This window comes from Onthophagus taurus, chromosome 10, assembly GCF_036711975.1.
Source record: "Onthophagus taurus isolate NC chromosome 10, IU_Otau_3.0, whole genome shotgun sequence".
NCBI classification, from domain to species: domain Eukaryota; kingdom Metazoa; phylum Arthropoda; class Insecta; order Coleoptera; family Scarabaeidae; genus Onthophagus; species Onthophagus taurus.
The window spans coordinates 5,461,410-5,602,097 of record NC_091975.1 but is presented as its reverse complement, the minus strand read 5'-3'; the positions used below and the strand labels follow the sequence as shown (position 1 = coordinate 5,602,097).

The 140,688-nt window shown below is 34.0% G+C and overlaps 20 protein-coding genes and 3 long non-coding RNA genes across 26 annotated transcripts; 12 read left to right on the top strand and 11 right to left on the bottom strand.

The window, feature by feature from the left end:
* Nucleotides 1–8,147: 8,147 nt before the first annotated feature.
* LOC111413660 (aminopeptidase N-like) lies at nt 8,148–11,595 on the top strand. Its single transcript, XM_071199373.1, has 7 exons — nt 8,148–9,049; nt 9,107–9,403; nt 9,460–9,800; nt 9,857–9,938; nt 9,999–10,203; nt 10,278–11,257; nt 11,316–11,595. Exons 1-7 carry the CDS (start codon nt 8,409–8,411, stop codon nt 11,593–11,595), a joined length of 2,826 nt encoding a protein of 941 aa, XP_071055474.1. The 5' UTR covers nt 8,148–8,408.
* An 11,359-nt stretch (nt 11,596–22,954) lies between these two features.
* LOC111413696 (neprilysin-2-like) lies at nt 22,955–28,755 on the bottom strand. Its single transcript, XM_023044754.2, has 10 exons — nt 28,653–28,755; nt 28,299–28,465; nt 26,918–27,414; nt 26,638–26,796; nt 26,354–26,589; nt 25,772–25,927; nt 25,474–25,714; nt 25,268–25,418; nt 24,969–25,216; nt 22,955–23,345 (listed from the first exon to the last, which is right to left on the bottom strand). The coding sequence occupies exons 1-10, from the start codon at nt 28,661–28,663 to the stop codon at nt 23,007–23,009; spliced, it is 2,205 nt and encodes a 734-aa protein (XP_022900522.1). The 5' UTR covers nt 28,664–28,755; the 3' UTR covers nt 22,955–23,006.
* Nucleotides 28,756–47,481: 18,726 nt separating this feature from the next.
* Nucleotides 47,482–48,852, bottom strand: LOC111413661 (sodium-dependent phosphate transport protein 3-like). Its single transcript, XM_023044695.2, has one exon. It carries the CDS (start codon nt 48,850–48,852, stop codon nt 47,482–47,484), a length of 1,371 nt encoding a protein of 456 aa, XP_022900463.2.
* Nucleotides 48,853–52,069: 3,217 nt separating this feature from the next.
* LOC111413678 (F-box and leucine-rich repeat protein 6) lies at nt 52,070–59,200 on the top strand. Its single transcript, XM_023044718.2, has 9 exons — nt 52,070–52,270; nt 52,508–52,943; nt 52,994–53,286; nt 53,347–53,743; nt 57,445–57,614; nt 57,670–57,795; nt 57,848–58,238; nt 58,298–58,457; nt 58,513–59,200. Exons 2-9 carry the CDS (start codon nt 52,622–52,624, stop codon nt 58,742–58,744), a joined length of 2,091 nt encoding a protein of 696 aa, XP_022900486.1. The 5' UTR covers nt 52,070–52,270; nt 52,508–52,621; the 3' UTR covers nt 58,745–59,200.
* LOC139431437 (uncharacterized) lies at nt 54,603–54,803 on the bottom strand. The gene is made up of 2 exons (XR_011641553.1): nt 54,767–54,803; nt 54,603–54,682 (listed from the first exon to the last, which is right to left on the bottom strand). It is a non-coding gene; the product is annotated as an uncharacterized lncRNA (long non-coding RNA).
* Nucleotides 54,676–55,919, top strand: LOC111413679 (uncharacterized). 2 transcript variants are annotated; one of them, XR_002706202.2, is made up of 3 exons: nt 55,415–55,429; nt 55,486–55,756; nt 55,840–55,919. It is a non-coding gene; the product is annotated as an uncharacterized lncRNA (long non-coding RNA). The 2 variants fall into 2 exon arrangements; XR_002706201.2 differs by having other exon boundaries at nt 54,676–55,756.
* Nucleotides 59,201–61,727: 2,527 nt separating the features above from the next.
* Nucleotides 61,728–63,040, bottom strand: LOC111413686 (helix-loop-helix-leucine zipper transcription factor bigmax). The gene is made up of 3 exons (XM_023044730.2): nt 62,718–63,040; nt 62,152–62,666; nt 61,728–62,098 (listed from the first exon to the last, which is right to left on the bottom strand). The coding sequence occupies exons 1-3, from the start codon at nt 62,758–62,760 to the stop codon at nt 61,910–61,912; spliced, it is 747 nt and encodes a 248-aa protein (XP_022900498.2). The 5' UTR covers nt 62,761–63,040; the 3' UTR covers nt 61,728–61,909.
* A 214-nt stretch (nt 63,041–63,254) lies between these two features.
* Nucleotides 63,255–63,740, top strand: LOC111413687 (uncharacterized). Its single transcript, XM_023044731.2, has one exon. The coding sequence runs from the start codon at nt 63,255–63,257 to the stop codon at nt 63,738–63,740; it is 486 nt and encodes a 161-aa protein (XP_022900499.2).
* Nucleotides 63,741–64,830: 1,090 nt separating this feature from the next.
* Nucleotides 64,831–70,914, top strand: LOC111413680 (F-box protein dmpd). The gene is made up of 4 exons (XM_023044720.2): nt 64,831–65,037; nt 65,234–65,524; nt 65,584–66,028; nt 69,639–70,914. Exons 2-4 carry the CDS (start codon nt 65,252–65,254, stop codon nt 70,400–70,402), a joined length of 1,482 nt encoding a protein of 493 aa, XP_022900488.2. The 5' UTR covers nt 64,831–65,037; nt 65,234–65,251; the 3' UTR covers nt 70,403–70,914.
* A 14,628-nt stretch (nt 70,915–85,542) lies between these two features.
* On the top strand, nt 85,543–101,284 carry LOC111413674 (hedgehog signaling protein). The gene is made up of 3 exons (XM_023044715.2): nt 85,543–85,991; nt 99,313–99,574; nt 100,503–101,284. The coding sequence occupies exons 1-3, from the start codon at nt 85,698–85,700 to the stop codon at nt 101,195–101,197; spliced, it is 1,251 nt and encodes a 416-aa protein (XP_022900483.2). The 5' UTR covers nt 85,543–85,697; the 3' UTR covers nt 101,198–101,284.
* LOC111413677 (uncharacterized) lies at nt 87,476–105,701 on the bottom strand. Its single transcript, XR_002706200.2, has 4 exons — nt 105,612–105,701; nt 105,484–105,547; nt 88,094–88,141; nt 87,476–87,551 (listed from the first exon to the last, which is right to left on the bottom strand). It is a non-coding gene; the product is annotated as an uncharacterized lncRNA (long non-coding RNA).
* Nucleotides 105,702–106,383: 682 nt separating this feature from the next.
* On the top strand, nt 106,384–107,454 carry LOC111413675 (J domain-containing protein CG6693). Its single transcript, XM_023044716.2, has 3 exons — nt 106,384–106,552; nt 106,619–107,140; nt 107,193–107,454. Exons 1-3 carry the CDS (start codon nt 106,459–106,461, stop codon nt 107,354–107,356), a joined length of 780 nt encoding a protein of 259 aa, XP_022900484.1. The 5' UTR covers nt 106,384–106,458; the 3' UTR covers nt 107,357–107,454.
* Nucleotides 107,455–107,579: 125 nt separating this feature from the next.
* On the bottom strand, nt 107,580–108,456 carry LOC111413676 (signal peptidase complex catalytic subunit SEC11 homolog C twr). The gene is made up of 4 exons (XM_023044717.2): nt 108,323–108,456; nt 108,006–108,265; nt 107,775–107,952; nt 107,580–107,724 (listed from the first exon to the last, which is right to left on the bottom strand). Exons 1-4 carry the CDS (start codon nt 108,371–108,373, stop codon nt 107,674–107,676), a joined length of 540 nt encoding a protein of 179 aa, XP_022900485.1. The 5' UTR covers nt 108,374–108,456; the 3' UTR covers nt 107,580–107,673.
* A 1,083-nt stretch (nt 108,457–109,539) lies between these two features.
* Nucleotides 109,540–110,505, top strand: LOC111413707 (ribosomal protein L24). Its single transcript, XM_023044767.2, has 5 exons — nt 109,540–109,624; nt 109,746–109,821; nt 109,969–110,054; nt 110,108–110,269; nt 110,326–110,505. The coding sequence occupies exons 1-5, from the start codon at nt 109,620–109,622 to the stop codon at nt 110,459–110,461; spliced, it is 465 nt and encodes a 154-aa protein (XP_022900535.1). The 5' UTR covers nt 109,540–109,619; the 3' UTR covers nt 110,462–110,505.
* Nucleotides 110,506–110,621: 116 nt separating this feature from the next.
* LOC111413700 (SAC3 domain-containing protein 1) lies at nt 110,622–112,228 on the top strand. 2 transcript variants are annotated; one of them, XM_023044759.2, is made up of 6 exons: nt 110,622–110,856; nt 110,915–111,103; nt 111,156–111,317; nt 111,372–111,638; nt 111,688–111,825; nt 111,874–112,228. In XM_023044759.2, exons 1-6 carry the CDS (start codon nt 110,804–110,806, stop codon nt 112,145–112,147), a joined length of 1,083 nt encoding a protein of 360 aa, XP_022900527.1. In that variant the 5' UTR covers nt 110,622–110,803; the 3' UTR covers nt 112,148–112,228. The 2 variants fall into 2 exon arrangements, with proteins under 2 accessions (XP_022900527.1, XP_071055382.1); XM_071199281.1 differs by lacking the exon at nt 110,622–110,856 and having other exon boundaries at nt 111,031–111,103; nt 111,161–111,317.
* LOC111413706 (uncharacterized) lies at nt 112,171–114,025 on the bottom strand. Of its 2 annotated transcripts, none has more exons than XM_023044764.2 (3): nt 113,475–114,025; nt 112,628–112,903; nt 112,171–112,575 (listed from the first exon to the last, which is right to left on the bottom strand). In XM_023044764.2, the coding sequence occupies exons 1-3, from the start codon at nt 113,534–113,536 to the stop codon at nt 112,248–112,250; spliced, it is 666 nt and encodes a 221-aa protein (XP_022900532.2). In that variant the 5' UTR covers nt 113,537–114,025; the 3' UTR covers nt 112,171–112,247. The 2 variants fall into 2 exon arrangements, with proteins under 2 accessions (XP_022900532.2, XP_022900533.2); XM_023044765.2 differs by lacking the exon at nt 113,475–114,025 and adding an exon at nt 112,928–113,082 and having other exon boundaries at nt 112,628–112,862.
* On the top strand, nt 113,981–114,871 carry LOC111413705 (3-oxoacyl-[acyl-carrier-protein] reductase FabG-like). Its single transcript, XM_023044763.2, has one exon. The coding sequence runs from the start codon at nt 114,042–114,044 to the stop codon at nt 114,813–114,815; it is 774 nt and encodes a 257-aa protein (XP_022900531.1). The 5' UTR covers nt 113,981–114,041; the 3' UTR covers nt 114,816–114,871.
* Nucleotides 114,872–114,965: 94 nt separating this feature from the next.
* Nucleotides 114,966–115,917, bottom strand: LOC111413703 (3-oxoacyl-[acyl-carrier-protein] reductase FabG-like). Its single transcript, XM_023044762.2, has one exon. The coding sequence runs from the start codon at nt 115,777–115,779 to the stop codon at nt 115,006–115,008; it is 774 nt and encodes a 257-aa protein (XP_022900530.1). The 5' UTR covers nt 115,780–115,917; the 3' UTR covers nt 114,966–115,005.
* Nucleotides 115,918–116,005: 88 nt separating this feature from the next.
* LOC111413702 (3-oxoacyl-[acyl-carrier-protein] reductase FabG-like) lies at nt 116,006–116,943 on the bottom strand. The gene is made up of 2 exons (XM_023044761.2): nt 116,494–116,943; nt 116,006–116,441 (listed from the first exon to the last, which is right to left on the bottom strand). The coding sequence occupies exons 1-2, from the start codon at nt 116,888–116,890 to the stop codon at nt 116,056–116,058; spliced, it is 783 nt and encodes a 260-aa protein (XP_022900529.2). The 5' UTR covers nt 116,891–116,943; the 3' UTR covers nt 116,006–116,055.
* Nucleotides 116,944–117,899: 956 nt separating this feature from the next.
* On the bottom strand, nt 117,900–123,784 carry LOC111413698 (nose resistant to fluoxetine protein 6-like). The gene is made up of 8 exons (XM_023044757.2): nt 123,248–123,784; nt 120,307–120,488; nt 120,083–120,252; nt 119,532–119,680; nt 118,840–119,479; nt 118,445–118,778; nt 118,175–118,390; nt 117,900–118,115 (listed from the first exon to the last, which is right to left on the bottom strand). Exons 1-8 carry the CDS (start codon nt 123,600–123,602, stop codon nt 117,960–117,962), a joined length of 2,202 nt encoding a protein of 733 aa, XP_022900525.2. The 5' UTR covers nt 123,603–123,784; the 3' UTR covers nt 117,900–117,959.
* Nucleotides 123,785–125,462: 1,678 nt separating this feature from the next.
* Nucleotides 125,463–126,726, bottom strand: LOC111413701 (Surfeit locus protein 6). Its single transcript, XM_023044760.2, has 2 exons — nt 126,457–126,726; nt 125,463–126,246 (listed from the first exon to the last, which is right to left on the bottom strand). Exons 1-2 carry the CDS (start codon nt 126,575–126,577, stop codon nt 125,537–125,539), a joined length of 831 nt encoding a protein of 276 aa, XP_022900528.1. The 5' UTR covers nt 126,578–126,726; the 3' UTR covers nt 125,463–125,536.
* A 176-nt stretch (nt 126,727–126,902) lies between these two features.
* LOC111413699 (asparagine--tRNA ligase) lies at nt 126,903–129,302 on the top strand. Its single transcript, XM_023044758.2, has 4 exons — nt 126,903–127,066; nt 127,188–127,753; nt 127,808–128,229; nt 128,547–129,302. The coding sequence occupies exons 1-4, from the start codon at nt 127,045–127,047 to the stop codon at nt 129,190–129,192; spliced, it is 1,656 nt and encodes a 551-aa protein (XP_022900526.1). The 5' UTR covers nt 126,903–127,044; the 3' UTR covers nt 129,193–129,302.
* Nucleotides 129,303–130,626: 1,324 nt separating this feature from the next.
* Nucleotides 130,627–132,676, top strand: LOC139431498 (uncharacterized). Its single transcript, XM_071199371.1, has one exon. It carries the CDS (start codon nt 130,807–130,809, stop codon nt 132,472–132,474), a length of 1,668 nt encoding a protein of 555 aa, XP_071055472.1. The 5' UTR covers nt 130,627–130,806; the 3' UTR covers nt 132,475–132,676.
* Nucleotides 132,677–140,688: the final 8,012 nt, after the last annotated feature.

Sequence of the window (140,688 nt, the reverse complement as noted above, 5' to 3'; positions counted from 1 at the left end):
TTGTTCATTTTCGATATCGACGAAATGTCCGTTATATTATCACAATGGCAATAGATAAAAAATGGGGTGTATATTTTATATATATAATTTTGAAAGGGAAACATAATATGAAATATTTTTGATTGATAAGATATTAAATAACTTTAATAATAATTTTCAAATACTATGAGCTACTCCAAAATACTCTCAACAATTTTGAAAAAACTTTATGCTGTCTTAATGTGGATTTAATTTTGAAACTTAATAGAGACTTGTCACGAGCTGATCGCGATTTAAAGTTGGAACCATAATGCATCTCTCAAATTAGAGCGTGCAATACAGATTTGATGCAGGCTTTAAAATCTTGTTACAAATTCATCAGGGATTGTATAAAGATTTTATGAAATCTTGAAAGAGTCTTTATGTAAACCTGATAGAAACTTGATTCTATACGGGTGTCCCGTTAGGCGTACGGAGCGGCTGTATCTCTAGAACGGTAAGGCCTAGAGGTTTGGGAAAAAAATCCTTATAAGCAAAGTGACCAAGAGAAATAGCTGGAAATTATTTTGAAGTTCGTAATTCGACCGCTAGGGGGCGTAACTGCCATTGAGAAACATAAAGTTTCCGCTATCTCAGAAACTTAAACGATGAGCTATAACTTTGACAACATCATTTAATAGCTTGGATAATACCGCATCGCTTTTGTTTTGCGATATTTCTCATATCTGTCATAATAAGGGAGGGGGAGGCCAATGCGTTTTCATATGTTTACATTTTAATATCTCCTAGACCATTCAACCGATTTGAATATTTTCGGTGTTGTTTGAAAGAGCATTTTATGCTCTTTTAAAAGATATTTTCAGTAAGACCGTCTGCTTTAAAACAAATGAGCTAGAGGACGTCATCTGCAGCGATTACATATTTTTGTGATTTTTGAAGAAAAGTTAAATGGAACGATACTATTTACTTCACAGACCCTTAGTCACCTTAAAATTTGCTAAATTTTAGTGAAAACCGTATCTCGATATCGCCACCCGTTCTCGAGTTATAGAAGAAAATGTTAAAAACTCGATCCATCAATCGGATCCAGTTACCTCATCGAGAAAAACAAATCACATAACCATGGTAACTGTAAACATGTCATTTACTAACGCAGAAGCGTATGATAGAGCGTATGATGATTTATTTTCAATGTTTCGAATACGATGCAACTGTATGGCAAAAATGTGCAATGCAATTACGACAAAGAAAGACATTTTTCTCTAGAAGTGTTTTTAAGATTGACTTAGCAATTACGGAAAACTGGCAACGTGTAGCCCATTCAGACATCTCTATGAATTCGTAAATCACATTGGTGCGCAATGTGATCCCACATAATCTGGGAACTCCGAAAACAATTGTCCACAAGAGTTCTCAAGAGAATAATATCTCCACCACGTTGTTTTACATCAGGCCTTAACTGATACCGATTATGATAACAGACTGAACTATTACCATTGACTTTTAAATATGATTTGGGCGAATTTGGGGAATGCTATGGATGCATGAAGCATCTGTCCACAAGCTGATGTAAACTTGCATAATATGCATTCTTGGTTCGAGCAAAACCCACATTGCTTTCACCCCTTTATCTATTGTCTAGACTAAACGACCTGACTTTTCAAGAAAAACTAATAACCAGGAAAAATATGACAAAACACTAAATACCAGTAGATACGTGTCCAGGGCCGAGACTTAAGCAGCGCTTTTTTTTCGTCGAAACTAGATTAAATAAATGCATCGAGGTTTATGGAAGGCATTTCGCATATTAATGAGTTATTTCTGCCAAAATTTTAAGTTATTCTAAGTGTTTTGCTTTATTTTGTTTTATTATCATTGTTGATGTTTCATTGATCCGTTGGCTTTTCAACACGCCTCAAAAGTAGTTTTGAAGCAGTTCTAAGCTTGGATAAAGTGTGAAGGAAGGTTCTAGATAATAAAATTTTTGTTCTCTCTTATTTGTTTCCTAAGGTAACTTGATCTGATTAAGATATACGAATTTTTAACATTTTCTTTTATAATTCGAGAATGGATGGAGATATCGATATGCGGTTTTCACTAATATTTAGCAAATTTTATGGTGATTAACGGTTTGTGAAGTAAATAGTACCGTTCCATTTAACTTTTTTTCAAAAATCACAAAAATATGTAACCGCTACAGATAACGCCCTCTAGCTTATTTGTTTTAATCCAAGCGGGCTTACTGAAAATATTGTTTAAAAGAGCATGAAATGCTCTTTCAAACAAGACCAAAAATATTCAAATCGGTTGAATGGTCCAGGAGATATTAAAATGTAAACATTTGAAAATGCATTGGCCTCCCCCTCCCTTATTATGAGAGATATGAGAAATATCGCAAAACAAAACGGATGCGGTATTATCCAAGCTACTAAATGATGTTGTCAACGTTATAGCTCATCGTCTAACTTTTTGAGATAGCGGGAATTTTATGTTTCTCTATGGCAGTTACGCCCCTAGCGGTCGAATTACGAACTTCAAAATAATTTCCAGCTATTTCTCTTGCCCACTTTGCTTATAAGGATTTTTTTCCCAAACCTCTAGGCCTTACCGTTATTGAGATACAGCCGCTCCGTACGCTTAACGGGACATCCTGTATAGACTTGACTTGATAGATACGTAGTAAGATTTGATGCAAAGATGATATAGACTTTATGGAGTTGTTTCGATGCGTTTTGTAATAATTAAGAATTATTTCCATTAATTTTAAAAAACTGTATAAAATTGGCTTATTGTAGAAATATAATGAAATTTCCACGAATCGCAAAAAAATGTGAATCTGTGAAACCATAATGGGTAGTTTCGATTGATAAAAAGAATTCCTACAAAAATAAATCAGTGTGCATAAAACCACTTCATTGATTGACGTGGTTTTAAACTCGAAAAATATTCTGCATTTATAGAACGATTTGTACAAAAAAATACTACAAAAACAATTCGACAATAGTCTGAATAAATGAACTGTATATTTTCCCTGTAAATATTTCTAAATCCAATGAAATATTTAAAATAGAACAGCGCATAACAAATTTTTGCAAATCCCAACTTGTATTATTTTGTTTTAATCACAATAATTAAATTTGTTTAACAAGTGTATCAAAAAATTCAATTCGATATGACACAAAGTTTTAAAAAAACCGATTTATGATAGAAAACGATCCTTTTTTCTCGTAACCTCTAGAAAGGATAAAGACAACCGCAAAAAGAAAAAAAAACAATGAAACCTCATCGGTTCGCAGTGAAGACAAAAGGATCTCGCGTTTGCACATGTAGACCATGAGAGCTGACAGACAGACGAGCTGCTTTAGCAATTACATTAGGTAGAGGGATGTGTGGGGAAGTGACACAATCAAAGGGCACGGGGCATAAGGACGTTAAAAAAGCACACACAGAGCTTTATTGCGATTGTACGGGGATCGCTTATGGTTTCCGGAAAAGGGGGCCTTTTGAAAGAAAAAGAAAAGAAAAGGGAAACAGAAAAGATGTAGGACTTTTAGCTTGGATGGAATCGCTTGAAAAATAGAAGAGGAAAAAAATTATGAGGTTCTAATATACATTATTAGACGATTCTGGGATAATACACTGCCCGTTTAATTGTAGTGGGCCACTTGCGCTCGTTCGCTCGTTCGCTTGCACGAAACTTTAATTGAAATTTATTAATTTCGTTCCAGCAGTTCCATTACCGCGGGCTATTTCTTGTTGCCGGGGCGTTTTAGGAGCGTGCCAAGCCGCAAATTACAATATCTTTTCACAGGTCAACGAGGCCGGCATTAGTGTAATCCGAAAAAGCGACGAACGCCGGGAGATAGCACAAATTTTGCGGTTCATATTTCTCCCTCAGCTCGGAACGTGCAGAATGAAAGCCTCGCGCTACGTTGGATGACCACCGAAACCACATCTAGAATTAATAAGCGAATTGCAAAGCAAACTGGAGCTCTCAATATGCAGTTTATCGCGTGACGAACTCTAGTTCCCAAAAAATAATTCATCTTACATACTCTTTTAAATATTACATTATTTTAAGCTTTATAAATAGCAAGATTATTTTATAAAAGCTTTCAGTACACCCCCATTTTTCCATTTATTATTCATTCGCAACGAAAAAGCCCATAGTTTTTACGATACAACAAAGGGATTTAATGGTTAATTATGTATGTAATATTTTTTTATATTTATTACAACACATATGCTTAATAAACGAATTTCTTCTCAATTTATAAGTGTGCGGAAAACGTTAAATAACTTAGTTTAGAAAAGCGATTTAATACTCTTGTATTAAACAGGCTCGTGTTTACCCTATCGAAATTGGGTGTTTTATCAGCCTGGTAGTATGTTATGTTTGCGGTTTAGGGATACAGCTTACGGATATCCAATTAATTACAGGTAAACTGGGCAAACAGTGAAGGTTACTTTATCGACTCCCTTGTACACCCTCGGTCAATATGCGGTCTTAGTTGACTTCATCGACCTCTATTTAACTGGTATCGTCAACGCAATTTCTAAATCATAATTTGTTATAAAGTGATTTAATTTTAAGCTATAATCGCTTTAAATATAATTATTCCATAATTACTAAGTTGTTCTTTTTGATTAAAATATGGTGAGGAATTTGATACGAATGTAATCATGACTGTGCTGGTTTGACTGAGGGGTGTCGGATTCTCGGAAACTGGTGAAACTCCTCATAGGAGATGTAATAAGCAAAAATACCGTGATACATGTATTCTGACAGGCAGAACAAAACAGAGAGAGGTTAGTAATATAAGTTCAGGAAAAACCTAAATTTATATAACAGTCTTATCGCAGTGACAGCGGTGTGCGCTAATATGAGGAAAAGAGTAGGTTCACTTTCTGTGGGCAGTTAGTTCTAAGTAGTCCCACAATCCTATGATGTTCAGAATTGGTGGACCTTCGCACAGGAAGAGAAGAGTGCTAGCAACAATGGCAAGCTCCGTATCTCTTTATGCTATTTGAGTACGATTAATTTGATTAAAGTCGGTTCAGTTCGGTTAGGTTGGGTTGGGTTGGGTTGGGTTGGGTTTAGTTTTAGGTTGCATCTGGTTTGGACGTGTAAGGTTGGATTTGATTTAGGTGTAAATCAAAATTATGTTTTGATACGATTGACTTACTTTTTTTTACTTGGATATGGCTTAAATAGACTTGACTTAAGCTTGATTTATTTGGGTTGGGTTCGGTTAGTTCTGGGTAGTTTGGATTGTGATTGATTTGAGTGTAGATCAGCAAAGTTTGAATCAAATTGATTTTATTTATGTTCTGGCGAGCTTGGTTCTGGGTGAGCTACGTTAAAATTAGATGATTTGAGTTTAGTTTTAGTGAAGATGTGTTGATTTGAGTTAGTTGGGTTAAATTATCATAACTTGGTTGAGGGGTTCGATTTTGCGAGTTTAAGAGTAAAAGGTTCGATTTGGATTAATTATAAACATATAATAAGATTCTCTTTCATACGCCCAATGGAGAACAGTTTCTAAACTTAATTATTTTGATTTTAATGGACATCTATTATATTAAGATACTAATCGTGAATCTTTGCTAACTCACCACTTCTTAGATTATCCTCTCCTTGCTGCAACTTGGAATTTAGGAGGATTATTTTTAGTAAATCTAAGGAAACAGAGACTTTATATTCTATTAAATTATACGCAGATCTAGAAGCTTCGTTTTTAATCCTTTTGCAATCATTTTTTATCCACAAGTTAATTCAAAAGCTAATATATCATTTTGAGATTGAAATTGTAATAACTATAAAACACAAAGTTCATATTCAGTCAAAATATTCGGTCCGGCATCTGTTTTGTTTGAGACTTAGGCATGAAATTGAATTTGATATTTTAATTAAAATTTTCCTAAGATCTCGGTCCTGGACGTAATTTATAGTCTGTGGTCACGGTTGCGTCGAGGCAATTTATAATTAGGCGATTTATTGCGCACTGCAGCGAGCTGCTGCCCCCTTATAATTCTAACCGAATCTGTATTCATTTGCTCTGCCTCCGTTTCCGGCGTTGAGCGCCCTTTTGTCCCTTTCATCCTCCGAATTAGGCCGGGACGTGGCTCTGCATTATTTTAACCCAGGTAATAACTTTGAAAGCAATTTATAAAGCAAATTTTTTTAATATTTCACTCAATTTTTTTGTAATGTAAAGAATTTATTATTTTATTATTATGTGTCTTCCTTGAAAAAAAAGGTAAATTTAATCTAAAAGGAGATTGAATCGATATCTACATCTCGAAGAAAGTAAGAAAACGGACGGACGTCAAACTTCGCGTAGAATGAGATTGAAAACCGAAAAGACGATGGAGGCCATCTGTTCTTTTCTCCGTCGGCCCGGCCATTATCGAAACAAAGTTATAACTTTTAATAGATCCCGACGTTGCGCCGGAAGCGGAAGGAACCTCTTAATTCGCCCCCGCGTCCCAATCAAAAGCAATTCCGTCGCTGTAAATTTTTTTTACGGGAAAATAAGATCCTTGTTGAAATTGAAAATCAATCCTCACCTAATCAGATTTAAATATACACAATACAACTAAAACTTAACGATGTTAGTTGAGATATTTATTGATTTTGCAACGAAAATAACTCGCTCTTTGATGTGCTTTGGAAATTAATTGCGCGATTAAACCGTGTGTGATAAATGATCGAGCCAATTTTATGAAAAAACAAACAGTAAAAACAGTCCAAATCCGACGTTTTCGAATGAAAATAAATGAGAATATAACATGTGATCGATTGATTTGATGGTGCTATTGTATTTTATTACTCAAAGTTTAAACAAAAATTTAATTAATTTCAAATAAAGTTAAAAATTGTTTAAATGTTACAATGTCCTGTTGGAAGTATGCAAAAATCTATTTAAAAAAAGCTTGGTTGTTTAGAGTTTTGTTTCCTCCCCAAGGTGACGCTTAGCTGCGAGGAGAACGTTGGGATTGAATACCAATGGCGGTCTCAGAGGTCATTTATTTCATTTTTTTTACCTCTCGGTATTGACATTCCATTATAGCGAGCGTTCCTTCGAAAACACCACGGTTTCGAAAAGAATTTTATGGAGAATCTCTTTCAAGTTAATATTAATAAATCCATTTGGGATTTTTTTAAATCGAAAAAATTCATATCTAACGCAAGTTGTGCGAAATAAGCTTGGATAAATGGACGCGCGATTTGTAAACAAGTCAAAAAAGGGAAAGATAGAGTAAGAAATCGATCGAGTGGCAAAATCAACAGGACCCCAATCTCCAATTTCTGGCTCCGGGTTCTGGTATTAAACTTGACAGCGCCCTTCGCGCTCCCTTTGACACGGAAAGCGGATTATGTAATTATTTACATTCGAATAGAAAGCAATCTTTACGAAGCTGATGTGAACGAATCGGTCTCCCCTTTGATCCACAACTGAACGTAATCGGCTAAAAATTACGGGCACCATTTGCTGTCTTTCTTCACTGTAATCAATTAATTTATTTATATCGTTTAAATACACTTCTGTTAGGAGCAGTACTTGATCTATAACGTATCGAAGGAGGCGGCAATAAATATCCGAGATAGGAAGACCCCCTTTATGTTTCAAACATGACCGATGGGTTCAATATCTCTTAAAAACGACTTTGTCGATCGATCACCGGTCGCGATCTGGGACTTCCGGAGTTATGTGGAAGCGATATATACTACCGGAAGTGTCCACCCCATTTTAACAATTCAACACGATGTCGCATTCGGATTTCGATGTAAACACACCAGTTTTTTTTTTGGTTTCGTTTCGCGCCAATGTCTCCGGTGGAAATTAGATTTATATTTGCCCTGCCTTAAAGTTCGGGAAAGTTTAATAGACTCGAACCGAACTTTCGGATTTAACGTCACCGGGTTCTCCTGCAACATCATAAGCTCCATAGATTACAACGATACAATTTTCGAAAACTTGAACGAATCAGTTTCAAAAGGAACCGTTAATTGCAAAAATCTAAATGGATAAGTGACAATATCTTGTGGGTTTGATAAAAATGACCTTACCGTCTCCGGCAACACCCATATTCATACGTCACGGTCAATGGGAGTTTGTTGGAAACGAAAGAGGGTGTGCACGCTGAGCAAACCCCCATTTGTCAGACCAACGAGCGAAGAGCCGCGGAAAAGGTTTTATTGTTGTTCCGCTTGACCTTACATTCTAATGTGACGCGCACTCATTCGTCTCGGATTAAGATGAAGTGCACCAACGAAAAAGATTTATCGCGGTTGAGTTAATATCCCAGCATCCCAGTTTGTTCCATTTTATCATAACTGATATTAATACAAGCACATTTATTTGATTTAAACCTAACCCCATTCATAAATAATTTAATGACGCATTAAATTTGTCACTCAAAACATGCTACATCAAATCATTCTTCTCCTCTTACATTTCACCATCACAAAAGTATCTTTAATAATTTTAGACGATGGTGATGATGAATTAAGAAATTTCATAAATTACGAACTAAAAATAACAAAAGATATAGAACCAATTAAGTACGATTTAACGTTTAAACCCGACTTTGAAACAAATAGATTTTCAGGAAAAATCACAATCCAAATGAAAATTCGCGCGAGGACTCGAATTATTTCTCTACATCAAAGCAATCTCAACTTTACCAAAGAAAATATCACCGTGGTATTAACCAAACCGGAAATAAAATCGTTAACGATAAAAAGGGTTGATTACACTCCATCGAGTGATTTATACAAGATCACTTTGACAAAAAAATTACAAGAAAATGATTTAATTGATATCACCATCGATTATTTAGGGGGATTTGGGGAAAATCAAGGATTTTACAAATCTAAATATATCGATGAGTATGGAACTGAAAGAATACTTGGATTGACGCAATTTCAACCGATTTATGCAAGAAGTGTGTTCCCCTGTATCGATCAACCGGATATGAAGGCACTTTTTACTATCAATATCATAAGATCGTCGACTTATTCATCGATTTCAAATACACCGTTAGAATCGTCCAAAAAAATTGGGTAAAACGTTTATTTATTTATTTTTCTTCATTTTTATTATTTTTAATTATGTTTTAGGGATGATTTATATCAAGATACTTTTAAACCAACACCATCACGTTTACCACCTCACTTGATCGGTTTTGTTATCTCCCAATTAAAAATTTGTTGTAAGAAAAAAGATTTTAAAATTTACGCGAATCCAAAATTTTTTAATCAATCATGCGATTACGCCCTTGTTAATAGCCTTGGTATATCGAAAAACATTTTTAAACTTTTTCCTAAAATTAATATGGAAAAAATTGATTATGTAGCGCTTCCAGATAAATTTTTTCAACTTGGAATTGTGGATAATTTTGGTTTGGTTTTTCTTAAGTACACAAAAATTTAAATTTATTTAAATTTAGATTAAATTTTATTTTCTAATTTAGCGAAGAATTAATGTTTTATAATGATCAATTAAACAGTCCCCTTCAAAAACAATCAACATTATTAGCGATTACACACGAACTCGTTAATCAATGGTTCGGACATAGCGTTATTGCAAATTGGTGGGATAATATATGGTTAAATAAAGCCATTGATACATTTTTGGAATATTATTTCGCAAATGAAGTTGATCCAGATATGTATTTAATGAACCAATTTGTAAATAGAGTACATCAAAAAGGATTGGAATTGGATTCTGATATAAACACAAAATCTTTAAGCTCTCCCATTGGAAGTTTCAACGAAATCGAAAAGCTATCTCACTCTTTAACACACTATAAAGGTAATTCATGGTAATTAATTTATAATAAATTGGTACGAAACAAATTATCAATATAGGAGCTGCGTTAATGAGAATGATCAGTAATTTTATTACCAACGATGTGTTTAATTGCGCCCTTCACATGCACATGAAAAATAAGTAAGAATAATCAAATAAATCAAATAAAAAGTTATAATTTTTTCAAATTCCTTTAAATAGTTATTATTGGGGAGCAACTTATCACAATTTTTTGAACTCTATCGAGAGTTGTGTGAATAAGATGTCGAATTATAAAAAAAAATCTCTTGGTTTTGATGAAAATAAGGTTTTACTTCAAACTGTTATGAATCGATGGTTTTTTAACGTTGGTTATCCAGTGGTAACTGTAGAGAGAGACGAAGATAATAATGTTATTCTATCGCAAGTAATAATTATTAAGTTTTATTTTAATTATTTTAATGTTTAAATAATTAACTTACATTACATAAATTTTTTTAGGATCGATTTTTATCAAATATTCCAATATCAAAAGATGAAACATTGTGGCCAATTCCAATAAATTTCGCCACTTTTGATAAATTAAGTTTTACTGAAACGAAACCCCAGTTTTGGTTAACATCTCGTATTGAAAAATTGGTTTTCAACAACGTTAACGTAAATTTATCGCAATCGATAATTTTGAATAAACAATCAACGGGTTTTTATAGAGTGAATTATGACGAGAAAAACTGGAACGATATAATCGGATTATTTAAATCGTTAAAAGAAGATGTTGAGAGAATTGACGTTTTGAATAGAGCCCAGTTTATCGATGATTCTTTCAATTTAGCCAGATCTGGAAGGCTCAATTATACAATTCCGTTTAGACTCGCGTTGTATTTACAAAATGAAACAAAATCGATTCCTTTTACATCGTTTTTTAATGTTATTGGGCCTATTGATAAATTAATGGGTAATTGCGAGAATTATAACAACTTTGGGAGTTATATTAAAGCAGTTTTAAAGAAGCCTTATCGTAGATTGAAAGAATTAAATCTTAAAGCTCACACCGTACAATTTACTTTCGATAATGTAATTTATTGGTTAGGTCGAGTTATGGGCAGAGAATGCATCACCGATGCTCATAACCTATTTATGAATACCAATATAACTAATATTCCACCTTATCAACAAAGACAAATTTATTGTGGTGCTATGAGAAAACCGATTAGATTAAGTTTTAAAATAGAAAAATTATATAGCATATTAGATAACGAAAATATTGATAAACAACAAAAAGAGAGAGCTCTCGAAGGATTAGCTTGCTCATTGAGAGGAAATTTCTTATGGGAATTATTAACACAAACAATAAACGAAGAAAATGAATACATTTCACATCATAAAGAGGACGTTTTTTATACTGTTTTATCATCTAGTAATATTGGTTTAAACGTAGTGGTAAAATTCATCGTTGAGAATTTCAATATTATTAAAGCAACGTAAGATTTTCGATTAACGTTGAATTAACGTTTATAATTTATTTTTATTTTTAAATAGGTTTGGAAAAAGCGTTGGTAAATTACTGGAAAATATAGCTTTAAATAACGCTAATAGAAATCACGCATTGTTGTTAAGTAGAATTGATGACGACGAATATTACGAGGACGTTGTAAAAGCCATTAATACAATTACAGAAAACGAAAAGTTTTACAACGAAAAACTTCGAGTGCATTGTCAACGATTTCTTGAATTATATCCTAGAAGTTCTAGTTTTGTCTGTTATATCTCTTTCGAAGGGATGATTATTATAGTTATGTTTGTATTTATGATTTCATAAAATTAGAAATAAAGATAAAATATGTATTATTTTTATGTTAAAAAAGAAATGTTTGGGTAATCAAGGATTCAGGTGGGAAATTTAGAAAAGGGTGAGACAAATCAAACAGACTACTAACGATAGGGTGTAATTAAAGCTTAATTGCGGAGAGTCGTGGGGGAAATGTGGTGGTAGCAAATGCGAGCAAACGCGCGGTTAGCGAAAACTGTTGCATATTCGCGAATGGGCGTCAGATCCTGAGGATTTGGACGGAAGTTTAATGCACGTTTTGCATTAAAATAATCCTCTGCAAGACTGTGCGAGTCTCGACAAACCTATCCTTAAATTTTGCAAACTTTTCCAAATCTCCCTTAAGTTGCTGCGGGAAAATTTACGGGTTTGATCTTACGTCATCACCCTTGAGAGAAGATTACCACCATAACGTTCCTGTTCTCGTTAAAAATTCTTTGCCGTTTTGGCGTAAAGAGAAAAAGGTCGAGTAATGATCCTCCGGTGAGTTACACGTGTAAATCCCTTAATGCGAAGATATTTACGCTGAGTTTGGGCTCACGTCGAGGTGTATCGGTCAAGATATAACTTGTTCCCCGGCCAGAGGGGTTTGCTCGAGTCCTAACTCACCTTCAGGTCCCATAGGACATACCTCAATCTGTTCCAATATAGTTTTCTAATAAAATAAACATCACGTCGAAATAAAAGTTACCTCTTCGGCGGGGGAACCCATGGGAATTTTCAACCATCCAGCTGTATTCCGACGATTTTACGAATTGCACCTTTAAAATGTAATTTACTGAATTATCGATTTATTTCTGAATTCCTTTAAATTCTTTCAAAATCCTTGATATACACGGAATTTCATTTAATTTCCATAGAAACCAGGGCATACCTACTTACCTTGTCCCACATAAAATGCAATAATATGTGAATATAATTTGACATTACAGTAAAACCTCGATATATTATAGCTTAATAAAATTATATAACAATCTAGCACTGAATAACAAATAAAACTAGACTAGAACTAACATTAGACCTAAAACTAGAAACATTCCGTTTCTAGAACTAGAAAGTATCGGGTTTAGCCGTGCGTCTTCAGACGAATGTTTCTAGTTCTAGATCTAGTGTTAGTTCTAAATTTAATTGTTATTCAGCCTTAGATTGTGGTATATTTTTATTAAACGAAAAGTGGAACTAACACGAGACGTAGAACCAGAAATGGTATTTCTGGGTATATAAAACAATTTGATTTTGCCAGAATAATTTATTAAATACCCCGTTATGACAGTTTTAACAATGCTATTTTAACGTTTATTGTTCCCACAAACTGTCAATTGTAATTAAATATAACATGTAAAATTCTCCTATTAAAATATTGAATGGTTCAAAATCACGAAACAATAAAAAAAAGCATTTCAAAACGTCACTGAAATTTAATAATTCAGTATTGCATGTAACATTTAATAATTCCCATATCTATGCATTAAAAGAGAAGTTTCCTGTTTCGTACGAGGTGTCTCAAAACATTACACAAATATCGTAAAACTTGAATTTAAGTTTAAATTAGTTGCGGTGCGCAGTGTAAACACCGAGAAACGGCTGTCGACCGAGATAAGCTAAATCAGAATAATTTCGCGAAAACTTCCCAGAGGACGACTACGACGAGGTGCTGATAAAAAAGAGGGCGCGACCGCAAAGAGCACAAAGTGGCTGTGGGTACGAGACCCTGGCCATAATCTTAATATCGGGAATTTCTTTATGTTGGCTCCCAAATAAATATCCTACCACCGTCGTCGTAAAAGTTGACGACAATGGCGCACTGAGGGGAAGTTTATAAGCTCGAAGTCCTGGAAAACAAAGGCTGCGACTTTAGGAAGAAAACGTTGCAAGTTAAAATTCAAAGAATGCTGGATTTTATTGGAGAGACTTAAAACTTTTGCTATGATCTTTTGATGGTATCATATTTCAAGCAATGCTAGAAATTAATCTGAATTTAAGCGAAATTTTATTTTTTTCAATTCTTTTTCAAACCTAATTTAAATAAAGAGGTTATTTTAGGATAATATATTCTTTCCTTTTCCCGGTTACCTACATTTCATCACCTTAAACGTTGAATTTCGAGGTAAAATCGTTCGCCTAGGTGAGACGTTCAATCCCCAAAGCGAGAGAAAAGATAATTTTTCGTATCGTATCCTCTTTGAAAAGCGTCAATTAGGATATGTTCCGGCCGCACAAAGGGCCAATTACCCTTTGACCTACTTGAGTGCAGCGGAGTCTAGTTCGACCGTAACTTTTATAATTAAACATTTGTGTCGGACTGAAAACTTTCGAGCGGTCGTCGATTGTCCCCCCAGTTAAGATCCCCTTTGTCCGGAAGGACAACGCACGTAGCAGTAACTGATAAAATCGAATACGCAGTCGGGGTTGTAATTAAATCAGGGGCGGATATTCCCCTTTCTGACCGGGGGAGCGGCTAACTGCGAAAGTAATTAAAAAAATTATCAGCTCCGCGGGTTATAATTCTGGAGAGGAAAGCCGGCCAAACGAGGCGGTTCCACCGAATGGTACTTCGGATAATGACATCAGCGTGCTTGACGAGGGTTTGGGTTCCGGTCCGAACAGGAACTACGCCGAGATTGCTCGCTCTCACCAGAAGCTCTTCCGGTCGCACTGGACCACATGATTAGCTAATTTGGAAATATAAATTTCGTAGAATTCGATCCCGTGCATGCTTAACGATTTAATTCCGTTCAATTTACATTAAAAAAAAATTAATTCTTTACTTCAGAACGTATTACGTAAGACGAAGGTTTGAGTGTTATAACAGGACTAGAGTAGAAACTAAGAAGCAAGAAACTACGTAATTCACATTTACGCCCCGGTCTAATGGCACCATTTGTAAAGAGACTTTAGCAATCGTAACTCGGTAGAGAATGCCATTTTGCCTGGTCGGCGTTGAAATGAGTTGCTCTGATAGCGGTGCGCGCCCTTCGAAGACAAAGGTCGACCCACTATTTATATTCCCCAGACGCGACACGCTAAGTAGAGTAAAAGAAAATTCACAATTTATCATTTACTTTGTGTTTTTTTGACCCCAACAATACACAGTGATTTTGGGATTATCACAAAAAGTTAAACACATTTTTAGTAATCATCTATAATCAAGATTATAAAGGTTTCAAATATTGAATTAAAATATTGAGAATTGAAAACCAATGTATATTTAAGCATTACACTTTTTAACCTCTTTAAATACTAGTTAGTTAAATTTCTGGAATTGCGTTTGTTTGAATATTGTATATTTGTCCAATCTATATTATAAAATGTCTGTTGACTTGAATTCGGCATCCACTTCTTCTTCTTACTTTAGGACATCTATTTTGTTTCTTAATTATCCATAGCCTATGCTGGGAAGTGAAGCTCCAGCTTTCATACCCTCGTATATTCTTTGAAACTTGATTTGTCCGCTCCAATCTTCTATTGCAGAATATGAGAAAGAAGAAAAGCATTCCTTGGAGGTTTCTAGACGATATTCGCACATTTCCTGAAATCATGCCTTGCTAAAAGTTTAGTTATTTGCCAACTGTAACAACAATTCCTAGATTGCTGCCATTCTTATGAATTGTTTGCCCACATGTTCATAAGTAAAGTTAATTTGACTAAACACTGCTGACAGAAGTTTAAATACTGATAATAGAAAAGTAGTTGCTACCAGAACTAGAACTAACAATTGTGAAGCATTATGTACCATTCTAACATTGTCTACGTTTTATCTACCTTTGGGATCATTATTATTTCTGCAATATTCTAGTTTATGGGTTGGGTTGGGTTGCTTTTTGTTTCTTTTCTGTGTTCTATGTACTAATAAATAGAAGTAAAATGTAGATTTGGATGTTGATGGTGATACTATACATCTTTTTTTATTAAAATTACACCACCTATTTATTTATACATTACAAATAATAGCACCTCTCTCTTGTTATGTTCGACCAGTTCAATAATTGACGTTTAATTTATGGGCAGCAGTCGAACGCGTCGCAGCGTAAAATTACTGGGCCGCATTTTAATTAATAATTAGGCAGCGATTATATGCGCTCGAATATACAAATTCGGCACCAAATTTCCCGGTTTTGACCTTATTATTCAGGTATTTATTGCGGCCGCCGCGTCCCGTTTCGTGTAACGTCACGCATATGACCCTATATAGCCATACATACCTCGCAGATTTACGAGATTAATTAGTAAAATTTGTTTACGTTCACTGTTTTATTTATTCAATAATTTTTGATGGATTGAAACTATTCTATTGTTTCTCATAACGTGCTAAACAAACGTTACCATATTTTTTTGCTAGAGTTTGTGTAATGTTCGAGTATATTTTGAGTGGTGAGGTATATAATTGTTATGACCCAGTAAACATGGTTAAATTTTTATAACCTTTTGTCACGAAATGTTAGAAAATACAATACCTGTATGTATAATTTCATTGCAATTTCTTCGTTTGGGGTTATACCTCCTTAATAAAAAAGGGTATTAATTTATATTTGATGTGAATCGTAAGTTTTTGATATAAAAATTCATCGGCGTAATGCGAAATTGCGCTTTTAGTGAATAATGCAAAAGTTCGTTGTATCGGAAGAGATAGAAGAGAGGTGGTAGAAGTTTTGGAAAAGGCCGCGGAAGCCGTTAAAAATTTACGATGGTATATGAGCCGTAAACGAGGATCGCGATGATGACGCCCTCGTCTCTTAAAATATTAAATCGGTGCCGATATTGCCGGAGCCACTGATTGATCCCAGCGACGAGCTGCCGCCACCCACACTCCCCCAGAAAAGGTATGAAATATTAATTGGGGCGTGAAATCGACATTTGCATTGTAAACGAGCCTGCGAATTATCAAGATTAGGAAAGAATTGCAATTTTGTGTTATCTGAGTAAAGTTATTTCTTTACATAAAAATCAATACTAAAATATTTTATGTATACAAACGAATTTTTGGGTTGTTTTTTGATGGAACCACTCCTTTTCGAGCTGGGGTGAATTCACTTACTGCAGACACCTCATAAATAATTAGCAGGTAATTACCGTGTCATCTCGAGATTATGGCCGACTCGCAAACTTGGTTCGGCGAGCTTAAACATAATTGACGCAGTTCGTGCTCGGGGGCCGCGCTCTAGACAAATTATTAATCGATTAATTGCGTTGCGTGCTCTCCAAAAGCTAAAACGGAAATCTTTCCCACATTTTAAATTTTTTTTAATCCTTTATTAACTTTATTTTAGTTCGTTGGAAATGTTCACGTTTCTATATGGTCTTGAAACATCAGTGGTAAGTAATAATATTTTGACCAGAACTGTGGAATGGTATTGGGTTTTATTCCGGTGCAAATGAATTATAACCCAGTTCGACCGCGTAACAACTAAACGGAACATCTGCTACATTACCACCTACAGCAGTAAAACAACCGTTTCCCTTCGAATTGATGTATTTCTGTAGCGTAGTTTCCGCCACATTTGCTTGCGCCTCCGTTTAATTGCAATACGTTCCTCATTGCAATAATCTCGATTCTAAATTAACTTTCCCCACATCCAAAAATATATATTTTACAAAAATTATTGATCTCTACATTAAACACTGCTTATAGAAGACTAGATGCTACTGGCAGAAGGCTAAATGCTACTGATTGAAGACCAAATACTGCTGCCAGAAGATTAGATATTGCTAATAGAAGACTAGATACGGCCAAAACCAATAATTACAACTCAAAGAAAGATGGCATTTTGATTGCCCACATGACGACAACCAAAACCAGATTGTTATTGTATATGACTAGATACTACTGGAAGAAAACTAGATACTTGTGACAGAAGCCTAGATACTGTTGACAGCACACTAAATACTTCCCATGGGTTATAATCTTTCTTATAGAAGACTAAACACTGGTGGCAAAAGGCTCTACACTATTGGCAGAACTTTAAATACTGCTAATGGAAATGTAGTTACAACTAAAACTAGAACTGTAAAAAAAAACAGTTTTAACAAATTTTAACAAACCCATACCAGCTAAGCCATTAAGTACATTGATTTATGTGTATCATAGATCTAATACAACAAAAAAATCGTTGATTCTAGGATGTCGTCTAAATTAGGATAGATACAAACTGTTACAAATTCGCTTGGTCCAATTAATGGAATCTCGCCTAGCCAATTGTTCGTGCGTAAACAGTTAATTGCTTTTGTGTGTCGATCTCGGAGATCCCGTCCTGCGGTGACAGGTGTGGTGGGGAGCTGAAAGGGGATGCTATATCCACGTTAGAATAACATATAAAATTAATTATCCAATTAATCATCTCTTATTATTATTATTTCTAATTTTAAGCATATTTTGAAACATTTTAATTTGAAAATTCGGTCCATCTTATTAGATTTTAAGACGCCTCTCACGTTCTTTGGCGGTTGGAATTTCAATCAAGCAACTATTTCACCGTCGTAGCGCCCGTTTTAATAGCTTCGCCGATAATTCTGCAATATAAAATCAAATCGGCGCTAACGGGAAGTCGTTGAGATACGGTTATCCGGGCGTTTTAATAGTTTAACATCTAAGAACGCGCGTACGTCCGAATCGTATTTCAATTAAAACGGTTTGCGGGGCGGCCGTTATGAGAGAACTTTTCGCCTTTTAACGCGATAAATTATTTAAAGCGCCGAAATTTCCGGACGTCTCGATTCCCCAATCGGCGCCCCGATATCGCAATTACGACCGAAACTTTTTGTTACATTGAACGAACCGATTTTCCGTTAAATAAAAAAGTTAAAAAAAAAAAAATGTTAAAGTGAATTGCATTATTTGTATGCAAATATGCACAATAAGCCTGGTGTTATGTTAATAAATATAGTTGGCGGTTTAAGTAAGGTTTGCGTGTGATATTTTTTTTATCTTACTATTCAATTCAAACATTGTATACCGAGCGTGCTTCGCCTATATTTACCACTCGAGTAATTACAAGTCGTTTGCTGTACATCCCCTTTGTATACCGTTTGCATGGACCCCTATGATTTATTACCTGTTTATCTTAATTTATACAATTCCGGGGGTAGATAGCGTTGTAATAAAATAGAGAAGGAGAAAAAAAGTAGTATTTCTTAAGTACGGAATCGCCTTTTTCCTCGTTGGTGGAACGGTTGTCTAGGGGTCAATTAAGAGGTCATAGCTGGTCTGCTATGTCCTGCAGGAAGGGACCGATAACGACCGTAACCCCGACAATAATAGTGATCACGGCCTCGACGTTCCAACGCCCTTCTTAAGCCAGATATGTTATTTGGGTTTACGGTTACGGCACCATCATTAATTCCCTTTTTCGTTTTAACAAAAACCACTGCGGCGCCGACGACTTAATTTGATTATAGCGCGATAATGAAAGAAAATCGTCTGCTGGAAGCGGAGTTAGTTGTTTTAGCATCTCTGAACGTGTAGTTATACCAGCGAAAATTAGTGGCAAATTGCTGCTACTATACCTCGACGAGGTCCGGCTTGGCTGCTATGTGTAACAGCTACGAATACGGGCTCGAAACCCACTTACTTATGCTGATATCCGCTACCCAGAATGTACATAGAGTTGATAGTTAATAGTGGTTATACGCGGAAGTGTGCTAACATTTCATTTCATTACAGAAACTCAGCTTCGGGTGCCACCGTTTAATGAGAACAATGAACGTTCCCTCTTTATTTTGTTTTACGCTTTTGACTATATGCACAATTATTTTATTTATATCTACGTGTTATTTGTTGAAGTTAATTAAATGAAATGTATTAGTTTAGTTGAAATTTGACCAGACTGTACGTATGATTATAATCCGACTAGCTTGGTTAACTTTCCATTACAGAACACGTTAATAATACTACAACGACTGCATTAACAAATCCGTATGTAAAGCGATAAACGAGGGGTATTACGAAGTTTAGGGACGAATTCGAATATAATCCAAATTTTGGCGGAGGCGCCGGTTTGGTTAAGTATTACTTAGAATCGGGACAATCATAATAAACTAGTTAGGATAAAGGCGAAAATTATGCATCTTAAACTATTTCATTTTCTTAGTTAATTTCTTATTAAACCAAAAAAAAAATAGATTTTTAAACAAAATCAGAAAAAAAAGACAGAAGAACTTGTAATAATCCCATATAACGAATACATTGAGACTGGTGTTGTTGAAAACACGCAGCTCACTTCTTTCCAAAACAGATACAGACTGAAAATAATTTTCTTTTTCATAGATGATTCCAGTTTTCAGCAAATGATTCCAGGATTCAGTTGCTGGGTGTAGGAATTGGTTCCAACATCCAGAAGTTCCAGATACAATTTCCATCTTAATTAGAACCAGAATGTAGTAGTTGATTCCGATATATAGTAGATGATTTCAGTATTCAGTTGTTGCATGCAACATCCATAGCAATTGGTTGCAGTATCCAAAAGTTGGATATCGTTTCTAAAATCTAGTGGACGATTCCAGTACAGTGAGGTTTGGCACAAAGATGATGTTTATCCACCACAACAACCAATAAAAATATGTATCATAACAAAGTTTCTTTAGTACTGATACCAGGTCAGAAAAATCCCGACAATATTTTATTTTTATTCCCAGCAATTTATTTTCAAAATTAACCTTATGTTCCTATCACTTATATGCGGATGATACACAGCTTTATTTCGACCTCATACCTGGTGAGTTGCCTCATGCATGTGACAGAATTACTGAGGAATTGGGACACTTATGTGTGAAGATACAAAGGCATGCTCTTGTGATCAATCCTGACAAGACCCAATGCATCTTATTTACTAAAAAGGGTAACTTTTCTGTTAATAAAAATGACATTAACATTAGTATCCTAGGGGAGCAATTAAGAGTGGTGGACTCGGTCAAGAGTTTAGGTGTTGTCATTGATGATAGGCTTACTTTTGGTGATCACATTAGGTTGATATGTAGGCGCGCGTATGGGTCCCTTAGAAGCCTCTATTTTAGTAAAATGTTTTTGTCGATAAAGCTCAAACGCCTTCTCTGTGATGCTCTAGTTTTGTCTCACTTTAATTGTTGTAACGTTGTATTTGGTCCATGTCTATCTTTTGAGAGTTTGCGAAGAATTCAGGTCGTGCAGAATTCGTGTCTTCGCTTTATTTATAAATTGAGGAGAGGTGATCACGTCTCACAAGCTCTTCAGAATTGTGGTTGGCTGAATATGCGACAGAGATTTGTTTTTCATTACTTGTCTTTTATTCATGGGATTATTATTTCTGGTAAACCTCCTTATCTTTCTCGCAAGATTACCTTCAGAACGGTTGTACACAATTTGAATCTTAGGCATGGATTTTCTATTACAGTTCCGCTGCATAGATCGTCAAAATTTCAGTGCTCGTTTTCCTATCAAGTAGCTCGTTTTTGGAATGCGATTCCCAGTTCTGCGAGGTGTGCCCGCTCGGTTCAGTTGTTTAGATCTATTGTTTTGCGCGAGAGGGTGTTTGATCGGTTTTTGTGATAATTGATATAGTGTTGCTTTTGATTCTTTTGGTAATTTAATAATCCTAACTACTTGTTTTTATTTTTGTTTTTATTTTTATTATCTCATTTTCATTGATACTGCTCAGTTTTGATTTGATTTAACTTTTATTTTATTTTCTGCTGCTGTTCTCATTAGGTGCAAGTAAAATCAGTGGCATTGTTTTGCCTTTTCTGCCCTTGCACCCTTTGAGCTATAATTTAAGTTTAATATTATTGTACTTTTCCTTATTATTGTATTTTGTTTTTTCTAATTTGGCTCAATAAATTATTATTTATTTATTTCATTTATTTGACCAGAATTTGAAGCTCGTAATAATGGGGAGACAAAAATTGAAGAAGTGTTTCAGTGTTGTTTTAATAAAAAAATTAAAAGTATTAAAGTTCTTATTGTAAACGGATAAACCTTTTGATATTAAATGAATCATAAAATAAATCCAATTTTCATTGAGACAAAATTTGATTAGTGGTCAGAAACTTTTCTTTAACCTCTTTTTAATTTCCTCTTTGCCAACTTTCCCCGTTATCAAGGTTTATTTTTGTTTGTTCGAAAGACACTGTGATGTAGTCACGTACAAGACGTTAAGTTTGAATGATGGTTCAATTTGCGTTAGCTTTGCGATCGATGTCGAACAAACTTATTTAGATAGAAGTGTAACTACGAGAGAGAGAGAGATTAGATTAAGCGTTTAATTAAAATGCAATTTGAAGCTTTATCGTCCGCTTGAATTGCAAATCTATCGATATCGGTGTTATTAATTTAATGAAATGTTGAAGTAGGAATGTTGTGAGGGTTATTGCCTTGATATGTAACGGTTCGGTTTTATTATTGCATTGCGGTTGCTATTAGTATCTGTACGTACACAAGCGTGCTGTAGAATAATTCCAATTACTCCTCGGCGTTTAGTTGAAAAGTTCCGCCCTGGTTGTGTTAATAATTAACGCCGTTTGCCAGTGTGATTCTGTAACCGACTGTAACAATTACGGTGTGTCCGAGAAATCGCCAAGCCCCAACCAATTAATATGTAAATTAATCAAGCGTTATTGAGTTTCGTGCTCGACGGGTTGCCAGTATGTGAGCACCTCACACATATTTCGTGCAACAACGTTTTACGAGGTGTATCTTTCATTCATTTGTAATCGTTATTAATTTAGGGTATTAAATTTGAATGTACGGTACAGGATGCGATGAGACAGTTAGTGCTAAAAGCAAATTGGGCTGAAATATCAGCGGGTGGTTGGTCAGTCGTAGGCAGTAGCTTGAAATACGTCGCAGTCGAAGTTAGGGCCAAACATAAACAGCGGCGATGCGACAACCATTGCGCAAACAACGGCAGATGGTGCTGCTGGTACCCAATTGCGGGATTTATGACGGATGCAAAACGCGTCCTAATTCACTCGCTGGAAAGCGGACTTTTCAATTAACCGGGATGGGTTTTTGGCAAAAACTCGCCAGGCCATTTCCAGGAGTAACTTGGCGAGGCGAACCGTCAAACTTCGTGAAGGTAATAACGACCCGGGTGGCTTTCTTTTTCTCGCCCCTTTTTCGTATTTCCAGAATCGCCCCGGAGTATTTTTTCGGGTATCGCGCAAAAAGGAAACGTCGCAAGCCGGGCAATTAAAATAATTCAGCGGGACGGAACTTTTTGGCTTTTGTCCTGGGGAAGTGACCGGAAAGGCGGCGCAATTAAGTTTCGTCGTTTTTAAAAGGCCAAAAGCAACGGCATTCAACCTCATTGTCCTCACCTTTTATATCCGGAAAAGTAATAACCGCTTAATATTTTTTTTTCAGATCAAATGAAAGAGATTAAAATTGTGTTAAAATAATTTTATTTTGTTATTAAGATAAAAAAGACTGTTTAATTCTACCACATTTCGCACTTCTCTACGGGATTCATCTTTGTGCCGTCAGGGCACTCAAAAGCTTCCGCGAACTCTGGTAAGTTCCTAAGCGCGTAGTTCACCTTAATTTTATCGATGGTCTCTTTGTTCTCCTGCAACGTTCGCTCCACTTCCTCTTCGGTCCCTTTGGAGCAGTACGGCATCACTGCAGCTATCCAAAACAGTTGCTTGGGGTCGTACTCGATCCCTGGCAGCCCCGGTTCGAAACTATGTCCGTCCACCCACGCGGTGTACGCTCTGTGAGCATACCTGAATCCAGCAGCCATTGAAACATCTTCCATTTTCGAACAAGACACGTTTACCTATACAATAAAAACATAACTAAGTTAACATTTACACAAACTTTGATGTGTGTTAGGGACGCGAGTCGTACTTAATAACTGAACGATAAAGTTAATTTCATCCTGCGCATTGTCTGCGAATGGCCCTCTAAAAATGTCGGGATACAATGAAGGTCCGCCCTCGTCCGACACTGTTGTTTAATTCCGTGGCGAAATGGTCGTATAAATCTGGGTCGCTTAAGCGGCTGCATTTAATCCGGGGACGTTTATGTCTTGGTGTGTGTTGCGACCGCCTAAGCCGGTCCTGTTCGCGCTTTTTGCGAAGCCCTCTCGTAAATGCGATATATTTGACAACCCGGCATCGTGCGGACAATAGAAGAGGTAGTGTTAATGAGCGAACTGCCACCAGCGACGAAAGACGACCTCACGTATCCCACGTTTCGTATCCAACCCCTATCTATGAAGTAGTTTCATTACGATAAAATCATAAAATTCCTGATTAATCAACTTTTATAATCACTTTGTACACGGTATATAAAAAAGATAAAAACTTTTTCTCTATTGTCATGAATGACTTAAACAGGAAGTTCATTTAAGATAGGTTTAAATAAGGGATCTTATCGAAGAAAATCTTAAGTCTAACACATAAAAAAGTCGTTGAGCTTTTTGAAGGAGGGTTTCTTAAAAGTTCCCCGCGCCACTTCCCGAGGCCGTATCGTAAACCATTTAGGAAGGTAATAGTATACAGTTACTGTCGAGGAGATAAGTTTACGTTTATGCCGGTTGCCGGCTAGCGGTGTGGAAGGATAAAATATATATTTCGACCATCTAATATTCAATGTAGGGGTGTCCGCGCCTGGTTGGATAAAGACCGGGTTTTATTGCGGGAACGCCGGAAAGTGGCCCCTTCGCACACAGAAGGAAGCCCGCGGTGTTCGCAAGTAATATATGTCAATATATTTGAAAGTTAGATCCCAGAAGTAATGTATCATTCATGCGAACCGCGAATTTTCCAACCCACTTCACGCTTAATACGTCCGGGAGCAAGTTCGAATTTGTCTTCCTCGAAATTCCCCTTTTTCCATGCTCTCGTTTGTATTTAATCGGGATAATAATTATAATATAGTAAGATTATCCCGCTTTATTTATCATAAGAGGATTAAAAAAATTCTCAGAAATAAAACCTTAGATATAGATTTTTTCCTTTTAGTTCTATCTTTATTGAAGATTGAACCAAAGAGGAGTGTTTTTTTTTGATAATTTTTCAGCCGCGATGTCTCGTAATGACCACCGAGGCAACCCTGGGAAGTATTAACCCTTGAGGGTAAAGTAGTTCAATTAAGCTACGGTGCGGGCGCTAATATTAAAAGCCACAGCCTCTGGGAACTGGAGTGGTTGGTCTAATTCTCCTTGCATTTTTAAGTTTTCCAACCGACCCAAGCAATTAAGAGTAGGAATGAATGAGTTATGTTATCATCCCTATCAATTGAAGTGTTTTACTTTCTCAAATAAAAGAAGGATATTAAATTATTTAAGATGACTTTCTACAAATATTCAAAAAGTTAAATTTTGAGCTTAAGAGGATGCACTTTATCCTTAATTATACATTAATTTCTACTCGAATTGTTTTACTATGTCACATACATATCGTTTAATTTCCGGTACGTAGAACTTGACTCGATGTTTGCCAAAGCATTTGGTTCTGTTGATGTACACATAGAGGTTCTCGGTTATGAACCATTCGCGCCTGTTCCCACGCGCGTCCAGAAACTGCCCCTCTAGGAACATATTCGCTAGGTCCCCAGCTATCAGACTCCCCAAACCCCCAAAATTCATGTATTCAGGTTTTCCATCTCCATAATATATTCCGTGCAAGTAATCAACGGGAATTGCTGAAATTATCACAAATTAAAATTTTACAAAAAAATAATTTCACCATTTACCTAATTGGTTATTTTTAATATCGTACATTCCAAAATTTTGGTGGGGTATTTGTTGAGTTGGTTTGAAACGTAATTTTTTGTATTGCAAAGTTTTCTTGGCTCTCCTTAATTCCAGTAAGGATAAAAGAAATTTATTTTGGTGGATTTCTACCTGAAATGTAATTCAAATATTAATTGGGTTTTATGAAATTGAGTTTTAGACTAACATCATCGTAGATTTCATCAGCGAAATCGTCAATTTTAACTTCGCTGTAGTCAGCAATCGATCGCAAAAGACTAGCAATCTTAATTTTAGCGGCGTTTAAAGCTTCTGGGTCCAGCCAGTCGAAGCGGTCGATCTGTTTGTCGAAGTTCCGCCTAATCAAGTCGAGCATGTCGTCTATAAATCGCCTTGATTCGGGAGTAATGAACTTATGGGAGTAGAGATCCTTCAGAGAAAATGGCATTCTAAGCAGATAAGGATTGATGAGGAAAGAAGGGCAAACAACGGATAAGTTTGCTTACACGTTAACGGTTGCTCGGAGGCAGAGTTCCCATTTGGGTGGTAGTGGAGCTCTTTTGGTTAAATAATAGTACCTAATTTTCTCGTTCCTGAACTTCTTCGGCAAATACTCTATTAAATCGTCGACGAATCGCCACCCCATGAAATTAGCTATTACCCTGCAACGGAACGAAAAGTGGTAGACGCTTTGTCCCCCTTTTACGCGGCGTGCGATAATTATATCAAATTAGTGGAGACGTTTCGATGGGAATACTAAAGAGTACGGTCGACGTTAACTTGTAAACAAACCCGGTAGTTTATTTTGTTACCGGATGCGTTAACTCGGAAATTAACCTCACCCCACCTTAATAACACGCTTTATGTAATTGTTTTAAAATTCGAAAGAGCGTCCCCTTCTCCACGAGATTGTAATTTCGCGTAGCAGATGGTGCGTCATCTTTCGTCGATTACGGAAACCTAAGTTTCCTCGTTTCTAATGGGTTTACTTTGCGTAGGATTTGGGGTTTTTATTTTTAAATGTAAATTTTTTTTTTAAGCACATAAAAGCAACATGTAGTACGAAATCTCGCGAAGTTTGTACTCACCGTTTCGGTGCCTTATGGAGTAAAGTCAACAGCTCCTTTATGTAAACAGCATCCGGTGCGAGAATGACCTCCTCAGCGGATATATTCGAACCGGGCCAAAGCATACTGTTGATGTAGTCGAACCAGGGCACACTCGGGTCCTCGTAATGCAACTTGGAAACCGTCTTAGGATTGTAAGTGTTATTTTGGTCGTTATTTGAATGTTGAGATATCCGATCTTCACTTCTTTCAACAGCCTAAATAAAAATTGTAGAAACAAATCGTTTCAATCAACGTAAAATTACCCTTCTTAAGCCTTCCTGAAATTCAACGATATCCTTCGCATCTCGTTCTGCACGATTTCTAGGGGATCCTAGTAGAGTGGCGATATCGACCACGTAGGCCAAATGGAGATCCTGAAATCTATCGTTCATTTCCAGACGATGGGAGTCGGGCGGTTTCAACTGCGGAGACAAAAACGAATCGACGCAATCAGGGTTTAAATGGGAGAAAATTAGGACTTGTCAAACGCAAGGCTCCAATCAGCTTCTACGGAATTACCTTTCGCTTAATTCAACTTCTTACCTGAACGATGTGCTTCTCCTCATCCGCTTGATCCACCACTACGTTGACGCCGAGGAACAAATCGAACGTGTAACCGATCCTTCTTAATTTCTGGGTTGCTCGTTTCCACTCGAAATCTCCACTCTTCCAATTAACATCTAAGATAGGCCAACCTCCCATCTCCTTTAAACTATCTTTCAATATCGTTACACCGTCGGAATCCGTTCCGGTTACGTTCATACAGCTTCTATAGAACAATTTCGTTTTCGCCAAAGAAATCGAATCCGTGTTCGTAATATTTTCCTCTATCATTTCTCTAATTTGATTCACCAATATATCTTCCATCACTTTTTTAGTACTCGTCGATTTATTTTCACCTTCTAAACTCGATTCTTTTATAAATCCACCACACGCAAATTGATAAAAATCATTACAAGGATCTTGATATTTATCAACATAATATGTTATATCGGCAGAAGTTTTTACGCAATCCAATGATAAGCATGCTTCAAGATTATCTAAACATTAAAAGAAATTAATGATTAAATTAAGAAATCGATAAGGACTTTATTTAAATGTGTGATGAGTTGCGAGTTGATGGGAAACCAACACATTAGAGGCAACCCGTTTGAATTTAATCAGGCTATTAAAGTTTTACCAAACATCCTGTCCGGCCCAATAATCGCATCACCGCAAACATCACGTCCCGGACCAATCACGGTTAATTATTCAATGTTTTTCTTCGGTCTACATGTGACCTCGCGCGTTTACAACCCACCTCGCTTATCGCAATTGTTGTTTGAAATTGAATTCGCTAAGCTTTGTCTGTGTAATTAACAATTGCACATAGAGAGATACGAAACTAAACAAAAAGACGAACTTTGTGATTACTAAGTTTTATGTTTTATATCAAAACTATTCATCGTAAGAAATAAGATTATAATTCATATGCTTTTAAATTTTCTAGAGACGTAGTGAGTGTAGTGACCCGCTTTTCCATACATTGTAAAGGTCGTTCGAATACAAAGTGCATAAACTGAAAGCACCCCTCAACGTTACATGGCGTGTTCAGGGATAGTTTGGCGGCTGAAACGGTCGAAAACTGCAAACGAAGCTAAGGAAAGTGTAACGAAACGACCCGGATTTGCAGTTTCAAAACTTTTTTTTATTAATTTCAGCCTCGGACATTTACGAAATTAAAGAGCAAAAGAACCTGTTAGCTTCAAACATTATAGACTGATTTCAGGACCGTAATACTAATTTCTAAGTAGACGTTGTGAAAGCCCTGTTTGCACGTAACGGATACAAAAGGAGCCCTCTTTTTCCCCTGGCCATTATGAAGCTCATCAACGCCGGCCATTCTGAGCTCTTTACCTTTTGACAAGACGACTGATGTACTGACCTGAATGTAATGCAACCAGAACCACCAGCAACGAGAACATCGCGACTCCCGTAAATGCGGTCACCGCCAACAGACGTCGTTCCATGGTTGTACGCTTTTTCCACCAAGAATTCGCTGGGGGACTACGTAATCGTCTTCTAACGTCCACACATTCATCCAAAACGTGACTAAAGATTTAAAGAAAAAAATCTAACAATTTCTCGAATCATCTCGTAGCAATCTCGATTATTCTAGGATTATTATAAGATGGAACATTTTAAAAATGATTCATTTATGTTCAATCTTACGGAATGTACACTATCTATTTGTTAGAAGGGCAAACTAAGGGTTTTAGGAAGTGTATTTGAAACCAACTTGAAATTCATTGCACATCTGCCTCGTCACCGAACGCGTTGCACTTCGCAACACACGTACGGACACGTTGGGGACAGTGGACGCGGGTCGACTGTTGTTATTTTGAAACAATAAGTGCCGTGGGCCGATGGTCCGTCCGGCTCTCTTATTACTAAACCTAATTTTCAGAATTACCGCGGCGCTAAAACGGATAGAGCTAATTATGAGGTCGCCGTTTAACTCAATTGACGGCGAACTCTTTTAGAATTTATTTTTTAAACTACTATTTTTGATTTAAAACTTTTTAACAACAATTGTTGTTGCGTATTTACGATTACCTATATTAACATCAAGATCTAATAACAAAAATAACCGTTAATTAGGAATAACTTTAGTATTCCAACCTAGATATAAACGTGGTAGTTAACAAAATAGTATAGTTCGTGATGTAATTAAATAGGATTCGGGAAATTGTTGGAAATCGTGTCGGATAGTCAACGGGAACGAAGCGAGTCGAATGGAATCCGTAATGGCGGCGAAGCACGTCGACCCAGAGTCCATAAAAGTCGTTTGATGTCCCGTTCGGTGGCGTGAACGAATGCAATATAGCCGGGGAAGGGTGGAAACCTGTCCGATTCGGAAGGGATCACAACACGTGCCACCAATCGCTGAAACAATTATTGAGACGCCGATATTCGCGTGTCAAAACAAATTTGAAAAGTTTTTTTGTGGAATTTTTAAACTCACGCGAAACACCAAATAATTCATCACAACATGATTACACCACGAAAATCATTTTCGATCCAACTAGTCCACTAAAGCAGATATTTAAAACGGTTTTCACCAACAAATACTAAAAATCATTCTATTATTTTTTTGCGGATTTTGTATAATTTTTGTAGTTTGCAGTCTTCAGCAGAATCTAGACTTATGCCAATAGAAGGGGCCGGGAGAAAAAAGTGCCAAGCATCATTTTGGCCTAACCGAATTTAGCAGTGCTGTCTATGAGTAAATTGAACAAATTACAAGGAGCACTGTTTAGATTTCAATTATTGCCGTTAGATTGCTCTGTATTTGCATTGCATTTTATTACCTCAACTGGTGAGACAGTGTCAAGCTCCTCATGAGAAATGGAGGGAAAGAGGAAATGTGTTAGAAATCTTAAAGATTATTATGAAAACCTAGAAGACTTGTATGAAGAATTATTTAGCAACAAACCCTCCCTACACCAAAACTGTCATGTGGACCTGCATTGTATCCATAACTGCACTTCTGGACAAGGTTTTATGTTCATGTGGGATGAATCAGTTGGAAAAAGGGGTAGTGATGAAATAGGACGCTGTATTGTAAAGTACTTATTAGTAGCAAATGTCTACGCAAAGAAGTTGGTAATATTTACCGACAACTGCGGAGGACAAAATAAAAATTGGAACATAATGTCGCTTTGGTCACACCTTGTAGCTAGTAAACGTTTTGAAACAATAGAACATTACTTCCTGATAACTGGGCATACTTATCTTCCATCAGACCGTGACTTTTCAAAAATAGAAAAGTATCATACCAAGCACTGCCAAAATGTGTACAGTCCTAAGCAATGGAGAGAGATAGTAGCAAATTGTGGAACAAAACACTGAACTTCATCGTAACATGCATGATGAGTGAGGATTTCCTCGATTTGTCTAGGGTGCAAGAGACCTACTTTAACACAAAAAGCAAGTTTTGTACAGATGGTGTTACTCCTCCACGATTTTCCAAAGCTATTTGCTTTAAATTTGACAGCGAAGAACCTTTTCAAATGAAACTCAAACACTTGATGAACGAAGAGTTTTTAGTGTTGAACCTAAAGAAACGTGGAAGGAGTTCTATTCCAGCACTACATTTAAAAAGAAATGCGCCCAACAAAATCAATAAGAAAAAATTAGATGATGTCAAATCCTTGATGCAATACATTCCTCCCATCTACCATGGATATTACAATGGCCTACAGTCTTCCGCTGAAGTAGACGACCAAAAGGAAGATGTTGTGGTAATATAGGCCTATTTGAAAAGTACCTTTTTGGTTAAGAGTATTTTTTGTCGATGACAGTGTGTGTTTTAATAAAAGTACAAACAAACCTAATGTCTTTTATTTTTGGGGAAAAAATGCCAAGCAACATTATTCAGTGCATATTTTTCTATACAACCATTTTTATCTTATAATAGCGTTTTTTTTACCTACATCTTCACAACTTTGGTTTGTTGTCTGCACTAAAATGTTATTTATGGATTTAGCCAAACTTTCAACTTGCTATATCTCAAAACAACAAACATGATGCTTGGCACTTTTTTTTCCCGACCCCTTCATATAGTATCTAATGATTTGTAATAATCAGTTTTTTGCAATTTAGTCTTATACAGGGTGTTTCTGTAAGTCGTGGCATAATATTTTCAATGTGATTTGTCGTAGAAAGAAAAAATTTGGGAAACAGTGCAATGTTATCATGAGAAGTCGTTTAAGATCACTATTCAAAATATGCAACCACGGGATCAATGCTATACAAAGTATCCATAAGGGTTATTTCTTTAAAAAAATTTTATTATGTCGTAAGCTTTTTAATATTCCAACTGATTCTATAAGCCTATTTCATTTTAGGCACCGTTTTCGAGCTATTCGCAAAAAGATACAACCTCGATTTTGATATGTTTTCATTAATCGTAAGTGTCTATAAAAACAAATTTTTAGTAAAGCAGCAAGGCAAACATTCATTAGTCGCTAATAGTTGTTTAAAATTTTATTAGCCTAAATTTTAGTAAATGTGTTACCATCACATTTACAAAGAAAGCTAATCCCATAAGTTTTGATTATTTTATTGGTGGGGAATTGTTGTAGAGAGTCACGTCTATAAAAGATCTGGGGGTGACTTTTGATAGCAAACTTTTATTTAATGAGCACGTCGACTCGGTGGTCAACAAGGCTTCTCGCATGCTTGGATTTGTCATGAGATCAGCGACTGATTTCACTGATATCAGTTCCATAAAAACTCTCTATTTTGCGTATGTATTCAGCGTTTTAAATTATTGTTCTGTCATCTGGAATCCTAAATATGACATGTACGTGAAAAGATTAGAACTAGTCCAAAAGAGATTCCTTCAATTTTTATGCCGGAAGTCTCATATCACCTATGTTGACTACGACTCGGCGTGCCAATCCTTTCGGTTTCTGCGATTGACTCAGCGACGTTTTGCTAGTGACGTATTGCTATTCTATAAATTAATTCATAATATCTATAATTCGCCTTCGCTTACGTCTCTAGTGAATTTACATGTTCCGCCCAGAACGTTGAGATATGATTTTCTCTTTTTCACTCCTACAACCCGCACTAATGCTTATCAACATTCCCCATTGTTGCGTGCCGCTCGTTCAGCCGATCGTCTGTCCATCGATATATTTGCTTATGAATCCATTAGCTCGTTTAAAAAATCGACCTTAACTGCTGTTGGGAGCATGCCGTATGATTGTTAACAGTACAATCAGCAACTCCTTACTGTTGTTATTTTTTACTTGTTTATAGAATGTTTCCTTAATTTCAATCAGTATTTTTGATCGTTTATTTTACTTATCTTATTTTATTTTATTGTTTTTACTACTGTTCACTACTGATGTTATTTTGTGTCTTTATTATTTTGTTTTGTTCTTATTCTTTTCAGTGACACAGCTTTTATTGGGTTCGTCCTGTGCTGTGTCCTATGTACATAAATAAATAAATAAATAAATAAAAAATGGTAAATAATTGTTTTTAACGTTGGAAGAGTGTTTAGGCAGTGCTAACGCAGGGGCGAGATGATATTGCAAAAAAATTTACCAACCCTAGACAACCTGGTAAAAAAACATTTCTAAAAGTATGTAAATAACGGGAATCAGAGGTCAGTTAATAATTAATTGTATATATATTAAAGAAATAAGGTATTTTTTGTGATGAAAGTAATTTTCAATAAAGTAATGAACGGAGAGAGTGAATTAAATTTTTGGATATGAAACGAAATGTAAATTTCTGTGAAAATGAAAAAAAAAAGAGTCGAAAAGGAAAATTTAATTATCATCATTAGGCGTCGGGAAGCAGGCTCATTGATACTCTTAACTTTTCGTAATTTAATTACTAGCTTCGTCGGGGTGAAAAATTCCCGCTCGACTTTCCTTTCTTCCGGTTGCCTTTGTGCGTTTTAATTGTGCGGAAAAGGGACGAAAGAAGTGCCGTCGGGGAAACGATGGTAACTGGGAGTTCTGTGTGAATTCCGCGGGTGAAAATTTATTATTTCGATGGAACGCGTTTCTCGAACGGCGGGGTTTGCGGTTTCCGCGCGAACGGGAACACTTCTACGACAAGCAGCCGTAATGTATTTAATGGCATTAAATACACGTCTCTAGTCGGATTAATTTAATGGAATTCGAGCGGGGCGCGACCCTTTGAACCGAACTTAACGTCACATATGGCACCGTCGGTGTAATGGAATCCCGGATCTGTGCTCAGACAACACCGTCGATTTGCGACCGGGTTCTAAAATAAATAGCTGAAAGAAAACCCATTTACGATCCGTTTTTCTTCTGGCAGTTTTATTATAATGGAAGACCCCCTCCTAGTACCGACGGGCGCATGGAAATTGCCTCTAATTCGCCAATTAGCCGTAGTCTGTAGAAAACCGAATCGACCATTAGCTGCGCTATTAATATTCGTCTTGGAGCATTACTCACAGACCGCTCTCCCTAACTCTCTTGACCCAAGAATTATCGCGCCCACGCCAATTACGTTTAACGACCGGTTTTTAGTTCCGTCAATATGCATCACTAGACTGATATAAACGATTTATTTTTTAATTTTTTTTTAATTCAAATTGTTCTCTAATTTCTCCCAAAAAATTTTGCAATATTTTTGAAAACGCTGTATTAAAAAGGGGACGTAAAAGTGCTCAGTGCGCAATACGTGGAACAATCGAAACAATTATCGGACTTCCGGTTTGGGCAGCTGTATTTTCGGACAACATCGTGCCAGAATTTCAATTTTAAACTTGATTGGCGACGCTGCGAAATAAAATCTCTGTTAGTACCAAATTGGCGGAGGCGCCGGTAACTGTAAAAACCGTTGATAAACGTTTAAAAAAATTTTAAATAACACATATTGTCGGTTAAAACGGGATTTTCATAACCCTGGAGATTACGTCTCGATAACCTCTTCGGTTTCCCGTGCAATTTTACGCCATCCGTTCAAGTCAGCGGGGAATTTAACGTAATTATCTCTTTGATATGATTGGGATCGATCCAGATAAGTCTATTCGTACAGCTTCTCCCCTTTTCGAAAACGGAAAAATCAACTGCTCGATCGCTTCTAGAAGATCCCGCGAGGCCGTAGCGATCGTCAAACTTTAATGAAGTTATAATTTCCCCCTTTTATTGATATCGATGCTTTAAAAACTTCCGTGATCATTTCTCATTTTACTTTTAAAACATTTTCAAAAAAATTAAATATAAGAGTGTGTAAACAGATTCAGAGGTTGAAAAAGATGTTAAATTTAACGTGAAACCCCCGTATATGCAGTTATCCAAGTTAAGATTCCATCGGATAAGGGTGTGCTCAGGAAACCGCGACGGCCGTTACCCGAAAGAAAATGGCATCCGTAATAGAAAGCGAAGATCCTAACGTGTTACATAACGGCTACGAAGAGGCGGTAAACTGTAAATTAAACGTTAGACGGACAAATGACGCCGTTGGAGACGTCGGAATATTCCAGGAGGGTATTCTCGGGGTCGGGAACCGCCTCACAATCAGTCACGGAAAAGCCCTCGGGCCCTTTTCCTCCTTCCTTTGAGAGGCGCGACCGCGCTTTTTGTTTTCACGATCCACGTCGACATCTTGACGTCTTTTGGACCTTTAGGCGGCGCCCTCTGTGTTCACGTGAAAAGACGTTGCGTCCGCTGGATTAACCGCTTAGCGCACCTGCCCTGGACTTCATCGGTTTAAGAACTTTTCGACGGCACGGTCCCACCACCTCCTGTTTGCCTTTCGTTGGCTAATAGAAAAGTTACACACGCTATCGATCGAACTTGCCCTAATACTAAGTGAAAAGGTCTCCAACGATGCAAAAGTGGAGCAATTTAGCTTATTTCGTCTACTCTCACTTTTCTTTTACTAAATATCTTGTAATTCATTCCACTGTATATTTCACACGAATTAAAGTTATAAATCATTTGGTTCCCAGTATCAGAGGTTATATAAACTGTACGTACGTGTGCAATGATAATCCAAACTGGATATAAAACAGGTCTTGAACCGTAAAATGTTTCCCATGGCGAGAAACTCGGTTACCTATCGCCATAAAATTCCTCTTTATAACGAAATTTGCCGTTTACGACAACGCTCCTGGTCGTATATCCATCGAGATACTTCTCTTAGATACCAGCAAAGTCATCGAATTGACAGAGATACCCCAGTGTAATAGTGCAACATCGTTGCCACTAATCTTATGCTTTATCTTTATGTATTGTACCACGAAACGCTTCACTCGATTGATGAAATTTTGTATTTAAAAGTGTAGTCAAAACGTGAACGAAAATTAATCTTGAAAACTCGAAAGCATCCGGTTTCGTAACGTGAAAATGTGTCGACCGATGGCGAAATGAATCAAATGTGCGTAACAGGTTCCAACGAAACAGTTCCAATAACAGGAGAACGTACAATCTATGGACGGCGAGTTAATTTGAAGCTGCAGGCGGAAAAATCCGCGTTGCCTCTCTGATATTTTTCGACGTTACACCGCAAAATAAAACGATGCAGTTCGTCAAAGTAATGAAAAGTGGAGGATGCACGTGATGCTTTTCAGTCCGTCCATATTTGAAAACAACAAACTCAATTATAAAAGCTTGGATGTTATTATGTAAAATAATAATAAAAAGGATGCCTTTGTTGGAAACTTAATAAGTCTTTACGTTTATGTTTGAAAAGAAATTCTTTGGAGACACTCATCGATATCAAAGTATATTTACCTTTCATCTCTAGGGAACATAAATGATCTCAGTTCACATTATATTTGCATGCGAGGAATCTCCCAACAAAGTCGAGTAGCGAAAGTTGAAAAGGTTACCCTGGTAGCGATGATCATGCTTTTAGAAAGGAAGACGAAACGTAATAAAGCTTAATGTTTTCAACAAAATCTCATCTACCATATCCGACAGTCGTCGTAAAGACTATCCATCATCCTTCTAATATCCAACGAAAACGTCAAAGAGTTGTGTTTTATACCGACATTTCTTTGAGTTTTTTCAGCCCTCTTCGATTCCGATCGCATCACTGTTTTTGCTCCTTTTTGTTCCTCTTTCATCTCCGGGCCGCAAATCACGCCGAGAAGATGAACAAAGCCCACGCGCGAACTATGAATATTTATTGCCGAAGGACGTCGTCGTCGTCGCCGTCGCCCGGTTTAATGAAATTATACAAAGGAAAAGAAGCGACGAGACGATGTTGCAAAGCGCCTTTCCGGGGCGGAGAATTCGCGCATTGACACCGACGGTGTATTCGATTTTCAAGACCCCATTCTCCTTGAACCCCGTAATCCGCCTTCTTGCACCCTACGACCCCCCTCATATGTAGCACTACCGAATGGTGAGCAATCCGCGTTCTTGGGACACGTCCCAAGCTATTGCTCCAACGTACGACGTCGCCGTGCAGCTCCACCACCGACACGAACTGAAATTCGAGATTCAAGACAATCTAATGTTGGACTTTATGCACTGTCGGGGACCCCAACCATCCGGATTTCCACAATCGCCAGACGATTTTATTGAACCCGTTTTGTAGAATTAATTAAAAGCAATTTTGGTTTTGTTAGTGACTAAATTGAAACCATTTAAGATTGGGATTTAGAATTATTTGTTATGCTATGGTTGGCATTATGGGAGTCATTCAAATGTTTATTGTCTTAATAAAAGGTGGACCTCTTTGGGAAAATCGGACATTCGCCCCCCTAGACACGTTGCTTAATCCTGTAGCACGCCTCGGGGTATAAAAATTCCCGAGAGCCGATCGGGATAAAACCGCAAAATTACGCTTTAGTGCCTGGCTTAATCGAATGTGGCCCGCTCACGAACTGGCGTCGAACGGTTTCGTCTGCCGTTTGACGCCAAGAGAAAACCCCTTTAATTCAAAGCTTATCGTTAAGCCTCCGTCAATAAAACGTAAAGACCTACGAAGATTGCTTCTTGCAACCGCTTAATTATTTATCCACTTCTTCGTGTCATAATAATTTCGAACGAGTGCTGAGTTGAAAAATGACATCACGTTCGGTTACTTCTTCACGACCAAGAGCCGTTGGGCCGTCTCATCGTCAATTCGGGGTGCGTTCGCAGAAATGCCCAAAGTTTCGTATATTTCGGACATTCATGGTAGGTAACAGCCGGCCCTAGAACGACCGCAATACTAACTAAGGTCCTTTACCGTCCCCCCAAAGTAGTTAATTCGCGTGATCGGCTTCCGATGAACGTCTCACCCCACCCAAAAACCTCATTCCCCTTTAATTTTTAACACCATCACCTTCTAAACTTGGTGCATATTAAAACTTTCGGAGGGTTAATAGTTCTTTCGAAAGTACCGAGAGGTAGCTGAAAACGATTTAATTAACCGCCGTGTTTGCAAAACTTGACGCTACGAAAATTTTTCATTTTTTATCAAAGTGTAATGGTGCAGTAAATCCTTTTTTACATCTACTTAAAACTAAAATGAAAACAGATTAAAAAAAGATGTTGTTAGACTTGATTCTAAAAAAGATTCTAAAAAAATGAAGAAAATTTTATAAAAAACGAAATTGGAAAGATTAAAAATTGGTAAAAGGAATTTATTTCTTAAGTTAAGTTGAAATGTAAAAGTAAAAGTAAAAGTAGTGTAATAAAAATAAAAATCTTTATTTTTTGGGGTGAGTTCAATTTGGTGAATTGATCGCGAGTACGAAAAAGAAGTGATAATCATTTGGTATATTTACGATACGGCCCCATGAACGCGTCGTTTTCGCATTTACGGTTTGCAAGATGTTGTTTTTACGTATAACAAGGAAATTGTGTGTAGGCAATAAACGGAAAACCGCGAACGAGTAAAAACGCGGTCTCGGTTTACGACAGGAAAATTATTTTTGTTTCCACCCCCTTCTCGTAAATGAAAAAGTTCGCGAGCGAGGTTTATGAATACTCCCCGAAACTTAATATCTTTTCACTCGAACAATAAAAAAGGAATTCGGCCGCACTTACCATAAAGTATCACGATTTTATGCAAATTATATACACAAAGAAAAATAGATCCAAAAATTTTATATTTTCATCTAAACTATACCTTTACGAAACGTGACGTAAACTGAAGGAGATTTTACAGGTCAAGTGTACCCGCGAAAATTCGAAGAGTCGTTCGTAACTTTACTCGAGTATCCGACTTTTGTCTCCGTTAGCGCATTACTTTTTACGATTGCCGCAAAATTTAGTATCCCCGCAAGAACATCTGATCAAAGACGCGAGCTTCCTCGTAACATTACGAGCTTACATTTGCAATTACAATCTCGGGAATAGAATTTTAAGATCTCAACCGAAACTAAAAATGCAACTCTCATTTTATTCACAAAAATGGTATATTGTATCTCGTTTCGAAACTTAAACATCCCGACACGACTGTTAACTGGCGAAGATATTAAAGAACTACTTGAGAAAAGTCATAATACTAACAATGACGTTCCCGAAACAACGGTGTCGTCGTGCGAGAATACACTTGATATCCTGTGAGACACATTTTCTTCTGTCCTCAAGAAAATTGCTAGTTTTTAAACAGTTTTTACGTTTTAAACTGTTATTACTTTTTCTCTTAGTTGAGTGTACCATTTCTAGTTATAATCGGAATTCAAATGAGGTGGAAAAAGGAAATTACGCTAGAGAATTCATTGAATATTCCTTTTATTACTACATGTTAATGAGACTTTTAACATTTTCTATTACGTTTTTACTTTAACATGTAAAGTACATTTTAAGATTTACTAATTTAATGAAATGAAATGGTCTACACTCAACTATATATCAATATTACTATTTGGATGAAAGCATATTTTCATAGCTAAGTAACAGGTAAAAAATTTATCAAATATTACCAAAAACTAGAGGTGTTAACTTGTTACTTTGGAATAAGTGTTTATATGTTGTTCCATGAAACAATTACTAAATTTCAAAAGTAATAGGTACTAAATACTAGTTTTATAAAGTTTAACGTTTCCTTCCCAACGTTACTTATTATCAATGTTGTTAAATACCCTGGTATTTATTTTTAAGGGTAAATATCCTGGATATATACCCGTGGGTATTTACCCAAGATGGGTATTTTGAGGTATTTATAAATTTAATTTAAATTGAGTTGATGGCAGTTTTGCAAGCACTTCAAAAATGCAGAGTCACTTATCGACATACCAAACTTATTTATAACATCTACAAGAATGCTACAATGACGGTAAAATTGCATGAAAGTACTGAAGAGAGTAAAAGTAGTAAAGTACTGATTGTGAGCAAAACAAGGCGGGACACTGTTGAACTCAAATTGTTCATCACAGTCCTCAGAGTGCATTTAAACAACTGGATTGGACCCAAAAAGGCACAAACATTGATTGCAAATGCTTAAATAATTTGCGCTACGCGGACAATATAGTTCTTATATCGGATAGCCTTGGAGAGATTAAACTAATGATGAACGACTTAAAGGAGGTGTGTGCAAGAGTCGTGCTAAATATCAACAAGGAGAAATCAATCAAATAATGAGATTGAGAGGGTTCACAGCTATGTATATCTTGGCTATGAGGTTCGTGTATCGACAGATAATCAAACAAGCGAACTAAACAGAAGAATCTTAGAGACATCTTCAAGAGAAAAGGCCAAGAAAGGCTTTCAATCAATGCTTGTTTCCGGTTATGACATAAGGCTCCGAAACTTTAACATTAACGGTAACCACTGCCAGGAGGGTCCAAGTAGCGCAAAGATAGATGGAGATGTCGATCCTGGGTCTAACTCTGAGGGACTACATACGAAATGAAGACCTATGAAGAAGAACGGTCATGTGATGCGAATCAAGAATGAGCAGTGGACAAAACGGTTGCTCGAGTGAAGACCGCGAGCGAACAGACGAAGTGGACGTCAAAAGAATGACCAACAATTGGATTCAAACAGCATAGAATAGGGAAGGTCTATGTCCAACAATGGACGCAGAGGGCTGCTTGGTGATAATAATCATAATAACTTGATCTAATCTAAATTACGGCAGATTCGTCTTTGATTGTTGACAATTCCTCGTCTTCCTCTTCATTCTTATTGGAATCGATATATTTTTACTGGTATCACTTTTATACCCACTGTTTGGGTATTTACCCTGGGCCGGGGTAAATACCCGGATAAATACCCATTTTAGAAATACCTACCCGCCAGGTATTTACCCAGCGCCCATCACTGCTTATTATTCAGCATGGGTATCGTCTACCGTAGAAAATAATGCCATATGCATTAGAAATACTTTTTATGCTATATCACTAGAAACTGGTGATAGATAAATATGAAATAGGTATGGATTATGATTTTTTGATGTATTAGTAATACTTTTTATTAATAATGTCTTTCTCCATCAGTTTTACTTACGTTATAGTTGATGTTATTAAGAAAAAGCAAATGTCACTACTGAAATAATAAATAACGTATCATAACGTTAAATTAAAATTAAATTGTTGTAATTTGAATACGGAAGAAAACTAGAAAGCAATATCATTAAATGAATATATAAAGTATAATTAATAAAAAACTAAAAAGAATATTAATTAAACTGAAATAATGTCAGTCGCGAAAACAGAACGAATTAGTACAGAAAGCGGATTTCATTAAAGTAATAAAGGCATTTTGAGTTTATAATTAAATAATATATTACGATGCATTTGTGCTGCACGTACTTGCTCTATTTATATACGTTAGGAATTAAAGCGGGTTTAACCACTCATACAGAAGCGTTTCGTCGAAATCCGGCAACGTTTCCTTAATTGCAACGTGAATTTTCCGTGAAATCTCAAAGGACCATAAATCAAGCCCACCTTTCTCCGGGTGACAACTCCGTCTTCCTTTTGTCCTGGGTTTTTTCGCGAGACCGGGAATCCCATGGCATCCTACATTATTCAGGAAACAATTTAATTTGAATCGGATAAAAGTATAATGAAGGCTCGGGTGGTATTCGGTTTTCGGTCGTCCTTTCATTTCGAAAGCTGTACTCCTTCAACTAATTAGATGCCCACACTCGAGACGAACAAAAGAACCTACTGACCGCGAGATTGCTTTGAAGTCGCGTTCGCTTCGGGGGATGGTTTTTTTTTTTTGTTCGTAGATTAAATTTCGAGAATTTTCTGTTTTAGTTTGCACTGGTTTTAATCTGGAATAATCCTCGGAAGGTTCTCGCGATTTTAATTCGAGATATATCATTATGGAAAATTCGTTTTAAAACGATTTTCTTTCCAATTACATTTTCTAACTACTTTTCTTAAAAAGTTTCTTATCTGGTTAAAGAAACGATTCCCTGTTTTATCGTTTTATTATTTTTTTTTTTTAGCTTTTACGATATTAAAGAATAAAGATATTGAGTCACAAAGAAACGTTAACCATAAATAAAGTATTTCTTTGTGGAAAGTTGTCGAGTTTTGTATTCTCGTTGGTGATGTTGTTTCGCCCAACACTCCCACACATCTGTCTACCAGAAAATCTCCTTAAGCACAAGTTATATGTATAGGTACCGAAAATCCCGGGGTAAAACCGGGTCTCTTGTCGGGATTCGCATCTCGGGAGCCATCCGTGAAACACACAAAGCGATCGGGATCAGGCGACAATAGACAATTTTCGGCGCCGTCGTTTTTCATTTGCGTCGAATACCGAGAATGTCTCCATCTTGCGGTTATAATCCGCAGCCTTCGGGTCCAGGTGTACCAGCAATTTTCGCTATATTGGAACTTAGAGGGTCGCCGACCGCTAATCAGAATAGAGTGTGTCGCTCCGAGGAGAAAACCTCGTGAGGAAAATTCCAAACGCCTTCGGTCAACGTCTAAAGGGCGTTGTCACGCTCTAGCCTCTTGGTAATAATGATCTATATGTTCACTTTGTCGTCGCAAGCTCTCACGTCGACAACGACGACATCCGCATCGTCACGCTTGAAAAGTAAGAAAAGCAGGATGTACTGTATACGTCGAGCTTTCAATGGGTTTATTTTTCCGACAATATTAGCAGGTCAATTGAATAAGTTTTATTTATTTTGTATCTAACACCTTTTTCGCACCATTTTATCCAGGGATGCAATTATAAAATCGACGTCGACCCTTCGGTGTGAAATTTCTGGTTAATTGCCACGAAATTGGATACACACGTAGTTAATTGTTTGAAACAAATTAGGGTCCTAAACACGAAGTTAATAAATTATTGATTTACTGAAATTGTAGAAGCTGAAAAAAATGTAATTATTAAAATACAATATCACAAAATATTTCCATTCGAACCTTTTTTTTCAATTAAAATAATTAAAAGGTTACTTTAGCCTTGTTAGTTACGTTTAAAAGTTCGACTGCGATATTTCGATGGATTTATGAAAATTCATTTCGATTATATTTAGCAGTTTGTGTGTTCATGTAAATACGATAACTCAAACATACCATCAGGCGCAATGACGAAATTTTGCATTGTATTAAAAAATCGTTGATCTGTATTAATTTTTGGGTTAAATTAGTAAAGTGGAAATAACATGAATGCATACAGAACTGTTTTCATATTTATTTCGCGCATTTGGCACATCGTTTTGCCAAATTCCCTTCTTGCCAATCCAGTTACTATGCATTATCCTTCTTCGGCTTTTAGTAGCTAGTATTAGCTTCTTAGGCTTAAGGCTTTTTATAGCCTTTACCATCGTCTTTGCCCAGTTACCCTTTTTCTACAGGTCTCTTCCTGTCATGTCCCTTTCTTATCCTCTCTGCTACATTTCAATCTTGTCTTTTCAGTTTCTGTTTAACCCCGTTTTCTATTACAAATCTCTGATTTTCGTCTTCTCTGTCTAAAATTTTCTTTACCTTTTCAATCTATTCCGAAATTACTGAGTCTTCCAGTCTATTTCCAGACTTCCTCTTCTTTGCTTTGGTACTTTTTTATTCTTTCCCAATTGCTGTTCGATTACTATCTTCTATTACAAGTTCTTTTTTGCAACCTCAGTCTCATTCCAGTCTTCCTCTTCGCTGTCTATTATCTTTCTTGCTGGTTTAGTTTCTCACTTCTATGTGGTCAGCCTTCTTTTTCTGTATTCTCCTTCTTGTTTGATTCTTCGCTGAAGGTAACTAGTTTTAAAGCTAGTTACCAAAACGTGTGCTTGATGAAGGTTTTGTGAAAACCCAAACAGCTGTTGCACCGATTAGCTAAGTTTTTTAAATAAACTATTTATCATCGTAGCACCTTTTGTATTTTTTAATTCTATGTCTACGATGAACGTGGATTCACAACTATCTAAATTCTTTTTGCGCTTTTAATCTGTGTTCATTCTCTTTTTCCTTCTTTCTATTCAGTCTCTTTGTTTTATTTGCTCCCTGTTCTACAAGTTGAATCTTTTTCTTCTATTACTACTCTTTATCAAGCGTCCATCAATTATGTCACGTTCTTTTCTTGCTTCAATAGTTTCTCTTTTCTCTACAAAGTCATTCCAGTCTCTGTTTCTTTTATTTCCATTCTTTTTTCTATATTTCCTTCTCTCACAAGGCCTTTTTTTTGCATTTCCACTTTCTTTCCAATGTTTCTCCACTCTGAACAGTCTGTTTTCCTGTTTATAAGCTGTCTATATTCATGTTGCCAACTTCTGCTGAGTCTCTTTCTTCAATTCTTAGTCTCTTTCCAGTCCATATTTAACTTCTTTCTGTTATTGCCAGTCTCAGTCAAGTCTCTTTCTTGCTTCAACGCTCCCTTTTCTCTACAGAGCCTGCTTCTTATCATTCCAACCTTCGGAATTCTTATTATCATTCCCACTCTGGTCTTTCAACTTTTGAACAGAGACTAACTAACAAATCTCATGAAATAAAAAGTGTTTTACAGCAAATCTAATCCTGCTTCCAATTAATTAATTTATATAAATCTGGATGATACAATTTTTCTTGGATATTTTATAAAAATTCGACCTTGATTTTTTATATATTTTTATTTTTATTGATAAAATTTTATTGTATTAAATTCGAAAAATGTTGCCTTTGAATTGAATTCTTTTTAACAATTCTCTCATTTTATCCTGTACATTGCATTGACTGACCAAGTGACTACCGGGTATAGTGCGCAACGAAAACGATAAAATAAAAGTCCCTTTGAGTTTGTTTGAGCCTGGAATATCCTTGTACACTCGACGTGTACGTATAACGAAGTTCGACCTGCACATTACAAAATACAAAAATGGCAGACTCCCTTTGAGTTTAAATTCTGTGTTAAACTTAGTGTTGTAGCTTCTATATTAGTGGAAAGTCGTGTGTAAATACAATATTAAATAAACACCTATGCGCGTGTTTAAATTAAACATCGCATTAACTAAAATTAATCTAATTCACGCGTTATCTCTAACAGTTATTTGTACACGGAGTATAATTGCGGCTTGACCCCTTTTGTTCAAACAAATACTTGACGTATTCACGCAAAGCGAATTTAGTAAATACGGGGGTTCGGGCATTGTGAGGAAACCGCGAGCGGGTCAATTATTCAGAGCGACGTTGAAGATCAAAGGGTCGAAATCTGTTTGTTGGATGCCAAAGGGTCGTATCTTAAACGAACATCTAATTGTCATGTCGACCGACTCCGCCGGCATCTAACTTTCCCGGCGCCTCCACCAAAAGTGTGGTCAGCGTTGAGAAGTGGGCAAACTAACTGACTAAATCCCTTAATTACACCGGCAAACAAATTCGAGTCTGGACGAAATTTGAAATCGCGAAATTCCACGCTTTTGGTATGCATAACGGGACTGCGCGTAAAATAAGGGCAACGCCAAATTTACATGTCAAAACGGAAAAAAGGCCGTTGCGGGACGTGGGCGTATTAAACGTGGGTCGATTCTAGCGACTCCCTAATATTTATTTACATAATGACGACGACGACGACGAAAACGCCACCAACGTCTCTTAGGAACGATTCCACTGGAATGTTATCATCCCTACCTCACTCACACGCAACTCGTAAAGAAATATTAGGTGTTGAAAATCATGAGGAGATATTTACATAAATAAAGTTTTTTTTTACTAGAAATAAGATATTTACTTCAACACCTTTACATCAACTCGACTAATATTTTAGGAAACTATGCGATACGAGGTCATGGCAGACGTATATTATATCGCGGGGTTAAAATTTATACGCGACACGACCCTCTAAGTCGACGGTAACATAAATTAATTTTATGTGGCATTTTTATGAACTCCTTATGCTAGCGCAGATATTCTAATAATCTCGACAGCAGCGCTCGCGGAATAGATGCTGAATTATTTACGCCCCTTTTGGAAGGAGACGTGTAAATTAGAATTTTTAAACCCCCACAAAAAGCAAACAAACAATGTTGGATAGAAAATGAATTTAACACCGACACAAACATAACGTATGCACAGATTGATTCGGTGGAATTAACCACGTCCTCGTCTAGGTTTATTTATCAATTCGGGCCACGCCACAACGTATGGTAATATTTTATACGCATTTAGTTACATTATGCGTGCAGAAATGTAGTTCAATTATATAATTGACGGAAAAATCGATGATGAGCATAGGGTTATCAAAACAATACCACACCCGCAAATCTCTATTTATTATGCAGGGATTATTTTGGACCGAATTCCGATTAACGTACGCTGTTCATACTCATATAGAAATAAACAGCAAATGCTGCGCTTTATAAGTGACAGAGCTTTATTAAAACTATCGCAAATTACAATTTACAGTTTTTAATTAAGGCCAATTAAATAAATTGTAACGACATTTTAGAGTTCGTTATATCATCGTCATCCTGAACACGTTCGCCATTAATTTTTTGAAGCCCCTCGATCCTAAATAAATTAAAGTTTCTGAAACCCACGCTGTGTCGTCGTATATGCGAAACCGACGCGTTATATCTGTCAAACAAAACTAGTTATAACTTTGACCCCGTACTCGGCAACAATGTACACGTCTCGCCAACCTTCCGGGGTTTATTTAATAAAAGAGATGGAAGAAAGGTCAAATTAAACAATAGGAACCTTCCCCTATTCATCACTTTCATGTTCAGACAATATTCATTAATCATGGCAGTATTATTCCATATCCTATTCGATGTGAAACAATTCAACAGTTTAAGAAATAATAAAATATTCTTTAAAATAATGCTCATTTTCCTAAATCATGGTAATAATTCATTTATATCGTATCATCACAATTAATGGAGATTAAGAAATTAAGGAAGAATTTAAATAACAATTAAATTTGCTTTAAAATGGTTTTCATTTTATTTTGGTATATCAATTAGTTTCGGAGATACAACGCCTTGAATTTCTGTAATTATCAACTTATCTTCAACCATTACTATGATTTATTAAAAAAATCATATCATCAGTATTTATGGGAATTAATAAATTATATTGGATGGGTTGAAACAAGATTAAATTTGCTTTAAAATGCTTGTTATTTCATTTTGATATGTCATATACTTTTTGAGATACGATTTTTTAAATTTAATTTTTGTGAATGTTAAAGTTATTGCACATCTCGCCAGCCTCCGGGAATTATTAAACAATTAAACAATGAGAAAGCCTCCTCTATTCATCACATGCATGTTCAGACAATATTCATTAATGATGTCAGTAATTATTCCATATCCTATTGAAACATAAACCGATATATTTCCATCTTTTCATCTTTTACATGGTTGAGGTATGATTTTAAAGTAAAATATTATGAAAGTATCCATATGAAGGTATTTCTCAACAATGAATACCAATGCAAAAATGCGACGTATTCCTCGCATCGAAATGCAGAGAGGGAGAAAGTAAAGGACCAGAGAGGAATATGAAGCCTTAGGAGGAAAATACACCGTGAGCCACGTATAATGGAATCTAAATATTTGAGCGAGGGCAGTGCGGCTGGAAAAGTGAAAAACGGATATTAAACTCTCGCCAGGCGAGCGTAATTCACTTTTAGATAAATACCCCGTCGTCGCCGCAAAATATTATTCCGATGTACAGTTAACATTTTCAACGGTCCACATCTTTTCGAAGTAATTTGATATGTGAATTCCGAGAGAGAGTGGTGGGGAGTGAAAATCCCATACTGAAAACCGGTGGTGAAACGAGACTCTCCAAGGCCGGAATCCAACTGCTAATGTCACCATTATGCGAACCTATTATCCAGCCCTTCCGAAGTAGGTATCCCATCGACCCAAAAAAAGAACGCCAAGTTCGAATTATATTCAAAACGAGGGGAGATGTAACAGAAGATCGCGCTATAAATCGTAAGAAACCGGGAGAGATGGGCGATAATTCAAGCTGAAATTAACTGAAATATCGCAAAGTCCAAAAAACGAACCAACCGAGCGAAATTGCAATAACAAACTTTTACGGCGTTCCAGTCGCTTTAATTGGTGCATGAATCTAATCCGGTCGCGTCTCAACCAGCCAAGATTTTATGTGTCGTAATTACAGTGCTTGGCTTTACGACTTGAATTATTAATCAATAAATACCTCTTCATGGCGTTTCCATTACCCGTAATAGACACTACAAACTAATTACTAATTAATCCATTGAATTAACATGTTTTATTTATATAAGTACATTCCCAGTTTTGACAGGGTTTTTATCTTGTTTTGGTTTGATTACATCCCAAGATGCTCTTTCCCCTCGAGAGCCATCAAAGTGAACGAGCGTGCAAAAGCTGCAAATAGCCAAATTTAACCATAGAGTTATAGTCCATTGCGATATTGATTGGTGTTCTAATACATAACCAAACACTATCCACATTAAACTTCGAATAAGGTGCCCACCACCACAAGTAATACTAAAAACGGTTCCAGCATAATGCCTACTGTTATCTAACATATTTCCGCCTAAACTTGCATCTATAGCTGTTCCAAAAATGTTGTTGAGACGTAAAAGAATTATAACCGTTGTAATATTGCAACCCACAAATATAATCATCACCGCGAATAAGTTACCCAAAATTAAAGACATCCCGATATATGTAGATCGTAAATACACTACTGGAATGTAACCTTTTTTTATTATGTAATCTGCGATTACCGCAAGAACAACACCGGCGATAAACAAAGTCAGCCTTAGAGCTACATTAAATTGAAACTCTATATTTTCATCGTCATCGTGAAGTATATAATAGAAATAATCAGGCAAACGACGATGAATCACAAGATGTTGGAAATTATAACCAACGTTGCAAGCGAAAAGGGCCCAAATATCGAAATCAGTTAATATAGCCTTCCATGGAATACTCCCAGGTAATTCATTCGTAGGAAATAACTCCACAAATAAATCCTTTTCTTGTGCCGATATCGAAGGGTGTGTGTTAGGTCTAGAAAAGACGAAGTAAATACACGACATATACATCATCCCTTGAAGCACCCCAATCATATATATCAATACTTGCAATTTAATTCCAAAATAAACGTTGAATATATGCGCGATTAAATACCCCGCTGCATCTGAATTATAAAGTAATGTGGCGGATAAAGTCAGATGTCGTGTCGGCGCCCAATGAGCAACTATATTAAAAGTTACAGCTGTAACAAATCCTTCAAAAAAACCTGCAGCTCCCCGAACAAAAAACTGCATTCTTTTACTTCCAAAGATAACTAAAGTTGGGGTTATAATCGCCATAAATATTTTCCCCAAAAATCCAAAAAGCAAAAGATGCCTCCCTCCGAATAAATCAGCACAAACTCCCGCAGGAAACTTCCCCAACGCGGTAAACAACATGTAAACAGCCGAAATTACGTTATAAGACAACTCTTCTCCTTGCGATGTTTCGTTCATTGTTGAATTCAAAGTCATCGCTTCTTCGCAAGAACTTCCAATACGAACGGTTTTAAACCCATCTTGATCACGATCAATATGCGACTCCACGTATAATTTATCTCCGGCAAACTTGGACGCAAAACACAATATATTAACAACCGTCATAATCAATACAACTATATAGTGTTGCGGAATTACGTGCTTTCCATAAGTACATTTTAATAGTGAAAATTTTTGGCCCATTATAATCTCGAAATTATTTATGACACTTATTTACATAAGTCATTTTTGCTTGTTAAAGCTGTCAAAAGTCATTCTTTTTAAACCTTATTTTTATTCGCGATCCGGAGAAAACTGATTTTTTGTGACGGAAAGTTTTCCAGAAATGAACTCGGAGATCCCGTCGGCGACGTCTCTCGGACCGAAATTAATCCACGCCCGAGATTTTATCACAAAAGGGCCGCGCCGAGCCAAACTAATTACTCAAATTACGAGTTTAATAACATTTGAAATTTAAATATCCATATCTGAGTCGGAGAAGACGCGGCCCCGTCCTACGGTATTTTAATTCGCCACTCAACTCCGAAAAGCTCCTCGCGATGGGAAAATTCATAAGTCTTGGCCCGTTTTTCCCACCGCTTTCCGAGGCGGTTTCTTGGAACACCACAATTTCTAACGATTTCAAGTGAACAATTCAACAGGTAACGTTTTAAAAAGGAAATAATGCTTTTAATATATACGATTTTTTAAAAAGTCAGTTGAATGAAGTTTTCGTTTTTTACTCGTTTTGAATTTTTTCAATTTAAGGTGATATTTTTTTTAATTAAATCGCAAAGCCGCCGCAAATATTTGCGCTTAGCCGAAAGCCGAAAATCTCTGTTCTCATATATGCACCGACCCAAATCCTTACCCGCCACAATCTTCTCGTTTTACAAAGCAAGCCGAAAGTAAGGGAGATTAGCCGTTGCCACAAAGGCGAGATTCTCGCCACCTATACCGTTACCCAACCTCAATCTTGGTCAGATACTATGCTAAAAAATTGAAAAAAAAAAATTTTGTGGATCACATTGGATTTTTCTACCTAGATATCTTATTCTTTTCATAGTAATCTATTTACGTCAGCTACTTTGACAGGTACAGTAAAATTTTCTTTATCTTTTATGTATCCTGATAGTCATAAATCTATTATAGTTAAATTGGGTGTCAGAATTGCCCGCACTCATAATGCAGAATGATCTATATATACTAGATTCTTCTTATAGAAGATTAAACATTGGCAGAAGATTAGATGCTTCTTTAGATATTTGATATTGCTGACAGAGGACTAGATACTACTAATGGAAGACTAGTTACTTCTTGCGGAGTATTACGTACTGTTTCCAGAAGATTAGATATTGCTGGCAGAAACCTAAATTTTGCTGATGCAAGACTGGAAACATTCGGATTTAGCCGTTTTAAGCTAAGCCCGAATATTTCTACTGATAATTATTAGTAATTAAAGATAAAATAAACAGAACAGAGATCGAACATAAACAAAGAACCACATGGCACGTGCTGGCTTATTTTGTGGTAATGCGCTGCTTGCATGATCAGACTGCGGGTGTGAGTGAGTCACGTGATTTTAAATTTGATAATTTCTAACTAATGCCATCTTTTGCCCGAAATTGTGAGCTCAAAAACAAAAATTTGGTGGGAACAGTTAAACATATGTTCAATAATGGCAGCAAGCGGCGTTGGAACTATGGTATTTATTGAGGGAAATATGACAAAATTTAGTTATTTGGATGTTTTAAAACGTAATTTATGTCAAAGCTCTCATAAACTCAACCTTCCAACTGTTCTGGTTCCAACAAGATAATGATCCTAAACATACATCATACCTTGTGAAGGAATGGTTATTATACAATACTTCAAAACAATTAAAAACACCTCCACAGTCTCTTTATGTAAATCCTATTGAACATTTATGGGGAGAAGTTAAGTTTCAGTTAAAAAATAGCAAGTTAGTGGACTCCGCCACTAACAAACCATAAAAATATAATACCAACCTAAACTTAATCACATTTGCTTAACTGTATACTCAATTTTATGGCTTTTTCAATTTTATTCTTAATTCAAGGATATATAGGAAACTAATAAAAGTTTTGCTACAATTTTTTTCACTTATTAGTCATTATTTGTCATGAGGAATAAATCCCCAAGTTTATAAATCCCCATTGTATTTAAAAAACACTTTAAGTTTATATTAAATTACAGTTTGACAGATTGGCAATTTTGTTTTTCCATGGCAGTCTGTTAGAAATAAAGTTGTTTGATATGGATTTTTATCAAAGCAGGCCGATTATTCCGAAATTTTGCATATGACCATAGTTTTTCATTCTAAACAAAACTTCTTAGTAACACTTTCTCGTATTGTAAACAGAAAAGGTCACAAAAACAGTTTTTTTTTCACTGTCAAGGTTCACTTGTTTTTTAAAACTTGAAAATATGTTCAAAATTAGTCTTTAACCAAGAAGGGCTAAACCCCAAAAGATAACAATATCGAAAAAAATTTACGTTTAATAAGAGTTGTTTCACCTATCCGGGGACACCTGTATAAACAAGGCTATAACTAAAACTTAAAAAAACATATTTCTGCTATTTGAAACAAATATATTTATTGATTTATTTAATTTATATTTGTTTTACACAAAAGTTAGAATAAATTGCATTATTTCACATTTTTTATTAATAAATATGTATTTAATATTATTATTAGATGACTTAATAAATTATTGATAGATGGCGCTCATATATTTTTTTACGTTATTTTTACGAATTCAAATAAACATATAATGATAGCAATATTTGTTTGTATTCAAAAATTTTCGTGTCACATTAATAATCCTGTTTTTTTAGATGAATTACGAAAATTATGATGAATTTAACATGTTAGACTACATTTCTTCAACGACACTAGATGGCGGTGTTTAGAAATTTTATAAAAAAACTTTATTTTTAGTTTTATTCTAAAACAATAAGAAATAGACTTGTCGAACCCTATATTTTTGTAATCAGAAAAAAATAACGAATTTAATAAGCTTATAATCAGTAACTACGCCATCAAATTCTCTGTAAAAAAGTGTCCATATAATGTCTTAGTTATAATACTCCATCTATAATAATAACCAAGATAATTGCACTTGTAAGTTTGAATAAAAGTATAGTACAATAATTAACAATTATTATTTATAAAGCCCTATCTATAAATCATTATAGAAACTTGATAATTTATTAATAATTTAAAATTATAGGTTCTTATAAATATTAGTACGGCTATTGGATACGCGATGGCGCTAAAGTGAAAAATCCTTGCACTTTGGTTCTTATCTTTGTTTATGGTAATAGAGCGCCACCTTACAATATCAAAATAAAAAACACCAGCATCTTTAGTAACAAGGTCAACAACACCAAATATCAAGGGATAGCGGATTTTCGCTAGTTCGAGTGGTTTTTACAAGTAATCCGATGTAAACGCGCAATCCGGACCCTAAGCGATCGACGTAAATGTGTTAGTTAATCAGCTACACCGTCCGTTTTCCCTGTAAGTACAATTTGCACCACAGTCGTGAACCGATAACGATTTTGTATCTTAAATAATGGTTTACCGGGAAACCTACTTAAATTTTTGATTATCTTCACGTGAATATACATTAAAATCACCATAATATCGTAACCATGGCCTATTTTTAACGATTTTTCTTTTATTGTGTGCTACAATCAAAATTACTTAACACATTAACTGTCACATTAAGTTTTTCACATTAATTCTTTTTATTAGAAACATCTCAAACCTCAGCATTTGAAGTTTTACCCCAAGAAGCGATTTAAACGTTTAAAATGTTACTTCCAACATAAGATGTAAAGTAAATGTAACATTTCAACAATAAGAAAAATGGCAGGAAAAATGTTGGAGCCGGATAGCAACACCAGGGAAATCCATCTAAGCTCAATAACAGATCCAATTCAGAATAAAACTTATCTGGAGTCAGTTAGCTGTTTTGATAGCAATGGAGGTGTTAAATACAACGATTGCGATATGTTACCGAACAATAATGTGTGTCACAAAGTGCCCGTTTCTCAGTGTTACAGTGATAGTGAATGCTCGAAAAACGATGGAATGTCTTCGGGAAAGGATTCTTATACTCCCTCAGGAGAAAGTGGTGCCTCTGATGTCCCAATGCTCGAAAGTGATACACATTCATTACAAACATCAGGTAAAACTCGTTTCATCATATAAATTGATTAAAAAAACCTTTCAATTTAGATTCTCAAGATGGTATATCACCTGATGAAGCTAAAGTTCATGAATCTCCCGACTCGCAATCAAGTAAGGTCGAGCTGGATTCGGCCACGGCGAGTTATGTACCAGATGAATCAACTTTTAATTCCGTCTTAAACGCAAGTAATGGAGTAATCAAAAAATCAACCGACAAACAAAGAAAAAGAGTTGTAAGAGGCAGACCCCGTAAAGGGGTTATTTCAACTTACGAAAGTCAAATCAGTGGGGATAAAAACACCATTATTATTAGGATTAAGAAGAATCTAACTGCTCAAGTGGTAAATTTACACCGTACTTGTAATAAGATTAAAAAATTCAATTTTAATTTCAATTTATAGTTAGCTAGAAATAAAAAGAAAAGCGGAAGAAGGAAAAAGCGAAATCAATCTGATACCGATACATCAGATTATGAAAGTTCCATGAAAAAACCGAAAACCTCAATGGACTTTTTAAACGCAACTCCAGCAGAAGAACCTCTCGAACAGAGCGTTTGGGGCGACCAAATCCCCGAGCCGATATTACACAAAATCTTTTACCATGCGTCTCTCCAAGAAGGCAGCTTACCATTATTGGTGCGCTTGTGTAGAGTTTGCAAATTATGGCGTCAAGTCGCTTTATCTACGTCCTTATGGCAAAAAGTCGATCTTAATTGGGTTTCGGAACGATATCGTACCGATCAAAAACTCAATTGGTTAATTGATAATCGACTAATACATTGTCAAGATCTTAATTTAGGTAAGAATAAAAAATAACCCTGCAAAATATCAATAAATATCATATATCCAGGTGGAAAATTAATACATATAAAGTTAAAACTTAATTTTCTAGATTATCATAGAATCATTTGGGTTTATTAAGCTTCAACTTAATTCAACAACTCTTATTACAGCGCCTCAGCCCCAAGCAACATCAAAACTCATTAATTAATTGCGCAATTATGCAACTTTGGAAATATCATATTAAAATAAATTGAAACTTATTAACTTGTATAGGTTTATAATGTTTATTGTTAACAAAAAAATAATAATGGGCCCACCTTTTGCCTTAATCATGGCCAAAATTCTTTTTGGACACAAGTTCAACCTCATAAATGTTCTATGGGGTTTAGGTCTGGAGATTTGGCAGGCCAGTCCAAGAGCTCTACATTATTTTAAGTCATGCTTTGCGTTATCTTGTTGAAACTTAACGCCATCTAAGTTTATGTCGCCAAAAGTGATGTAAAAGAGGTTGTTTCCAAGGCATTTATCCATTTTATAGCGTTGATACGGCTTTCACACACGAATATTTCTCCCATGCAACCCCAGATCATGACGCTGCCTCCGCCATCTTTTATAGTCGGTACCACACATGCTGGCTTAAATTCCTAGCCTACATGACGACGGACAAAGGTTACACCCAATGCTTTTTAATAAAATTGTTAAAAGCTGATAGAACACCAAATTGACTAACTTACCTTAAGGTTTAATTCCTCTGAGCAGACGATATTTGACTAGTCTTCTTCAGTGAAATTTTGGTATTTTCGAGCCCATTCGTACCGTGCTTTTTTATTTTTGTCTTTTAGACCAGTTTCTTAAATAAGATAAAAAAGAATAAGTCCACGATGATTATTTATTATTTTTTTCTAATTTCGGTACAACAATGTTTCGCTTTTTCTAAAAGCGTCTTCAGGTACGACTAGAATAATATGGAAGATAATTATTACTAGTTGACGGGTTTTTTTGTTGGTGATATAAAATTAAAATTATAAAAAGTTCTTACCGTCAAAAACTAAGAATGATGAACACGTGAAAAAATGCACTTTTCCAACCCCGGCGTTTTTGTCTCTATACCTTTCCACCCTTTAATCCAAAAACAATTTTCCGATATTTTCAATAAGTTTAATGTCACACCGGTATACCGTGCTAATGCTAAATTGGGCCAATTATTAACTAATAATAAACACATATTCGATGATAAACTTAAAAGTGGGATTTACAAACTTAATTGTAACGATTGCGATTCTTTTTATATAGGACAAACTGGAAGGAATATCAGTACTAGATTCAAGGAACACTTAAATAAAGAAAATTCTACTTTTTATAAACATTTAAAAGAACATAAACATAAAACTGATATATCCAAAATTAAACTTCTAAAACATCTTAATAAATCCAGAAAAATGGACCTATTTGAGGAGTACTATATAAAATCATACCACATTAAAAACCCTGAACATATTTTGAATGAAATTACTGATTTTAACAATTATAATAGATATTTTACACCTTTCGTATAATTTCAAACTCACCACTCTTGCATTTGGTTTGTCACATCCTGATACCAATTTTTATTTTCTTAAGTTGTCATATTACTTACTTCCTCTTTTAACTGATCTCAGTCCGTTGTAACCAGTCGATATGTGCATACGACTCAAGTTTTTCGGTAACACTTAACGTTATAATACGCTTTCAATAATATTAATACCCTTTTTCTTTTAGATTTTTAACGATAAATTCCCTTTTTATAACACGCCTTCAGCTTTCACAGTTTCTTTTACGCCTGCCTTCAGCATTTCAAAACTTTATTAACCTATCACCCGACGTTGGAGTTTTTAACCTGACATGGTAAACCCACGCCGTTTTCAAAAATTTCACTTTTTTCTTTAATCCAAAATTATATTTTTAATCATCGGTCCGTCGTAGTTTTTTGTAAGAGAAATTTTTCCACATAATCATTTTTTCACGTGTTCATCATTCTTAGTTTTTGACGGTAAGAACTTTTTATAATTTTAATTTTATATCACCAACAAAAAAACCCGTCAACTAGTAATAATTATCTTCCTATTATTCTAGTCGTACCTGAAGACGCTTTTAGAAAAAGCGAAACATTGTTGTACCGAAATTAGAAAAAAATAATAAATAATCATCGTGGACTTATTCTTTTTTATCCTATTAATACTCACCATGATGAACCTGGAGGCTACAATTGCCAGTTTCTTAAAGTCGTCTACGAGTTTTCCGAGCAGATATTGATCTTCTAAAACCTTCTGACAACTCAGCAACGAAGTCTGATGAAGTTTTCTTTCAGTTTTTTAATAATTCTCTTACTATTGTTCGTTCCTCCCGGTCTTTCGTTATCCGTTTGCGACCAGTTATGGGCCTATTATTGTTTTCGAAATCTCCACCTGCGATTTCGCCAGCTAACATAAGACCAAAAACTAGAATAATTCTAGTTTAGCTGTTTTTAGAGACGTACGGCTAAACCAGAATGTTTCTCGCTCTAGGTCTAATGTTAGTTCTACTAACAGTGGTAGGTTGCGCTAGTTAGCATAAAATATCACCATGTTGCATAAGTATAGGGACCACGTCTCTCAACACGGCTACACCCAAATATTTCTAGGTCTAGTGTTAGTTCTAGTGTTACACTAGCACTAGAAGTAACACAAGACCTGGAACTAGAATCATCCGGGTTTAGCCGTCTTGAAAGGCGTGCGGCTAAACCCGAATGATTCTAATTCTAGGTCTTGTTTTAGTTCTATTGATATTAGCCGTCTTTCTAAAACTAATATAAAACCAAGAACTAGAATCATTCGGGTTTAACCGTCTTGAGAGATGTGGGCCTAAACCCGAATGTTTCTATGTCTAGTGTTAGTTCTAGTTTTAATTGTTATTTAACGTTAAATTGTGGTATATTTTTATTGAACGAAAAGTAGAACTAGACCTAGAAACAAAAACATTCAGGTTTAGCCATACGTCTCTTAAGACGGCAGAAAACTTAGGATTATCATAAGGACATTAACTTATTCCAAGCAATACCTTTCCTTTGCAAAACTACTCAATGCCTGGAATGTTAAGCTATTTTATGTAGGACAGTGCAACTGCAGAGTAGTTTTGTAACTATGGTTATATGGTATAATGCAATTATCATCTTAAATTGTAAAAAATTAACAAATTTGAAAAGTCTTGAGCACTTAAAGCTGTTATGGCGACATATTCAGTGTGCATTGCTATCCAGCATTGGAGAACTTGTGAAAACAACACCGTCTTTCCACAACTAGCTTGACACATTCTGTCAAATACTGTATATAGGGAATAAGTTGCTTCTTCATGCTCCTTCATAGTCCAATATTACCAGTGGTCGTCCACACCTACCTTGTTTGTGATCATGCTAGACAGCAGATACAACATTCTTTATCTTAAACACACCATCTTCTTTTTGTGTTGCTAAATCCAGTCTTGAGAAGATTTTGCGCAAGATGGTGTGCACAAATGATCACATCTGAGGTCGCCCCCTTAATAAAGGCTTGTTTAGATACAAGATTTTTCTTATGAAAATCTATACAAATCCATTTCTACGCTTATTTGATGTGCCATAACATCCATAATTGAAAGATGTTAATATACTATTACTTAAGAAATAAGAATCATGATTTTGTTACTTTAAAATAATTTTTGTAGGGATTTGGAAAGTGCGTAATATACAAACCGCTTTGGAATATATTGTCCAAAATTGTACAGAGTTAAGAGGACTTAATTTGAGCGGATGGAAAGGTTTAAATGCTGATAATCTTAAGTATATCACAACGGAATGTGAGAATTTAGAAAGACTTGATTTATCATCTGTAAATGTAAGTTTAAAAAAAAAATAAGTTAATTTCTTTTATTTTTTTTGATTATTTTCAGTCTGCATCGGCAATTAACGCTCAACCTTTAGTGAGTTTAGCCCAGTCAATGAGTAGCAGATTAACACATTTAGTTTTGGCTCATAATAAAATAGCTGGGTTCGCACAAATTATGTCTGCGTTAGCTGTAAGTTATTAATTTAATTAATTTAACTCCATTCTTATTAATTTTTGTTCAGGCAAATTGTCCAAATCTTCAATTATTAGACATATCTAATATAAGAACGTTCGCTCATAACACTGCTTTATTACACGTTGAAAAATTACAATCGGGTTGTCCAAAATTGCGTGTTTTGAGAATGACCAATAGTCAAATTTGGTTAGCCCCGGCTAGTTTATCCGATCAAGTCGCATCACCGGGATTTCCAATGCTTGAAGAATTATCTTTGGCTGGTATCGAAGATGATCACAAAATGACTACAGCAAGGTCAATGGATGATGATGGAATCGAAAGGATTTTAAAAAATAGTACAAAATTGAGGCTTTTGGATATTAGAGGGTGTATAAAACTTACTGATTCTGGATTGGTTAAGGTTCCAGCTTGGGATTTGGAGCATTTATTTTTAAGCGGTAAAAATTGAATTAAAATTATTTTAATTATGAATTGTTTTTTATTTTTTAAATATTAGCTTGTTACATTACAAGAACTCATAATTCTGGGATGGAATTAATCGTTCAAAAATGGGGTCATAGTTTGTTAGAAGTTGATTTGGCTTGGTCTACAGCTACGAAATCTTTAGATGCTGCTGTTCAGGCACTTGCTGATAGAGGAGCTGAATCCCCTCTGAGGTAAATTATTACAATGACGTTAAAAAAAGGATTTATTATTTCTTAATTTATTTAGATCGTTGAATTTATGTGGATCATCAGTGAGTTTAGAACCTGTAAAAGCAGTCTTAACGAAATGTCAAAAGCTTCAATCGATAAATCTTCAATCGTGTCGAGCGTTACCGAGAGGAATAAAACGTTTGTATACAGGAGATGCTGTTAAAGAGTTACGAGAAAGTTTGATGGATAAACCTAAAACGGAAGAAGCAGAGGATCTGCAAGTTTCTCCGGAGTACAGTGCTCAGTAATATTTTGTAAATAGTTGAAAATGTATTGTTTTTTGTATTTTATTTTTTCTCTTGCATTTAATTGTTGGTGAGGACAATTTTTGTATGTCAACATTATAATAGAAATTGTTGAATTTGACGTAATCAAATGCTAGTTAAACCTGTTTTCTTTTTTTTAAACTTTGTTAAGAATTAATATTGTATTATAATGTTGCATTAATCACGTAAATATATAAGTATAAGTATATTTAAATGAAATAAAAAAGATTTGGTGAGAGCCCTGGAAATTATGATATAATTTAATATATAAACGTAATTAATATGTAATAAAAATAGATTTTATTATTTTCTTTTTTATATATTTTTTGCATACGAAAAGGTAGCTTAAAAAGCTTTTTTCTATAATCATATTTTTAATTGTTGTTATCCTTTTTTCTTATATTTCTTTATCTTTAAATAAATGTCGATTAAACACTATTTCTATGGAAATCATGTTCTGGTTTGAAGTAGTCAATTGTACAGCTAAAACTAGAATAGTTCTAAGACACCAATTAATTCGATTCCTTTTTTAACACATCAAATGAAATAGAAAAATAAATTTCAAGTTATAAATTAAAAAAAAGTAATAGGTAGGGATCAAGTGTCATAGTTTAAGGGATTTTTCCTTTACGATTAGTAATTACCCCAATTATTACTCGTAATTGTAGAGAAACATAAGTAGGTGTGTGAAAATATGTTGTTGTTGATTTTATTATAACTCTATATGCCTTTTTAATTAATTAATTATTGAATACAAAATGATCGGATGAAGACATGTATGTACAGAGACACATTGGCCTTAACGAGCAGAAATAACACGAAAAAAATAAATAAAAACTAGAATGAAAGTGAGCGAGAAAGAAAATATAAAGTAATCTTCAGCGAAAATGTACAAATTCGATTAGAAGAATGTTTTAACGTACGTTTAAAAAGAAAATAATTTAAAATAAAAAAAAAATAAAGTGAAATATATATATATATTATTAATTAAATATTATAAAATTGGAAACTGTAATAATTAATATAAGTAACGTGCTTCACCTGTAGAAATGTGATTACGTGTAGAGCAATCAAAAAAAAATAATATGGATAAAACGATTTGTAAATAAATTATATGTTCTTTTTTATAAAAACAATCATTTTATTTTAAACTAAAATTGGGAGTAACACTATATGATGAGCTAAGTTCTCAGCCATGTCCTCTATTCATATTATTCCTATGACGCTGAATTTCTATCACCTCTCTTGTCATCATTTGGAAATAATGTGTAACTTGCTAACACTTTGGTCTTGTCGAAATCTATCCACTTTGTGGCAATGTTCTGCAACTACCGCAAATCTTATTCAGTCGGACATTCCGATGTTACGTCCAGTTTGGCCAACATATCCAGTTCAAGTATGTCCAATTCAACATATAGGCATAATTACACTTATATGTTACTTTTGTATTAGCAATTACACTTGGAACGCATTTTACCTCAAAAATAGCACCGAAAGTTAACGACACGTAAAACTTTAATAAAAACGAGAACTCCCTTGTGCACTGTATAAGATTACAACCTATAACATAACCACTAAGTCTCGATCGATGGGGTTTCTGTTTCTCATTTCAATTTGGCGGAATCAAAAATGTGAGAAATTAGGATTATCAAGGATATCTAGGTCCTCTTGAATTACTATGTCAGGTTGTACTGGTGTCGAAAGAGCTTCAACAACACTGCCCAGAGCTAAAATAAATTTCTTATTTGTTCCCAAATAGCACTGCCAGTATTGTTTGAGCAGTACTAACATCCCTGTGGCGATTTAAAATTGTCTTGCTGGACGTTACGAGATCTTGCCATGGCAAATGCAGAGGAAAAAAGCTTTTATAGCTAACCAGATTTGCCGCAGGCTTCTTGGAAAGGGCTTAAACCACGAATGGCTCACTGAGCTTACATAGCAATAATCAGACCCATAGTCGCTTATGCCTCATTGGATTAGGGGCCAAAAACAAATCATAAGACAGCACAAATCCAACTGTTAGCATGTCTTAATATGTATTAAGACCTCATTACAACTAATATTGATAATTTATTACTGCTTGTGGATGTTTTACAATGCTCATTTTAAATGTATTTATTTACATCTCTATAAACATACAGGCTGTCCAAAAAGTATGGAATAATGGTTCTACAGCCTAAACTTCAAGTTATGACATTTCAAATGACATTTTTTGGCGATTTATCGTTAGCAACTGTGGTTAGCAACGAAATTGCTTCGAGTCCGTATAAGCTCCGCCCATCTCTGTGACGTCAGACTAAGACAGTCTATTAAAAAATTGCATATGGGGATTTTTCGTTAGCAACACAGTTAGCAACGAAATTGTTTTGAGTCAGTATAAGCTCCGACCATCTCTGTGACGTCAGACTTAGGCAGTCTATTGAAAAATTGCATATTTATGGGGATTTTTTGTTAGCAACGAAGATGTTTGGAGTCGGTATAAGCTCCGCCCATCCCTGTGACGTCAAGGCTTAGGTTGTCTATTCCATAATGACGTCATAATTTGGTTGTCGCTACGTCAAATCTTTTTAAATAAAAGTTTCGATATCTCGAAAACTATGCAGTTTAAAGTATTAAAATCTTATAGCATTTTGCAACACCTTGTCAAAAGAAATCCAAAAACCTTAAAAAATACAGGATGTTCCATTTAAAAAACACACTCACCATGTCGTAACTCAGACTGCCGTCAAGATTTTTATTTTATTTTTACGCCAAGATATGCGGAAAGTAGTTTCAAGTAACTTTTATTTAAAACTTTTTTTAATATAAGTTGAAGTTTAGGTTGTAGAACCATTATTCCATACTTTTTGTACATCCCTGTATAACAGAAAGTCGTGAATATGATCCCAAAACTTCATCCCTATAACAAATTGTAGAAAAATTATTTCTTTGTTTTGGTTCATTAAAATTGAATAAAATATAATGATTGATTACATAAAATTATTTTATTTACACGTGATTACAAATTAACATCACAATAAACTTAAAAAATGGTTTCCAAAAATTTACAAAAAGGTACAATATTTTTATTCAATAAAAAATATATATTTTTTAACCCTTATTTATCTAAAATAACTGTTAATCTTTAATATATAAACTTGTATTTCGCTATAATTGTGGTGGTTGTCTTGGTACTTGACGATTATGACTCCGAATCACTCTCAGCACTGTATCTTTAAGCGTTTGAGGTTTGCAGTATTCTTCGACCCAACTAAAAACACCCGCGGATAATTCTTGGAAATTTGCTGAAGGAATACAATTAAATGTTACGAATAATTGATCCATTATAGCCTGAAACTAATAACAAAAAAATTATTATTACAATTCTATTTTAAAATAAATAAACTTACAACTGAAAATTTAATTTCATCTGAAACTCTAACATCAGCTTGATTTGGTTGTGATTGTTGTGCTTTTACGATTTGCTCATAATTTTGTTGCATTATCCTTAAAGCCATCACTTCTTTACGAAGTGAATTTCTTTCTTCTTCTTGTTTACGTTTTTGTTGTTGTAAATATTGAATGTAATCAATCGATTTTTGAAGCACAGTCGCTTTACTTAATTTATAACCAGATAAATCTGTTTGTTGACAGGTTGGAACTAAATCTTGGAGAGTATCATAGCCCTTTTTAATTGCATCCCTTCGTTTTTGTTCAGCTTGAGTGTGAGCCTCTCGCCTTCTTTCTTTGTAACTTAAAGGAGACATTTTACTTTCAATTTCATCCTCCTCATCGGTGTTATGATTAGATGTACTTGGAGTGTTTATGGAACCCACACTATTACATCTTGTAAATGTATGTTCCCTAGACATTTGGACTTCATCTTGATATTGTTTATCATTTTGATGTATATTTCTGATTTCACCTGTACATAAAAGGATGTATAACAAAATAAAACGATTTTTAAAATACACACCAAAGCTATTTAAGTCGAAATTGTTGTTATAAACGTTATCCATATTGTTGTTTAATAAACTAAGTTTTTTTAGTGAACCTTTTTACAAGAGGTTACTAATTTTTATCGTTTAAGGAACAATCATTGATTTTTTTCATTCCCCTTTTAAACACTATAAATCACAACGTAAAACACTTTAAATTTACTTTGAAACGAAGAGTTTCTTTATAAGTAATGTTTAGAACAATATTGTTCATCGTAATCGCGACCATGTTACGTTCCAAAGCGATCTGATTGGTCAATTTCCACAACTTTTGACACTTATTTAAATTCCTAATAAGTTTCCCGATTTACCTTAAAATAAAAAATTTCATTTTTAATCATATCTAATCGAGAGATAAATTTTAATCTTAAAGATAACAAACTAATTAGCATTTATTTTATCAATCTTAATTAGCACATTTGCCCATTAGTCCTAACAACAAAATCAAATTTTTTGTCTGTCAAAAGTCAAAACATAACCTCATCGAAACATTTCTTTTCAAAACTAATTTAAATATGAGTGGTTCAAATTCGGAAAATGATCTTTCAAATCGATTAAAATACTTATCCACCAATGAAAGACCACGTTTAGCGAAGAAATCAACCGCTAATCAAATCCCGTTCTTCGAACAAAACAAATATGCAAACATGACTAAACGACAAGCTGCATTGGCAAGTAAGGATAAATCCAAGCAAGATTTAGCCAAGTTAAATTCCGATGTGCTCGACGATGATGAGGGAAAAGATAAAAGACGCACTAAAAAATCGTTTCCTAAACGAGTTCAAGGAGCAGTTTACGATTCAATGGGTGTTCACATTTCCGGCATTGATTTATGCGATTGCTTACAAGAGAATTGTCCTGGTTGTCATTTCAAGTGCCCATCATGTTCTTCATTTAAATGCGGAAGTGAATGTCGTGTTAATAGAAAGTATATCTACGAACAAATTGAATATCATGGTTATGAGTTTAATATTAAAAATCCCATTAACAGAAGAGATTAAATTAAGTTAATGAATTCTTGTCCTTTAATGGCAATAATAGTAATTGATTAATTAAAAATTGTATCTTTAAGGTAATAAATGTTTTTGTTCAAGAGATTTGCATTAATATCACAAAGGTGACAGAAATGGGTCACTACCCCAAAAATTAATTCATGAAAGTTATTTGTTACATCAGGGGTGCTTAACAAGAACTTAGAAGTGCTTTAAAAGCACTTCTAAGCTTCTTTTGGTAGCGCCATCTCTAAGAAATTCGTTAAAGTTTTAAATTTGACTTTTATCTTGATATTAAAACCAAACTTACACCTTATATTAGCTCGAATAAATTTATAACAGACAGTACACACTCCTCAGCAAGCAATATCAAGCGACCAGTAACAGTTTTTAGTCTTCTGCAGGTAATAGTATATAGTGTTCTGCAAGCAGTATCTAGCATCCAGAAACGGTATTTAGTTTTCTACAAGCTATAAGTATTAACTCCTCCTTTAGCAGTATTAAATCACCGGTTATTGGTATTAAGTCTTCTGTCAGCAGAATCTAGTCTTTTCCTATCGATTAAAAAAGAATCATTGATTTTTAAGCGACCCTATTATTCTTGAAATATACTGAATACTGTACCTTTTTCTATATTATATGAGATATTATATAGATATATAACAGAAAGTCGTGAATATAATTTTATAATAACCTTTCCCAAAACTTCATCCCTACAACTAATTGGATTTTAATCTATACGTATCTAAATACGTAACCATAACATAATAATAAAAATATTAGATTTAATATCATAATCGAATATTTGTACGAAATTAAATAGTTTTTACTTCGTACATACAAGAAAATAATAATTTAAAATTTTGACATTTTAGAACTTCTTTGCAATACCAACCTAATATTAAATAAAATAAATTCAAATGTAAAAACATAAAATTTCAAACTAATTTGAAATATTAATAAGCGAAAAACGTTGTTTTAAAAATAAATTGATTAAATAGAAAATAAATATTGAAATAGAAATGTTGATAAAAGTATGTAAAGGAGTATTAGGTAAAACGGCCATTAGGATAGATGTCCAAATTTTAGAATGTTCACTGGCGCTCACCAGACGTTTGTGGTAGAAGGAACAGTCGATACAACGTACTTTTTCGACATTTTTTTTAAGCTCTAAATACCGCTCGAAAAGTGTTTATTTCAACGAAATATCGTACTCATAACATCGCTTCAACTGGATGTAATAGTCTCATCCCAAGAAAATGCTCCACTAGCTCATTTTTGCCGAAAAGCTGTTCGAATAAACGAGGTACGTTCGACCATTTTAACTCTGCAAAGAGCTCAAAAGCAACTCGTTCTTGTGGGACATTATCTTTGTTATCTTAATTTCATAACGTTCAAGTATCACGGCCGATGATGCCTAACGTTTCCAAACAATTCCAAATAATTATTTTTGTAAATTATTGTATAATTTCAACATTAAATTAACTTGAAATTGTTAATAGGAATAACACTGGTCCAGGATGGTTTCAACTCGATTTAGTTCGATGTCAAACGGCATCGAGCACATTATGCTTTGCCATAATAATCCTACGGAACCCCCGGTTACACGTGTTACTAGAAATAGCGTTGCGGTTGCACATTCTTCCGTGCAATCCATACCATCCACTTCGTCAGATACAACAGTTGGAAGTGCTACATCGCGAAAGGGCATTAATATTCTTAATCTTCCGCCTGAACTTATTGAGAAAATTCTTGGATACTTAAAATTCAAAAATGTTTGTCAATTACGTTTGGTAAGTAAATTAAAAAAATAATAAAATTTTATTTTTTTATTTGCAACTTTTTTATTTAGGTCTCAAAAACGATGGATAGAGTATGTGGTCAACTATTAAACTCAACCTTCCAAAAGCTGCAAACGCAAATGTTTCATCGTTACCAGTCAATAAAACGAAAAATGCCTCGTCGCGAATCCGCAAGACGTAATCATCACTTAGCTTGTGAAAGCGATATCATAGAAACGCTTTATATGCGATTAACTCTACTTCAAATGTCTTTTGGGAAGCACATTGAACGTAAGCATTGTTGTTTCTTTCCGGGCGAAGTTCTCGACGAAGTTTACAACATTTTACATTATGTTAAGTCAAATACAAAACTTGCGCGACCTTATAAGGTCACCGACGAACTTTTTGACCTCTCCACCATGGCAATGGAATATTTTAAGGACAAAATTGAACCGGAATTACCTGAAATTGCTTATTTTGGAACTGATTTTCTTGATCTCTCTGGAACATATTCCTGTAAGTATCTTGTTAGAAAGTACTTTGGATATAACAGACAAAATGTTAATGTGTTAATATGATTTTACTATACAGGGGGTGGGCAAATTTGTATAGGCTATCTCAGAAACTATAAGAGATACAAAAAAGGAAGCGCCAAGTCCCAATCTCTTTTTTCAAGACTAATCCAATCCTGCTAACACCAAACCTCCATCTTCTTTTGCTTTTAAGTTATAGCCAAAAAGTCAAATTTTGGTGATTTCAAAAAATTCTCATATTTCGTTTATTTTTGAAATTAGAGAAATGGGGTTGATACATTCTTAAGTCACTTTTTTTAAGTAGAATATACTACCATTGAAAAATATTAAACATACTTGATGATTTTTGAGATACAACACAAAGTTGTATTTTTTTTAAATACAAACTAGTTGATTCCAATGATGTATCAACTTATAGATTTTGAGATAGCCTATAATAATACCCAAATTTGCCCACCCTGTAGTTAAGTATCATATAATTACAGTGTACTCCGGATATAACGAACCCTCACGGGACCTAAAAATCGGTTCGTTATAACCAAAGTTCGTTAAAGGCAATAATTAAAAAAAATCATGAATTAAATTGTCAATAATCATCATTAAATTGAATGAAATTAAACAATTTGCGAAGAAATGAAAAGAAAACAGTAAGAACATTCATTTATATCAACAATAAACACAAAATAAGTAACAAATTATTTAAAAAACTCGGTAATGTTGGTTTGAATTTGCGGATTTGTTGCAAACATCCTTTCAATATAGCATTCTACATTAATAAAGTTATTTAAAATATTAAAGTAATGCTAACGATTGTAAATAACGCCGAATTTCATACAATTTTTATAATGCAGAACGATTCGACAACGTTTCAATTCATCATTTCGTTCGCAAGTCTCTTTATACAGGATTGTAGCGGCAATTTCGTTAAAAATTTCGAGGTTGCTACATTTTCATCACAGTTTATGTAGTCTTGTGTAAGATTCATTTTGGCGGTACCAATACAACTTTTAGAAATAAACTGTATAAGTGACATGTCTTCTTCATCAAACATTTCTGCTTCATTGTTGAATAGAATCCGACTTTCCTGAAGCAATTTTCAAGCAATCTCACTTTAATAGAAGGATTAGCGTCTATTCCTTACACAATTTTGAAAAAAAGATATTGTCGGTAATGACTTTTGAGACACTGAATTATCCCCTGGTTCATTGGCCGAAGTTTACAGCTTATATTCGGTAGCATAAAGATCAACTATTTTTTTTTTCATCCCGGATTTGACCAAAATATTAGTTTTTCAAAGTTATGTGTCTCTAATTTTTTTAGAGCGAATTAAGCGAATTATAAATTAAAAAGAAACAGAAATAAGCTCTGCGGGGAGAGGGGAGTTCCGTCCAATCGGAAAAGATGGTGAGTTCCAGACAGTACGTCGCGCCTTTATCATACCTACATAAAGAAATAAGGCGCGACGTTCTGTCTCTGGAACACACACCAAGACCATCTTTTGCGATTGGATGAAACCCTCGCATGGCTTATTTCTATTCCTTTTTAATTTATAATTCGCTTAAATCGCTCTAAAAAAACAACATCAGGCTACCACCTGTTCAAAATTTTTTTGTACGATAGTTTTTGCGAAAAAAATCGCAATGTAGACAAAGTTGCGGGTACCGTAAAAAATTGGGTAATTTTTTCATTTAACTCGCGATAAAAAAAAACCGCGGATCCGAAAGTTATCAAATTAACATATGTTATGTAGAAATGTTCAGTGATTACAACAAACTTTGTTGAAATTTTTTTAATCGAGCGGTTGCGAAGATATCGGTCTTTAAAGTGAGGGGCCTTGACTTTTAGCGCCGATAGTAGATCGAATTTAAATTAAGGTTGTCCTGGTAAGCAGGGCAATTATCAACCAACAAGACTATTTTAGGTGTTTTCAAAATATATCATTATCTTTAAACTTTAATCTAATCTTTAAACCCCCAGTTTGTTGGGGATATTGTAGATATCTAATTGATTTGATTTTACTGCTGCTGATTCCCCGACTGTTGTACCCATATATATACTATCTCCTATATCGCTGACTTCCTATCTAAGCAATGAGTGGCGAGCGTTTCCATCAAAAGCAGACGGAATGATATATGTTTTGCCTTTGTCGTGCCCCCATATCGCGAAGGCGCTTGCGCGAATCGTAAATTTTAAAGAGTTTGAAGTGTTTCGCGCGTATTTTATGCAGCTTTGAAATGCAATTATTGTAGATAGTTGACTTTAATTATAAATTATCATAGATGCATCAAATAAATTAGAATATATGTACTTTTGTGTGAAATTGACGTTGAATATTGCTTTAAATATCAACTTTATGTAGGTTGTTCATTAAACATTATATTCTTTACTTTTAACAAATTTTCTTCACTTTCTTAACAAATAATAATTACATTTTAAATTGCTTAGTCCTAAAATATGTTAATAATTATGTTATTATACACATGAAACCTATAATATACATAACTAAATATTTAGATTTTAGGTTATGTTTTTTATGTCAAACATTTATTTGGTGTTTTATAAACATCAAGGTCATCAGCTGCTATTAATTTTTAATTCACCGTCCAATAAGATCATAGAAAAATTTATATATATTATGTATATATTTTAAAGTATATTGCTCTCATTGGCTGAGAGCGCCAATTTATCTATCGGATAAACTTATCAAGAGGTGGTAAAAATGGCCCTAACTTATTTAAATACTTAACTAAAGGATATAAAACACTAAGCCAAAAGAACGTAAGGAAGAAAATTTGCTAATACAACGGGGTTATCACACTAAACGACAAAACAAAAATGTGACGTTTGCTTTCACCTCTGAGTTTGACGTTACACATAAATTTTTCTATGGTTTCAAGCGCTTTGTTTGTGTAGATAATGCAGATTGCTGCAAATTCAGTCTACAACCTCATCCAGTGGATTGTGAGGGTACTAAATCTCGGTTTACATTTTTATAGTAGTAAGATTGCACACCATGAATAAGATAAAAGCGTACTCACCACGTGTTCACGCATGTCTCTTGTGTAGACGGGGGCACGACAGAGACAGATATATATATATCTGCACTCTAGTGTTTACACTCTTTTGCTGCCTTAGTCAGCGATATAGGAGATAGTATATATATGGTTGTACCGCTACAAACGTTATGACGTGTTTTCCGTCGTTTTGTACAACCTCCAGTACATTCGAAGTCATCTTGTAACTTTTGACCGAATTTCGTTGCTTTTAAGCTTAAAATTTTCATTTTGGTGGGTTTCTGCGTAAAAAAAGTCGCGCTCAATCCAGAATCGAATATTTTTTGTGATTCCCCGGTAGGTAAGAAAAATATCATAGTGCCATCTTTTAAAAAATAGCTGAATTAAACCGTATATAAGTTGATAGTAGGTATTTTGCTCAGGAATTCAGTCGAAAACAGGTAAACGTTCGTTATAACCGGAATCACTTCAATAATAATTAGTTCGTTATAGGCAAATTTATTTAGATGATATGAAATAGAGACATTTTCGGGACTATTACGTTCGTTCGTTATAACCGGGTTGTATTTTAATTTTTAGCACCTACTAATAATAAGTACCTGGCTCTGGACTCATCCCCGCTTGGTCCGGAAGAAACAAAAGATCCTGATAGATCTGTTGCGGATAGTTTGGACGATACAGACACAGAACCATTACCCCAATCAAACATGGTGCTTCGTAAACGTATCCGAAAAATAAAACAGGGTATGAAACGTTATAATAGCCAGCTGTCGTTGTTACGAAACGATTTGCGAGTATGTAAACGTAAAACGTCTGAGCAGCAAAAACAAATTTCGGAGCAACAAAAACAACTGGCTGAACAACAAAAACAAACGGTTGAGTACACTACAAGACTTGATGAATACGATAAAAAAAATGAAGAGATCTCACGTAAATTTAGTACATTACTTCAAGAATTAAATAAGTGTAAAACTGAGTTACAATATTGGAGGTCAAAATCGCCTGCAACGCCGCCGTTTTGTGCGGGTTGTGGTAATAGTATTCCGCCACCGATTGAAGAATTGCAAGCGTTGATGAATCAAGGCGTTAATCCCGAAGGATTATGTTTGGATCCAAACTCAGAGTTCATGCCGATTCCAGAGAATTCCAGTGGTGGATTAAAAAGCGATAATGACGAAATTAAAACTGATTGTGCGACCGTACCAGAAATAACGGAAGTTGGGTCCGTCGCGAATTTACGAAATAAACGAAAAGCGGATACTGAAATGTCTACGCCGATTGCGCACACGGCCAAAAAACCGCGTCGCGTTTTAAAGGAACGCAGCAAAAGGGGTAAGGTGTAAAAGAAAACGATCGGTAAAACGAAACGAAGAAAAGAAAAAAGCGGTTTGTTTAATAATTGTTTTAATTCATAAAAAAAAAGAATATTACATGACAACGCACACACACGACAAGATGAGTAAGTATGGTAAGGTTCTTTCCTTCCTTATTATTATTTTTAAATATCTAAATGTGCCAGATAAGGGGAAAATTGTTTCCTAAAAAAAGAGCTTGTTTTTAATGCACCGCGATATTTCTTTTTTTTGTCGTAACCCGATACACAGTCACCAAACTCCTACTAATACACATTAAAAAAAAGAATTTTTAACAAAATGATTGATTACGTACGAATGTGATCTTCAATTCAATTATTAAAAACATTCTAAAATTTTTAATATTACAAATAAAACTAGTAACTTCTATTTAATAATGAGATTTGTAGATCAAAGCTTATTTTTATTTTTTCTTTTTGAATTGGAAATCGTTTTCGTTGCGGAAAATCACCACCCACACCAAATCGTTTTTGAATATAGCAAGTACAATAAATTAATTAGCTTTAAATTTTTCCGGGAAACGTAGGCAAAAGTTAAAAAAAAAACTGTATTAAGTTAAGTGACACAAAGAAAAGAAGAAAGTTAACGTAAGAAAATTAAAATTAATGGCGAAAAAAATTAAATGATAAAAAAAAAACAATAGTTTGTATATTTTAATCTCAGGAATGTCCCGCTATTTTTTACCTTAAGATTACGATGTCCAGTTTTTTTTATTGGGAAAAAATTTATTTTAAATCAGTTTTTATTTAATTGCGTTCAACAAGACAAATTTTATTTTTAGGAGGATAAAATCAATAAGTAATGTTACAAATTTATGTTATTGTTAAAACTTTAAATTAGTTCAAATTAAATTTATTTTGATTCTTTGAAGCTAATAATGTTTGGTTATTTTTTCTTTTAATCATCTAATTTAGAACCTAATCAGACTCAACCCAACCTTTATTGTTTATCATATTATAATGGGGTTGTATCATAATAGACAGCGTTTAAAGTATCATCAGATTGAGAATTTCCAAATTAGCGTGTTGGTAAGAATTAAATGATAATAGATGATAAGAGATGGCGCACCTCATCTTTCTTTAGCAACCCAATGTATCCTAACCCAAACCTAAAGGTTTTAACAATAACAACGTACAAAATCTAAATCGATTGTTAACGTGCAATTAAAAAAATCTCTTTCGATAACTTTAATAAAAGTTTTTTGAGACATCAACGATTTAGATTTATTAAGGTGCAATTAAAAGAAAGGACACAGTTAAAATAAATAAATTGTTTGTGGTATCCTTTTTAGACTGACCTCTTAGACACATCTTTAGACGTATAGACAATCCTGTAACTTACTTATTGACTTAATAAAATAACGTTATAAAAAATGAAAAAATCTCCCACACACACAAAAATACACAGAGAAAAATGAGGTCCAATTTCCGAATTTCATTCGATTCAAATTGTTTTATGTTGTCAAAAAAAAAGGAAAAAATTATTGCGGAAAAAATGAATTATTAATAAAATAAAAAGTAACGGGTGTTATATATACATATACAAAAAAAATGTAAATTAAAGTTTAAACTTTAAAAGCACGTCATCTTCGAGTCGATATAAAAAAAGTTAAAATAATTTTTGGTGTTAAAGTTTTGGCGTTTTAAAAAATGTGATATTTGAAAATTGTTATTATGTTTATTTTGTTATATTTAAAAAATATCTGCTTTGGAAAAGACTGATTCAAAAAAAATTTTTTTGGCTCGAGGAGCGGCTTGCTCAAAGATTTTTTTTATAATAAAACTTCTTTAAATAAAAACACTTATTATAAATCGAAATTAAAAGAAAAAAGGTTACATATTATAATTTTTTGGTTGTACATATAAAATATTTATCGTATTATATTATTAATAATTACAACAAAAAAAAGTGTATATTAACTCAAGAATGTGCTTTATATTATAATTTGCACATAGATTATTTCTATTAAAAAAAAACTGTAGATTGTAGATAGAGTTACAACTTTACTACCGAAATAAAAATTTTAAAAAGATCACACAAAATTTAACGAAACAAAAAATATATAACTATCAAATTGAGAAAGATGGTCTGTTGTTTATTTCATTTTTATTTACACAATAATTTCTTTTTTATTGTTTCGTTAACGTCGTTGTAAAGTGTCCTTTTTATTTTAGTTGAGCTCTAGAGAGGTCGTAGTTTTGATAATGTAAGTGCATTAGTGGTTAAAACGTGAAAAATAAAATTAAATAAAAACAAATTTAATAAAAGATTTATGTAAAATCGAAATATCTCGAAAAAAATTTGTATTTGGGAGAGAACCGGATGATTCGGAACTATTTTCAAAAAAGAAATAGAAATAAATAAATGATACTTGTACGTTATTTTCTGATTTTCTGATGATATAAATATGTCCATACGCGTTTCGTTTATTTATAAATAAAGATTATAGATTAAAAGAGGTTTTTATTTTCATTTCCTCGATTATAAATCATTATTTATACAATTAATTCGTCACACAACAGATTTTCAGAATAGTATTACAGCATGCTCTTTATTTTGAATAACTTTTAATATTGTTTCATAGAGGGACCTACTCAAAACTTTTCAGGTATCATGATATTTATAATATTTAATTAGTATTCTATTTAATTTCGCACTGGCACCATCTTTTGTTCGCTAACTGTTTCAAATGACAATATTTAAATCAATTCAATGATAATAATTCTAATAAATATTAATTTTTGTGAAATGTTGTGTATACAAAATAAATAAATAAAAGCTATGAGTCTGAAAACGTAGCTAGAGTCTTGAGTTTTAGTTTTGTTAGATTGTTGTATATTTTCATTGAACTAAAACTAGAACTAACATTAGACCTAGAACCAGAAAGTTTCGGGTTTAGCCGTGCGTCTTCAGACTTAGTGTTAGTTCTAGTTTTACTTGTTATTCAGCGCTAGATTGTTGTATATTTTTATTAAACTAAAAGTAGGACTAGGATTTGACCTAGAACTAGAATTATTCGGGTTTAGCCGTCGTTAGAGAAGTACAGCTAAACCCGAATGTTTCTAGGTCTAGTGTTAGTTCTAGTGCTGGTGTTAACTCTAGTTTTATTTATTATTCAAACTCACAGTCACAGTAAAATAATTTTAAAAATCAAATAAATAAATAAATTCGTTCTAGTTTGTTACAAAAGAATTTTTTAGCTAATTTGAAATTTAAAATAGATGCAGTAAAAGTTTTGGAATAAATTTCTCCACGATTATAATGCGCATAACCAATTAAATGGGAGTTAATCGTGTTGTGAATGTTATGAAATGGTAACAAATTCGTTTATAGAATAGATATTTGAATCATAATCGTTTAGAAGTTGATTTATTGGTGTTTTTAATATGAATGAATTTTTGTGGTGATGTGTATGTAAATGGTGATGATGATGAATGTAAATTATTTATTTGATCGCGTATCTGGGCTCTTGTATACAGATCGATGGGGGACGCGTTCAAGTATTTGCATAGGGCTCCAACATCAACCGAGTCCGGATCGAACGCCCACTTAATTCAATAAGACAAAAAACGACTTTATTAATATACAGAGAGGTTTATGGGCTTCGTTCTTCATTCTTTATTCTTTCTTTTTATTTATTACTCCCTTTTTATTTCTGAGACTTTCGCCTTTTCATCTTTTTAAGTGATTTATATCCGATACGAGTCCTTTTTGTGTTAATTTTTAATTTTTGTTATGATTTTTCTGAATGTGAGAAATTTACGGTTTTTCGGCGCGCATATACACACGGGAGTGCGAATGGTAGTCGTGGCGTCGGCCGTGTTACAAGGCAATCGCGCTTCTTCTTCGTCTTCTCCACCGTCTCCTTTACTTCTTCTTCTTCGTCATCTCTTTCGATTTCTCTCTCTCTCACCGTCCGACCGCAGATTTCCCACGGACCGGTGGAATGTCGCTGGACCTCTCTCCGCGTCTCCCCTATAACCATCCGCCCGCCGTGGAACCCCCCCAAAAACAGGACCGGAATAGTATTTTAAACTATTATTATATATTTTTGAAATTGTCGTATCTGCAATTATTATTTAGAATATTTTTAACTATCATTTTAACGAAAACTTTAATATGCATGTAATTTTTTTTTCAGCAAACTCCACATCTGCATTAATTACTATCAAATATAATCCCAAGTTGTAAACTCAAACGTCAACTTTAATAGAGCCGTGAATCAAGAGGACGTCATTGCCTCTGTTTTATTAAGAATAAATAATATAGCCACGGCGAAGAAACTCCAAAGGGCCCCATACAAGACATATGTATCTTCAATGAGGTAATGTGTAATCATAATATCCATTTAGATTTAAATATATTTATGTATTAATTCGCAAAACCATTCAAAAACTTTGAGAGATATGCTAACCAATTTGGAATAATGTGTTAAAATATTGAGAAAGATTTGGTGTCATTCTGAAGCACTGTGAAGAATTTGAACCTAATAAAATGTTTGGAAGACATTAAGAGTTATTCTATACAGTTAATTACACATCTTGTAATTCAATTCAAATTGGTTAACACAAAAATGACACAGTGCAGCGTCTCAACCGCAATCTTAGAATGGAGAATCTATGACTTTACTTGATATTACAATAATATTTAAAATTAATATCGTATCAACCTAACACTGGTAAACAGAATGCATGTGGTATCTTGTCCAGAATATTGTACGGCATAGGCAATGCCTCGACCGAAAGCGAGCTCAGCTAACTTTGAGAGAAAGGATGTAAGATGTTGTTGAACTAACATTCATCTGAAATCACATTTTCTTTACCAATACTTAGCCGAGGTTTTACAACTAAAATCGTACCAACCGAAAATATTTGAGACGGAGGAGTTACACTCTATTTACCAGTTTTGGGTTGATACGATTTTAATTATAAAGCCTCGGCCATAAACAACCTCGCTTGAGGCTGAGGAATTAGTCTGTTTCCCAGTTTTGGATTAATACGAAGTTACTTGCAGTGCCTTGGCTAAGTATTGGTGATGGAAGTGTGATCGCAGCTGGATAAGCCGAGGTCGCTTGCAGTCGAGGATTTACAATTAAAATCTTATCAACTCAAAACTTATAAACAGATTATTATGCCTCGGCTTAATAAATCCTACATCTTCCGTATCAAATATAGCCGAGGTCGCTTGCGGCTTAGGCATTAGTCTGTTTATCAATTTAGGGATTATACGATATTAATTGTAATAAAATGTAATTGCAGCTGAGTAGCATGATTAAGCCGAAACTTTGCAATTTATGTACCAGTTTTGGGTTGATACAGATTAGTATCTCAATCGAATATAATTCAACATTTTGAATTCGGAGTTTAGTTAAAATCACTTAACTAAACTTCTTAAAATCTGTGTTAGATAGAGCAGCACATTTGTAGTGATACTTCACTTATACCACTTTTTCTTCTGACCGTATTATCATCACCACTTCCAACTGAATATAGTCGCCAACCTCAAAAATTTCAATTCATTTTGGTTAGCAATTTTGGATTAATTTCATATACAACACGATTGATCTCTAATTAATTTTTATATTTCTTCTAAATATTCTGTTAGTCCGGTTCTGATGGTACCCTATGTCTTTTAAACGGTCCTTGCCGACAACAGTGCACCGGCGGCGGTGGCGGTCGCGCGCCCCGAAGAACAAAAGACGTTCGCGCCGTTCGGTTGGCGTTTTGTTGTTTCTTCTTCTTTGGACGGGCCGAAGAACCGAGTCGATTTGTAGACATATCGGCGGCGGCGTCCCCGTTCCCCCGCGTTTTTTTGCGAAGACGATGACGACGAACCCCGCGCGGGGTCGGTTAATGTATTTAGGTCGAATTTGGTTGCTAATGAGGCGACGTTCGACTGTTCAGATTCCATCGGCGAAAAAATACCCGAAGAAGTTTGCGAAGATAGAATTCGATGTATTCTAAAGGAGACCCTGAGTTACATTCCTACCATCTAAGAAGTGAATCTCAACACTTTCAAGTTAGGGATTTTAAAATTATTCTAAGTATATAGATTTAAATAATTATTTATTTCAATCTTAATTTTAGTTTACAGTTTATTATTATTTTATTATATTTATTACTACTTACCTTAATTTCTTTATATACCTTCTTTCCAAAGACCACACACATACTGTGCATGATGGCAGGGCACGCGCCATCTAGCGGTAGCCACAACCGAACATCACTTCGGTAATCTTCGCTGGCATCGTGTGGGTTCACCTGCGCACAACGCGAGAAGGACCACACAAAGAGCGGCACGCGCAGCTTCATTCGGAAGAGATCGGATATTTTCGGAACTCTTCTGTGGTAGCGCGTGCTGATCAACCGCGTGTGTGTCTGTTTGTGCCTTGGCCGGTTTCTGTCTAATGGGCGTCCAATTTGTCAATTATACGACCGGGGCCACCCTAGTTGCAGCCCTACCGGTGTTGAAACTTTTAACCCTCATGAACTGTTTCTAAAGTTGACGTGTTTTTTTTTCAAAGTTATGTTAGTTATCACCAATTTAATTTAATCGGTTTTAAGATTAAATGATGTAAAGTCTGTAAAATCCTTTTTTTATTGCAGGTATTATTTTATTTTAAAGGAATTTATTAAGCTTAAATATTTTTTTAGGTTATCTTATAAGAAAGTTATCTTAAAAAGGTTGCAAAAATATTATTTAAGAAAAGGATATGATTTATAACATATTGAGACTTCGTGGAGAGACATGGATATTTATGGAGGATTAAGCGGGTTCGAAAGAAAAATAACCTTTGGGGCACCTTTACTCCCAACAAATAAGTATAAATTACAATATAAGAAGAGCTTTGTAGATTCAGAAATATCACGGAGTGAGAGAGAGTTCAATAGGTTAATCAGATCGAGAAGTACACGTACGGTTTTGCGCCCATATTGTTTATAGAAGTCGGTGGAGGCCGAAGGCGCATACCTGCGTGGATTCCTCGTGCGAGTTTACACAGACGCAATATCCAATTACCGGCGACGAGGTATAAAACCTCTCGGCGAGCCGCAAAAACCGGGCACAATTTTAATTTGCCGGGTTAAGGGGCCCCTCGTTCAAAAGGGGGAATCGGTGGGGAACAGCGGGGGTGACCCACAGCGTCCCCCACCGTTACAACGGACAAGGAAATACCGTGGGATTGAAAGAAACGTTCTAGAAGTTCACTTTTACAAGATTTACTCTGTTATGTCATATTATAGGGATTTAAAATTTTTTCCAAGATTTGATGAGATAGAAAAAATAATATTTTGTGATGTAGTTTTTGAATCGTGCGAAAGTAATCAAAAGGAGAAGTAAAAATGTCAATTACACGGCGCGTTACGTTGTGCAGTATCTTCTTAATGGTCAATTTACAAATTAATCGCCGATTTAACGCCCATAATTCAATTAACTTCCGACGTCTTTGCTGATCTCTCTCCCTTCATATCTTTTTCTCCTTCTAGCTAGGAGGATTATTTACAGTTGGAGGTTCGGGTTCGTTTTGACTTCGACGAAATGTTGCCTTTTCCGCGACTTAACGGCGCAATAAATAAGGGATTTACGACGCGCCCGTAATTATATAACGACGCCGCGTCGCGGAAACTTGGCGATTTTCGCCAAGTGACGAAAATTATTGTCGCATCCATAAACCGGTCGAACCAACGATCCATTGTGTTTTCTTTGCCGATCCGAACGCAAACGCCGATTTTTTTTATACCCCGTCGAACTAAACCATCTTTATGGACCTACAACCGGTTCAAAAACGAATCTTAACGGTTTTTATAATATCCATTGCTACACAATTTACTTCTATACCAGCTTTATCATTGTTTACTTTTTATGTCAATATTTCCATTATTTATATAGAACATAAAAGACTCGGTTAAAATTTAAGTAACGTTATGGATGCGCTAAACACATAAAAATTTTTAAAAGAGACATAAAGAAACATTTTTATTTGGATTGAGTACGATGTAACGTCTCGGTCGCAAGTTACCTCGGTTTTAGAATCCCGCAGTCAATGACTATTATTCTCAACACCTTTACAAGGATATAAGCAACAAGAATGAGCATGTATGCGCCTCAAGGACCAGCGCACTTGGAAGATTTCGAAGAAGAGAGACAATTTTCTGATCAATAAGCACAGGAAAACTAACCTAAATAAAATTGTTTGATTATCGAATTTTTCTTGGAAATCCTGAAGATGATTATACAATCGAAACACGTAATATACCATATAATTAAATATTTATTTTTTAATACTTTGCGATTAGCTTTAACGATTTTAATAAATTATTATTGTAATGTGTTTACAATGTATTTAGTTAGTTAACGATAATTTTTACAGGAACCACAAGATGGAAAATACGACCTGACGCAATGGATAAACCACTTAAACCAAGACTGTGCAACTAGTAAACTTGTCATAATTTCAAAGAAATATTACGCTATATCTCTAATTGTAAATGCCACACAATTAGATAACATTGCAATTATCGCCCGACTAAAATAGGAAATAGAAGATGACGTCAATCTTTTTCTTCCTGCGATAAAAATTTATTAATCGCGTATTTTTGCCTATTAAATCTTGAAGAATTTTACAAAGAACAAAGAAAAATAACCGTCAACGGGACAAGAAGTCGTTAACGTGTTATAATGCTTATTGTATGGTTTTATTGGTTGACCTAAATCCTATAATATCCCCCACAAACAAACGATAGTAAAAAGGCGGTATTTTGTAAACATTTTGAAAAAAAAGGGTGAATAAAAATGTATGGAAGATTTTACCTGGTAACCTAAATAGAAAATTTGTTTAAAATGTTAAGTGTTGGTAATAAGATGAATCAAAACGACGGTCTTCGGATCTTCGGTAGAAAGGAGGAGTGCGAGCGATAAGCGGTGAGTGATTTCATTAGCGCTTAAAGTCTTGGAAGCACAGCGGGCAGCAGGTGAAGAGCGGTTCATATAAAATGTGATGCCTGGTTAATTATCGTCATTCATGAGGCCGGGTCGGTTGGTTCTCTGGCGGTGAACCGTTGTCGTCGTCGTTCAGAGTCGAGGGGCAGCAACAGGTAGGAGCGCAGGAAACGGCGATACCCAACGCCGAAGCATCGGATTTCAATCGGCAACATCTAGTGTAGACCGCATTAACCAGCAGGAATGTGACCGTCTCGCCCCAACGCGGCTTCGTCTTTCGGGATTTTCTCTTTCTTTTTATAAAATTAAAACAAATTAAAAAAATATATATGTCATAAACACATTAATTTTTGCAAAGAAGTATAATTTATTATAAAATTAAATCAAGAAAATCCCCTCGTAACAAACAAATCTTTATTTGCTGCTCTCTTTTTGATTAATGTTGACAATTAGCGTGATTAATCTGGCACACGAGGAGTCTCGCGGTTCTTTCTAATATCCATCGTTGTCGTCGTCGTCCTCCTTGGTCGAGTATCAAAAAGAAACAAAAAAAACGGACTCTCCGTGGATGAAAAAGAAAGAACAAAAAAAGAAACGGAGCTGTGCCGAAAGAGAAAGATACAACGCATAGAATTCAAATAAGTGCGATAGAGACGAACTAAAACGCCCGGGAAAGAGGGGGAGAGATCATTTACTATGACTAACCATAAATAATAAAATTCTTTCACACAGATTGCATCTCCAACACCCGCAACGTAACACGATAGCCCTGCACCGTGGTCGCAACCAATGGCGGGGCGTTCGGGCCGCGTGAGACCCGCGGGTCGGACGCGGGACCGTTCCAACTCCAACATAGATGGTCGGTGTGGAGCGCTACCCGCTGAGACCGGCTTATTATTAATATTCTGACGAGTCACTGAGCTATTCAAGAGGTCGACCGTATGGGCATAGTATACCCTCAGCGAATGGTTTGTGGTTTAGTTGTTCGTTTTTGTTTCTTTTAGGGCGGTTTTAGTGGAAACCATTTTTAATTAAAAAAACATAAGGATTTAGTTAATAATTTCTTTTTTAGGTGTTAGCAGTGTTTTTGAGAATCGACGGTGTGAATGTTAGCTAGTATGAAGCAAAGTAGTCATGGCTAAAAAGTGAAACAATTCGCAAAAAACTATCATCATATTACAGAAAACCCAACCGGATCTAACATGATTGGTGCCACAAGTTAATAAGTAGCTAACATCATAACATACATCGTCGTTAGTCTTTTTTGGGGAGAATTAGTTTTGTATAAACAGGATAACGTTGTGATTTTTGGCATTCTGGCCACACGTCAATCTCTATATAAGGAATGATTAAGAACAAACAGTCTTCCTAGGAATTAAGTGTGCAAGAGAAACTTTTAATTATTATTGAGAATTCCAAGTATAAATGTATATCCGTTTTAGATAAGATAAGGTTTAATTTTTAAAATTGGATTATCATTTGTTTTTGTAGTATTTAAGAATTTTTTTAAAATTATCTTCAAAAGATACTTTGAGTGTAATCCGTAATTAGCGACAATTGGACGGTGCCGATAAAGAGATACCGCAAATGTCTGACCATTAAACACCGCTTAATGCCAATTACGCAGGCGGTTTGAAAACGAGCTGGGAACGTGCGGAAGCTCGCCCCGGACGGTTTTTACGCGGTTCGCACGATAGCGTCCGTTTTTCGGTCGTTTTTCGGGGAAGCCTTGCCTGTGGAAGCGGGCGACGATTTCTCCAGCGCGGCCGTGTATCGAATCGCCCCTTTCTTTTTGCGTTCGAAGCCGCCGCCGTCGTAAAACGAATTCTGCGGGCGACGATCTTTACTTCTCTTCCCATCAGACTCTTTTAACTTTTACCTTTAATTTTTTTTTTTAATCTAGGTGTAAAATGTACAAAAATAACATCGTGTGTGGTTTGATTCAAAAAAAAATGAAAAAGAAAAAAAAGATAACGAAAAAAAAGAAAAGAGCAAAATAAAAAGAAAAGAAGAAAGGTCCGAACTGACCACAATACGGTAGAAACATTCATTAATACGAAAACTGTCACCTGATAAAAGGGCGACTCTGTCGGCAAAGGGGCCTCACTAAATCTTACGAGAGCTCGAAACCCGAAGTGGAGAGAACGAACCGAACGGCTAAGAGAAGAGCGTTTAGCGGTCCATCCTGTCAAAACTATACGCCCGGAACACGAACGGGCAACCTTTGAGCCTTTCAGACGTCCGCGCGGGCGGTCGCCCTTGTTTTGATTAGAATCTGTAAACACGATTCTCCGGTTTAAATTACCTGGGGGCCCTCTGATTGATAGTTCCCCGGACGGCGCAGAAAGGGACGCCGACTTTGTAACCCCGATTTTCCATTTGCTGCTTTTCTTTCTTCTTCCCCGGAACTTAAAAGCTAACATTTTTTTAAATTTTAACACCCAAGGTTGATAAAGAAAAATTTTTCATTCATACATAAATCCCGTGACTAAACCAGTGAATCAAGTGTTTTTGGGTGTTTGTTAATCTACTAAGTATGTCTATATCCCATTCATGTCTTCCAGATCTAGCATAATCTCATTCTGTCCTGGAGATAGTTACATTAAAAAAAGCTCTTCTGGAAGCTGTAACAAGTCTCTAGAAAGCTATCTCTAATCTTCTGGATGCAGCAGCTAGTCCTCTGTCAGCAATATTTAATATCTAGACTTTCAACAGCGGTACTAGCTTTCTTTCAGTACTATTTATTCTTTTGTCAGTAATATCTAGTCTTCTATTAGCACTATTTCATCTTCTGCCTCAAGTACTAGTCCTCTGTTTAGCACTATCTAATCTTCTGCATGCAATATCTAATCTGTGATCAGTATCTAGTCTTCTATCAATAATAATTAGTCTTTTGAAACAGTATCTAGCAAATTGAGTTAATTTCTGTTCCAACCTGTATTTTGCAGTACAGCAAAAAAAATTGTATTAAATTCTCGTTATCAATTAAAAAAATCGTCAAAATGAACGAAAACAATTTTTTTAGAATAGAATTTTATTGAAATTTTTATGGGGTTGGTTTGTCGTGGGAATTTTGGCGCCCCGGCGCGTTCAGGCGACAGGTAGGACGCGCCGTTTAAGTCCTATTAGATAAATCGATTAGCTTTACGCCCCAGAAGGTCAGATAAGGATGAGGCGTCCCGCGGTCGCCGATACTTAGTTTGTTTCGGGTCGAAGGTATGTTTTCTTTCCTCTTTTTTTTTTGATTTATTTTTTTCTTCGTTTTTTACTCCGCCGACGAATACCTGATTCTCGGGTGACACGATATATCATTCTAATGAGCCCGAAACCTCCAGTCTCTACGGACTCTCCTAAAGTTTTCGGAGTAGTCCAGCTCGCGTTGGAATCCGATCGGACAGAAGCCCGAAGATTCTGTACCGAAAAAGAAAAGATACTTTTTATATACTTTCTACTTTTTAGAGATTTTTTCCTTTTTTATTCACTAACTTATAACCTTGTCGAGTCATCACGATAATCGATACTCTTTATTATTAAAATTAGGTAACACACGTGGATTTTCCTATATTAGAGATGCTAATTGAAAAAAAAACTTTAAAAATATTTCTATTCAATAGAAGATAATCTATCATAATCCTAGTCGTGTAAACAACTCAAAAAGAGATAATAATCTTTACCAAAAATAATACCACCATGTTGATTTTCACGTTTCTATTATCGATATCAAACTTTATCGGGGCACGAATTTAAGATACAAAACAAAATAAAAAAAAACAATTATTCTCATTATCGTAACATGTTGAATTCCTTGACCCCGATCAGTTCTTGAGTGGGACCCTTTTCTCAAAAGAAAAGACACCGAATTCTAAAGCTACCAATTTCGGTATTGTGACTGTCCCACAAAAGGATACATCTGACGAATAGTTTCCTTTCACAAAAAGGTTTTTCAGAAAAAAAAATAAACGACCACGATGTCCGAGTTTACGCACACAAAATTATTAATACGACTATGTTTTGTTTAGTTGTAATCAAGCGATAAGGAAAACGATCCCTAGATAAAAAAATTCCATAATCAACAAAAAGGTTAATGATCCAATTTTATTTTAAATATTTTTCGTCTTCAAAACTTCTGGAAAAGAAGAAGCACACAACACCATAAGTAAACACGAAACCTCATTCCCGTCTTTATCTCAGAAACCCGATACACAATGAATCAGATCGTATTTGCCCCAGATTAATAAATAGTCCATGACGAAAGTTTGTCGAGAACATTTTTTTAATCAATTTTGTAACAATTATTGTAATATTCATTTTAATAGTGAGTGGGCGATAGAAAATTTAATCTACAATGGAATTTCAATTAAATTCCATTTTTGTGATCGAAGGAATGCGATAAGAAGTTTTACGACTTATATCATTATCTGGATGATTACATAGGTTAGAATTCTAAAATATTTGGGTTAAGTCAAGGTGTAAAATAAAATTCCTAAGAAATGTTTTCTTATTTACTTCTTGCAAACTTATATCTCGAAAAGCTTCAGGGTTTAATCCTGGATTTATTAAAACAATTCTTGATTTATTGAATAGTTTGCATCAAAGATCAATGGTTTTAGGGGTAAGTTAAAAGTAAATCAACTTTATATATTTATGTACTAAGTAGAGTACAGGAGGGCGTTGCACTAAGTAGTGTATTTATTATTACTATAAAACATAACGATTCTCCTGATGATGATCGTGACTGATTGAAATCGGTAAAGGATTAGAACAACATGATGTATCAAGTGCTTATATTTTTATTCAACTATTACGTCTTGTAAATCATTTCCAGCTTTGAGTTTAAGGGTTCTAATTTTATAAGTCCTCTCCCAAACTATAGAGCAGCATAAAGGAACATTTGGCTACATTGCAAAAATACCTTTGTCTTCATAAACTCTCATATTCTCGTAGATATTTCACTCGGAATCGGTATTCATATTCTTACTTCTTTTGAAGACTGCTTTAGAATTGCGTTTTGGGTTGTATAGCTCTGAAGAATATTAAGAGGTCGAACGCAATTTGCAAGTCTTCAAGGTGTTAATTAATCTGTTGTATTTTAGAGCAGATACTTTGCATGTTTTAGGTTCATGCCAAAATGGTATCCCATATAGAATGTGCTGCTTTTAGATAGGGAGCAATATCTGATATCTGTCAGATTTATCCATAATTTATAGAAATTGAAAGTAATGTTGTTTTTTCCATAGTTGCTACAATGAGAGGGCATCATCAAGGGTGGCAGAAGAGTTGGACTCTCAAGTAATTCATGTTATTATATTCTGCATCAACCTACATATCAGGCAGCCGGATGGAGATAACTCTGGTTTCTATTCTGCATTAATATGGATTTAGAACAGAAGACGTAGGATTTTGTTCGATTAAGCCTAGGTTGATCGCAGACCACTTACAGTGTAGAATTTCGGGTAAACTCAAAGTACATCGACCTGAAAGACCTCGTTACTTGAATTTCTCGGGATACTTTGAGGTTGAGACATCCAAACTTGAACGAAGAACTTAGCTATACGAACATCAGAATCCTTACTTTTCTCTCCAAGAAGTATAGCCGAGATAGGGCGGCAATTAAATAATCGTTACTTTAAATTTGTTTCCGAAGAAGAAACATTTGACAGATTTTTATAAATTTACGATTAAACCTGGAAGTTTCTAGTTTTATTGCTAATACCTTTTATAACATTATTTATATATAAGACAATTTCTGGAACATTCTTAGATTATATTCACACATGCATTCTAGAGATGTTTAGATTGAAGTATTACTAAAATGATTTATGATATGCAATAAATGAAACAAATTCGAGTAAAGAGTGTTGTTAAGATCTTGATATGAAGATAAATAGTTAAAAATATTTTTAGTTGATGGAAATTTAAGTATAACTTCTGTGTAAAGTTTGGTTGTAAGAAGGGATCTTTTTTGGTTGTCTTCGATGATTTGCGATCTGGGTTCACGTCGGAGTACCTCACCTGTACGGTTCGGTTCGTTTCGGGTTCCGCCCATCGTCCAATGGCACGGAGGGCCGCCGGCGGAAGATGGCCTTACATTTACGGTGGAGGGGCTGCGGCGGCTTAAGCTGCACCTATGACAAGTGCACGGGTTCATTTTACGCCGTCAGCCTCCACCTGAACGGGATCCTCAGGAGATCCTCCTGATGATTTCGCGTTGCGCGTATCGCGTGTGCCACCAAAGGAAACTAACAACGAACACGGCAACGATCGGAATGCTGATGATGATTATAGTTATAATGTTGTTGATGTCGGAGTGTCGCGTCGCGAGCAGGAGATGAGGTTCAGGTGGGCTGCCGTGGTCCTGGTCCTGGTGCTGACCGTGCCCAGGTTGGAAGCTTGCGGACCGGGCCGCGGGGGCTTTAAGAAGATACTCATCAAGCCACTTACGGCTCTCGTCTTCAAACAACATATTCCCAACGAAGTCGAAAACAGTCTTGCTGCTAGTGGTCCTTCTGAAGGTGCCATCGATAGGGACGATAGTAGGTTCAAGGACTTCGTACTCAATTATAATCAGGACATTATTTTTAAAGACGAGGAAGGTACAGCTGCTGATAGAGTTATGACTCAGGTAAGTCACAAAAAATTGTTTAAAAAAATAATCCTTGAAAATACACTCATCAACCCACTTGTTGGAGTTGAAGTGTTTTCGAAAAAAATGAGACGAAAGACAAATACGGATTTCTTCGATAATTTTAGTATAACCATTATTTTTACTTCGTAACAATAAAATATATTTATAAAAAAAGTCAATATACTTATAGATTGTATCTTATCAACATCCTGTTACCGTATCAATGTTATAAAAAGAAAAATTAAATATAAGTACAATTCGAATTGTGTTGCGTACAGTTGGAATGTGAAAAATGTAATTTGTTACATTTGCAACAATCGTTTTATGATCGCTAATTATTATTATAATTATTCAAACGGTGCGAATGAAACTCGAATCGGTGAGAATCGACGTCGTCTTTAATATATTCCGGTTGAATTATGACGCACTTTCCCTAGATTTATTAAACTCGGCGGCTATTTGATTATTTAACGCATTATTTGCACTCGTTAATGACTTTATTAGTGAACTTTTTTTGCATATTCATATTTATGCAATAAATACTTTTTTCTCAAAACAATTAAATTAAAACATTTAATCTGATTAATTATAATTATGTCACGTTTATCGACAGTGATCATAAAATTGATAAGATTATTTTATTGAAGCTTCTAAAAAATAACATACTCAATACGGCAATAAACTACAATAACAACATATTGTGTTCGTATTAGAAAAAAAATTCCAAGCTTTACAGTTTGTTGATCGCTTTAAGGTAATCCCCAGGTTACCGTTAATCTTTAAATTTTCGAAACACCCAGGTTTCGTTTTAAAAGGATTAACAAGGAGCCCGGATTCTATGCACACGGGACTCTTCTCGGAAGATTCACCAAGAAGATAAGGCAATTAATTCTTGGCTAAAGCCATCGGCGCCCGAACAAAGAGGGCCCTTTGCGAAAAAGCCACGTTCCCACGAGCTTCGGTATCTTCGTCGTCCGCACTCTTATGGCTTCTTTTCCGCTCCTTCATCGGTGTATCATATTTGCGTATCATTTTTAACAAATTTTTTTGTTTTTAATTTGCATAGTTATAATTAAGGTGGGTCAATATTTGTCTTAATTAAGTATTAGATCATCAAAACAATTTTGGGTAATAAAAACAATTAAAGAGAATTTTTTTCTACAAAAATGAAAATCTTGATATTTATTTGTATATCGAAATGTTGGTTGATAACCAAATCAAATATTAACTATTCTAATCTAAAATGTATTCTATAAATACGCCGCGAAGAATTCGTCTTGACCCAGGACGTTGTTATTGACGTTGTTTGGTTGTGGAAGAAATTATAGCTCCAGTTAGCAGATTTCGAGCTGAATCGGCCAGATAAGCGATACAATCACCGACAGAAATTTAGACACAACAAACAGTATGGGATAAACATCAGTATCGTGACTGTTGGTATCAGTCATTTAATCCAAACGCAAATTGTGGCAGTTGGGTCGTTGAACGAACCGGTAACGTAAGACTTGCGTACGGTGTCGGTTTCATTTTGCTTTATAGTTGCGATACCAACAGTTTCTAGAAGCGGAGGAGATTGTGAGCACATTGTATTAAACTGTACCTATGTGTATATTATATTATAACCGATTTCCTGTTTTAATATTTACTTACTTTCACTCCCTTTTCAAACAGAACGTGATAACAAAAAGAAAACTACAATGTTATTTTTTCTTTTCACATTTGACCTCATAAATTGTAATCATTATGTAATGTTCCCCTTGACTATATCGGGAGCATTTATGACCGGGGCGGTATCGGTATATGCGGAGTCTGTACGGTCTCTAATCTGCATATGACATGGTACCCCATTGTGCCCGGTCAATTGGAGAAAATAATTTCACGACGCGATACCCATTGTTGTGCTATCACAATATTATAATAAATAATCTCGGAAACTAGAAAGGAACGCGACGACAGGTAAAACTCTGGAATGTCGTAAATTGCTTTGTATGGAAAGAAGGTCGTGGGTCAAGGATGGTCACCACTTAAATCTTTTAATTTCAAATATAATCATACATTATATAAGAAATTTTTTGAAAGAAAACTTAAAAAAAACTTACTCGAAATGATTCCTCAAGGGCCATGTTACCATATTCTTTTGAAATCTTCTGGAACAAAAATAAAATCATTATCATATGCAAAAAATAATATCAAAGAAAGAATTAAAACGACTGTGTTTTAAGCATAACCATATAACTCCATAAAAAAATACACTAAGCCACAGCCAGCTCATTCAAGAATTAATAAAACCTCGAGACATTAAACATATCAAAGAAGAACCTGATATAGAAGACAACCTGAATTTCAAGTAAGTCATACATAACTAAAACATTTGTTAGATTTATAATCACATAAAAGCAGCGAGCACATCTCTAAAACGAAGATATCGCTTTATAATTTACAGCTTTGGTGCGATACCTCATCTATCTTACCCATCTTCAAAAAATATCCCAGAAATATTTCGTGAAACAATTCTAATCAATCATAATCACGAAGTTTTAATTTCATATTGAGCCTACGTGGATCTTACGAAGTCTTAATCGGATCTTAATTAGCGCTTAATCTGACGTTAATGGAATGTTGGCTTTGGATGTAAATAATAAATAATCAAAATTGATATCCCAGAAATATTTCGTGAAACAATTCCAATTTATCATAATCGCGTAGTTTTAATTTCATATTGAGCCTACGTGGATCTTACGAAGTCTTAATCGGATCTTAATTAGCGCTTAATCTGACGTTAATGGAATGTTGGCTTTGGATGTAAATAATAAATAATCAAAAATGGATTTCGCAAAAATTAATCGAATGTTTATTTATCAATACATAACATCCATTTGAAAGTTAACTAATCGCTAATCAGTTATTTATCATAATTCAAACGTTTGTATCATATCGAGTCTAAGTGGTTCTCATAAAAAACAAATCGGGTGTTAATTAACGCTTAATTTGACGTTGATCGAATGTTAATTTTGGATTAAAGTAGTAATAAATCAAAAATGAGTTACGAAAATATTAAAAATTGATCAAAATGATCTTTAAAACATCGATGAGTTTGTAATCATATTATGTTTAAGCTGAATCGAGAATTGAATCCTGAAAAATGTTTGGACGTCGATTCGCTTTTAGAATAAGTACTCTAAAAGCGAAGTTAATCAGTTATTTATTATAATTCAAACGTTTGTATCATATCGACTTTAAGTGGTTCTCATAAAATCTAAATCGGGTGTTAATTAACGCTTAATTTGACGTTGATCGAATGTTAATTTTGGATTAAAGTAGTAATAAATCAAAAATGAGTTACGAAAATATTAAAAATTGATCAAAATGATCTTTAAAACATCGATGAGTTTGTAATCATATTATGTTTAAGCTGAATCGAGAATTGAATCCTGAAAAATGTTTGGACGTCGATTCGCTTTTAGAATAAGTACTCTAAAAGCGAAGTTAATCAGTTATTTATCATAATTCAAACGTTGGTATCATATCGACTCTAAGTGGTTCTCATAAAATCTAAATCGGGTGTTAATTAACGCTTAATTTGACGTTGATCGAATGATAATTTTGGATTAAAGTAGTAATAAATCAAAAATGAGTTACGAAAATATTAAAAATTGATCAAAATGATCTTTAAAACATCGATGAGTTTGTTGTAATCATATTATGTTTAAGCTGAATCGAGAATTGAATCCTGAAAAATGTTTGGACGTCGATTCGCTTTTAGAATAAGTACTCTAAAAGCGAAGTTAATCAGTTATTTATCATAATTCAAACGTTTGTATCATATTGACTCTAAGTGGTTCTCATAAAATCTAAATCGGGTGGTAATTAACGCTTAATTTGACGTTGATCGAATGTTAACTTTGGATTAAAGTAGTAATAAATCAAAAATGAGTTACGAAAATATTAAAAATTGATCAAAATGATCTTTAAAACATCGATGAGTTTGTTGTAATCATATTATGTTTAAACTGAATCGAGAATTGAATCCTGAAAAATGTTTGGACGTCGATTCGCTTTTAGAATAAGTACTCTAAAAGCGAAGTTAATCAGTTATTTATCATAATTCAAACGTTTGTGTCATATCGACTCTAAGTGGTTCTCATAAAATCTAAATCGGGTGTTAATTAACGCTTAATTTGACGTTGATCGAATGTTAATTTTGGATTAAAGTAGTAATAAATCAAAAATGAGTTACGAAAATATTAAAAATTGATCAAAATGATCTTTAAAACATCGATGAGTTTGTAATCATATTATGTTTAAGCTGAATCGAGAATTGAATCCTGAAAAATGTTTGAACGTCGATTCGCTTTTAGAATAAGTACTCTAAAAGCGAAGTTAATCAGTTATTTATCATAATTCAAACGTTTGTATCATATCGACTCTAAGTGGTTCTCATAAAATCTAAATCGGGTGTTAATTAACGCTTAATTTGACGTTGATCGAATGTTAATTTTGGATTAAAGTAGTAATAAATCAAAAATGAGTTACGAAAATATTAAAAATTGATCAAAATGATCTTTAAAACATCGATGAGTTTGTAATCATATTATGTTTAAGCTAAATCGAGAATTGAATCCTGAAAAATGTTTGGACGTCGATTCGCTTTTAGAATAAGTACTCTAAAAGCGAAGTTAATCAGTTATTTATCATAATTCAAACGTTTGTGTCATATCGACTCTAAGTGGTTCTCATAAAATCTAAATCGGGTGTTAATTAACGCTTAATTTGACGTTGATCGAATGTTAATTTTGGATTAAAGTAGTAATAAATCAAAAATGAGTTACGAAAATATTAAAAATTGATCAAAATGATCTTTAAAACATCGATGAGTTTGTAATCATATTATGTTTAAGCTGAATCGAGAATTGAATCCTGAAAAATGTTTGAACGTCGATTCGCTTTTAGAATAAGTACTCTAAAAGCGAAGTTAATCAGTTATTTATCATAATTCAAACGTTTGTATCATATCGACTCTAAGTGGTTCTCATAAAATCTAAATCGGGTGTTAATTAACGCTTAATTTGACGTTGATCGAATGTTAATTTTGGATTAAAGTAGTAATAAATCAAAAATGAGTTACGAAAATATTAAAAATTGATCAAAATGATCTTTAAAACATCGATGAGTTTGTAATCATATTATGTTTAAGCTAAATCGAGAATTGAATCCTGAAAAATGTTTGGACGTCGATTCGCTTTTAGAATAAGTACTCTAAAAGCGAAGTTAATCAGTTATTTATCATAATTCAAACGTTTGTATCATATCGACTCTAAGTGGTTCTCATAAAATCTAAATCGGGTGTTAATTAACGCTTAATTTGACGTTGATCGAATGTTAATTTTGGATTAAAGTAGTAATAAATCAAAAATGAGTTACGAAAATATTAAAAATTGATCAAAATGATCTTTAAAACATCGATGAGTTTGTAATCATATTATGTTTAAGCTGAATCGAGAATTGAATCCTGAAAAATGTTTGGACGTCGATTCGCTTTTAGAATAAGTACTCTAAAAGCGAAGTTAATCAGTTATTTATTATAATTCAAACGTTTGTATCATATCGACTCTAAGTGGTTCTCATAAAATCTAAATCGGGTGTTAATTAACGCTTAATTTGAGGTTAATCGAATGTTAACTCTGGATTAAAGTCATAATAAATCAAAGATAAGTTACGAAAATTAAAAAAATTGATCGATATTGTAAATAAATATTCTAGAAGGCGATCGCTACTCAAATAATGATCTTTAAAACATCGATGAATCGTGAAAAATGTTTCATTATAAAATCTTGTTCTTAGGTAAAAACTTTGAAATGAAAGAAACGTATTTTCTCTACATATAGGTGCGAATTCTTGAATCCTTGAAGAACGTCGTCGTATTCCTCCTCTTGGACATAGTCTTCTACCTAGGGTAATACAATTAAAGTTAAATGCCACCGGATTTTCCTTTTCAATTCTCGTTGAATAGCCAGTTTCCGATCGGTCGATAGTCGTAAAATCGCAAACGGCGATCCAAAGGCATCGACTAATCGATCCGATGGGCTAATTACAACCCGATCGAACTATATACCGGCGATTTTAATGTTTCACTTAGGGCCGGCCTGTTAATCGATCGCTCTAATTGCCGGGCAGTTTCGCGACTAACTCTATACGCGGAGTTCGGTATGCCGAGGCCTTCCCATAACGGGACGTCGACAACGCGCGTCCTCGCGTTTTCCATTTTCAAGGTTACGCGCAGGACGAGCTTACACAGTATCGCGTGTACACGATCCGTAAGTCACCTCAGAGGTGGCCGAATAGATCTCGTCGTCCACTCTTAAAACGTTTTTCTTCTTCTTCACACAAATTAACCGACTAAAAATAGATCGGGGTTTAGAGATCGCGTGAAGAAACGTTGTAAAGAGAGAGGGAGAGGTGTTTTCAAATAGATCTTGACATTCCAGCTATGACAAATTAGCTATGGGGAACGGTAGCGAAGCTGTGCTGCCATAAGAAGAAATAGATGGGTAGTCATAGAATCCATGCGTTCCAAGAAGACGAAGAAGTAGAAATGAGAGGAGTTAGTTGGTATTGTGGACGCGTGTATAAACACGCACGACACCTAAACAAATATAAAGCGGGAGTGCGGCGTCTCGTGCGGCCGCGAACGCTCCTCACGGGAGCGATTATCATTGCCGGCACAAAACAAGATTAATGCCCCCTTTCATGGTCGTGAATGCGCTCACTTGGACCGTGGTGTGAATTATGATTGATAGCAGAGAACGCGTTTGTGTAAGGCTTTGACGCATCACTGACGTGAGTAAATATTGGCCGTCGTCGTCGTCTTCTTCCTTCTTCACGCCTTTTCTTCTTCTCCTACGTTCAGCTCCTCTCTCGGTAACAGCAAACTACTGAGAATATTGATGGATTGATGGCGGTGACAAGTTGGGAACACAAACGATTTTGATACATTGATGTTTGTTTCCCGTGGGAGAGGTTACTGCCCTTTCTTTTATTTATTTATTTTCCTCCTATAGAAATATTTGGTTTCAAGGAATAATAGGTATCATTAATTCTTCTGCCAAATAGGATTATCCATCTGAAAGTAACTTAACAGATCGATCGCGTTAAACGTGTAACACGTTACGTGTTCGAAGTGAAGAACTGGTCTTCACGGTGCATCGGTATCAATTTAATGGGAAGAAACCGTGTCGGTCGCTTAAGTGTTTTAAAAAGACCCTAGCGGACAAAATGGAAGATAGAAGCGCTCGGCAATCGAAGAAGAAGAACAAGAACGACCGACGAACGAAGCCGTCGTTTTCTTCGACGAGAGGTGGAAGAAGACGAAGAAAAGAAAACCGACGTAGCAGAAGGGAAGAGGAGAAAGGGGGGGCGAGCACGGAGTTCATGTCCAATTGTGCACAGGTAATAAATTCACGAATTAATAACGGAGCTGAAAATATTACGGCCAATGTCAAAAATTTAATTGCTTTCGTAATTTATGTCGGCTCCGCCTCTCGCCGCGAAGGGCGCCTTCTGCCCATTCAGTCTGGAAACACCAATTTACGCTATAAATTACTGCCACTCCGCTGGGGCACCTAATACCAGTTCTCGATTACCGGATCACCTTACCTCAAAATGGAAGCGCCGCTCCACAACCTCTCTCTCAAGAAAACACAAGAACAAGACGAAGAAGAAAAATGAAACAGCATCGAATACTCTGGATCTTTGCAAAAGATTTCTTCACTTTATTTCTTGTACTTTCGAGATCTTTTCTACACTATACTCGATTAATTCGAAATGTAACCTTAATACATTACCAATTTTGCTGTGAAATTTGAAGAAAATTATAATTGTAAGCGATTCCAACGAATGAAGAGTAAATCCTCGTTTCCAAACAATAGGTAATAGAGAGGATAAGAAAAAAAACGAAAATCTATATGGTTGTGGTATTCTGTTGGTGGAGCTGAAGAGACGCTATGGCTGACGTGGGCGGGAGCAATGGAGCAACCCGCCCCAAGCAAGACAACGTTTTTTGTTCTGGGGCCGAGCCGACAAAAGACGGTCGGTCCCTTTCTTCTTCTTCGCCTTCGTCCTCACCGCGGATCCCGCTTTGAAGAAGCGCGGGCCCATTGACGCCGGAAAGCCAGAAAAGTCTCCGAAGTCTTGGTTCCCACGTCGACCATCCGGTGTGCCCCCAAACGTGCAGTCCAACGGTCTGCCGGACGCAGTCCCCAACTGGTGGGGACCACAGGGCCGTCGGGAAATCGTCGGCCACAACGTTCTTCGTCGTTATCTGATTTAAGAGCGGCCCGGCCATGGCTGACTGGCGGTCATGGGCCGACACCGGACCGGCATTTCAATGAATAATTGGCCAGGGCCGGCCGCCTCTCGGACCAAAGGCCGAAGAAGAACTCTTCTTTCTTCTACTTCTTTCGAAGGCCATCACTACCTTGCCCCTACTCCCCTCAACATTTCACCATCATCATCATCATCCCATTCTCAACTAAAATAATAAATAATATTAAATATTATGAGGAAAAAATGTATGCTAAAATAAAAATTGTGATTATGTCTTAGAATTTGTTGTAATTTCTGGCATCATCGCACAGAAATGGCCGTCCTTTTCCGGTCGATCTAACCCAAACACATAGCAACCGAGTGAAAACGGCTTGCCGATCGCCATTCTAGTCGTGAAGACCTCCCCAAGAGAAATTAATAACCTGAAGGGATCGGTTTCTATGCCTGTGTGTGAGAGTGTGTACACAGGGCGGACGAAGACTTTTTGACTTCGGTTATACCTGGCCGCCTTTTGTTACCTCGCCTTTTGCGGCTTGCTTCCCATTGTCAAAACAGTGTAAACCGGGCCTGGATGCCTCACCGCAAACAACGTCCTAAGTTGTTCGACAAATAAGTGGACCCTTCTCTTCTCCCTTTAGTATAATAGAAATAGGTTTAAAAACGGATCTTTGTGTACTTCTTGGAATTTATAAAATATAAATCTAATAGCTAGTTAAAATGTGTAAACTTTAAATGATTGTTTTTGTAATAATATTCTTAGAAGTTCATACAAATTCGATTGGTGGTAATAAAACCGTGGTAGCAAAAACTGTTGAAATGGTCCTCTTTTTATACATTTGTAGTCGTCCAGTTACGGCTGAGAGCATGAATAAATTAATTTACATATATATTGGAAGGCTTTACGAGAACCACGATTCGCCAAGGTGCAAAAGTTGGCGCGGAAAGCACGATGGTGGATTATAAATCAAAAAGGCGAACCGGCTTAATAGATTTTCGGCCAGATCGGCCTCCGTACAACGTACATTTATTAATGGCCCCAGATTACAAGGGAAAATAAGTATCAGAGACGGTTGTGTTACCCACGCGCTTCACAACCGTTATTTATGGAATGTGTCAAAGTTGCTTCCTTTCTTACTTTTTCTTCACCATCATCATCATCATCCAGAAAGAATCGCCGACTTGTTTACGCTTCTTCTAAATAAGAAGGTCACCGGCATGGTGCAGATTAAGGCGAAAAAATGTCGCTTTTCCTTCGTACGAAAAGCGAGTTTATGGAGTTGTGTAACCGGCATATTCCCCGTGGAGATGAAAATGTGAGGATTCGTATGCAACCGACGACTTCGTCAGTTTCTCTACGCGCAGAAGAAAGTGCGTCGAAGACTATTACAAATAAGTTTTGCTTTCCGTTAACACTTTCCGAAATGCAAATTTGTATTATTTCTTCAATAAATTTGTAAATTTTGTTAGAACCTTCATTTTTATTTTGTTGAAGAAAGTTGCTTAAAAACGATTCGAACACCTGTTCGAGTTTTTACGCTCCAGCCAACCAAGTTAAAATTACAGGCTTCGCAATTTTTAATTTGCTCTTAATCTTGTAGTTCTTTTTGGGTAGCTCCGGTTGGCGAAGTCGTTCGTTATCTCAGAGGGTATTAATTTTTTACGACACCCACAGTTTGAAAGACAAAGAAGGAGGTTGTGCGAGTGAGTGAGTAAAAGAAGAAAGCACACTGATTGGTAAATTGAAATGAAGAAGAAGCAGAAGAAGAGGGTCTTTGAAGTTCTTGACCCAATTATGCGACCTAATGGGAAACCGGGGCAAGTTTGCAAACACGAGACCGGCGCATCAAAGCGAGAAACCGACGCCCATTGTCATCGTCGTCGTCTTCTTCGATGTCCTGAAACGATCCTTTTTAGCGAAGATAAATGACGACATGTTTACGCGGACAATGTCTGGTCAAGAATGGTCGGTCAGCGTGTGTTTTTGGGCGTTGACAAAAGGGGCGCCACGCGGCGAAGACGTCACCCACCCAAAAAATATTTAACTTTTCGATTCGTTTCGTTTTTTTCTTTCCGGCGTCCATTAGGTTTCTACACATTTTTCGTATTCTTCTTGGTCATCTTCCGCACTGTTGACACAAAAAGCCCTTTCGGCCCCGTATGTCACCGAAGCAAACATAGAAGAGAAGATCAGAGGAGACGGTCCATTGTGCGGCGTTTATTGAAGAAGAACGGTCCCTGGTGCCTCTGTAAATGGAAAATATTGTAAATATTGTCTCTCTTTCCTCAGCCCATTCTTTGTTCGCCAGAGTCCTGTTGACACTTTGCTCAGACGACTAAACGTGACGCGAAGCTTAAAATAAAATTTTCAAAAAAAACTATTCGAATTAAAAGAATTATTTATAGTTAGTTAAGTAACTTAATCGTTGTTTTGATTTTGATTTTATTACTTCGATCTTTTTTTCCCAATCCTTCTCCTCCAGGCGAACCCGGAATAACCCAGAAAAGACGTGTCAGAAAGTCCTCCGTCCTAAGTACACATAATTTAGGGTTTCACAAAGCAACATGTCCCCGCGGTGTGGTAATAATAAAGGGTTTATCGGGTCCGGATGTCGGCTATTTGTTTACCTGGTCGGGAAAGGTAGGTGATAAAATGGGAATAAACACGCGTTCATTAGCTTTTATCCTTTTTACAGGGGAGGGATTTTAAAAAGTCCAAAACTTATTTCGATTTATTTTAGTTCTTCGACATTCTAAAAGTAAAAATAAAACGAAAAGATAAAAAGAATCAATCGAAGATTCACAGTGACTTTCACTCCATCGGCTCAATACACACAAAAAGAAAACCAGCTTATCGAGATTTCTATACTCCTTTTTCGGCTGCGCCTTGTTCGTAATAAGAAGAAGGAAAAAGAAGGAGTCTTCTTCTACCGTTTCTCGCGTGTGTGGTTCTCACGGTACCATCGACAATCATGTGATCTTTGAATCTCGCGACAAATCCGACTTTAGGAGACCGATGATCTTAATACTCTTCGCTATGCAACGGTTTCGATTAGAACAGATTACGTAAACCCAGAAGTTTATCAGTCGATAATATCATTTAAAATGATTCAGAAATCATATCTTTTTAATTCAATGTACCCAAATATATCTTATGACACCAAATTAAATCAACTAAATCAGTTTGCAACACTGGCTATCAAACTCCAATATCTTTTTTATATCATTAATGAGTGCAAGGAAAATGTATAACAATCTAACGCTGAATAAGAACTAAAACTACCGAGTTTTTCTATTTTCTTCAAGAAAATATTATGGTCTATAGAATCAAAAGCCTTGCTAATTACAGAAGGCTACTTGCATATCAAAAGCAGCTATTATGTTTTGAATTACAGTAAGAAGTGCTGTGATTGTTAATTTTTTCTATATGTTTCATGATTCTGTTTTTTTATCATAGTTTCAAAAACCTTTGACATTATTGGTACTATTGATTTATTAGTTTTATCACTTGGATCCTTTGATTTCTAGTTGCATTCCTTCTTCCTCTTCAATTTGCTCAAGCCCAATAGGATCTTTTATTTCCATATTGATAGTTTGAGTTTTACCACTGTTTACAAAAAATTGATTTAGGTCATTTGCGTCCAGAAGAGAATTATTTTCTTTCCTTTGCGCATCAGTGTTTTGATCGATTATTGAAATGTTCTATTGCTCCTTTATTTATTAGTCTTATTTTTGTATGTTTCTTCTTTTCACTTTTATGTTCAAGAATAATTGTTGTCAATTACGCCAGATGGTTACGTAGATGCTAGGCCGAATATTTTTAGTTCTAAGTCTAGTTTAATGAAAAATGTATAACAATCTAACGCTGAATAAGAACTAAAACTACCGATTTTTTCTATTTTCTTCAAGAAAATATTATGGTCTATAGAATCAAAAGCCTTGCTAATTACAGAAGGCTACTTGCATATCAAAAGCAGCTATTATGCTTTGAATTACAGTAAGAAGTGCTATGATTGTTAATTTTTTCTATATGTTTCATGATTCTGTTTTTTTATCATGGTTTCAAAAACTTTTGACATTATTGGTACTATTGATATTGGTCTATTTATTAGTTTTATCATTTGGATCCTTTGATTTCTACTTGCATTCCTTCTTCTTCTTCAATTTGCTCAAGCCCAATAGGATCTTTTATTTCCATATTGATAGTTTGAGTTTTACCACTGTTCAATGTTCTATTGCTCCTTTATTTATTAGTCTTATTTTTGTATGCTTCTTCTTTTCAGTTTTATGTTCAAGAATAATTGTTGTCAATTACGCCAGATGGTTACGTAGATGCTAGTTTACTGTTTTTTTTATGACAACCTCAGTAAATGTATTTATAAATATATTATCTATACATCTTCTTCCATTTACACGCGATGGTTGACTAAAAACTGGTTTAAGTCCATGTTCTGACATAATAGATAAGAAATTTTCTTTGATTTTGGAGTTTTCATTAACACACATATGTTATTTTCTCCCACTATATATATATTTTTAACGTTTTGAGTTTCATTTACGAAAACATTTACTACTATAAACACAGAATTTAATTGCGGGATTTTTACTGAACTTGAATTTGATGAGTATAAAAGAATAAGATATCACTACGTTGCATATTTTTATTACACTAAAACTAGAACTAAAACATTTGGGTTGTATCTAGAACCATTGTAGCTGTAATTTAGAGACGTGCGACTAAATCCAAAATGATTGTAGTTCTAGGTATAGTGTTAGTTCTAGTATCGCACTATCACTAGAACTAACACAAGACTTACAACTAGAATCATTCGGGTTTAGCCGTCTTAAAAGACGTGGCTGAACCCAAATGTTTCTACTTCTAGGTCTAGTGTTAGTTCCACTTTTAGTTCAATAAAAATATAGAAGAATTTTTGCTGTATATAATATATATAAAAAAAGTTGTTTGGGTGATGATATATTTATTTATTTTCTTTTATAGAGGTGCCAAGAAAAATTAAATACTTTAGCCATTTCCGTGATGAACCAATGGCCTGGTATCAGATTACGAGTAACCGAAGCTTGGGATGAAGAAAAACATCATTCGTCGAATTCCCTACATTACGAAGGAAGGGCTGTCGATATTACCACTTCAGATAGGGATAGGGGTAAATACGGGATGTTAGCACGATTAGCCAAAGAGGCTGGTTTCGATTGGGTTTATTACGAAAGTCGGAATCACATTCACTGTTCAGTAAAATCAGGTAAGAACTTAAAAAAACCCACTTCTTTTCGAATTCCAAGTAAAAACACAACACACTACCGTTTTATTTTTACTTGTTTTCATTGCTGTTCTTATTGTGTCTATTTGGTTCTTTTTTCTTTTCTGTTAAACTCAAATTAGACACGCTTTCGAAACAAAGTAGAAACAAAGTGATTTACAACGCTATGCCAGCTACTGGGAGATGCTGAAGAAGAAGAACGCGTTTATTGAACGCGTTTTTCTTTTCCTCCCCGGAGACAAAACTCTCAATGAGATTTGTTGTTGAAAGCGTTAAAAGGTAGACAAATACGTACAGCAAACACAAAACTTTTGGTCGACTCGCTTGGTCTTTGCATTCCACGGTCTTTGTCAAATTGTGTTACACACATATGTGCCAATGTCAAACTATTATTTAAACCAAAAGAAAAAAATGAGCTCTAAAATCTTTTACCATAGCAAATTTGTCTTCTTATCGCCATATCGTTAATTATACAACGCGCGAGCAACGAGCCGCATCTAATCGACTAATTAATTCAAGTCGTTCAAAAGAGAGAGAAGGACTAAAACAGTTTCTCAACGCTTTAATACCTCGTTTAATTAATCTACAAGCTTGTCGATGTGTTGTTAAATGTTGTTAAAGGTTCAAATAAAACAATTAATTTTATGTAAATAAAACGTGATTTTTCGTTTGAAGAATAGATTATGTTCTTAGCGAAAAATCGTGACGATTTGAAAAGATGTCGATTTAAAATTTTAGAAAAACACTTATCTAGGATTTCAAAAATTTCGAATTTAAAAATAGAAACGACCACTTAAAATCTTTATTACCCAAATACAACTCATCCAAGTAGATGAAACAAACTAAACCCGATACAAGACTCGTTTTATTATACAACCTCAATATAAATCCTTTTTTTTTAATTTTCCAGAACCAACGCATTCAAAATACGGTGGTTGTTTCTCATCAGAAAGCACCGTAAAAACCTCATCCGGCGAAACCAAACAACTAAAAGACCTCGAAATCGGCGAAAACATCCTCACCTACGACTTGGAAACAGGTGAAACAGTCTTCAGCGAGGTGTTATTATTCTTGGATCGTAATCCGGGTGAAGTGCGCCGGTTCGTACACGTTCACCTGGAAACAACGCGACGAACATTAAAGGTGACAGCATCGCATTTAGTGGTGATTAAAGACGCGAATAACATTACCAGGACAATTTTCGCGGCCGAATTAAAAGTTGGTTATACAGTTTTGGTTCTAAAAGATGAAAACGCGCGAACAATAATTATGGATCGTGTCGAAAAAATTTCTTGGTCCTCGGAAATCGGAGTTTACGCCCCGTTAACGCGAACCGGAACTGTGATTGTAGATGGTGTTGTAGCTTCTTGTTACGCGACTATTGATAGCCAATTTATCGCTCATTTTGTTATGGCACCGATTAGAATGGGTTATAATCTCATGGAAGGATTTTCTAGAATGTGGAAAATCGTTAGTAAACCGATTAATGGATGGAGCGAAGAGAGAAGTATCAAATTGAAAGAGGAACCCGTCGGGGTTTATTGGTACGCTCAAATTTTGTATAAAATTGGAAATTACGTGATTCCCTATAGGATGTATCAGTGAGATTTTAAACAGAAAGTATTAAAGTTTTGAACGTTTTTTGACAACGAGGATATGGTTTTTTAAAAAGGCCAGTGATAAAGTGGATGATTTTTTTTTAAGTAGGAAATAATAGGAAAATAAAGTGTATATTAACGTGTACTTTAATGTATATAGAATTTTTTTATTTTTATTATTTTTCCTTTTGTATTATAAAACCGTTTTGTAGGCGAGTAATTAAGTTATGTAAATTATTTATGTAATATATCTGAATATAAAATATTTATCGTGATAACTTTATTAATTAAAAATATTTGCCAGTATTTATTTGTTTATTTTTACCTCTCACAAAAATAAAAATAAATCTTAATACAATAAAACCTCGATAACTAATAAGGGACCTGAAGACGCACGGCTAAACCCGAAACTTTCTTGTTCTAAGTCTAGTTTTAGTTCAATGAAAAATATGCAACAATATAACGCTGAAATAACTAGAACTAACACTAGATCTAGAATTTAAGATGGCTAAACCCGAATATTTCTAGTTCTTGGTCTAGTGTTAGTTCTAGCTTTAATTCAATAAAGATATACAACAATCTAACACTGCATAATAATTAAAACTAGAACTACAGTCCTATCTATACATCATATAAACAACTCGGGGAATACCCCGAGTTAATTTATGAACATAAAATAGAGCAAATTATCAATTATATCGAGATTTTACTGTAATAATAAAATTTCTCATTTTAAAATAAAAAAAAAGTTTCAAACCGATTAAAGAGATCATTGACTGATAAAACCAAATACAAACATAACACAAAAAAAAGAAGATAACTTCAAGATGTTGTAGTATTTGAAAAACTGTGAATTTTTTACTCTATTGATATCGATGTGTCAGTGACAAGATACGCCCTCATATTTGTTGAGAGATTATCAGCACGGTATGTAACCATCGTTGATATCGACCCATTCTATCAATATTTACATTTTCGTTACAGGACAACGTACATTTTATTATTGTACTCGATGATAGGGAAATCGGTTCAATTTAAACGTAAATATTTACGAAAAGCACGAGACAAAATGCTAATTATGTTATGTAACAAAGTATCGTTAAAAAATACGACGGAAATCGTCCTTCTGAGATAATCGAGTGTTTACAAATAGTATTCAAAAAAATATGTACGAAAAAAAGTGCTAAGTGCGACTAAGTGTTTCGTAAAAATCCGAAAAGATTTATTTAGAAATCAATAAAAAAATATAATTGCTCATATTTATGAATGAATGTGTAGGAGGTGTGATTAACAAACCATATACATAACAGATGTTCGATGTTATTTCATTTTTGGTTTTTCTTTATATTGACAATTTTTTCGTCTTAGATAACATAACCCATAAAATTTATTTTCCTCTGGTACTTTATGAGTAATAAAAGTTGTTTTCCGTAAAACGATTTTACGTAAGAGATGATTTTCGAATTATTTTAGAGGAAATTATCTATACATAATGATGCAATCTAAACGAAATTAAAATTGAATTTCCCTTTAAAAGGTTTTTTGCGTTTTCACCGATAAACATGTCTAATTAATACAAAGTGCAAATTCTACAGGTAAAGAGAGAAGACTTTTAGAGATCATGCTTGAAAATAACTTGTGGTTATTTATTTTAAATTATTTAAAAAAAGAATATAAAAAATCAAATATAAGATGTTTAGTTAACACCTTTTTAAACAATTTATGTATACAACGATAAACGTTTGAACACGATTTTCTAATTTACGTTTAAGTCACATCATAGTTAAAGACGAGTTAATGTTCTTCCCCTACTCTCGGTTAAGCTCAAAATGATTTATCGCTTCGGTTTCTAATAATAAACGCACGACCGTAGATCATTGTCTCTTAAATGTGTATGTGTGTCCATTGTGGACGTAGTGTTCATGGATATGCATTATGCGTTTCTATATAGCGCGAATTTTTTTATGCACCCACCCGGTGTCTAGCGGACAAATTTGGAGAGAAACTTTTCTTGTCTCTCTTTATTATCAACGGCTTTTAAATAAATTGAGCGCAAGTCGTTATTCGTTTTCAAGTTTCAAATTTCAATTAAAACCCAACAATTTACCACGTCTCACAATTTATTATATCTTGTTAAAGGTATAAAAGATAACAAGATAAATTGTTTCGTCGTTAATTTAATAGGAATTTTGTAATAATATTAAGTTGGAAATGAATCATTGATGTGTTATTAATCGAAAGTGAAGAGAATGATTTAAGATTTCATATTACGTCTTCGTTATGTTTGGTAATAAATAACGTCCTCTGTACTTCCACTTTTCACTCATTAATTCGTAACCGATTCGTTTATTTAAATTCAATTAGCATAAATCTTAAAGGTGTGTTGCCTTTGAATTTCCGTTTCATTGTATTGTACGCCTTCGATTTTGAATTTGTCGCAACAAAACTTTAATTATAGTAAAACCTCGATATAACGAACCTCGGATATAAACGATAAAAAATTTTTAAATGGGCTAAAGACCATCTTTGGTTCATTTTCAAGATGATCCTATCGGTGAGGTGATTGCCATTTAAATAAAACTGAAAGCAAAGAGTGATGATTAAGTAGTTGCTCGCAAAAAGCTACTTAGACTACCTCTTTATGATCGCGAAGTCATATTTTATGAAGCCGAAGTTGTTATTAATATTAAATATTCTAAAAATAATTAACAGAAACTAACACTAGCATTAGAACTGACACTAGACCTAGAACTAGAAACATTCGGGCTTAGCCGTACGTCTCTTAAGACGGCTAAACCCGAATGTATCTAGTTCTAGGTCTAGTATTAGTTCAAGTGCTAGTGTTAGCTTTTTCATATAACGGACACTTCTTTCCCCGTATTGATTCGTAATATCGAAATTTGACTATATAATTAAGTATAAAAATGATCTTTATTAATCAATTTTAACTTATGCAACAACTTTTCTTTTAAACATTACTTTGTTCATCTCTTTCTATCTAACATTATTAAAGTCATCATATTCGCCCGTAAGGAATAAATGTCATTTTACGTAATGCGATTTTCTAGAGACCGCAAAACTGCAACTTACTTAATTGATGCGTTCGCGCAACGCGTTGTCGACGAGAAATCGTCCTCTAATGAACTCGCAACAAATAATAAAATGCACAACGTGCTTACAAAGTCTTCTTAACGATTGATTGATGCCTCCTTAACTTTCGATTTCTGTTGTATGCGGTTATAAAATGTTTTTCTTTTTCAAGTGCGTTGATTGTGGGATGATGTAAGAAATTTACAGTCATTAGAGCTTTGAATGGATTTCAATGAGTTTGATGACCTAAATAATAATTTAAACTTTTCATTCTCCTTTTATTATTTAAATATTTATTTTTATACCTTTAACGCATTGTTGCACTAAATTAAATTTAGGAAAATACCCGCCCAAATACGTCGACCGACGCTGGGCGTCGCGATGCATTTAGTTTGAGTACGAAACTCGACCTGTGCACACCACAGGATTATTTCCCCGTCTTAAATGTTCCATATTTTTTTTTTAAACAAATAAATGTAGGAGTCTCTCGAAATAAACGTAAGTTGGAATAAATTTTTGATTTATAAACATAAAAATTTTATTATTTTTTTTACCATTCAAATTTTAAGGTTTATTTTTCAATTTTACTGTGTTGTTTGACTTTCCGCTAATTGATTTTCAAACGAGGCGGGTTTATTTATACAGGATCACATCGAATTTGTTTACCTTTGTTTTACTGCGTAAAATCTAATTTTATCAAGTCGATAAACCCACTTCTTTTACATTTTTTCGAAAACTTTAATTGAATTCCTTAACAATAAATACATTATCCCCACAACATAGTTAATATCAAACTTGGCGCAACCCGAAACTTGAACAATCGCGTTGATTAAGTTGGAAATTCGCTGCCGGAATAATAAACCAAACTTAAATCGAATAAATAACGATAAATCGAATTCGAATCTAACAAGAAAAAGAAAATTGGAACTTTTCCTTTGGGATTTCTCTTTGTGGTTTTATTGAGGGTAAAACAAACTGACATAAATCTACCCGTTTTATTTGCAATTTTACTCCAACCACGTACGATATACTCAGAAAGAATAAAACAAGATTTACTTCGGGGATTTTGAGCTTTAAACGATAAGAGTCACTGAAATAAGAATTTAACGTTAATTTAACGTGATATATGCAACCAAAAGAGCATTTATTTCTATATAACGTGAAAAGCCTTAATAAAAATGATAAAAACGTTTGAAAACTTACCATTAGTTTATGAGGTTATGTAAAACGTAATTATGACAGATCATCACCAATATTCCGAATTAACCTAAATAAAACTTACATAATTATTCACACGTTATCGTAAGATATATTTTATTATTTTCACTTACCTCAAAAGCGTAAAAAGTGAATTAAACCAACTTAAATCAGGCGAATTGTCGAAAACCTAACTCAAAAATTTGACAGTTCAATTAAACGTCACTACTGATTAGTCAAATCAGCAACTTGACTTATTAAACGTCAAACACAAAAAATAAATACATTTTTATTCATATATTAATTATTATTTCTCACAATAACTCTTTAACAATACAATTCTAATCAGTGAGTGCGTCGAATTACCAATATACATACCACATACCTTTTCTCTAATACAAATGAGAAATCGTTCAATTTAGTTCTGGGTCGTGTTAAACCGAAGGGTTATGTAGCACTATTAATTATACCTTTGTAATTTGGTTATTCAATATGTTTGGATTAATGTTTATTCAATAAGGTTGTTTATTTCTTTTTCAGGTCTGTTATTTTTAAGTACTATGGACAACGTAATGCTATTCGGCGTAAACCTCGGAGTAATCGTTGTTAATACAATTATAGTTTTAATGCTAATTATTTCCATTGGTTACTACTTGTACGTGTTTCGACAAGTTTGTTGCAATTCAAAGAAATACAACAATAAATTATATCAATTATCCGGTGATTCTCTTCCATTAACGAACGTTACGCACACATCAAGTCAACAACAAACCGAAATAGAAAGGATTTATTAATTTATTAAAGAAAATTAATGTTTTATTATTACATAAATGTGTATAAATTGATAGTAATTTAAAAATAAATGTACTAACTTCATATTGAACAAAGTTGACATTTCCAACCTACACCTGTCTTCACACCGTATAATTGGCGCCTATTTGTCAAAGATCGGTTATAAATTGTTCGTTTATCTCTAAAAGAATGTCAGATTTTCTTAAAAAATGCGAAGAATACTTCTCCACGAAGTGTTTCTACGAGATCCTTCGCATAGAAAAAGATGCCAACCAACAAGACAGTAAGAAAATTGAAAAATTTTATTTTAACCTAACTTTTAAAAACATAACCCTACTTTTTTTTTTAGTAAAAAAGGCTTATCACAGGCTTTCATTGCTCGTTCACCCCGACAGAGTTGAACCATCAAACAAAGAAATTGCCACCGAAAAATTTAAAGTTTTAGGTAAAATTTATTCGATTTTACAAGATGATGATCGAAGAAAGTGTTATGACGATAATGGAGAATTTGATGATGAATTCGATAGCGATAGTTCTAATTGGATGGATTATTGGCGTGCTATGTTCAAACCTATAAAAACTGAGGATATTGATGCTTACAAAAAAGAATACATTGGATCTGAAAATGAACTTAGAGATATCAAGAAATCATATGTTAATAGCGAAGGAAATATGGATTTCATTTTGGAGTCGGTTATGTTTGCTGATTGCTCTAGCGAACCAAGAATTATTGAAATCGTTAGAAAACTAGTTGATGATGGAGAAGTTGAGGAATATAAACAGTTTTTTAATGAGCCCAAAAGGAAAAGGGATCGAAGACACAAAAAATGGGAAGATGAAAAGAAGGAATTTGAAAAACTTAATATTTCAAGTAAATTATTTTTGTTTTGAAGCCTTCAACAATTAATTCTTTTATTTTTTAGTTGAACAAGTTGAGGAAGAATTAAAAAGAAACTCTGAAAGACGTGCCAGGGAATTTAGTTCTTTAATAAGCGATTTAGAAAAAAAATACAGTAAACCGGCAAAAAGGAAGGCTCTTAGAGGTGGTAGCCCCGTTAAAAAAAAAAAAAATTCAAAAAAAATCTAATGGAAAAAGAAAGTAAATTATAATTTAGGTTTATTTATATTTAAACAAGCGTAATGTAACTTTAATTTTGATACTCTCAATACATGATTAATCATTAAGCCTTATTTTTAATTTTAAGATTTAAATAAATCAATTTGGATCATATTTAGGAATTTTGAATATGTAAAATTAAAAATAGGTGAATTAAAATTTGTATTGGATTTATTTCTCAATAAAAAAATCGTAAGATTTAGAAATGTTTTAATAATAAATACCAAAAAAATTAAGGTATCAAGATTTTTATATTTTTAATTGAGACACAATATTCAAATTAACTGCTATTCCCTATGCACTAAAACATAGAAACCGAGACAGGCCAACACAGCAAGCTAAAATAAAAATAATTTTATTAAAAACATCTTCAAAAATTAAAAATTACCTTAAACTTAGGATATTCGTTCATTAAAATAGTAACCATTCCCACGTAAGGTAAAAACCCTCTCGCTCGACCCACAACATCTTTTTTAGTTAACCAGAGTTGACCAGGTGCGTATAACCCTCTATCATCAACACTGTTATTATCACCTTTTGTTAAAAATTTAACAGTTCCATTTTCTCTGCAAACAAATAATGATAAAATCCTTAAATAAATTAATTAAGTAACAATTACTTTTCATGTAACTTTAAAACTCTATGCACAATCGGAATATCTCTTCCTTCCACTTTAAACACTACAATTTCACCAACTCGCACAGGTTCATCTTGGTAATTTGTTAAAAACAATAAATCGCCTCTATGAAAAGCTGGCTCCATACTACCAGATAAAACCACTACAATAGGGCTTTCACTACCAGTTACAACCATTAAACCTTTCCATATCATTAAAGCAGACGAAACTATCATACCAAAACTTAAAACTTGATAAAGAAACTAAAACAGAAAGTGGGTGAATAGAATAAGGTTTTTGTGCAACCCCAAAATTCTTACTTGACGCTTATTCATACGTTTTACATCATCGAACATTGAAGAAAGATCCATTTTCACGTTGTTTTTAGAATTAACGAAATTTTAACCACGTCAGTTCGAGTTGAGCCGCAAAAGAAACCAAATTTTGACAGATTATTTGACAGCTAATTAATGAACGTAACCTCATTTGTCGTAAATAAAAGTTTATAATGAAATGATTTAACTGAAATTAATTAAATTTATCAATAATGATTACATAACAAGAATTTCTTTAATATGCATTTAATTTTTAATCTTAAGAGTTTTATGAACGTATCTTAATTCTTAAAAAAGTTAGGCAACCAAATTTACAACAAAATAAAATATACTCTATTAATTTTTGAAATACAAAAAATCAATTTTCTAAATCACATCGTGTTGACCACAATCACTAAATATAGCGGAAGATTGTGATTGCAAAGAATTTTCTTGGTTCCAATTAGGAATAGTTTCTTGACAATGTGTGGATAATACATTAAACATATCATTCATATCATTATATAATTTTGTACTGATCATTTCTAGCTGAATACTGCTAGATTCCTTTAATTTCAAATCGCTCTCGGTGGATGAGTTAAGATCATCTTTGCTCGATTTACAAGATAAGTGATCTCCAGATTGATCAATAAAACTGTTGACAGAATTATCCATGTGCCATTCCGATATCATCATTTGAAGAGGTTCCAAGAATTTAACGTTCTGTTTTACCCTCATTAATTCCATATTACACATACTTTCTACCTCTAAAAGCCTTCGTTTGTAGTTGGTTATTGCTAATTGACGTTGAAGTTGAGCTTTAGTTTCTTGATGAAGTTGACTGATGTCACAAGTCATTCCTACATGAGAATATCTGCAATTATTTTCGGCATTTAAACGTTCAAGTTCTCTAGTCCATGATTCTTTCTCTTCTCTCAATTGCTTTTTTAAATCATACAAAGTTGTTCTAAGTTGAATTATTCTATCACGTAAATCTTGGTTGTATGTCAAGAACGATTCATCATCATCGATGTCATCAACGTAATCGTCACTTTCTTCTGAAATATTTTCCTCGGCGTTTGATGTTACTGTTTCATTGGTTTCTTCATTAAAATTTTGTTCATAAGTTTCAGGATATTCACAAACTTCCATTATTTTTTATTTTAGCTCAGTTTTGTCTTTAAATTTCAAACTTTCCGCTTTTTTCTTTTAAATGTCATACGCATGCGCGTTGGCATACACACATTTGTTTTCGCGTGGTTGCCAACCTTTGTTTCTTTTCCGTTTCCCGTAATCTATCAAGATGAAGTAAGTTAGTTTTAATTTGTTTAATCTTAGTTTTTCTTGACCATCTTTAAACATTTTTGTTAAATAACGATATTATACACTAATATTTATCGTTTTAACGTGTTCGTTATGTTTCTTTTAGGATCGGACTCTGTGTTTATAGCGGATACAAAATACATCCAGGCCATGGTAAAACCATGGTTAAAGCCGATGGAAAGGTAAATAAGTTTCCATTAACTTTGTAATGAATCGTTTCATTACTTTATTAAAAAAGTCTATCGAAAAAACCGCTAAAAATAAGTTAATCTTGAAATAACATAACCTCCAAATAACATAACCTCACTTTGTTTTTTCTTAATTTCCAGACGTTTACTTTCTTAAATTCAAAGTGCGAGGCCGCTCATTTAATGAAAAGGAATCCTCGTAAAGTAACGTGGACTGTATTTTACAGGTAAATAAAATAACCATCACTAAAATGACAACCTAACCTCACTTTTATTTTAGACGAAAACATAAGAAAGGTCAAGAAGAAGAAGCAACGAAGAAGCGCACACGTAGAACGCAAAAATTCCAACGTGCTATTGTTGGGGCTTCTCTCAATGATATTTTGGCTAAACGTAATCAAAGGCCCGAAGTAAGGAAAGCTCAACGAGAACAAGCGATTAGGTAATTTGGATTAGAAATGTTTATGAGGTGATTTATGTGTTTCTTTTAATTGTTAGGGCTGCAAAAGAAGCTAAAAAGGCTACGAAGGTTCAAAAGAAAGCTACTGCAGCGCCAAAAGCTAAAGCTGCACCTAAAATCAAAGCAAGTAAAAATGTGCAAAAAGCTGCACCTAGAGTTGGTGGTAAACGTTAAGTTGAATGTATGATTAAATAACTTAATAAAAAAAATCAGATTAATATGTTTTATTTATTTTAATATGGTGAATGTTAGGCAACATCCCTTACTCATTATCCTAACCCCCAAGTAGAGGGATTCACAACTTGATAATTCTTCTATAAAGCAAGATATACCATTTTCTAGATAAAAATTGTATTATAGTCCTATATAAATATTTTATACAGAGTTCTGAATTAAAACTAACCCTATTAAATTCATTTTCTATGGTTACTTCATCAAAATAAATCCATTTTTATATTTTACGCTTTTTGAGATTTGTAGAATATACCAAATATATTTAAATTAACTAAGAAGACGATGGTTTTGATAGGAAAATGTGAAGAGATGTGCTCGGAAGCCGAAAAGAAATTGTATTTAAGAATAAGTGAGGTTATGTTATTCAATGTTTTGTATCAAAACTTGTTTTAGGAGATATAAGGAGGGTTTGTTACATATTTTAGAGATAAAAAAGGGGACTGAGAAAAATCCTCGTCCCCTACCCGATCCAAAAAGGGTGGTGAAATGTTTTAGTAGGTCGGCAGCTGGTCGTGAATCTAATGAGAATGAGCTCCGTACCCCAAACGCTTTACAAAGGACTGTTAATTATTTATTACTTGAGTAAATAAGGATGAAGAAATTTAATTTTGTTCTATATTTTCTTTTATTTTAGTGTAGCTGACAACCAAATTATTTCTTGGAATAACACTTATGACTTTATCGTTGATAGGTTATTAGCTGTTAGACAAGATATTGTTATCCAAGATATTTCTAGGTCTTATACTATTAGTTTATTACAACCAATTGTTAAGTTTTATGCTTATTCAGCTTATAGGTAAGATTTAATTATTATGTTTTTAATTATTTCGTTTATTAATTAATTTTATAGACTATGTGAGTCACCAATATCTGATTTTGACCCAGTTTTAAATAAAAAAAATCTTCAGGAATGCCTCAAAAAACTTCTTTTAATATACGACGATTTTGATTATTTACAATCAAAAATTGGGGTTTTAAAAGATTTTTGTTACAATCAAGAAGAATTTGAGATTTTATTCAGTGATTGTAGACAATTTTTTGAGGCTCTTTATATTTTATTTAATCTAGGGGACACTCATTGTATCTATAGAGGATTGAAACTTGAAAAGAAGTGGAGGTAAAATCGTGATTTTGTTATATAATTGCTTCAAAAAAATGATTTTTAGAACAAATCTTGTTCAGAATTCTATAAAAATGTCTTTATGTTACAAAAATGGTAATTGGATTCGACTTTGTCGAATGATGGTTAAACTTCCACCTTTATTAGCAGGGATCGCCTCTTTACATTTACCAGAAATACGACGGTAATTATTTTTAAATTGAATTAATTCATTTTAATTTCGTGGTTTTAGGAAAACTTTAGAAAAAATGTCGATTGCTTTTTCAAGCAAAAATCTTTCATATCCCATTGAAACTTTACAAAAAGAACTACTTTATGGGACCAAAAATGAGTTAATATTCGACTGTGATCGTTATGGAATAAAATGTTCCCAAAGTGAAATAAACTTTATTAAAACGGATTTTGATAAATTCTCAAAATTAGTTTCTACTAGAAAGGAAAAATTTGTTATTGATAAATTTATAGATGTAAAACCATCCTTTGTATTAAAATCGAATACTTTTTAATTTAAGTAAATGAGAAAAAGAGATTAAGACATGATTTTTTTTATTATAACCAAAATACAACAGATAATTTAAAAGTTGTGATTTCAAAGTGTTTTCTTTTTTAACCACCACCACTTGTCGCAATTCCTATAAATTTATGCAAGATGTAAGAAGCCAAAGAGAGGACAGGCATTACTATTAGGCCAAAAATGAACATCACTAAAAGAGTTAAAACAACCAATTCGCCCAAGAACAGAATCCCCTTTAAAATTTTTTCAGCTATATCTCTTGTTTGGCAAATTTCCAACAATTTATCCAAAATAAACCGGAGTAGATACACACCTCCATCTAAAAGAGGGAATAGATTGTATAGCATCAATAAGATTGTTACTCCAGCAGCATAAGCTCTTTGAATTAGTGATGTTAACAAACTTATAAACGAACATCTCCTAAAAAAATTATGACAGAAAACAATATAATAATATTGGTTAAACATTTTACGCATTTTTTGGTAAACCATGTTTTTCTAAATAATCAGCAACCGGTTCTCGAACTCTGATGATAAGTCGTAAAAATCGGCCTTGTTCTGGACCTCCTTTAGCTCCGCAATATCCGGCGGGAAGAGGTGCTGGTGCAGCAGAGGCTCCACCATTAGCTCCACCATTAACTCCACCATTAGCCCCACCGTTTGCACCACTACCAGCAGCTCCTCTAGTTCCACATAAGGGATCAGGTCCTTTATGGATCCCATTTAAAAATGAAGTTGTTTCATTAAGTCTATAATTATTTAAAAATCGTTACCTTCCATTTTGAATTTTTTTGGAAATCTGTAAAAAGTAAACTGTCCCAAATCGGGAGAAAATATCCCCAATTGTTGGGTCAACAAAGATTTTCTATTTTTTGTACCAAATTTAAGGAATGGGGTTGGTTTTATGAAATGATCATGTCAATATGACACTGTTGATATATGTACATAGTCTACTATACAAATATATTTAAATAAATTATAAAAACTTTTTTTTTTAAATTTTGGTGATTTTCGAAATCGAGAAAAATGTTGAGTATTAAGCGATAATTTTCCCTTTTATAACGATAAACAAGAATTTAAAGTTTATAAAATCATAAATAGATTTTAAATTATTTTTAATTTATTTGACACTATAAATGAATAATTTATAAAATTTGACAGTTTTTCCTCAAATTCAAATTTTCATTAATAGATGGCGCTAATTGAAAATGTCAAAATGTAATTGGTTTTGAATTTTTAATGAAAACTAGTAAATTCATTAATTAATATTTTTAATAATAAACAGTTAATTGTTACAAATCCTTTTTTTTTAATACTTACCCATTATCGCGTCGTAATTTGCAGTAAAAAACTGGGACTGTTTCAACAACCGTTGAAGTCATATTTTTTTGATTAAATACAAGCTTCCCAATTACAGCAATTATAAATTTCCTCGTTTGAAATCCCAGCAAAAAAAAACTGAAATAAATTCACCTCTTCAAAATAAAATATACCAAGTTGTAGAGAACAGAAGATTAATAATAAAAATTCAATTTACTTCACTTTTCAAGTGTTTTTAATAAGTTTGCTTTGATGATTTTATTTCATTTTTATTTTTTGGAATAATTCAAGAATAACAGTGTGGTTGTATTTATGTCTAAACTTTTTCTTGTCCCTTTCTGCTTACTAATTAGCTTTAGGATTGGTTAATTTTATGGTTTTATTATTTGATTTCAGAAAGCAAAGCTAAAGAAGCTGATAGCTTCTTATAATAATTAAATCTTTTCTTCATTATTGTACACAAAACCCGAAAATACCCGATTTTGAGAGAATCTACAGATCGATAAAGCTCGTTTATAAAAATCAGGTCAACAACAGTTTGAGTCAACGTGTTGTCTATTATCGAAAATGTCAGAAAAAATGAAGTTTTCTGGAAAAGTGGTGTTAATAACCGGTGCTAGTTCGGGAATAGGAGCAGCTACTGCAATCCATTTTTCAAAACTCGGCGCTGATTTGGTTTTAACCGGAAGAAATAAAGAAAATCTTCTTTTAGTGGCCGATCAATGTGTGGGACCAAAACCTTTTCTCATCCAAACCGATATCACCAAAGAAACCGGCGTCAAAGATATTATTTATAATACTATCGATCATTTTGGAAAATTAGATATTTTAATTAACAACGCGGGAATAATCGAATCCGGAGGCATAGAAGAAACCAGCTTGGAACAGTATGATCGAATTTTTACTGTAAATGTTCGCTCAATGTACCAATTAACCATGTTAGCGGTACCTCATATCATTAAAACACAAGGAAACATCGTTAATGTTTCCAGTGTGACTGGAATGAGAGCTTTTCCAAATTTATTAAGTTATTGTATGTCAAAAGCTGCGGTTAATCAATTTACTGAGTGTGTAGCTTTAGATTTAGCTTCAAAAGGAGTTCGCGTCAACGCTGTTAATCCTGGAGTTATAGTTACACAATTACATAAAAGAGGTGGAATGACTGAGGAGCAATACCAAGAATTTTTAAATAGCTGTAAAAAATCGCACGCTTTAGGTCGACCTGGAACTGTAGATGAAGTTGCTAAGGCAATCACTTTCATTGCTAGCGATGATGCCACTTTTATGACCGGAAATATTGTACCAGTTGATGGTGGAAAACATTCCATGTGTCCAAGATAATTTTTTAAGAGTATTTTTGTATTTAAAACTGAAAAATAAATTAATTTTTAATTGAATTTTATCTCTTTATTAAAACATAACCTCTTTAGACCTGACCGGATAGGCAACCACACACACATAACCTCTTTTTATTAGACAAAAATAAATAAATTTAAAATATAAAAACTTTTATTTGCAATAAAATACAATTTTAACGAGGACACATAGCATGACGTCCACCATCAACAGGAATACTAGCACCAGTTATAAAACTAGCATCTTCGCTAGCTAAAAATGCGATCGTTTTAGCAACTTCTGAGGCATCTCCAGGTCTTCCCATTGCATGAGTTTCTTTGCTTCTGTTTAGAAATTGTTGATACTGTTCGTCGTTCATCCCTCCTCTTTTATGGAGGTTAGTAACGGTAACACCTGGATTAACGCTGTTAACTCGAACTTGTTTCGAAGCCAAATCCAAAGCTGTGCATCTTGTGAATTGATCAACCGCAGCTTTTGACATGCAATAAGCTAAGACACCAGGAAAAGATCGGATTCCATTAACGCTCGAAACGTTAACAACATTTCCTTTCGATTTTATGAGATGAGGAACTGCTAAAGATGTTAAATGGTAAATGCAACGGACGTTGATGTTCATCATTCTATCGAATTGATCTAAAGATGTGTTTTCAATACTTCCGGTCTCGATAACACCAGCATTATTAACTAATACATCCAGCTTTCCATAATGTTTAATCGTTGCTTCTAAAATATTTTTAGTATCATTTTCGTTGGTTAATTCACCAGTTACTATAAAAGGAGTTGGAGTTCCACTTGGTCCTTTACATTCCGAAGCGATTTTATTAAGATTTTCAACATTTCTTCCTGTTAAAGCTAAACTTGCACCAAGACTTCCCAGATATTTTGCCGTTGCTGCACCAATTCCAGAACTTGCACCTGTTATTAAAACCACTTTCCCGGCAAATTGCATGTTTTTTTATATGAATTAAATGTTTTTGATCAACAAAATTCTGTGGAAGAATGTATTATTTTAATCTTTGGTCAGGTACAAATATATTTTTTAGTGCGGTCAAAGATAAGGAATTTTCAAGTTATTTTTGTAGCGGTTGGAATGAACTGCTGAGACGTGCTTGTGAGGAAATGTAAAGGTTTGTTGAAGGTCGAAATATATTAAATACAGTGTAAAAGAAGTTGCATACAATTTTTAAAAAAATTTTATTTATTTTTTAGCATCGTTTTGATATTTTTATTCCAGATCCGGTCTTGGAGTTACTAAATTTCTTCCACCATCGATTGGTAAAAGATGTCCGGTAATAAAAGAGGAATTTTCATTTGCTAAATATAAAACAGCTTCAACAACGTCATTGATTGTTCCATTTCTACCTAAAGGAACAACAGTTTTATAGGCTGATTCAATTTTGGTACGAAAACTTTCATCTGGGAGTGGTAATGATCTCATTATATTTGTGGGAATGTATCCGGGGTTAACAGAATTGACTCTAACTCCTTTTTGGGCTAATTCTAGAGCTGTACATTTTGTAAATTGGTCCAAAGCTGCTTTAGACATGTTATAACTTAATGATCCACTGTAAGATTTCATTCCAGCTAAGCTGGAAACGTTTACAATGTTTCCTAAAAGAAAGTAAATTGTTAGATACGAAAATATTAACTAGGTTAAATTCACCTTTGGTTTGAATTAAATATGGAGCAACCAATTTACTCAAAAACACAACTGCTCTTACATTCGTGTTAAATACATCATCATAATTATCAGCTGTGATTTGTTCCAACGATTGAGTTTTTAATATGCCAGCATTATTAATTAAAATGTCTATCTTTCCAAAAGCATTAATAGTTGAATTTACAATATCTTTTAAATGTTCATCATTAGTAACATCACCAATAACCATAATAGGTTTATTTCCACCAATTTCGACACATTTTCTGGCGGTTTTTTCTAAATTTGTAATGTTTCGACCGGTTATACACACATTCGCTTGTTCTTTTGCAAATCTTATAGCTAAACCTTCACCAATTCCCGAACTAGCCCCGGTTATTATAACAACTTTATTAGAAAACATTTTGGTTTAAACGTTACGTTAATAATAAATGCTTTCGTTTAGTTTTATCAACTTTTATAAGAGTTATCAAATAAAAAATAATATCTCAATGTAATCTATTTTATTTTTCATAATCATAATTACACTGCAAATATTTGATGAAACCTATTTGAATGATTTATAATCGATTATTTATTACATTCTTGAAGTTATAGCTTAGGTCAAGGTTTATGTATCTTTTTTGAGTTCTAAATAGGTCTCAATAAGTTTCGCCTGCGAAAAAACGAAATATGTTGGATTTAGGACAGCTTTACCAGAAGGGCAAAGTATTTTAAAGATAGATATTTAATGAAAATGACCAAAATTGTTAATAAAGTGTAAAAGAAGTTGCATACCTACAAGTTAAATTTTTAAACGCTAATTTAGGTAAGTTTTAATTAATTACTTTTTGTACTGGATTAGTTACAATAAGGTTATTTATATATTTTCATTCCAGATTTACTCCATTAAATAAATTTCTTCCACCATCAATTGGTAAAAGATGTCCAGTAATAAAAGAGGAATTTTCATTTGCTAAATATAAAACAGCTTCAACAACGTCATTAATTGCTGCATTTCTACCTAGAGGAACAGCAGTCTTATAGCTTGTTTCAATTTGCGTACGAACACTCTCCTCTTGCAATGATCTCATTATATTTGTAGGAATGTATCCAGGGTTAACAGAATTGACTCTAACTCCTTTTTGGGCTAATTCTAAAGCTGTACATTTTGTAAATTGATCTAAAGCTGCTTTAGACATGTTATAACTTAATGATCCACCGTAAGATTTTATTCCAGCTATGCTAGAAACATTTACAATGTTTCCTAAAAGAAAACAAATTGTTAGATACAAAAATATTAGCAAGGTTAAATTCACCTTTGGTTTGAATTAAATGTGGAACAATCAATTTACTCAAAAACACAAATGCAAATTGAAAGAAGGATAAATTAGTAAAAAATAGACACTATTAGTCATAACAAGATTAATAAATGTATAAAAAAGAATTTTTAATATCTCAGTTCTTATAATACATTAATAACTAAATTAAATTTAATGAGCAGATAAACTAGTATTTTCTTTGGATGATGGTGAAGATGATGGGCTGAGTAAAACTTTTAAAATTTGAACGATTGGAGCTTCATAAGCCACGGAAATTAAGAATGACACCATGAAGGATGTTACTAAGTTTCCTAAGAATGTTACAAACTGAAATAAAAAAATAAAAAAGTTATTGTACAAAAAGAGGTGTAAATATGTTATCTTACAATCATAATGTTGTGTATATGTATTGGTCCATCCATTTTAAAACTAACAAAAACCATAATAACTGGATGAATTAAATAAGCGCAATAAGTGAGTCTACTCAGTGGTAGAAATCCCCTAAAATTTAATATAGAGCTTATTGGACCTGCATAACCCCAACAACAAGCTATCGTTATCCAAGCAAGTGATAATCCCCACGCTGTGTGTCCAAAAGCGGCCTAAAATGTTGTTGTTTTTAAAATTAATTAATTTTAAAATCAAATTTCAAATACATAAACTGCCGATAAAGGTGTTGTTAAACCTTTACTTCCCAATCCATAAACTAAACTTAGAATGATCGCCAAAGAAACAATCCAAGCTGCAGTTGATAAATAAAAAGAAACGTTTAATTTTCCATTCGTTTTAAACAAGAAATATCCGGTTATCATTCCGATTAAATACGGCCCAATTCTTAACCAAGGTTTATCGTAAAGTTGATCAAAAAGAGCAAACGGTTCTTCAACTCTCGCTATATAATTATATTGCATAGCAATAATAAACGTCGCTATCCAGGAAGTTATTAGGAATGTTATAATTATTCCTGATACCCATTTAAACGTTTTACTTCTATCAATAAAAAAAAAAAACAAATTAATTATTCAATTAAAAAGATTCAAAGATTTTTTACCTTATAGCAAATGGCAAAAGTAAAATAGCTAATAGATAAAATTGCGTATCATTAGCAATGTACCAAGACCAAAGCATACAAAATTCCGATTGTGGAAAAAAGTTATTAATATACAAAGCATTTCGCCACCAATAACTTCCACAAGTAAAATGATCGATCATTGCTGGTGAAAAAACGGAATTATTATGTGAATATTTTAATACTAATTCGTTTACGCCCAAAACAAAAAGATAAGCCGGAGTTAATCGTAAAAATCGATAAAGAACCATCATTAAGAACTTTGTAAATTCCCCCAAAAACAAGTTGTCTTTAGATTTTTTTTCTTCGGTTTTTTTCTTCGTTTGACGAAAATATAAGATTGTTACTAAAAGGCCGCTTATAAAAAAGAAAGTGTCGACGGAAAACGTTGCGTTCGATATCGTTTGGTATAAAAAAGATCGTTCGGTTACAGTTCTAAACGTTTTATTTTCAGCTATCGCGAAAACTTCTAAATAAGTATGAACTAAAATTATCCAGGCGATTGAAAAAAATCGTAAACCGTGGATACATTTTATACTTTCGTCTGTTAAACGATCGACGCTCAATATTCTTCGCGAGTTCTCTCTAAATCCAAAACATAATAAAAGTTTTATTAAGAAATCTACAACAAAAAAATATTAATTTAATATTTATAATTATATTTATTTCATTACTTGTTTTAAGTTCTTGGTTGGAACTTTTGCTAACTCCTTTTCCATTTTCTAAATTGTTGTTACTTTCGTGATTCTGTTTTCTTTGAATATGAACAATTTCGACGATTGTCGCTGTTATAATAAGAGCTATAATTACCGTAGAGATTCCACTACAAAAATAAAATGACATATATATAATAAATATAACATTATCCTTCAATTAAGATATTAATTACAAGAAGTGAAATTTATTCCACCGATTATATTGTGAAATATCTTGCATAATACCGATTTGCAAACTAGCTTGTGTGCAATGTTGTTCAATGCGCACGAAATTCTTACTTTCAAATAAACCGTTTCCTTTTATTATTGCTAAAATAATTTTTATTTAACAACTTTTCCGTTTTAAAATAGGTCAAAAAAATTAAAACAATTCTTTTTTTAATTAAAGAAAAAAACTTATTACGTAAATCAACGTAAATACAGCTTAAGTAGTTCATATAGGAAGTGAAAATTTGGGTCAAGAAGAAAAGTAACGATTTATTAAAAGTTAAATTACATAAGATTTTTACCTGAGTATGTAGAACGTAACATCTGTCAAAACTGAGTAATCTCCAGGTACTGGCCTAACATCCACAACACTTAAAGATGTGGCTCGAGATTTTTCTTGGATTAATAATGATCGAACGTCGCTGGTTTTACACGATTTTGGTAAACATTGACCAATATTTAATTGTCTTGTCTAAAATACGACATAAATAAATTGAAATTAAAAAATTCTTTTTCGTTCAATTACCACTGGTGTTAATTCTTCGTTTATATTAATTCTCACTTTGATAACGTAAAAAGTTAATTCAAACGGGGATACGTCGCTATATGTAGCGTTTATTGTTAAATCCCAACAAGAAGTGCTTGAACCCATCCAAAAATCATTCCCGAAGAAAAATTGGCTGTTATAACGTCCAGATGAATCAAACACTAAAAAATTTAATGAGAAAATTCAAAAATATGCATTAAAAATGGAGTTCAATATTAATAAGTAAATACTTTAATTGATAATTGGTGAAAATTTCGTTTTCTCATAAATCATAAAACTCCATCAAAAAAAATTCTAGAAATTTCGATTCAGTTTAAAAATGTGTATCTCAAAATCTAAAAGTGATTTTACAAAACGGATTTCACCATTAAAAAGAACATGCTTCAATTAATAATTTATGAAAAGTTTGTATATATATCCTGATAAATCGATTTTTTGTAAATTTTTAAACTCAACCTAAGAAAAGTTAAATTTAGTAAAAATTTCGATTCAGTTCAAAAACTTATATCTCAAGAACAACAAATGATTTTGTAAAACGGACTTCACCAATGAAAAATATACGGTTTAATTAATAATTGGTGAAAATTTCATAAATATTTTCCGGGAAATCGTTTCTTACAAATCATAAAACTCCATCAAAAAATCCAAGATTTCTCTAGAAATTTCGATTCAGTTTAAAGATGTGTATCTCAAAAACTAAACGAGATTTTTAAAAACGAATTTCACCATTAAAAAGAACATGCTTTAATTAATAATTTATCGAAATTTTGTAAATATATCCTGATAAATCGATTTTTTGTAAATTTTTAAACTCAACCTAAGAAAAGTTAAATTTAGTAAAAATTTCGATTTAGTTATAAAATTTATATCTCAAGAACAACAAATGATTTTGTAAAACGGACTTCACCAATGAAAAATATACGGTTTGATTAATAATTGGTGAAAATTTCATAAATATTTTCCGGGAAATCGTTTCTTACAAATCATAAAACTCCATAAAAAAATCCAAGATTTCTCTAGAAATTTCGATTCAGTTTAAAGATGTGAATCTCAAAAAGTAAAAGTGATTTTACAAAAAGGACTTCACCATTAAAAAGAACGTGCTTTAATTAATAATTTATCCAAATTTTGTAAATATATCCTGATAAATCGATTTTTTGTAAATTTTTAAACTCAACCTAAGAAAAGTTAAATTTAGTAAAAATTTCGATTTAGTTCAAAAATTTATATCTCAAGAACAAGAAATGATTTTGTAAAACGGACTTCACCAATGAAAAATATACGGTTTAATTAATAATTGGTGAAAATTTCATAAATATTTTCCGGGAAATCGTTTCTTACAAATCATAAAACTCCATCAAAAAATCCAAGATTTCTCTAGAAATTTCGATTCAGTTTAAAGATGTGAATCTCAAAAAGTAAAAGTGATTTTACAAAAAGGACTTCACCATTAAAAAGAACGTGCTTTAATTAATAATTTATCCAAATTTTGTAAATATATCCTGATAAATCGATTTTTTGTAAATTTTTAAACTCAACCTAAGAAAAGTTAAATTTAGCAAAAATTTCGGTTTAGTTCAAAAATTTATATCTCAAGAACAAGAAATGATTTTGTAAAACGGACTTCACCAATGAAAAATATACGGTTTAATTAATAATTGGTGAAAATTTCATAAATATTTTCCGGGAAATCGTTTCTTAAAAAACATAAAACTCCATCAATAAATCCAAGATTTCTCTAGAAATTTCGATTCAGTTTAAAGATGTGTATCTCAAAAACTAAAAGTGATTTTACAAAAAGGACTTCACCATTAAAAAGAACGTGCTTTAATTAATAATTTATCAAAATTTTGTAAATATATCCTGATAAATCGATTTTTTGTAAATTTTTAAACTCAACCCAAGAAAAGTTAAATTTAGTAAAAATTTCGATTCAGTTCAAAAACTTATATCTCAAGAACAACAAATGATTTTGTAAAACGGACTTCACCAATGAAAAATATACGGTTTAATTAATAATTGGTGAAAATTTCATAAATATTTTCCGGGAAATCGTTTCTTACAAATCATAAAACTCCATCAAAAAATCCAAGATTTCTCTAGAAATTTCGATTCAGTTTAAAGATGTGTATCTCAAAAACTAAAAGTGATTTTACAAAAAGGACTTCACCATTAAAAAGAACGTGCATTAATTAATAATTTATCAAAATTTTGTAAATATATCCTGATAAATCGATTTTTTGTAAATTTTTAAACTCAACCTAAGAAAAGTTAAATTTAGTAGCAATTTCGATTGAGTTCAGAAATCTCAAGAACTAAATGTGAAGATTCGAAACAGACTTCACCATCAAAAAGTACATACTTTAATTCACAATTGGTGAAAATTTCATAAATATTTTCCATAAAATCGATTTCCTACAATTTTTGTAACTTAATCCAAGAAATTTAGACATTCAAAAAATTCGATTCAGGTCAAAAACTACAAGTCATCATGGAATTTTCAAAAATGTACTAACTTCATCTTTATAAATAACATTAACTGCATGTTATTGTGACCTCAATCGTGGTCACACTTTCTCGTACTGACTGCATGAACACATTGCACAGTTCAAGTCAATCTAATGAACTACCAAGTTGTTCATGGAAGAAGTAATTATTTACAGGGCTTAGAAAAGGAAGCAACTATCATAATGATATAAATCTGGAATGATAAGTAACTTTATCAACGATTTTTCATTCCAAGAAGCCAGGCTGGGAAAGAATTATTTGCAAGAGATCTCAAAAGAAGAAAAAATGACACAAAATATTGTTTTTAGCTGATACAAGTATTTTTTTATTATAAAATTTTAACACATCGTCATCTGAACGAGTTTTGTAACACACGACATTATCGAGTTTCTTAGTGAAAGTGTTTTCTTACTCTTGGCAGCCCAGGAAGTGCCGTTCTTCAATGCCTCTAGGTAAATCCCCATGTCCTTTTGGCAGAGAGGATCCGAAAGAAGCTTTACTCTGTCCCCCCAATAATGATGATCGTACAATCGATCAAACCATTCCATTTCTGAAAGATTTTCGATTTCTCTTAAATCAACGGTTGGTACTTCGGTGGCTTCCGGTGCGGGAAATTGTATTCCGTTTGAAAGATAAGATAAATCCGACGAATTATATGAAACATATTTTGGTGTACTCGATAATGATGTTTCTACTGGGGATATAAATTTTAAATTCACTAGTAATGAGAAACATGTTAAAAGAATATTCGATTTTGTCACTTTCATTTTTGCGGTTTAATTAAATAAAAAAGTTTAAAATAACTATTTTTTTAGCAAAAATTATTTTTATGTTGTGTATTGCTTTAAAATCACTTCAATCATTTTTTCAAAAACCATAAATACACTGTAAATATAAAACAGGGCACGTTCTCCACTTTCAACTTGGTCAACGTTCGAATCGCGAATCTTTTCTCAATCATTTCTTGGGAGTTTGACCAAGGAGAAGCTTTCCCACCACATGATCTTGTTCAGTTGCGTGGTGGTAAAACCTAAGAATTAAAACTCAAACTCGATGTTTTGAATGTATTGTGTTTATTTTATTCTTTTTTTTGGTGGTGGAGAAAAAATGTAGAGGAAGAGAAAATCCTTACTATGTAGGATTATACAAGAGATTTCTATTTTTAAGGATTTTTCATATAACTCAAAATTTTGTGATATAAATTATTGATTAAAGAGTTACAACGAAGATAATTTGATTAAATTGGATCAAATTATTTTTTTAAATAGGATTTTATCTTCAATAAAAGAATTGCGTAATATATTACGTTAACTCTCCTTAGAAATTATCGTCTCGGTAAACTTTCTTCTCTTCCTCTCCGGCCGTGTTCTCGTGTCGAGGACGTGTAACAGGTCCCCATAGAAAGTGAAATTGGGTACCTAGTTGACATTTTCTTCTACAGGTCACCAAACAACAGCTATTTCTGTATTACTCAATACTTAAGATTTCAAAAACCAGATCAACATCATAATTTTAAAAACTTTTTTTTATCTAAATTATAAGAAAACTTGTTTTGTTTCGTAACAAATTCGCTAAAGAGTAGAGAGAGAAAGTGTAAATATTTCCTTCCACCTAATGGTTGTCTCTTAAAATGAAGAGTTTGCATCTTAATTCAAATCAGATTCTATCTAAATGGATAGATAAAGATAGATACTTTAACAAAAAAAAAAGAAATTGGGAAATTGTTTACCGATGAAATTTTGCGTGTTAATATCGATTGTGAAATACAGCCCAACCTTAATTCGGTGTCGTAACATTCTGGAAAACCCAAAATTACTATCAAGAAACTTTCTTTATTCTTATAAAAAAATCTATACCAAATTAAGTATCCAAAGATACATAATTCTTACAACACTCTTCCATGGTGTCCTTTTTAACACTCGGTGATAACGTTTTCCTGAATAGATTACGATTAAAATAAATATCTTCAAGATTCCCTTTCACCATCAACGTGACTGGGATCGGCTTTAAGTTGAAGATGTGGTTGTTACAACTACTCCGAAAGCTGTTTGCTGTATTTTGCATTTATTCTGGGCCTATTACTAAACAATCTCTACTATTAGCTTGTACATGACAAAAAGAAGTAATTCAACCAGTAATGCTTAGTACGCCAGTAGAAATTTCAAGAAAGGGTTTGGGGCATGAACTGGATCTATTCACACTTAGCTGTTTAGAAGTCTTGATATAAAAAGTTTGGAAACGGAGTTAGAGGCCATGAGTGAATAGGATTGGGTGTGCAAAGAAAGCAGTTGTTGTCAGCATAACACAAGCTAAGTACTGAAGATGGATATATAGTAAAAGGAAGTAAAGATAATGATGAATAGATTCTAAAGTATACAATTTACATGTTGTTTAAAAACAACTTTTGTCATCACATTAAAACAGATTTAATTTTTATATTTTTAAAGATGAAAAGGTGACCGTTTAGTTACGTGAACACCCAATTCCTGAAGTCGCGTAAACGCAAATATGTCGACCGCGGAGAAAGTGGTTATGCGATCGTTCGGGCATTACTTAAGTGACCTCCACTTTCATTAATTTTCCACAACTTCGCAACTTTGATAACTTGAAATGAAAATAACCCAAAATAGAAATCATCAAAACGTTTATTTTATTTTTTTTTACTTCAAACATAAAAACAAAATTAAATCAATTTATTATTCTAAAATCCAGGAATGATTTTTCCTCTTTTCGCAGCTTTCTTTAATTTAGTAACCTTCTTCTCTTTCTGTCTTTTTTCAATGTTTTCCGTGCGTTTTTTCTGTCGTTCATCTTTCGCTTTTTCAACACCTTGAATTCTAGCTTCCCATTTCTTCTGGCTGGATTTCTTTTTTTGTTCATTCTTTTTAATCGATTTTTTTAATAAAACCGGATCGTCTTTAACTTTAATTCCTTCCGCTTTAGCCAAAGCATTCTTCCAAGCGGTTTTTTCCCGAATTTCAATTGCTTTTTTAGTTTCTCCAACCGATTTTAATTCAGCAACTTTCTTATTTACATCTTCAACTTTTTCAAGTATTTTTTTAGGATCTTTTTCCATTTTTTTCTTCTTTTGATTACCTAATCCATCGAAATTAATCTTTGAAAATACCATCGTTTTCGTTTTTTCTAATTCTTTATTATCTCCGTTTTCTAATTTAATAGTTGGTTCGCTTTTAATTTTAGTTTGTTTATTTCTATTTTCTTGTTTTATTTTCTTTTTAAGTCGATTCTTTAAATGCTTCTTTTGTAATTGTTGTTTATAATTCGAATTTGACTTATTTTTTAATTTATTTATTCTTTCTTGCAAATCAACCAACGATTTAGCTCTCGTCGTTTTTGAATTATTAAAATTTGGTTTTTTTGATAAAAGATCATCCTCCAATTCATTATTTTCTAAAAAAATACTTTAATTAGAAAATTCAAATTGAAAAAATACTTTATTACATTAACAACAGGTGGCGCTTAACAAGATGTCATTTATGTGTCATTAATTTATTTATTATAATAAAAAAAAGTAATTTAAAAAAATAATTAAAATGTTCTTTCTATTATTTTAGATTTATAAATATTAACAAAAATTAATCGAAACATTTATGTACTCACCTTCTTTTATTGTCGGGAGGCATAAAACATTGTATAAATCCTTAATAAACACATTTTCACGTTGTAAAATTTTTTCAACTTTATTCAACTTCGGTTTCGATTTTTTGTTCAATTCAGTCATTTTGTTATAAATTTTAATACACACGTGTTTTTCGCTTCAAATATTTAACGCATTGAACACAAAAACAGAAATTTTGTTATCTTTTTTCAACACTACACTTCTCCCATTTTTGTTATCTCTTTCTAACATTAATCAATGCCGACTAAAGTGAGGTTAAGTATGTTTTAAAAAATATAATATCTCACAATTTAATTCATAAATAATAACAATTCTTTGCATATATAATTAAAATTAAAAACTTAGTTTCAAATTAAAATATTAATAACAACTATAGCTTTTTAACTTTTTTAGAAATCAGTTAATTTAGCATTAAAGTTGGCAATACACACAACAGTTGCATTAAATGTCATTTTGACGTTTGCAATTTTTAGTGCAATCCACATTTTACCGGTTAAAACATATTGTACTGAACCAATTACTCGACATTGAATAAACTTCCTTTTAGATTATCAATAAAAAACTCCATTATGTCCGGGGATACAAAAAATGGTAAGCGTTTAAGTTAAAATTTACTTTTTATGCAAAAAAACAATTCTGATGCAACATTTTCAATTATGCTAAGACTTGCATCATTCTATTTTAATTAAAATCCACCTTTTATTTAATTTAGGTATTTACACATCTGAAAAGACGGGTTCGGATGAAACGGGGAAAGGCACGGAGTCGTCGCCATTCAAAACGATTCTCCAAGCGATGAGATTTGCGGGTGCTGAACCATTTCCGACGATTTTCGTTGATAGCAAAGAAGATGGGAGTAAATTTGAACCTGCTGCTAAGTCCCAATTGAAGAAAATCCAAAAGATATGGGTAAGAGAAAATTATAAGCATGCGGATAAAGCTAAAAAGGAAGAAGAAGATGCTGAAAGAAGAAGCAAGAATTTAGAAGAAGCTAAAAAAATGGTTATAAGTGAAGATAAATCTTTACCTGAAGCGAAAAGGATTAAAATTATGCAAGGAAAAGAATTTAGAGATAAAAGGGTGGTTATTTATGGGTGGGTGCATAGAATTCGTCGCCAGGGTAAATCTTTAATGTTTATTACATTGAGGGATGGAACAGGGTTTTTACAAAGTGTTTTAAACGATATGCTTTGTCAAACTTATGATGCTTTAGTTTTATCTACTGAATCAAGTATTAAACTTTATGGAAAATTGGTTGCTGTTCCTGAAGGAAAATCTGTATGTATTTAATAATGTTATAAAAAGCATACATTTTTAATAAATTATTATTAGGCTCCTGGTGGACATGAACTTCAAGTTGATTATTGGGAATTAATAGGTTTGGCTCCTCCAGGAGGTGCTGATTCGATCTTAAACGAAGAAGCTCTTCCAGATGTTCAAGCTGAAAACCGTCACATCATGGTTAGAGGAGAAAATACATCGAAAGTTTTAAGAATGCGATCAATTTTGATGCAAGCATTTAGAGATCATTACATTGATAGGGGTTATTGTGAAATAACGCCACCTTCAATTGTACAAACACAAGTAGAAGGAGGGTCCACTTTGTTTAAATTAGATTATTTTGGGGAAGAAGCTTACTTAACACAATCATCCCAATTATATTTAGAAACTTGTTTACCTTCAATGGGGGATGTTTTTTGCATTGCAGAAAGTTTTAGGGCAGAACAAAGTAGAACAAGACGTCATTTAGCTGAGTAAGTACAACCAGGATTGCCAGGTTACACGTATAGAATGTCGTGAGCCATGTCATAAAAAATCGTTTGTATGTAAAAGTGATATAATTAAAAGGAAATAAAATATTACAGGTTAAGTAATTTTTGGCGCCATCTAGCGGCGTATAAATATAAGTAATAGAGACATTTACAGTAACCTACAATTCGAGTTGAAAATGCTATGATTTTATTAACAATAATTATTATATTATTTTTGTAATATAAATCGTTGGACCTGACAACCTTGAGTACAACTTTAAAACTTAAATATTTTTAACACTCCAATTTTTTTTAATTAGATACACTCATGTTGAAGCTGAATGTCCATTCATAACTTTTGATGATTTATTGGATCGTTTGGAAGATTTAATATGCGATGTAGTTGATCGCGTTTTAAAATCACCATTGGGAGATGTTGTTTATGAATTAAACCCCGATTTTAAAGTTCCAACTCGACCTTTTTTACGAATGAACTATTCGGAAGCAATCGATTATTTAAAAAAGAACAACATTACTAAAGAAGATGGTTCATTTTACGAGTTTGGTGAAGATATACCGGAAATGCCCGAACGAAAAATGACCGATCAAATCAATAAGCCGATAATGCTTTGTAGATTTCCGGCCGAAATTAAATCTTTTTATATGTCGAAATGCCCGGAAGATCGTCGTTTAACGGAAAGCGTTGATGTTTTATTGCCGAACGTTGGGGAAATTGTTGGTGGATCAATGAGGATTTATGATTTTGATGAATTGATGGAAGCTTATAAAGGAGCTGAAATTGATCCTAAACCTTATTTCTGGTATACTGATCAAAGGAAATATGGTACTTGTCCTCATGGTGGTTATGGGCTTGGATTGGAAAGATTTGTTTGTTGGTTATTGAATAGATATCATATACGAGAAGTTTGTCTTTATCCTAGATATTTGAATCATTGTAAACCTTAATTGTTATTTGGTTAAAATTTGGTGAAGCTTTAAGGAAATTTATGAAAAAATAAGCTTGGATTTTATTTGCATTTATTATACACAATTTAATTAATAAATTGATAATATAATTATATTTTTAATTTACATCCCTTTATTAGAAAATTTGACACACAATATTGATTACTTCGCTGCGGTTTAATTATATAATAAAGTGTAATAATACAACCAAACCAAGTCATTCATTATTTTCTTTGAAATTTTACATAATTATATTAATTGTAGGTGAGGTTACGAAATTTGTTTTTGTATTAATAAAATGTTGTAAATACATGGATTCATTATGTATTGTTGACCGTTTACATTTTTTATTGTTATTTAATCCATGTAAAGTTGATACGAAGTGATTTTGTAGGATTTTGACAGTGACATAACCTCAAATTTCATTTTTTATTAATTCCTTATTATAATTCATGTTTGTCCGGGTGAAACTATTGAAAACGATAATCTTAGCATGTCTAGAACGAAAACCATCCATCATATGAGAGTTTTGATGAAGAATTGGACGAAAATCTGTAGATTAAATATTTGAATATATTTTTGAAGCTGGACGTTGATAACTAAAAGAAAATGTTCCGGAATCAGCACAAACAAAGTTAATGCAACAAAACTACAACATTTCATATATAAATATTGTTGAAATAGAAATTTCAATAATTTTTGAAAAAATTTAAATGGTGACATTTGACACTTTTAAGTTGGCTATACCGAGGAAATTTAAATTACGAATTTCAAGTTGAAGAATCTAACCAATTCTTTACCAAATCTAATCGATTATTTAAAACGTTCTAGCAATAAACAAACGAAACTGGTAGATTTGAGTGGATTTGAGTGTGATTTCGAACGTGAGTAGGAGCGCACGCTAATTTTGTCCGCGATCATTTAAAAAACCACAACAAAAGTTAGGTTACTTGTCAATCACCATTGTGACATAATCTCAAAAATAGTAAACTTATTTAATAAGATAAATAAGAAGATAAGATTAAAATTATTCAATTTTAATAATAAACAAGAAAACTGGTTCGTGATCCAATTAGTCCAGCATACCATTCCGAAGAATTATTCAAATTCAATCAAGAATCATTGTTTCCGATTCCTTTGAAGGGTTCAAGTTTCCTTAACCGAGAACTTCAGTAAACTACAAGATAAGGTAAGTTATAATTTTCAATTTAATTATTATTCGTTTTTTTTTATTTTCATTTAAAATTTACTTATTTATTTTAACCTTAATGCAAGTTTGTATCGATGCGAGGCAATGCTCTGCCTCGCATTGTTAAAAGCTGCCTGGTTTTGTATCAAAGTGGTATATTTTTAAATTTTTTATAAAAATAAATGTAACTAAATAATTTAAACTAAATTGTAGTATAACGTGTTGAGTATACGTGATGCATGCACATACGAGATTGTCTAGATTGCCTCATCTATATTTTTAATAAAAAGAGGATCGTCGGTCACGAAATACACACCCAGTTTTACGTGGGACACGTAAATCCGTAATCCGCGGGATTCGAAAATCATTAGAGAGCTGTACCATTTAAACTTGAACAATCACCCTAAACACAATCCAATACCAAAATGTATATAGTTACAGTTTTATTGTTCCAACAAATTTCAGCTCAACCCCAAAACATTTCGACCACATTATTCCCCGAATTACAATCGAACTACATCGGCAACCTTTTAAAAACGTACGAATATTTTACTTTTGTTTTTCATACTGAAAATGAAAGCTTTTTTCGTGTTAATTCGATTTATAAAATTTTCGAACTAAACGTTCATCAAACTATGTTGGTTTATAATTACGATTCTGATGGAAAAGAGAATATCGTAAGACAGTTTGGAGAGAGATTTTTAAATTTGGTGGTGATGAACGACATTTTTAAATTCGAACGTTTCTCGAAAGAACCCGGAAGGATGGCCGTAAATGACGTCGTTTTGTTATTTTTGTACGAGAAAAATTACAACGACGACGATGTTGAGAAATGGGTTAAAATGGGCGATCATAAAATAATCGGAAACGTTTTAATTCTAGATTTAAGAAATTACGATTTAATCACGTTAAATTCAACTTTATTTTACTCGATTAAAGGTGGAGGAATCCGAGATGTGTTAGAAACAACTAATAAAAGTTATGTTGAAGTAGATAAAAAATTACTTTTACCTAAAAAGTTTGATAATTTACAAGGTCATTTATTACACGTTGGTTTCATTAATTATTTCCCGTACATTTTCTGTTTTGAATACGAGGAAGCGGATTTATCTTTGGGCCCGGATCGGGTTAAAGTTTGCAAAAATGCCTACGGCGTTGAAGCTGTGCTTTTACAAGTACTTTCGGATCGAATGAACTTCACGTATAAACTTGTAACTTATCCGGGGGAGTCTCATGGATTTATTTTTGAGAAAGTCGTCGAAAAAAGAGTTGATTTTGTTGTAGGTGGCATAACAAGAACTTACAGTAGAGTGTTAAAAGCAACTTTTACAATGTCTCATATCAGCGAAGGATATACTTATTTATATATTTATAAAGTAGGAGTTTTTTCTTATTTATTTATGTTCTTTTTTCCATTTCAATGGGAGTTATGGGTTTTTATAATATTTGTTGTAATTGTTATTGCTTTATTAACTTTTTTTTTAATTGGCTTAAAAATTAGTTTTTATAATAGTCTAATTGGAACTTTAAACGCTTTGCTAGAACAAGTTGTAACAATGAAACAAAATTATTTTAACAACCAACAAATTCTTTCTGCTTTACACCTAACGTGGTGGTTTGTTTCAATTTGTATCGCGACTTATTACCGGGCTAAATTAGCTTCACTTTTTATTAAACCACCTCATCAAGAACCGACGAGTGTACAAAGAATCCTCGATGACGGTTATGAAATAACCGTAGATGGAGTTTTAGAAGATGCGATTAAAGAATTTTATCAGCACCAATCGACGGATCGAACAATGAGGAAAGCTGCAGAAAACACTGTTTACATTAAAGGATTATGCCCGGTCCTAAATTACACCTTAACCCACAAAGCTGCTTTATTCGACGAATTTGGTTACACAAAATACCACAGCCAAATTGAATGTCCTGATTTAATCGGTCCACACAAAAAACTAAACTACGAATTTGCTAATTTAAGAACAGTGGGTAAACCTTTGATTGTGATTCCTCATGGGTGGCCATTACCCAAAGGAACTCCATTCACTTTTCCTATAAATATGTATAAACTTAGATTAAGAGATGGTAAGTAACTTTAAAATTTGTTTATGATACAAAAATTTTTTTTTATATTTAAGCTGGAATTATTTCGGGTTGGATTAAATTTCAAATTTCAACCGGGGGTTTGTGGTCAATTAAAAACGCTCAAGATAACAGTGCGATTCGAAAAAGTACAGATCAAGTTCACATAACGTTATATTTAAGTGCTTTCTTAATTTTATTAATTGGTTATGTATTATCTATTTTAGTGTTTATGCTTGAATTAATAAATTTTAAATTAAATAAAGCAAATTAAGAATAAAATAAATGTATAGCATTAAATATCATGTTTATTTCAACATTTAAAATCGTTTAAATCATATTAACCACTCAAAATAACGCTATTGATTACATTAGTTTGGATGGATGAACATGATAGAAATGCAAATACGAGTGGTAAGCATTGAAACTCACAAAAGGGACATGAAGAGGCACTGTTGCATGCCATTTAGCGCATACACAATGCCAAATGGAGTAATATCGAGTTACATCGAGTCAACGAACTCTCAAATTGTGAAATAAGACATTTTACGACGAATATAAATTTTGATCGTTTCCTTATTAAAGTTTAAAAGTATCTAGGTGGTATTTATTGCGTTTAAAATGTGTGGTTTTATTTATGTCTTTATTTTTAAGTTTTAATAAACTGCTTCTTTTGACTCAATCGTTCCAAAAATATAATTTGACTGAAACGGTGGTGTTACAGGATTGAATAATGCAAGAAATAGACTTATTGATCTGGTCTAAGTATGGGTTGCAGGCTTATAGGGGCCATTGACCCGTGACCTCCAAACGGGTGGCTGCTGGCTTGCAGTTGCACGTAAAGGGGCATGCGTACCCGGTGCCCTACAATTGTACACCTGTACACCCCTCGCCGAAAGCTCATCTCCTGACCTAGCAAATAAGTTGCGGCTGTTTTAGGTGTCATTACAGACTACTACTACATATGCATTGATATACCGATGATATGAAGATAGAACTTTGGTTGGTGCATTAACATACGCTAAAGGATTCTATCTCAAAGAAACCACAGTTGCCGTGCGCATTTCAGTACTGCGGTTGGTTATTTGTTTAACGAGGGCGGAAGGTAATGGTTCGAGTCGAAGCGTGTTAAAATTTGCCGGAATCACGCGACCAAGCAGGAAATTGCTACAGTGTTAGTTTCATACAAACTAAACCACTAAAGTGATAAACAGCTTCATAAAATATACTTACACCTACATACCTGCTGCTTGAATATATCTACTTGATGTGACTTGGAAAATATCAATTAGGTTTGTTTTCGTTCGAAATCCGAACACAATCTAAATTACGCAGAACAATGTAGAAGTAAAAATCTCGAAGACATTGAAACTTAGAAATTTACGGCTTTTGTCAGCACTTAGCCCGCCCACCTCTCGATTTAATGGACGACATCGAGAATGGACCAAGTTCAGAATTTCCGCCTCGAAACGAAAAGGAGTCTTTGAGAAGTCATCGCTGTTTTTAAAAGTTCACGTGGCCACCGAAGCCACCGTAACCGATTCACAATTGCTCGGCACTCTTGAGTAGATACTCTAAAAATTTTAACGAGTAAAGGACTTCTCCATCAAACTTGACGCTTTATACAATAAATTTTCTTTAAATGAACTTTAAAATTTCTAAGGGTCTTGTTAAATAAGACTTCTTAAGTTAATCTTTTTGCATTGTTTGATGAATAATGGAAAATATTACTAATGTATTCTAGTAACATGTCCTTGAAATCTTGTAAATTCAATATTACCGTGTTATGATGCATAACAATAGTGTGAGAGTGATTCCGTTATAATTTGCAATCTAATTGCAACAATAACACCGTTCGTATATGTGGGTAGTATCATTGTACTGAGGGCCACATTCAATTCTAATAACACAACATAACAAGTATAAACACTCCAAAATAATTAATTTACCCATCAATATGTAAATTAACAGAAAAGCTTTCAAACGAGGTGTTTTCATATTTAGTTTTAAAAACTCTAATGAACTTTATAAAGTGCTTTTTAATTAATCAATTATTTATAAAGTATCTAGATTTTTCCCTCTTTCAATTTTACATATGTATTAAAATTATCGAGTTAAGTCAACGTTTGTTGAAGCTGAGTTTAAGGAAAAATTTGTTTTCTCCAAAAGCATTAAAATTGTTTGATGTTGGGTGGTACCAAATTTTAAGTTCCTGGGTGATCATATTTTATATATACCAAATTTGGGCAAGATGTAGTGCATGTAGATTAGAAAATGACCTTATAGGTCCAATAGAGTACCTCTCTTGAGTCTTCTGATCTGGTTGTACTCAAGAAGTTGCTGTTCATGACTTGGCGAATTTGCTAATGCCTGACTAACAGTGTCCATTTTTACATATGCAGCATTTTGAGAATGATACAATGTGTGATGCAATGTGACGAAGGATATTTCAAAATTTTAGATTCGAAAATATGTGTTTCATGCAGGAGGGAGTATGATTCCATCGGACTAATAGACTGTTTGAAGTACTGGGATCAATGGAACCATCTCATCTCATCTCAACCGTTTGACTCATTTTTGTGAGGCAACATTAAAATTAGTAAGACCAAATGGTCATTTCTAATTTTATCATAAAGTTTATTCATCAAAAGCTTATATTTGATATTACAAGCTTTAGTATGTAAATCGATCCGTAAATCTTTCTATAATTTTTATATAAAAGATATGACACGCTTCAAATCTTGAACGATATGAAAGCTCTCGTAAAGCTTCGGCGTCGCGACGTTCTGTGGAGGGTTGAGCTTGCGCAGTGGTGGGACTGCGGGTGCAGGCGCCTACGTCGGGGTGTTGCCATAGAGATGACGTCACTGGCGGCGACGGTCGCGATTTCGACGCTCTGATGATGGCGCCCTCGTCAGTTCTGCTCAACCGGCCGTCGGCCCCGCGTCCGTGAAACAACCGAACGCCGGTCATCCGCTATGACCCGTCGCAACCTGGTCGTTTCGTCGCACCGATCACAAGTGTCAGTAGTGCACGCTCGCGCCAGCTAACCTGGATACGGGCCTGCTGCTGCAACTCGCACGGCGGCGGTGCGTTCTCGCCGCATGATGTCGCTACTGAGCGTTACAGGTTAGTGCATGCCAATTCCGGTTAAACCGGTTCAACTGGTTCCATTGCGTTCAAATAGAATTCAAATAAAATTGAAGGAGCTATGACTCGGTCTAAACATAACCTAAACACGTCTTGTTTAGCTAGGTTAGACCTAGCGCCGGCTCGCGACTCTTGAAACTGAGCCAAACGGAGCAAGGACGAGGGCCCGAGATTCAAGATCAAAGGTTAACTTCCGAGATTCGTTCACACACATCATTTAGACTGCAAATCGATAGAATAACCCTTATTTTTTGATATTTTTAATCATCACGCATTCGCCAACACTAATTTTATTAAAATTTATTCGCTCACGAAACTGCCACACAACACATAAATAGGCAATTTATTTTATTATCGTATACATAGTTAATTATATGTATGAGGCTTACAATGATGGAATGAAATTCTTAGTCCAATTGTGCTCTTAAATATTTACTCAAGGTTCTAGAATGGAAAAGTAAATTTAAACCCTTATTAAATTCATAAAACCGATAAACCATAATACAAAGTTTGACGCATTTGATATATTATGTAAAAATATATGGTATAGAACATGAATTATTATTCCATGCTTTACGAACTGTCACGTTTCACTTAAACATAGCGTCTGCCAGCGTCCGATTATCAGTCTGGGACGGTATAGGGATTAGGATTAATATCACATAAAACGTACACTAGTTAGTATTGGCTTGGTAACAACATAATTAGCATGTCGACCAGAGAAGCTTAGTTTCAATCACGAGAGTGAACTAACTTTAAGCTCATGAATGTGCCCGATTACGACCATCATGAACATTGAACTCTACGTCTATATTTACATAGTCAATCTATAACTACGGTTTCTGTGAACGGATTTATCGATTTCCATCGGTTTTATGGACATGATATATTTTAGCTTTGTTTTGCAATTAATTCTGAATATTTGATAAATCCATCAATTTAATCGTTTAAAGTACTCAGTTTTTGTGATAGTTTGCCACATTTCCATATCCTCCTTTTACTGACTTGCCAAAAAAACCAATATTAAAAATACATAATTATGTCCTATTTGTGAGAAGTATATATCTTCGAAAACATCCAGTCTTTAAGTTCCAAATGAAGCATGACTTAACTTTAAGTATCTTTTGAAAATGCATGAAATGTAGCGAATCGGTATTTGCTTTTCTGGTTTTCTAATTTCAATTGTGCTTGTTCAAACTGGTGTTTCGAGCTAATCTTGTCCTTTACGGTTTCCTACAGCTTATTGTTTTACTAAATCCAAAGAGATCGGGACACTTTGAAGCCTTTGGATGTAACATTCTTATATCGTATCATTCAGTTTGGATAGTCAAGTTGCTTTTTTATACGTTTTGTAGCTACTAGCTTTAATTAATTAGCATCTACATTACATTACATTTCATAAATGCACCACCTTAAAGATCTATTATACTCCGATAGATAACATTATCAAATTTCACCAATGCTTTTGACGAACCTTAATGTCTTGCTCGGTGAAAAGTCATCCAGATCCTTTGAGGAGATAAACTGCGACCCAAAAATCGAGAATACGATTAACAGCAAGGTAGTGGCATAAGTTAATTGGCAGTGCCCAGTAAAGACACCCATTAGAACTTTTATGCTGCTACGAGCAAGTCCTAAAATATTCCCGAGTTTGTTTCAAATGTTTATCAAGAAATTTCAACGCAACTTAAAAAGTTTTTTTAATACAATAAAAACTCAAATCATTTGGGTCTGTCGTAATTCGATTAATTTCTTGTTTCACGACGATGTGAAAACCTGTGACGTTTATAATTGTTCGTGTGCAAACGTTTCATGCATTTTGATTAGTTGTTGTCTAGTTGCACTAAAACGCTCACTGTAATTAATGTCATCGCCTTGTCAAGATAAGACAATCGAAGTTAATTGGTTTTAAAGTTCAAATTACTATTATAGCTGCTTATAATTTTTAGTTAAATGAAGAAAATGGTGAAAGTAAGAAGGTCAGGTTGAACGCCTATTAGCGTTTTCCTTTGAAGTGGTCGTCAAACAGTGAGGCCATTGTGTAGGAGTTAATAGCGGCTGAAAACGTTTAACTGAGCTTCTCTAACTGCTCCGTATATAGGAAAGTGGTAATGAAAGAATCACATCTGGGATAAAGCGAAGCCAAATGTAATGTACCGGAACAAAGTTGGAAACGCTGTGGAATTGAAATAAGAATCAAGCAATTATTGGGTGAGCTAGACTGGTTTTCAAGTTTACCGGCTGGATTTCTAAACATTATTGAAATGTATTCAAGCACTCAGTGCCTGATTACATACGTTTCACATTAATGGAACTAACGATCGATTCGATTGAGCTAGAATCCGGATGGAGTGCCGGATATCTGTTCGGATACCACGCGCAACCTGATTAATTTCTATAAGTGCGCTTGCAACGGCGAGTATATTCCGTTTATAAGGCTTTAGTAATAATTCAGTGATCGTTCTGAAATTTATTTCTTAAGAACCCAGTCAGTCACGAGAAATCGCGACCTACTTGTATTTGTGGTTTGCCAAAATCGTCTGTAGAATCGATTGCTTTTATTAATAATTTCCAACTTGAAAGGTTTTATTCGCTCGATGCTTTATTCGGAAATGTGTATTTGTTGGTTATCGCAAAAAAGATAATTATTATCTGCTCAACGTGGTTTAGTCCTCTATGCTATAGATAAAACCTCTTCTACGAAATGTTTTGTGTTGTCGAAAAGGTAGATAAATTCTATTTCTCGTGCTTACAATTATTTCAATTTTAAAAGAAAATGAAATACGAGATAATTTTCCTCACCTACTTACAACTTTCCAGAATTTTCTTTTCTTTCCTCGAGTAATCTTATACTATACGATCGATACGGCTACGTCGACATCCCGAACTTCCTAATTTCGCTAACGCCAGACCGACTCATGCCACGACATTTATATTGGTGGCAACACATGTTCCTTCCCCTTCAAATGGTGTCTCTTTTATTTAATAAAAAAATCGTCCTTCGTGATCAAAGTTATCACAAAAACACACTAAAACTTAAATGACATACTACTGGGACATGCCATGTTTAAAGGCGAATCTAAAATATTCACGGGAGAAACTCGGTCGTCAAGTGGACAACAACATCGATGTCATTACGTCAAAGTAACCAAGAACACCGAATGTTGGGTGGAATATATCAATATAACGTTGATAACGTTTTCCAGTGTTCAATTTGCATTTCAGGGTGGATCATTTCTCGTGTAACTCTAAAATAATCCCTAGAAAGCTGCGCAAATAATTGAACGGTTGCTAAAGCTACCACTTCTACCTACAGTCTAGACGTAGTCTCCAAACGCGTGGGAGTTGACCTAAATTTTACTTTGCCATGAAATTCCCGATTTCTCTGTTTCTCTTAAATCTCTCTTAATTAATTGTGGAAGTTTATTTACGAATTCGATCCAAGTGGATGTTTGATAAGACTACTCGGAAGTCGCAAGGAACTTGAATGAATATTTATACGAAGGAAAAGTCAATAGACTATAAAAAAGTTGGAAATCGTAACTAATTTGAAGCAAATACATCGCTGAAAAGCCAAAGTTTTTTAATTCTATAATTAAATGTGATGAAAGAAAACGTTTTATATAAAAAATATTCTAAATCGTTAATACATCAAACCTGATATGTCGGAATTGAACAACTCATCGTTGATATAAATAACTCAACAGACTTGAAATTTCGAAACCGTTTTCAACAAAAAAAACGATTTTTTAACTCAAAATCTAAACCACATAAAATACCGTCTTATTCTTTATGTGGTAAGACAAAGTAAGCGTCGCATAAATTTCGAGGGTTAAAACTCGGTCAGGAGGTCAATTTCCAACATCCCCTCGTCTTTTTCACTCGTCGAGAAACTAAAGCTCAACTACGAACAAAATTCTACCCCACGGTTTAAACACGCCGCCTCCGGTTTAATACAAAAACGGTTTTCTGCTCATAACCTCCAATTACAGCCGTATTATACAGCATTTGACCATTTTCGTATTCCCGGGGAGGTCGGAATCGTTGAAGACTATTTCTTCCATTTCGAATTCATACCTTCATTAAGTGTGGCGATAATAAATTACCGATAACCCGATTTTCCCTTATTTCTTAAGGATTACGTGGTCTTAATTTGAACGTAACAGTTTATCATAGTTTCTATTTCGGAAAATTAAAGCTTCGTGAGTCTAATTTATAAACCTTGCTCGGACCGGCTCAGTTGCGATAACGTCGTTTATATTAATATGGGTATTTGTTGTGATATATTGGCTAATTAATTAAACTGATTAGCTCGGATAATTGTGGGTATTACCTTAAAAATAATCTAAATATAGTTTGTAAAAAAAAAGTTAATAGGCTATTATTATGGGAATGTATCGCGAGTAAACTAACGACCTCTTGAGTCCCTTTTTTGTTCATTAACAATAGCCACAATTTCCTCCCTTATTAATGGTGTTGGAAAAGACGTTAATTTATAACTTTGCGAATACATCACGTTGACATAAATCATTGGGTTCGTCGTCCTTTTTTCCGCTTCGTTCCATTGAAGGATTTATTTATACCATCGACACACTTAACAAAAATCGTTTTATTTATAGATCGTTGGGTTTATGTGAAGTAGTAATAATAAAAGGGGGTTTCTTGTTTACTTGGGGACTAGACGCCATAAAAATTAAAATCGAATCACCCCTCGATGCGCAATCAATCATTCCGAGCTTGTACTGATACGATATTAATAGATATTGACTATACACCGTCGTTGTTAGTCACGAATGACTATGGTGTGTGCAAAAACATGTTAATTTAGCTTTGGGAAACAAACTCGTGAAAGAGTAATGGCATTTCATTTATTTATATCCATGGAAAAAAGGAGAAAAAATCGGATTTGAGATGTAGGAAGAAACATTATTGAAAAGTCTGGGAACCCTTCGGGCGTTTTTCAGATTGGTTGATTCCTCCATGCACAGTTCGTTTATTTTTAACAAGATCTTTCAAGGGATCGAGAGGGAAAAATCGGAAAGCAATTTATTTGTAGAAAATTTTCTACGTTTCAT

Coding starts and splice junctions, on each gene's coding strand:
- LOC111413706 (XM_023044764.2), bottom strand. CDS start 113,536: ATGACTTCAACGGTTGTTGAAACAGTCCCAGTTTTTTACTGCAAATTA. Junction 112,904..113,474: donor AAATTACGACGCGATAATGG/GTAAGTATTAAA, acceptor AAATAATTATAG/ACTTAATGAAACAACTTCAT. Junction 112,576..112,627: donor CATGGTTTACCAAAAAATGC/GTAAAATGTTTA, acceptor TAATTTTTTTAG/GAGATGTTCGTTTATAAGTT.
- LOC111413686 (XM_023044730.2), bottom strand. CDS start 62,760: ATGGATAACGTTTATAACAACAATTTCGACTTAAATAGCTTTG. Junction 62,667..62,717: donor TTTCGACTTAAATAGCTTTG/GTGTGTATTTTA, acceptor TTTTATGTACAG/GTGAAATCAGAAATATACAT. Junction 62,099..62,151: donor ATGAAATTAAATTTTCAGTT/GTAAGTTTATTT, acceptor TTTTGTTATTAG/TTTCAGGCTATAATGGATCA.
- LOC111413675 (XM_023044716.2), top strand. CDS start 106,459: ATGTCAGATTTTCTTAAAAAATGCGAAGAATACTTCTCCACGAAGTGT. Junction 106,553..106,618: donor AGATGCCAACCAACAAGACA/GTAAGAAAATTG, acceptor TTTTTTTTTTAG/TAAAAAAGGCTTATCACAGG. Junction 107,141..107,192: donor TGAAAAACTTAATATTTCAA/GTAAATTATTTT, acceptor TTTATTTTTTAG/TTGAACAAGTTGAGGAAGAA.
- LOC111413705 (XM_023044763.2), top strand. CDS start 114,042: ATGTCAGAAAAAATGAAGTTTTCTGGAAAAGTGGTGTTAATAACCGGT.
- LOC111413700 (XM_023044759.2), top strand. CDS start 110,804: ATGGTTTTGATAGGAAAATGTGAAGAGATGTGCTCGGAAGCCGAAAAG. Junction 111,104..111,155: donor GTTAATTATTTATTACTTGA/GTAAATAAGGAT, acceptor CTTTTATTTTAG/TGTAGCTGACAACCAAATTA. Junction 111,826..111,873: donor CATTTACCAGAAATACGACG/GTAATTATTTTT, acceptor TCGTGGTTTTAG/GAAAACTTTAGAAAAAATGT.
- LOC139431498 (XM_071199371.1), top strand. CDS start 130,807: ATGTATATAGTTACAGTTTTATTGTTCCAACAAATTTCAGCTCAACCC.
- LOC111413707 (XM_023044767.2), top strand. Junction 109,822..109,968: donor TGGTTAAAGCCGATGGAAAG/GTAAATAAGTTT, acceptor CTTAATTTCCAG/ACGTTTACTTTCTTAAATTC. Junction 110,055..110,107: donor ACGTGGACTGTATTTTACAG/GTAAATAAAATA, acceptor CTTTTATTTTAG/ACGAAAACATAAGAAAGGTC.
- LOC111413678 (XM_023044718.2), top strand. CDS start 52,622: ATGGCAGGAAAAATGTTGGAGCCGGATAGCAACACCAGGGAAATCCAT. Junction 52,944..52,993: donor ACATTCATTACAAACATCAG/GTAAAACTCGTT, acceptor CTTTCAATTTAG/ATTCTCAAGATGGTATATCA. Junction 53,287..53,346: donor AGAATCTAACTGCTCAAGTG/GTAAATTTACAC, acceptor TTCAATTTATAG/TTAGCTAGAAATAAAAAGAA.
- LOC111413699 (XM_023044758.2), top strand. CDS start 127,045: ATGTCCGGGGATACAAAAAATG. Junction 127,067..127,187: donor GTCCGGGGATACAAAAAATG/GTAAGCGTTTAA, acceptor TATTTAATTTAG/GTATTTACACATCTGAAAAG. Junction 128,230..128,546: donor ACAAGACGTCATTTAGCTGA/GTAAGTACAACC, acceptor TTTTTTAATTAG/ATACACTCATGTTGAAGCTG.
- LOC111413703 (XM_023044762.2), bottom strand. CDS start 115,779: ATGCAATTTGCCGGGAAAGTGGTTTTAATAACAGGTGCAAGTTCTGGA.
- LOC111413676 (XM_023044717.2), bottom strand. CDS start 108,373: ATGGATCTTTCTTCAATGTTCGATGATGTAAAACGTATGAATAAGCGT. Junction 107,953..108,005: donor GTTTTAAAGTTACATGAAAA/GTAATTGTTACT, acceptor ATTTGTTTGCAG/AGAAAATGGAACTGTTAAAT. Junction 107,725..107,774: donor ACGAATATCCTAAGTTTAAG/GTAATTTTTAAT, acceptor TTTTTATTTTAG/CTTGCTGTGTTGGCCTGTCT.
- LOC111413674 (XM_023044715.2), top strand. CDS start 85,698: ATGAGGTTCAGGTGGGCTGCCGTGGTCCTGGTCCTGGTGCTGACCGTG. Junction 85,992..99,312: donor CTGATAGAGTTATGACTCAG/GTAAGTCACAAA, acceptor TTTCTTTTATAG/AGGTGCCAAGAAAAATTAAA. Junction 99,575..100,502: donor TCACTGTTCAGTAAAATCAG/GTAAGAACTTAA, acceptor TTAATTTTCCAG/AACCAACGCATTCAAAATAC.
- LOC111413660 (XM_071199373.1), top strand. CDS start 8,409: ATGCTACATCAAATCATTCTTCTCCTCTTACATTTCACCATCACAAAA. Junction 9,404..9,459: donor TTTGGTTTGGTTTTTCTTAA/GTACACAAAAAT, acceptor TTTCTAATTTAG/CGAAGAATTAATGTTTTATA. Junction 11,258..11,315: donor TTCAATATTATTAAAGCAAC/GTAAGATTTTCG, acceptor ATTTTTAAATAG/GTTTGGAAAAAGCGTTGGTA.
- LOC111413701 (XM_023044760.2), bottom strand. CDS start 126,577: ATGACTGAATTGAACAAAAAATCGAAACCGAAGTTGAATAAAGTTGAA. Junction 126,247..126,456: donor CCTCCCGACAATAAAAGAAG/GTGAGTACATAA, acceptor GTATTTTTTTAG/AAAATAATGAATTGGAGGAT.
- LOC111413702 (XM_023044761.2), bottom strand. CDS start 116,890: ATGTTTTCTAATAAAGTTGTTATAATAACCGGGGCTAGTTCGGGAATT. Junction 116,442..116,493: donor ATATTTAATTCAAACCAAAG/GTGAATTTAACC, acceptor ACTTTCTTTTAG/GAAACATTGTAAACGTTTCC.
- LOC111413687 (XM_023044731.2), top strand. CDS start 63,255: ATGAGTGGTTCAAATTCGGAAAATGATCTTTCAAATCGATTAAAATAC.
- LOC111413661 (XM_023044695.2), bottom strand. CDS start 48,852: ATGACGGTTGTTAATATATTGTGTTTTGCGTCCAAGTTTGCCGGAGAT.
- LOC111413696 (XM_023044754.2), bottom strand. Junction 26,797..26,917: donor AGGAGAAGCACATCGTTCAG/GTAAGAAGTTGA, acceptor TTGTCTCCGCAG/TTGAAACCGCCCGACTCCCA. Junction 25,928..26,353: donor CTCCATAAGGCACCGAAACG/GTGAGTACAAAC, acceptor GTTCCGTTGCAG/GGTAATAGCTAATTTCATGG.
- LOC111413698 (XM_023044757.2), bottom strand. CDS start 123,602: ATGAAAGTGACAAAATCGAATATTCTTTTAACATGTTTCTCATTACTA. Junction 120,489..123,247: donor CACTTCCTGGGCTGCCAAGA/GTAAGAAAACAC, acceptor TAAATTTTTTAG/TGTTTGATTCATCTGGACGT. Junction 119,480..119,531: donor CAACCAAGAACTTAAAACAA/GTAATGAAATAA, acceptor TTTTTGTTGTAG/ATTTCTTAATAAAACTTTTA.
- LOC111413680 (XM_023044720.2), top strand. CDS start 65,252: ATGGTTTCAACTCGATTTAGTTCGATGTCAAACGGCATCGAGCACATT. Junction 65,525..65,583: donor ATGTTTGTCAATTACGTTTG/GTAAGTAAATTA, acceptor TTTTTTATTTAG/GTCTCAAAAACGATGGATAG. Junction 66,029..69,638: donor TCTCTCTGGAACATATTCCT/GTAAGTATCTTG, acceptor TTTAATTTTTAG/CACCTACTAATAATAAGTAC.